The 144179-nt window shown below is 42.6% G+C and overlaps 2 protein-coding genes across 2 annotated transcripts; one reads left to right on the top strand and one right to left on the bottom strand.

Moving 5' to 3' along the window:
- Window positions 1-33333: 33333 nt before the first annotated feature.
- PRR5L (proline rich 5 like) lies at window positions 33334-85080 on the top strand. The gene is made up of 8 exons (XM_063095849.1): window positions 33334-33497; window positions 34806-34886; window positions 47290-47338; window positions 58768-58825; window positions 63874-63965; window positions 68879-69019; window positions 74202-74328; window positions 84686-85080. The coding sequence occupies exons 1-8, from the start codon at window positions 33334-33336 to the stop codon at window positions 85078-85080; spliced, it is 1107 nt and encodes a 368-aa protein (XP_062951919.1).
- A 23532-nt stretch (window positions 85081-108612) lies between these two features.
- TRAF6 (TNF receptor associated factor 6) lies at window positions 108613-125215 on the bottom strand. The gene is made up of 7 exons (XM_063095370.1): window positions 124999-125215; window positions 119159-119476; window positions 116249-116399; window positions 115183-115341; window positions 113691-113762; window positions 111860-111937; window positions 108613-109961 (listed from the first exon to the last, which is right to left on the bottom strand). The coding sequence occupies exons 2-7, from the start codon at window positions 119452-119454 to the stop codon at window positions 109092-109094; spliced, it is 1626 nt and encodes a 541-aa protein (XP_062951440.1). The 5' UTR covers window positions 119455-119476; window positions 124999-125215; the 3' UTR covers window positions 108613-109091.
- Between the last annotated feature and the right edge of the window lie 18964 nt (window positions 125216-144179).

Raw genomic sequence — 144179 nt, forward strand, 5'->3', positions numbered from 1 at the left:
CTTTCCAGAGTAGTGGGGAACAGACTCGATGCTCTAAGCAGGGTTCACTCTTAATAGCTCCATGTCATTTGTGCAGATGCTGTTGTGGTTGCTGCTCCTCACTGCTTCCTTAGAAGCCCTTTGGCCCCGTCTGCTAACAAATGACCTGACTCATGTCTTTTCTGCTTTCCTTCCTCCTGCCTCCCCTGGCAGAGGTGCTGAAGGGCAGGAAAGGAAGGTTTCCTGCAAAGAGGGGAGGAAGGGGCTAGCTCCTAGACCAACAGAACATGCAGGAGTTGACCCATCTCTGCCAAGCTCACTTGACAAAGAGATTTGGTCCACTTTACCAGCAGCTGTTCTTTACCTGCCTGAGAGCCTACTCATCCAGAAACTTCTGGGCCCAAGGAAAATGGCCCACCCCTCCCACAAGAATGCAAAGAAACAATCGGCTATTAATTTCCAGTAGGATGAACAGGAACCCGTTCAGCCAGGAAATCTAAATTGAACAGTGATTAAGTCATTTGAGCTCCCTGGCCCTGGTTAGTTTTTAGAACTGCAGATGTCTGCTTGCTCTTAGAGACCATTTTTAGCCACTGGCCTTGGAGAGTATTTTGCTTTGAAATGAGGCACCTGTATATTCTTCTCAGGCAGCACTCTGGTGGCCAAGCCCACAGACTAGAAGGCAGAATGCCTAGGTTTTCTCTGCCACTTGCTGTGTGACTTTGGGCAAGTTATTTAACCCTCTGTGCTTCAGTTTCCTCATCTGTGAAATGGAAATAATAATAAAAGTACTGGTCTCATAGTGTTGTTTCCTAGTCTTAGGAGAATTAAATGCATGGTTATTTGTGATGTGCTTAGAACTATGCATAGTGAGACTTTTAAGGGTTAAATTAATAGAATAAATACATTTAATTATCCAACTGTGGATGGTACTTTGCCTCTGTCCTCTCAGAATGTCTGTCATCAGACAGAAGGAATAAATTTAGTAAAGAGTTTAAAAACAGAGATTTGGGGGTCAAGTTGCCTCAGTTCAAATCCTGACTCCACCCCTTAATTAGAGGTTAAGTCATCTAACCTCCCTGCTCCTCAGTTTCCTCATCTGTAAAATAGGTTATAATTGCACTGTTTCTTTTTTTTTTTTTTTTTGATTTTCAATTTTTATTTTATTTTATTTATTTTTTTAATTTTATTTTGTCGATATACATTGTAGCTGATTATTGCTCCCCATCACCAAAACCTCCCTCCCTTCTCCCTCCCCCCTCCCCCCCAACAATGTCCTTTCTGTTTGCTTGTTGTATCAACTTCAAATAATTGTATAATTGCACTGTTTCTTAGAATGATCATGGAGAATGAGCTTTGTAAAGTTCTTAGCATAGTGCCTGGCACTTAGTAAGTGCTCAATAAGTTTTAGCTATTGTTATTATCAGGCAGTCAAAAAAAAATGCCATATAAACACAGCAATTTTGATTGCACATGCTACAATCTGGGCCAAGCAAGCATGTTGAGCAAGCGTGGCCAGAGCCTCAAGTCAGCTCCTAGAAGCTGGCTGTGTGCTAGTTAACAAGAAGATAGTTGCTTGTCAAGGTGGGGAAGAGCTCAGCTATTTTCAGTCCTGGCTCTTCTAGGAACTGAGGCAATACACTTGCTAGAAGTGTGTTGCTGGGTGAGTTAACATCTCCAAACCTCAACTTGTTTCCTTCCTCCCTCCCTCCTTTTCTCTCTCCCTTCCTTCCGTTAATGGACATTTATTGAGGGGCTAGTCAGTGGAGGAGGCACCATGTCAGGTTCTAGATATTCCCCAATGCAAAGTTCAATGACAATTTCATCACAGGAAGGTTGTAGGGATTAAGTGAGTTACTGTCTGCTGGGGGCTTAATCTGGAGCCTGGAACCTAGTGTGCGCTCAGGAAGTGATGGCTGTCCATGCTAATTTACTGTCAAAGTTCTCTAGATCACATCAGTGTTAGGTCTCATCATCCCTTCTCGGGAAGGAGGTGGCTGGTTCTTATGATGAGTTGCTTAGGCAGGACCGGGGAATTATTGTTCAAGATTACTCATTTTGTTTCTGCAGTGGCAAGTGAAGCAAGGATATTTTTTTTCTCTGTAAACTTGGGATACTATCAGCAGACCAGTCATCCAAGAAATTAAAAAGCAGAAAGCAGAGTCTACTAAGTAGACTCAATTAGGATCTCCCCTGATCTTGCAGTCCCGGGCCCTTTCAAAGCAAGTTTCACTGACATGGAATTCTTTTGTCTAGGACAGCCTTTCCTCAGTTACGTTCTGCAGAATACTATTTCCTTAAGTTGTTAGTAGTATTCCATGAAAAGAAATTAAATTATTGAGTATTTCTTTCCTGTAGACCACCTCCAAGTTCTTAATATATGAATGCATTTTATGATATTGTATGCAGTATTTCTAAAAGTTATTTGACTAAGGAATCTTTTTCCAGCAACATTTGCAACATCTTGTGATATTATCCCTTTCTGGGGAACAGTTTGAGAAATGTCCATCTAGGAGATTTAAGGTAGCCTCATTGATGAAAGCAGTTCAGAAACACCAAACTTTTGGTAACACGAGTGTCATACTCAGGAGAAGTGGAGCAGACGTTGACCGATGGGCAGGTCTGTGTTCCTGTTGGACCAGAACTGCCCCCAGTTAATGCTAGAGACGAACAGAGACGTTTGTGAAAGGCAGCCATCCACTTGGCTGCCTGGCTCACCTGGACTGAGGGAGACACTCAAGCACTGCCAGGTCCTGTTGCTCTTAGGTGTCAGGGTGTCTCTGCTCTGTCCACTCTCTGCTTCTGCAAAATTCTCTTCATTTCCCACTCCAGCAGAAAACCTCCCTACAGTCGGTTGTTCAGATGAGAATATCTTCCTCAAACAGCTTTGCAACTTCCTCTTCCTGAATTGGGAGGTTGAGATGACTGAGGATGCGAGAGAACTCACAACGGGAAATAAATCCGTGTAATTTGTGGCTTTTTCTACTTCTGACCAGTTTTGTGACCTTGGGAAAGGACTAAACTATGTCCTTAAACCTCAACTTCTTCATCTGTAAAATGGGGATAATTATAGCACCCATTTCACAGTGTTGTTTGAGGAGTGAGCTACTGCTTGTGGAGTACCTCACATAGTGTCAGCACATTGTGTGTCTGCAATTAATATTAATGTCAGCTGTAATTGTTGTTATTATAGATTCCATTATTTGTGTGTGAGAGAGAGGAGAGGAGGAAGCAAAAAGGAAGGGAGAGGGAAGCATACACCATGCTTAGAGTATAATGTGAATCCCATTTCGCAATGGAGGACTTAGGTTAAAATAGAATATGAATACATTTCCTACTAATGCCATCTCTTTCACCTACATTTATAAATATGATTCTAGGCAGAGAGTTCTAGAAAGCAATATCACTGAGTATAGATTAATTAATATCAGTTTATACATCAGTCTCTGGAAAATTAGTTAGTGTGAGTTAATCTCCCAAAGCTTGCTTTGTATGGGATGCACCTTGTGGGTGTATTATGGTAGCCAGGACATGACTTTAGTGGTTAGAGGGTTGTGCAGTGGGCTTTGGCTCCGAGGAAAGGGGCCCAGACTGTCTAAGGGATTTTTTGATCAGGCCTCCTGGCCTCAGCCTAGATGAATTATCCTGGCCAGAACTCTTTGACAGCAGAGTTCAGCACTCCTTTCTTTTCCTTTCTCCCCTCTCCTTCCTACCCCGCCTTCCCTGACCATGACAGCAATAGATAAACATAAAAATGTTCTTGCTTATTCTATTTGCCCTTGTATCTGTCCAATGCAGGCTACTATCTTATGTTGTTATTTTATGTTTATGTGATTATGCTCCTTGTTTTTATCTGTTTTTGGAGTGTGAATGTCATGCTTTACTTCTAAGATTACTGTTTTATTTCCATATTCTTGGACCACTTATTGAAGTGTCCTTTATATTCAACAGCTGCAATAATATAACACATGTTCAAGTATAAAGAAAGGCTGAAACATATGTTAACTGAATGTGGAATAGAGTACAATACTAGGCTTTAAAATAAAGGAATTGGGATTATTGATCTGGGGAAACAAACATTAAAGACAATAAGCACACAAAGATCTCTTATTTTGAATATGGTACCTAATTATTTTTCTTTTGCCACTAAAAAAAAAACATGTGTCAAGCACTATGACAAATATTTCACATAATGCTCATAAACCTCATTTAGGCCTTAAAAAATCCCTGAAAAACAGGTAGTGTCTGCAACTGAGACTCCAACAAATGAAGGACCTGCCCCCAAATGGGACTACCAAGTCTCAGGCCAATGCTTAGGTTTCTTCCCCACAAGGAAACAGTTATTGACCATAAAGTTTGTCTTATGCTAGAAGAGATGACTGTTCTGGTCAAGATATCTAGATTTCAAAGGACAACCTCACCTGGACCCTGGACCCCATTATCTCAAATAAAAGGGGCCTTCTACAGAAACAAGGTCAAGCTAGGTTTCATGGGAGCTGGGACCAGGAAGTTCTCTCTCTCCATCTATGAGTGTGTGTGTATGGTGTGTGTGTGTGTGTGTGTGTGTGTGTATGTGTGTGTGTGTGTGTGTGTGTGTGTGTGTGCTTGCACACATATGTGGATGACTTTTATGCTGTGGGATCCTCACTATCTGAGAAGTCATTCATTCATTCCATCAACAACTGTTGGCCAGCAGAACCTCACAATCTAATTGCCTCTTAAATGCCCCACCTTTCATTACTGTAATTGGATTTTCCATCCTCTTAAAACTATTATAATAGAGATCAAGTTTCCAGTACATGAACTTCTGGGGGACACATTTGACCCATAGTAGCTCCTATGTGACATGGAGATCATGGGTAAACTGGAAAGGCAGTTGCAAGAAAATGGAGAGGATGACAGCCTGATTGGAGAGGGTCAAAAAAGAAAAAAAGAAGAAAAATTAGGGACAAAGAATATGGAAAACTCTTTCAGGGTGTGTTGCTCTACCTAAACTGGAAGGGGTCAGATCCTACATGCTGCTCATGGGAGAAAGAGAGGAGGGGACAGGATCTGGGCACAGTGAGAGCTTTGGCCTCAGATTTGGCACTGGCCATTCATCGCCAGTAACAGCAGGGAGGCAGAATAGGACTCCAGATTCTAGCAGGCAGACAGGGATGGCAGGGGTAGCCAATGGAAGTTAGCATATGATGTCCCCGTATTCTCATGCAAAGAAGAAAGGAAGGTTCTCAGATGAGAATGAGGATGTGGGAGAAAATTTTGGAATGTTGAGAGATAGTGGGAGAGTGGAACAGAAGATAGACTAGAAACATTCAGTGTGCCTGCTGAAAGGCAGGAGAGGCCCAGGAGGCTGGGGAGTGTGAATTTAAAGGGGAACCAGGCAGTGTGGTTGGGCGAATTTTGTCAGTTGTGTTGATACTGGTGCAGAGATGAAGTGGGAGGAGGATCAGATTAAACAGGGCTTGGACTTAGCAAAGCAAATACAACAAAGTGAATAAAAAGGCAGGGGAGTCCAGGGTATCTGTGAGGAAGTTAATATAATAATGGGATCTAATCTGGATGAGGAGGAGAGTACATGAGGGGAATGAGTGGCTGTGGGGTAAGGTAGTATATCCCAGGGGAGTTGAAGGTTTATGGGAGTCAGTGCACTAGAGGGAGTGACCTGGTACTTAGAGAGTGGGGGAGGGTGTCAATAGGAAATGACAAGGTCAAGGCTGACCATGAGAGTAAGTGGCTGCTGTAGGGTAGAGGACAAGGTCATTGGAGCAGAGGTCAAGTGTCTGAGCTGCCAGAATAGTGGAAAGATTCTTTCTGTGGATATTGAAATCACTGAGAATTATGGCAGGAGTAATATCTAAGAGAGGGATCATAAACCAGAAGTTAAACATTCAAGGAAAGAGGGGGATAACCCAGAAGTCAGCAAAGACCACAATAAGGGGGGCGGGGATAGTAAGTAGAATAGTCTGATGGTTTGATGGGGTTTTTTAGGGAGGGCTGTGGTCTGGCCATGGCACAAATAACAATGAAAACAACTTCTGTACCTTGCAGCCAGTGATGGCAGGAGTGTTAGAGAAACTATAACCATTTGAGTGGATTTGGGGGGAGGTAGGGCCCTCACAGGACAGCTAGGGTTCAGTTAGAACAGTGATTCTCAAAGTGTGGTTCAGGGACCTAGAGAGCCTCCGAGATGTCGTCAGAGATTCACAAGCACAAAGCTATTTTCATAGAAATACTAAGATATTAGTCGCCCTTTTCACTCTCATTTTCTCCCAAGTATACAGTGGCATTTTCCGGAGGCTGCATGATGTGTGATAATATAACAGATTGAATGCAGAAGAAGATAGGAGAATCCAACTCTTCTATTAAGCCAGACATTAAAGAAATGTACAGAAATGTAAAACAATACCATCCTCCTCAAGATTGTTTTTCTTTTGGAAAATATAGTTATTTCTCATAAAATATGTGATAGTTTGTATTTTAAAATTAATACATTAATTTTAATTTTTAATTACAAGTTCAGTAAGTGTTGATAGATATAACCCACACAAGCAAAACTTCTTTGGGGTCCTGAATCATTTTTAAGAGTGTCCTGAGATCAAAATGTTTGAGAACCACCGAGTTAGAGCAAAAGGCTAAGGGAATGTTCAGAAAAGTTGAAACATAGGTGATTTTGCTGGTGATGGACTATGAGTTTCAGAGCACACCACATGCAGTTTGGGGAATGGAAGGACTGGAAGACAGGTCAGAAAAGGGGGTGGAAAAAAGCACATGGTGATGACAACTGGGGGGATTAAGAGAATATTCAGCCTTGGCTTCTTGTGTTGATGGTGGAGACAGGGATGGAGGCCATAAGGAGGCTAGTCCTGATGACAACCAGGCAGAGCGGGCTGATGAGGCTGAGTGTTGCCAGGAAACCAGGAGCACGTGGAGCCAGCTTCTGCTGGGGGAGGTATGAAGCCAGGAGACCAGTCATCTTGTATGGCACTGGGGTCTCTTAGTGTGAATTCTAAAGGGCAGTCTGATTGGCACACCTCACCTGCTCTGTGTCAGGTGCCCACTTCCCGTCGCTTGACACAAGTCATGGGACAATCTACTGCCCCACCCTGCAGAGTCTGAGGTGTGTAATGGCTCCTGGAGAAGGGGATATGGTCTGGGCAGATATTTCCAAATGCCTTCTACAATGACTGAGGAAGATTAAAAAATAAAAAACCTTTCATGGATAACTTTGAGTATTTATTAGGAATGTTTCCCAATCAGTCCTGTCTTAAAGCGCAGAGGTTGATTAAGCGTGGGCTGACCTTACATTGTGACACAAATATTGGGATACGTGGTTTGCCATAAATGTCTTCACTTGCAAAAGGCCTTCTGAGACATGAATTGGGCAATACAAGGTCAGCATCCTTGGTCATGGCAGTTGGTAAGTAGGTTGATGTATATAGCCAGACTCCTACCTCAGTGTAGAAAGTTTGGAAACGGATCTACACCCATGGAAGATTGGTGGAAGAGCTGGCCCAAAGAACCTTCAGGGCATGTCTGCCATGTTGCACAACTCCAGAGACACCATTGACACTGTAATCAAAGTGACTGATGCTCCTTGCAGTGATGTAACGCAGAAGCCCTGATATGAGTACCTTCCCTGTGCATGTCATTGTCTTACTTCCATGTTGTTTTCCCCTCACATATTTTCATTACAGTCTCATGTCAATCTTTGCATTTTAAAATGTGTTTAGATAAGGTGTCACATTTGGAGAATGTGCTCAATGACAGCATTTATTTCTTCCACTCCCTCCCACCTAAAACTATATGGATGATTCCCATCAGCCTTCAAAACATGCCTTACAATTTATTAGCCATTTAAAAATAATCAGTCGAACAAATCAAACCAACACACTTTTTCTTGACCGTGGGTCCCCTTCCAGGGACAGCCTATGTCTCTGCCACCCCTCACTCTGGCCCTTTTTCTAGTTCATCTACCACACACAGAAGAACTCTTTGGAAGAGCTGTGAGTATTCTCTGTCTCCATTTCCTCAACTCCCTTCCTCTCCTCAGCCCCCTCTGATGGGATTTCCTCCCACACCACAATCAAGGTCACCATTTTGCCCAAGATAAGTTACTTCTCAGTTCTCATTTTATTTGAACTTTTGACAGCATCGGGCATCTTGACCAATTCCTCCCTCTTGAAACACCTCCTCGAAGCTTCTATATCACAGTCTCCTGGATTTCCCCCCGCCTCATCATCCACTCATTTCTTTTTATTCACGTTCCTTTCCTAGACTCTATGCTTCCTGGCTTCCCTTCTCCATCCATATTCACTCTGCAAGGCATCACGCCTAGTCCTTTGGTTTTCAATATCATCTAGACATGCCGAGAGTTCTCAAATTTCTTTCTCCAGCCCTCAGTGCCATCTCATATATTCAAATGTCTATTTGACATTGCCACTTGGCTGTCAGTCAGACATCTTAAACTTAGCATGGCTAAAGCAGAGCCACTTATTCTCCTAACTCCACTCTCCATCCTGTGTCTTTCCCATCTCAGTAAATGTCATCACTATCCATCCTGTTGCTCAATCAACCCCTTTCCTATCCTCACTCATTTAATCCATCAGAAAGACCTATCATCTCCATTTCCATAATGTTTCACAAATCATTGCTCCACACCTAATCCAAGTATCACCATCTCTTCCTTGATCTACTCTTTAAATCTACTCCTTGATCTAGTCTTTCAAGGGACTGCCAACCCTCACTTTTGCTCTTTTTCTAGTTCAGCTACCACACATCAGCCCGTGGGATCTTCCTGATGCAGGAATAGGACTACATTTGTTCCTACCTACAACCCTCCGGTGATTTCTCACTGTGACCACCTCCTTCCCAGGACCTACCATGTTCCACATGGTCTGACCTGACCTATTTCTTAGACCTTGTCTAATTGTCTTCTCCACCTGTTTGCAATGCTTCCACCATGTGGACCGTTGTTTAACCCCCTGTAACGTGCCAAGCTTCTTCCTGACTCAGGGCCTCTGTCCTGGCCATTCCTTCTTCCTGGAACATTTATCTGTTCTCATGGATGCCTCTTTTCATCATTTAAGTCTCAACTCCAAAGTTACCTTCTCTGAGAGACCATCCCTGGTGACCCTAGATAAAGTACTTCTCCTTTCTCATGATTCTAGTTTCCTATTTTATCCTCTTCATAGTACATGTCAGTACTTGAAAAAATCTTTAATGTATCTGTTTCCATGTTTATTGTTTGTCTTCTGCTCTTTGATGGTAGGGACCTTGTCATTCTGTTTCCTGTTGCCTCCTCAGTACTTGACACAAATAAGTGACCAGCCAATATTTGTCAACCAACTGGTTGACTTGGAATTATGGGAACAAACCACTGAAATCTGGATTAACCAAGAAAAATTTCTGTAGGACCACTAAATTTCTTTTTGCTTTTAAGATTTGCTTATTCAAGTTATTCTCAAAATACATTCAGATTTAATGAACTATCAGCCCCTTTAGAATGAGGGCAGACACTCCTCCATACCAAAAGACAAAAAGATAGCAAAAACCCAACATACCAGAAATACCCCATTGCTATAAAGAAAAGGATAAAATGAACTAAAAAATTGTTTTTGTTTATGTCATCAAAATTCTCCCAAAAAACAAACTTCAAGGTTCTCAATTTTTCCACTGTGGAAGTTAAAAGGAGGGCGGAAGGAGGACAAGCTTTTTTCATTTATGTGCTAAATCTTCCTGCTGTACCAAAGGTCACTGATTTTACACCCTGGTGTTAGATCAGATGCTGAGCATATTTCTCAAATGGTCCTGATTTTATGGATGGTGCAGTGCTGTGGATGTATGTTGAGTGCTTAGGCAAGTTCTTAAGACTAGATTGGTATTTATCATGAGTAACTACATTAACTTATTTTATGACCAGAGCTCTGAGGACCTGAAAAACTGTGTTCTAACACTGCACGTGCCTGGGCGACCTACCTGTGCTCCTCACATGCTCTGCGCCAGGCATTAGCAAAGGATCTTGGATTGTCAGGCCCTCCTTTTCTCCACCTATAAAAAGAAAAAAACTTAAGGATATGATGCTTTTCCTCATTGGAATACCTTTATGACATGGTGTGAGAGACACTGAGGTATCCTGGAAAGAGGTCTGAACTGGACATCAGACCTGGAACACCTATATCCTGCAGATATTTATTTCACACCTATTGTGTAGCAGATCCCTAAGGCATTAAATGCTATGATTCTGTAAATTGAAGTGATTTTCGTTATTATTCACAGAAGGAAGCATTCAGACCAGAAGAGCATAGTGCAAAAAAGCACTGAATTGGTATCAGGGATCCCTACTCTGTCCTTTCTTGCCTGTGAATAACTTTGGACAAGTCACTTAGTCCTTCCTGAACTTGGTCTGATCAGGCTCTTTTGGTAGAAATGAGTAATGGGAATGGGGTGAGCAGGCATTGTCATGGGAACAAATGGAAAGTAGAACTACAGGCCCTGGAAGAGCAGGAACTGAAAGGTGGTTTTAACCCCAAGGCAGCCCCAGGGAGGCCTCTGCTTCTCCTGTCCTTGTGCTCACTGCCTCCTTTTCTACCCCATAGCTTTCTTCACCACAGCAGTGCTCACAGTCTGTGGTCCTAAGCAAGATTTTGTTTGGGAAATGGGTTCTCTTGCTAGGGGAAAAAATGGTTTGAACCCATGCCATCCTCTTGCATAATTTCTGCTTGCTCATCACCCTGGCCCCTCCTGACTGCAGGCTAGCATCCCTCTCTAGCTGCGTCAGGAGTGGCAGGGGATTGAGTGAAGCAGGCAGGAACAAGAGGACCAGGGAGTGGCTTGGACTGTGGCAAACTAGAAGCTGCTTGTCCTCTCTGAAAGGGAGAAGAGTGCAGAGGTAGGCACAGTGGCCCTGCAGACCAGTACCAAGAATGATGCCAGGTCTTCTAGATTTTCCAAGACAAACTGAAAATCCATATTTTTGTATGAAGTTTCCTGATTTTTAAATAATGTCATGTAATTCAAAAAATGTTGATACCATGGAGTTCAAACAATATATGTCTAATATACGTCTAACTGGTCCAGAGGCAGCCAGTCTGCAGCTTCGAGAATCTAGAGTCAAAGTCATGACCTCTCAGCTTTTGTTCTGCATACTAGCTGTGTGTGTGTGTGTGTGTGTGTGTGTGTGTGTGTGTGTTCACATTCTTGAAATGAAATCTGGTTGGCCAGTGCACCTTTTGGAGCCAAAGTTTGTCACAGGACAAATCTGTGGATTGTCTGCCCTTGAGTCAGGTACCTACCCTTAGTCCTAAAGTGGCTGCCTGAGAATTACCCTTTCAGCAGGAGCCTTGATTGGGCCAATTTCCATTTCAGAGGCTATGGACATGACAATCTGTGTACCTGATATGTCTAAAAAAGACCTAGAATTTCCTCCTCCATAAATGAATGTTTAAACAGTATTATCTGTATTTGTTTCTCCTAATAAAATTCTGCTTCTTAATAAGAAAAGACAATGTTCCATCCACATTTAGTTGGAATTTTGGTTAAAATTTGGATGGTGACAAGTATAATATGTTGACATTAATGATCCTTAGAGAAAAGCTCGATTTACACAGAAATATTGGCTCCTTCTCATTTTAAGAAAATTCTGTTTGCAAAATTAGAAACTCTTAGGGTTAGGAGAGTTTGACCTCTTTCAACCTCCCTTTCAGTCCTCGAATACTTTTTTATGGTTGCCCCACCAAGCTGGCATCCCACATTGTGACTACTTCCCTTTACCAGGGAGTGCACTGCACTTCTTCCAGAGGGAGCCTCTTTCATCCTTGGCTAGGCTGGTGATTAATTTTTTTCTTATTGAACAATGCCCTGCCAATCATAGGCAATCAGTACAGCATATGCTAAATAAATTCATTCATATGGTATTTACTGGGTGCATATTATGTGCCAGAGACTGTTCTAGGAACTTGGGCGAAAGTGGTGAACAAAATGAATCCATGCTCTTGCATAGCTGATGTTCTAGCCTGGAAGTAGGAGGTATTGAGAGAGAGATGAGAGAGAGAGAGAGAGAGAGAGAGAGAGAATATAAATGAAAAATAAATAAATAAATCATATAATATGTCATATAATGTGGAAACAAAAGAAAAAGCAGAGTTGAATAAGGGGGACTGGGAGGGAGGAATTACAATTTTAAATAGAAGGAGTAGGGTAGGCCTCATTGAACAAAGGCCTGAAGGAGATGAAAGAGTTGGCAATGTGGAATGGGTGTTCCTGAGCTGATCTCTCCGCAGCCTGCAGCAATAGCTCCCTTTTCAATTCCCAGATTGGAGGGATAATAATAGTAACAATAACAGCTTAGTATCTTTTGAATCCCAGCAGAGATTCTAAACACTTTTTGCATGAATTCATAAATCCTCATAACAACCCTAAGAGATAGCTACTATTTGTATCCCTATTTTCATTATGAGTAAACTGAGGCACAGAGAAGTTAAGTAACCTGGCTAATATCCCTGGGCTAGGAGGAAGAGTAAAATGTGGTATTTATACCTTACCTTTTGGCTCCAGGCTTTGGCTCTTAAACCCTTAGAGCAGCTGCCTTGAGGACCTGTCTTAAGTCTCCTCCCTGCTCACTGCCCCTCAAGCTCGCCTCCCCCCTCCCACCACCAGCCCTGTGCCCAGTGCATTTCATTGCATGTGATTCCTGGGATGAGATTTAAAGGTGCTTCATGATCCTGGGGTTTCTGTTCAGAATCCTTTAGCTTTCTCTATTTTCTCTAATATCCCTGGACAAGTGAGATACCCAAGCTTCATCAACCTGCCCCCCACCCCCACAACAACCCTAACATATAGGTTTTGTAAGGTCACAGTGACCAAACAAAAAACAAACTACGCTCGGTTTTGACATTAAAAAAAATATACATCTTTTTCTTCAGCAAATGTCACTGTGGTTTCAAAGCCTAAGTGTGATCGGACAGCATTTTTAAAGTATTTCCTGCTCAACCATAGGGTGAAATTATGCAAGCCACCGAGTTCTGCAAACAGCTGCATCAACTTCTTAACACCTGCAAAAAAAAGTTTTGAAAATAATTTTCCAGTGTTTTTAATTTTTGGATTGGTTGGTCTTCTGTGGTTTCAAACTCTGAAGGATCCTCCAATTCATAAACTTTCAGCTGGAAAGAGAATTTGGGAGCTTTAAAAGAATTTTGCAAATCTAGGGTAGAGACTTTGCTCGAATTATATTTTCATTAATGCACTTATGGAATCAGCCTGGGGACTGACTGTTCCTTAAAAAAGAACAATAAGAAAAAAAAAAAAAAGTTCCAGGCTCTAGTCCTCTCTTCAGCCCGGCCCCGCTCCTCTTGAGTGAGCCCTAGAATAACCCCTTGGCTTCTTGGCAGTTTACCGTGGTGGGGCAGGGGAGGGGTGTGTGTGCAGATTTCACCTTGTGCGAGAGAAACGCAGCACGGAGCTCCCTCGACCTGCTGCATCCTCCCCGGCTTTTTTTTTTTAAGTCAAAGAGTTTGGATTTCCTGAAATTGTTCAGCTGGTTGTAAATGCAGGAGCCCCCTCTTCGCCCTCCCAAGCAGGGCGAGAGTTGCTGCAGGGGAGGAGGTGTAGGATGGGGTGAAGTGGGGTGGGGGCCGCTGGCCAGAAACTAATGCTACGGGACAGGAAAAGTGGGAGGAGGAGGAGGAGGAGGCGGGGGCCGTAAAATGAGAGAGGAGGGAAACGTGTCACCAGCCCGGCTCTGGGGGCTCCGCGGCCACAGCGTTTGTTGACTCGCGCCAAGGAAGAACCGCGGCTGGACCGGACCCTGCGGAGGGCAGAGGTGGGAGAGAGAGCGGGGAGGGAGGGAGAGCCGGGCAGAGCGTGGCGGCGAGAACCATCCAGATCGCTCTTTTCTCTCCGGTAAGAAAACTTTCTGGGGAAGACCGGAAACTTTTTCTTAGGCGCGCGGAGTCTGGGGCGGAGGCGAGCGGCGGCTGTGCACGACTCGGGGTGACTCACGCCGAGGACCCCAAGGGGGTGAGCGGGGAATTTCCCGGGAGGGGCTGGAGACGTAGGCTCAGCAATGGCACAGGATAGAGTAGGAAACGGCTGGGCACGGTCTGGCGGGGCACGGCGGCGGGGGCTGGGGGGCCGCCGGGTGGGGACCCCGCATGGTTAAAGCTGCTCCGATCGGACGCTGCAGGCGGGCGTAAGAGGCCAGACTCGCGACCCCCACGGTGTGGGCGGGACGGGGGGAGGCCGCTGTCCCAGTCTGTGGTTTAGGGTGGGGAGGGATGGTGGGATGGGGGGATGCCGCCGACCGCGGGACCCAGGTGGAGCCGGGAGCTCGAAAGAGAAATTTTCCTTGTTTGTCTCTTTCGTCCTCCCTCGGCCCGAGGGGCAAATCTAAAGAGCTTCCCCGCTCTGGCGCGGGCAATTTAGCGCTCCCAAACAGGCTTTGGCCGGCGTCCCCCTTTTCTGGAGGCAGGCGTGGGAGAGGAGGGCACGGAGCCAGCCGCTTTGTCCCGCGGGCCGCTGGACGCGCGCACTGTGCGGACTGGGGAGGGTCGGGGCGCAGCCCGCCGGGGACCCCTCCGGGGCGGCCTGCGAGGAAGCCCTGGGACTGCCCCGCGCTCGGCGCCCTCGGCATCCCCTTTCGGCTCCATCTTTCGCGCCCGCCTGGATTTGGCCAGGCTTTCCCCTGCGCGCCTACTGTGCGCGGCCGGCGTGCTCACCGCGCGCGGGGACGCTCCGGACCCTCCCTTCCCAGGCGTACTGCCCATCTGCCCAGGGGCGGCCGCCCGGAGTCGGAGCGGGCTGTGTACTTGAGAATTGTGCGTCAGGAATCTGCTCGGGGGTGCCTCCCTGGTCGGCAACAGAGTTTCCCCTCAGTTCTACCCAGCTCCTGCACTCGATCACATGCCGCCTCTTCCCCCGCGGTGCCCGGAGCCCGCGTTTTGTTTGTCAGCAGTAAGTTGGTGAGTATTTATAGACTCCACAGCAATCCTGTGGTGTGCAAGGTTTCAATTACTGCGATGCGCCCTACAAGACGGAAGGCTCCCGCGCGGCGGCTCAGCGGCACGGCTGTCCTGGAGACCCGCGTAAAGAAAGCTCTGGGCATCCCTGCTTGGGCGGAGTTCTGGACCTGTTGCCCAGACAATACGTGCACATTCGTATGACCCATGCTAAGGACCGGAGCGGTCCAGGGACGCCAACGGTCCGGATTGCCTCCATTCTACCCCTCCCTTCCCCCAAGGGGACGCTTTCTGATCAAGCCTCCGAGACTGTCCCTTTTGAGGTCCCTTTGGTGATCCTGATCACCTTAGGTTTGCAGTAGTGACATTTCACTGACCTACATACTGCAAAGATGTCATAGTGCTGAGGTCTGGTAAATTGCTCACGGGGTGGAAGGCGCTGTTACACCAAGCAGCAAACGGGTCAGGAGGGGAAATGGAGCTTGCAGAAACTAATTTAGCCACATTTTAAATTTAGCCCCTGGTGCGGTTCCCAGTACTACTGAGGAAGGTACAATGCTCCTCTCTGTGGAACCTGCCTGGCTGGTCTTTTTGCAGTTGCATTATTGATCCCTAGAATCTCATCAAGGGTGCTGTTCAGAGCAGTTTCCGAAGAATATAGCCTTGCAGCTAAGGGAAGCAATGCTTGATCAGTCCACAAAGTTGTCTTCAGCTTTTCCAGCTCCAACCATTGTCCTTTCAGTGTTTTATTGATGCTTCTAACAGCTGTGCTCCTTAATGTGTAAAACCAGAAAGTCGCTAGAAATAAGTTAGCCTAACTAGTTTATTTTTCAAGGGCTTAACTTAGACTAGCTTGTCTGTCAAGGGTAGGACCTCATTTCTTTCAGAGGGCTGTGGATGTATATATTTATTTCAATGGGTGAAATTTCGATAATGTTTTGTTTTTGAACTTCACGAAAATATTTTATAAAGGGGGAGGGCACAAACACCTCTTGAGGTCTTATGATGTCTTAAGCTTTGCACTAAAAGATTTTGATAATATTAGGTAATCTTCACCAAAGCAGTGATGGAAGTACTATTATATCCCATTATATAGATGAGCCCGCTGAAACTTAGAAAATTTAGGTAATTTGTCTAAGAACACACACAAAGGGATGGAACCGAGAATGGATTCTAAATTTGTTACTCCTACAGGCTGGAACTGTTTTTCCCTTCAGTTCCTCAGTTGTTGATTAGATCATCTTATAGTTGATTAAATTGGTGGCTTATTTCTTTTTTTCTTTTAATGTCACGCAGTGTCACAAAGTGGTTCAATTATTGAAAAAAAAATCCTAATCTTTTTTTAAGAAAACTGTTACACTATGTGAAAATCTCATGCTGATAGTCCAGACCTAAATGTCATAATCTCAGTTTGCTCATTGGTTAATGTATGCCCCACATTTAAACCGCTGATCTGTAGAAAATTGAATTCAGTAAGGACTTTGTGGATTTCTTTTTTTTTTTTTTTTTTTTCAGATTTCTCTATCCTAATGATGTGTAGGTGTGCATGTGTCTATTTTCCTGTGATCATTCCTTTTATACAAGATAAAATGTGTTGAAGTCTTCCTTGAATTGCAGCCTTTTTCCTTTTAATCCTTGCAGAGCTAGACCAATACAGAATTGATTTGAGAAACAACGAGTCCCTCTGAAAGATTCCTACAATGTCTAACATTCATCATCAAAGGTTTGTTCCCTAGAGTTGCCTCTCTGCATGCATAGTGTAAATACATGTTAAAGGCAGTGCTTATAGAAATGATCATTTGTTAACAAGCCAGAGTGAATTAATATCTTAGTTGCTAAAATTTGGGAATAAAATATTTCGTAGATTTTGCATAGGATATGGGGTTTGGAATTTGGGAACAGAGAGAGTGGTGCCCTGAAAAGCAGAAAGTCACTATTTTATAAGGGAAGATTCCACATTGGAACCAAGAAGGGGGTTGGGAGTGTGGATGATGTAAGGCAGTGATGGGGCATCAGAAGCAACGAGTTAATTCACATTTTTGTCAGGGCCTGTGGGATCCAAGGTTTATTTTGAAGCTTGTGCAGTGAAAACAAATGAGCCAACTTATTTATTGGGCAACTACTATGAGCCAGGTACAGCAATGTACCAATGACCCAGGCAACCTGGGCAGGTAGATATTATTTTCTGTATTTTAAGATGAGAAAACAGAGGCTCAGAGAGGTTTGTTATTTTCCCAGTGTCACACAGCCATTATTAACTGAAGACTCTTGTTCTTTCCAGTACCTTTTGATATCTATTCTTGAAGTCCTATCATGAAGAACCCAGGGTCCCAAGTTCTCAAGAAAATCTTAGTAGATCACATGGAAGTTTCTGGATCAGAAGTCAATGCCAGAACTGTCGATGTGGGAACTCTAAAATGAGGGGACAGGAGGTGGGTGAACAACGGAGCCTGATGGGGCAGTCTGGGTAATTCTCACAGTAGTTATTCCATGGAAGAAGGAGAGAGTCAGGCCCTGTAGGGATTGTGAATGTAGAGAATTAGTAGCATCGACCTGGGAGGGGATGGCTGTCACACTGCCCAGCAAGTGCTGGTGATTGACATGCCAGATGAAGTTCCCAGAGGGAAAAGTGGGGACGCAAGCGCCTCCACCTCGCTCGGAATGCCTTCTGCTGTGTGGTGCCAGCTTACAGTCAATATAAATTAGGGAGCTTGTGAGACCTGTTTCCATTTTAATTGGACTTGGCCCTTTGAGGTATCAGTCACCCAATCTCTCTCTCTAAATATTCTTTTCTTATGCTTTGCCAGTTGATGGCCTTTGTAGATCAATCCTTGGATTTCATTTAGGGGAAAGAGAAAGAAAAAAAGCAAGGGTTAGTGATTACCCAAATTGGATTAAGTTCTGTCTAGCAGCATTTAAAGAAATACTGCTTGCTCTCTAATTACCATCAACTAGGAATTTAAACGGTCTATTAAATTTAAGCTGAGTTTTTGTTTTTTTTTTTTTACACTCTCTGATATTTCCAGCTGTAACGTATTCTGGAATTTTAGAGGCTTTTATGTATTCTTCAAATGTGTAGAGGACATTCTCTGCTTTCTCCCCCCACCCTCTTTAAAAAATATATTAGATTTCCATAGTGGGATAATAAATGATATCATTATATACTGGTTTCATTAAAAAGCAGAAGCTCACAGCCAGGTTCAGCTGGCTCTCTGAGCCTCTGGAGAGCAACCCGGTTAACTGGATTAACCCAGAAGGGTTTGGGAGAGTGGTGGAACTCACCAATTTCTCTCTCTTCCCTTTTGACCTTGGCCTTTGGGAAAACCTGTTAAACACCTACCCCTGCCACTAGCCAATCTGTCATGATTACTTGTACAATTTATTTTGCATATGATTATATGTTACATAAAATTATGCATTTACTCATGTATTAATCTCTCGAGGCTTTTGTTCTGTTTTCCTCTCCTAAATTTTGAGATGTAAGTATAAGATTTCTCTCTCTCTCTCTCTCTCTCACACACACACACACACACACACACACACACACACACACACACACACATCAGTATTCTGGTTTCACTTTAGCTTGTTGCCAAACGCCAGCACCACCTCCAGTTTCTCGCTTCTCTTCTTACTTTACCTGTAACAGAACTTTCTCCAACTTTGCTGGTTCTTTTTGACACAGGCCAAGTTCTGCATTTTGTAGAAGGCATCTCTGATAGCAGTTGGGTTTCTAGCAAATGTTAGGACTGAGGGACCACTTTGGGCTCTTTTGGCTGTCGAGGAACTGGAGTGTGTGTCACCTTCAGTTGAGCCTGGAAGAATAGCTGAAAGTTTGGTTTTTGTCTTCTTCCTGAGGACTACGGGCAAGACTCTACCCTTGGCTCTGGTGTGTGTCTGTATTAGTGTGAACTAAGCTATCTGAAACCTTGTCACAACCTGCTTGTGACCTCAGCTGCATAAATCCTTGGCATAAGCCCTTTTACACTTGCCATTTAATTCTAAATAGTCCTTTGGAACTGATTCAGCATCGTTCCCCACCTGTCTTTGGGGGAGACTGCGTTGATTGCTGCTGTCATTTTGGAGCACTCTGCTTCATCATTCTGGCTACTGGACCTCACTGCAGTAGGAGCGGTATGTCCACTTCTCCTGTAAAATATCTGGAGGCAGAATTAGTGGGTAAACATGGTAATCCTTTGTGGTGTTTTAAGATCCTTTAAAAAAAAAATTATTCAACAACAGAACAATAGATTCCTTTCAGGCCTCAGAAAAGCCCTCATGACATTCCCACCCCTCAAAGGTCTGTATTCACTTTCCAGGGAGAAAAATGAAAAACATGAGTTGTAGAAGGAGGCCACACTTTGGTACTAACTAGCACCTTGGAGATAACGCAGGTCGAAGAATTGAGATCTGGGAGCTGATCTCAGTTCTGCCATGAGCAGGCTGTGTGACCATGGGCAAGTTGCTCAGTTGTTCTGGGCCTCAGTTTTTCAGTCTACAAAATAATGAGACTGGCCTACCACTGAGGTTTCTTTCCTTTCTAAAGTTCCATGATGGCCAAGGCAGTGTGATCGCCAAGAAGCACTTTGCTTCTCAAAGTGTACAGAAATCACCTGAGACCCTATTAAACCACAAAATCTCATTTGGTAGATCTGGGCTGGGACCTGAATTTCTAACAAGCTCTCAGGTGATGTTGATTCTGGTGATTTTCAGACCACAGTGTGAGTAGCTAGGCACTGGCGTGCTGACCAGGGTTTTTCATTCTTGACCCTATTGACATTTTGGACTGGAGAATTCTTTGTTATAGTAGCTGTCCTGTGCATTGTAGGGTGTTTAACAGCATCCCTGGCCTCTATCCACTGGATGCCCATAGCATCCCCCCAACCCAGCCCCCATAGCGGTTACTGCCCAAAATATCTCCAGACATTGCAGAATGTCCACTGGGGGGAAGGGAACAAAAATCACCCTTGGTTGAGAACATGGGTCTGGACCAGTGTTATCAAGCCTACTTTTACATAAGAATTATCTGAAAGATGTCTGAAAAGCACAAATTTATGTGCGTGAGGAGCATTAATGAATCACAATCACCAGGGAAGGACTCAGGTATCTACACTATTTAATAGTAAGGTTGTGGATTAGCCTGGAGTTCTTCTCTTTGAGATTCTAAAGAAGTACAAGTCCTAGACCTGAGTTCTGGTGCTGTCCCTCTACAGCTGTGGGGCCACAGGCAAGTTGCTTAAATGCTCTGAATCAGAAACTCTCCACTTCTAAAATAGAGGTAATTATAATGCCTACCTCCTAGGGTGTTGGGCGGGGATCAAATGAGATAAAATGACAAAGAGCTTTAGAAACTATGAAGTGCTGTGCAGATGTTAGTGGTGACTGTTATACTATAGGCTTCTGGAGCTTTATTTTTATAGATTCAATTACTTATTTATTTTTCCCAGGATGGTATTTGTTTTCCCTCAGGCCCAGCTCTGCGGCTTTTGCTGTATCTCTCTCCATCATTCCTTTAGCCCTTGCGGTCACGATCTGTGTGTGTTTTTCTCTACTCTCTGTCATACAAGTCTCTCAGTCTCAAACTGGCAGCCCATGGGCCAAACTTTGGCATCAGACATGTATGGTTTGGCTTGCGTCATATTTTGGAAAAAAAAAAAAAAAAGATGATTTCTCCAGTATTTAAAAGTTGGGAGAGTTGACTTATTAACTCAGGTTTCCAGCTTTAATTTAAAAAACAAAAAGAAGACCAGGGACGCTCCTTGGTTTGCAGCAGTGCCCCTCAGCCCTCTAACTTCAGTCATGTTCTGTGTCTGGGCCCCTGTAGGCATCGAGTTTGCCACGCCGGCTTTAGGCCTTCCTGTCTTTTCTTTTAATCACGACAAATCTTATTCCTGTTAAAATTATTATTATTATATCTAGGAGCTACATCTGGCTCATCTTTGTGGCCAGATTAGTAGGTGCTTACTAGATATTTATTGAAGTGTGATATTTTCATCCTATCCTGGTCTCTCATAGATAAGACCTTGGATACTCCTTGAGTTTTTAAAACTCTTACTTATGAAAGCTTGTTTTTCCTCCTTTTTCTCAAAATTTCTTTTCCAGTCTCCAGTGCTTGTATTTTTTAGGGTTATGAGCAAAGAAATGGAGAACCCAGAGTTTTCAGTTGACTTTTCATTCGCTTTGCCTCCTAACTCTAGAATGTGACTTAACCTTTCTGCCTCAATCTTATCTCAACTATCCATCTTCAATCACAGCCCTGAGTGTCCAGTTACATTTATAGTATATTTTTGGATATTTTCTGTGAGATCCTGAGTTCCCTTGGGGCAGATACTTTATTCTTTTTTGACCCCTATGGCTTCCTTTACTCAGATCCTGGCATACAGTGGACCCTCTAAGGTCTGGTTGAGTTAAATGGACTTGAACTGGACTAGTGACGACTGTGACATGATCATATTTGGGTGGCCCCATCAGTTTTCTTATACCTGGCTACACAATCTGGAGAGAAGTTCCCTTTCCTTTTATCCCGCTTTCTTATGAAAAAGCATTTTATCTGATTTCTGCAACGAGAGAATTGAGCTAATTTTTAACACATAGCTCATTTTAACCTAGAGCACATTTTCTCACACTTAAAACTCTTGTTGGCTTTCAGACTGGGGCTTTTGACCGCTCTCTCACCCACCAGGGTTTTATATACGTTACATGTCAGAAATGTAATTGCTCACATAATGGCCAGTCTTAGCTACCACTTGTGTCTAGACTTTTTGGCTTATCATCTGGTAGGCACTGCAGAATCACTCTGGATGGCAATTATGGGCCACACCCTAACAAATTTGCACTTCAGGAAACTTGATACTTAAAGTGGGGCTTATAGATGAGTCAATAAGATGTGTGGTTATTTCCCACAGTTTTGCTTAACTTGTACCAAAGAAGGGGATTTTTCTGGTGATTATACAGGCCAAGGTGATGATGATGGTAATGATGTGATATAATTACTTCTGGGTGAAACTAAATTGGCATTGTTCTGAGTCCTGTGGACATTTCGTGAACACTGTTAGGCAGAGATAAACACTCGAGCTTGCATCCTGTTTGCTCTAATATTTCCTATCGCACAAATTTGGACTCCAAGACTCTTCTGTCTGCAGTTGGTTTCCAATGGAGCACTTAGAAAGTTGTCTCATTCTTCCTGTTGAATCTTTTCTGTAGTCCACACTTGACCCTTAACATTTTCTCGTTTGTAGGAGTCAGAATCCGTCCCTTGGCTGGCTTTTGCCTCCTAAGAGCTGTGAAGGTTAGTCCTTAATCAAAACAAATGCGCTCGCTGTGCTATGAAGCAGGCGCGTCTGCTTGGCCATGTTTGTAGGCTCCACCAACCAGCAACCAGGCCCAGGATTCCTCACTCATGTGAACTAGGTCCGTGTCCCTGTGCACAAATAATGCTTAGGTGGATCCCAGTTTAGTCAGCAGCGAAGATAATTTTTTTCATCCATCAGAAATGGTAAGGCCACTCCTCCTGGGGGCTTGGAAGTCCATCTTTCATTCCATCATTTAACAGTATTTATTGGGTGCCTTTGTTGTGCCCAGCACTGTGCTCAGCACCAGGATATAGCAGTGAACAAGACAGGCAAGGTCTTTGCCTTTAAGGAATGTCCGCTGTATCAGGGCTAGTCAGACCCTGCACCAGTAAACAGACTTTGGCTTGATTGGTAAGTGCCTTTGAGAAGTGAAGCCTCCCTCCTGTAAGGGACTACGTGCTTGCTGTTCATGAAGGGAAGCAGTGGGTGTGCTCAGTCTCTCGGCTATGTGTGGCAGACCGAGTGCTGTTTAAATAGAGGGCTGGCCCATTATCTCAGTTTCTTAGAGTTTAGCTTTGTAACACCAAGGTCGTGGGTTTGGATCCCTCTACCGGCCAGCTGCAAATGAAATAAATAAATAAACAAACAGAGGGGTGAGGAGCTCGGGCCCTGGGATCACATAGGATTGGACTCTCGGTCACTCTTACTAGTCTTCTGCTTTTGGGCAAGGGAATCCTCATGCCTCAGTTTCTTCATCTGCAAAATGGGCACAATAAAACCTACCTCACTGGTTTAGGGGGTAAATTAACTGAGATAATAGATACAGATAGAGAGTTGGCACAGTCCAATATTATTCTAATCATCAAGAATAATGATAATCAAATAATCATGGTTGGAAATTGATTTGACAAAGTGGCCCCAACGCACTTGAAGGCCCACTTCTGACCTGGTTTCCATCCGGTGGGCTGGAGCTGGGGCTCCTGGAGTCCAGATCTAGTTTCCTTTGTTGGCTTGGAGGGTGATGCTTGCGTGTGTGTCCTCTAGCAATACCTTGGGTGCTGCTGGCTTGCTCTTTCGCTCTGGAGAGTGTGTCTGGGTATGTATATGATACAAAGGGGTGCCTGTGGCTCACAGAGTAATCAGAGGTGCGGTGAGAGTGAGATAAGACAGAGAGCTGCTTGGTTAAGATGTGGTTGATGAGATGATATGGTAGGTGGGAGCTGAAACAGAGGCTGAGGGCTGATTCTGGGTGTTAGGATCTAAACCCTTGCCTATGCAGCTCCCAGATAAGGGATGAATACATAGCTGGTGATGCTGAAAGACAATCATGGCCACCAGCTAGTCCAAACCCTTAATTAACTGATAAGTCAGCAGACCCAGTGGAGTGCAGCGACTTGCCCAAGGCCACAGCAGTGGTTAGTGCATGCTGATGTTGCACCTGGCTTGGGCTCTAGGTGAAAGGTATCAGCAGGCTGGTGGTCATAGCTGTGATGGGATAGACTAAAGGTTACAAACCTAAGTGTTTGGCCCCAAAAGTGCTTGCTTGCCTGGTGGATTAGTTGCCAACACTTATAATTCAGGTGATCCCCCCCACCTTTTTTTTGGCAGCTGGCCAGTACGGTGATCAAACTGGGGACCTTGCTGAATTTCACTTTTTTAAAAATCTGGATTTTGGGCTTCCCTTGGAAAAAATCAGATCTGGCAAAGCTGGGCTTTTATCCTGAGATGGCAAACACCAGATTGAGTAGTGGCTGCCTTTAGCCTGGGCAGGTGCTGCCTAGTAAAATAAGCTGATTGTCCGTGCCTGCTAGACTCACTCACAGTGATGGTCCAGGACTAGCCCTTTTAGTTGGTTCGTGATGTGAGGTACAAAAAGAAAAAACAAACAAACAAACAAAAACTACAAAGGGAAGAAATTGGTTCTTCCTTTCATCTTTTCCTACTGGTGTTTATTTTCTGGCCCATGTGTCCCTACACAAAGCAGCTCCTGTTGTGGAATACACGCTGAATAAATAAATTTGTGTTGAATGAATGAATGAATGAACTATAATTGTTAGAGCACTGACCTGGAATCAGAAGTTGAGTTTGTATCCTGGCTTCTTCGTAACAGCAGAGTGACTTGGAACAAATCATACAACCTTTATTTTTCGTCTTTTTTTGGGGGCGGGGGGATGGTGTGTGAAGGGAGTGACTGTTGTTTGTACTTATTTTTAAGAATAAGTGATGTGTTTTCATGTTTCAAGATTCAAAAGGTATGAAAGGGCTAATAGAGAAAGGTCTTCCTCACCGTGCCCCTGCCACCCAGCTCCCTGCCCTGGGAAGCCAGTGTTATCAGTTCCTGGTTGTTCTTTCAGAGATATCTTATGCACATGCCACGAAATATGCAAATACTTTTCCATCTTTTCTAGGTAGATGGCAGCATAATATACATACGTTCTGTGTTTAGCCTTTTTTTCATTCAAAGCATCCTCTGGAGAGCACCCCATTTGGTGCATAAAGAGCTTTTTCTGTCTTTCCTAGAGCTGCATAGTATTCCAGTGCATGGTATACCATAGTGTACAAAGCCAGTCCTCTGTTGGTGAGCATTTAGGTTATTTCCAAGTATTGCTGTTATAAAGAAGTCGGCAGTAAAAACCTGTATTACGTAAGCCACTGGACATATTTGGAATAAAATTCCTGGAAGTAGAATTGCTAGGTCAGAGGGTATGGCCTTTGTCATTTTGGTAGATCTTGTCACACTTTCTTCCAGCAGTGTGTGTGAGTGCCTGTCTCCTGAAACCCTGGCCACATATCAACTTTTGGAGTCTAAGAGGGTTTCGTGAAAAAGTGCTATATAAAAATATTAATACTAGCTACAACTTTTTGGGCCTCTACTCTGTGTCAGGCTGTGATCAAGGTTATCGCATTTTAATTTTAGCAACACTGAGATAAATATTACACTCATTTGGCAGATGAGGAAACTGAGATTCAGAGTGCATGAATGACTGACCCAGGTCACCCAGCTAATGAATCGTGGAGGCTGGATTGGAGTGTAGATTGGTCAGATTTCAATACCGTGGAGTTTACACATGGTAAAGTCCTATGTAATTTTAGGCATCGGTGTTTTGAGCTGACACTTATGGTTCCTGTGTCTCCCAGCAACAGTGCTTCAAGTGTAGCTGGCTCATCTGCTCCTTTGGAGAATATCTGTGGAATGCCTGCTACACACAGCACTATGCTAAGCCCTGGGGATGTACTGAGAACAAGACAGGCATAGTGCCTGCTCTTACGGGTCTCACAAAAACAATGACAAAGAATTCTGTAGTCGTTTATGGAGGTAGATCATGACAGACTACGAAGGAGGTGGGCAGGGTGCTCTCTGGGTTGATGGGACCTCATCGGGGTAAGGGAAAGGAGGGCCTCACTGAGTAATGGAAGGACAGGTGGTGAAGGGTGTGTGGGTTTGAGCCTGGAGAAGTGGGCGGGAAGTATGTTAGGCTGAAGGCCTGGCATGTGTAAAGGTCCTGGGGCAGGAAGAGCAGGCGGTGGGGGAGGAAATGAAGGAAGGCTAATGAGCTGGTGTGCAGAGTGGTGGAAATTGAGGGTGTGAGGATGGGTTTTGGGTTTGAGCCTTTGAAGGCATTGAAGCAACAGCATGGCAGGAGTATTGTGGGCCCTGGACTGTTTGTTCGTGTCTAGTGCCCCCTCTCCCAAGCCATATGAACTCAGACAAGTTACACGCTTGCACTGCCATTTCCTTCTCTGAAAGATAGGGATGGTAATAGCACCTACCTCCTGCTGGTTGTGAAGATCAGACAGCACTTTCAACAGGCACTTGCACGTAGTTTTGAGTGCTGCATGCAGTATGAAATACATGGTATGTTTTAACTCAGTAAACATGAGTACACATGTAATATACACGTTTCCCCAAGATGGATGCACTCTATTTTCCATTTCATTCAAGGTCAAGGCTCCCAAAGTTGATTTTGAAAACACTGAGATAGTACATGCCAGGTGCCTGCCACACAGTTGGCACTCAGTAAATGGTGCCATCAATATCATCATCGTCGTCATTAGAAAGATCATTCTGGCTGCAATTAGAGGACAGATCGGTTAATGAGTTAAATGACTGACCAGTATCTGAATCCTGACAGTGCAGAAGGACACTTCTGTGTTCATGACCCAGGGAAGGAGTGCCACGCTGGGCTCTCTGACTGCAGAAGCTTCTGAGGGGCCCTTGTGTCTCTTCTCTTCCCCTGGGGACTGGCTTCTCCTTGATTTCTGGGCAACCACATGAGACTGCACAGGCTGGCTCAGTTTTCTTTGACTTCTTTGTTGTTTACGCTCAGAATGGCTTTTTCCTGGAAGCCTCAGAGTCATTATAAGCCACCCACTTCTTTATTTTAAGTTGTTGTGTCTTGATTTGACTTCCCTTTTCAGAGTCGAAGGTTGGAGCCTTAGTGGAATTTATTTGCATTTTCCACTAAATGTACCATCTGCTTCTACCCACTGGCCTGGCAGGCAGGGCTGTGCCCCATGTCCCCATGCCATGGCCCTGGTCCCGGCGGCTGTGAGGAGAAAGTGGGACCATACATTCTTTTTCTCCAAGAAACACATACTGGGTCCTGGGTGTGGAGGTTTTCAAAGAAACCCCTGTGGGGTGAGTCTTAGAGAGCAAGGCCAGTGATACTGCCCGAGAACCCTGGAACCATCACAGCGTTTCCTGGATCCACCACCCCAGCTTTCCTGAAAAAATCATTAAAGTGAATCTCTTCAGCACCAAAAACTTAACCATTTAAATCACTTTTGAAAGACATCTTTCTAAATGTAAATCACATTGGTCCTTCAGGAAAGAATACTGACCAAAACTCTATAGTTTCTCTAATTCAGGGACATTAGGCATAGAACTCTTTGTGATGATGGTGGTGGTGATGGTGGTTGTTATGGGCTGAACTGTGTCTCCCCAAAATTCATATGTTGAGTTCCTAACCTCCAGTGCCTTAGAATGCAACTATATTTAGAGGTAGAGCCTTTAAAGAGGTGATCAAGTTGAATGAGGCAGTTAGAGTGGGATTTAATCTGATCTGACTGGTGGTATAAAAAGGTGATTTGAACACACAGACACCAGGTGCACAGTAAACAGAGGAAAGACTGACCATGCGAGGACACAGGGAGAAGGAGGCCATCGGTAAACAAACGAGAGAGACCTCAGAAGAAACCAACCCTGCTGACTCTCAATCTTGGAACTGTGAGAAATAAATTTCTGTTGCGTAAGCCACCCAGGCTGTGGTATTTTGTTATAGAAGCCTGAACAAACTGATACGGTGGTGGCAGTGATGGTGGTAATATGAATAAATTGGTGGCATTTATCAAGCACTCCCTGTGTACCAGGACTATTGTCTTACTTGAATCATCTCATCCTACCCTCAAACCAATCCTGAGTCACCTTCCCGAGCTCAGGAACTGGTGACACCAGCCTTCATGCTGAACCTCCTTGACTGCACCTGGGTTAAACACCTGTGCAGTTCCAGAAACCATGCCAGGAGATCCATACACAATCTTTCTGGTCATCACAACTCTCCAAGGTAACTCTCCTATTTCCACTTTTCAGATGTAGAAACTGCAGTTCAGAGTGGTCCAAGACCACATGGTGTGTGTACTAGTTTTTGTTGTTGCTATAACAAATAAACACAACCACTGAGGCTTAAAACAACCACAATTTGTCCTCTCATAGGTCTGGAGGCCAGAAGTCTAGAATCAAGTTGTCCCAGGGCTGTACTCCCTCCAGAGGCTCTGGGGGAGAATCTGTTTCTTTCCTCTTCCAGCTTTTGGTGGCTGCTGGCATTCCTTGGCTCGTGGCTACATCACTCCAATCTCTGTCTTTCATATCACCTTCTCTGTGTATATCTGTGTCTTCTCCTCTTCTGTCTCTAATCTTCTTCTGCATCCTCGTTATAAGGACACATGTGATTACATTTATGGGCCCACCTGGATAATCCAGGATACGCTCCTTCTCTCAAGAGCTTTAACTCAATCACACCTTCTGCCGTATAAGTTAATAGTCACAGGTTCTGGAGATTAAGAAGCAAATGTATCTTTGGGGGAGGAGTATTTTTTTCTGCCCACCACAGTGAGTGAATGGCAGAGTGACCATTTTTGCCAGAGTTTGTCTGTCCCCAAAGCCTTGTGTGATATAGCTCTGTGGCTGCTCATCTCCTGGAGATGTAGGCACTATGCCTCTCAACTTTTTGCAGTGCCGTTTCTGGGCTGCAGCGGGGGTGGGTGTTAGAGTCATAGAGTGAAGCTAGCTAAGAATTACTGGGCTCTTTGACCCAGCAGTTTCACTTCTGAGAATGCACCCTACAGGGGCTGGCCAGTTAACGCAGTTGGTCAGAGCACAGCCTTGTAACACCAAGGTCAAGGGTTTGGATCCCCATACTGGCCAGCTGCCAAAAAAAAAAGGTCATGTTGTCCCTAAGACTCACACATATGCTCATTCTTTGCAGTAACAAAAACCTGGACATTATCTAAATATCCATCCATAGGGCTTAAATAAAATATGATACCTCCTAAATGGAATAGTTAAGCTATGATTAAAAATAATAAAATAGATCAACGTGTAGTGATAAGCAAAGATGGCCATGATGTATTATTTAAGAGGAAAGAAAAAATTACCCATTCTTATTAAAATATTGTGTGTGTGCACATGTGTGGCTATTAAAAATTTAAAAATCAAGTAAAATTAAAATTTACTTCCTCAGTTGCACTAGCCACATTTCAAGTGTTGAGTAGCCACATATGGCTGGTGCCTACCATATTGGATAGCACAGATATATATAACGTTTCTGTTATTTCAGAAAGTTCTACTGAATAGAGCTTCTCTACACTATCAAGTGGCCAGAAGGAGGCCTTTTACTTTGTATGTTATAGACTTATGTGAATGCTTACATTTTTTGTGATAGATAAGCAAATATGCTATTATCACAAAAATAGGAGCATGCGAGGTTTCCAAGGGAAAGTTCTCTTTCTTAAGCAGGTGGTAGTGTATTGTCATTATTTAAGATGTATGTTTGTGTGTGTGTGTGTGTGTGTGTGTGTGTGTGTGTGTGTGTGTGTATAAACTTTTCAAATATATTTTATAATGAAAGTATTTTGAAATATATAAGAAAAAAAGAAAAAAGAATCACCTGGCAGGCACACAGTGGGCCAGGTTTGAGGTTGGAAGACTTTTGGTAGGGTCTGGGTCCCTGACCTCACAGATTTCCAGTTTTGGCTCAGTCACTTAGTCTGCTTGAGCCTCAGTTTCCTAATTTGTGACACTTCACCTGCCTTTTAGGGTTGGAGTAAGATTTAGAAGCATGGCGATATGTTAAAACTCTTCAAAACTGAGGAACATGCCACACAGAGGTGGAGGGTCAGCAAACAGTTGTGGGTTATCAAAGGCCCGAAGAGGAAAGGCCTGAATGTGCTGTGACCATGACAGGGACTCAGAGGCCTTACCTCCTCCTTAGTGGAATTTTTTCCAGATGCTGTTAAGGTCACTAGAAGCAGAGAGAAGCGTTGTATCCCTACTGCTGTCTGGCTTGGTGATTTAGAGGTAATGTTATTGTATTTATTTAACAAGCACTTATGTAGCACTTGCTATTTGCCAGGTACTGGTCTAAGTCCTTTCCACATGTTTACTCATTTGATCCTTCTGCAAGGTAGTCACTGTTAGCATGGTCATTTCGTGTGGGAGGAAATTGAGCCCTAGAGAGGTCAAGTAACTTGCCAAAGATCACACAGTTAGTAAGGGGCGGGTACCTAACTAAGGCAGTCTGTGCTTTCTCCTTTCATTCTTTCTCTTCACTGCTCCTCCTGCCCCCCAAATATGGTCATGGAGTTCCTTATGTCAGTTCATTTATCTCAGGAGCATGAGATTAAAATTTTGATATGAAATCTTGTGACTGGTTTTCTGGCTGAGTTAGGTAGTATGGCAAAGTGGGACTGGGTGGGGGAATTAGGCTTATTTGGTTGCCACTTATTAGCTACTTACCAGCTGTGTGACATTGGGCAGGTTGCTTAACTTCTGATTTTCAGATGGCATTTTGTGAAGGTCCAGTAAGATCACCTATTGTGACAGTGCCTGGCATTGTGTCAGGCAGGCAGTCGGTGCCTTATTAATGCCCATCTTTTCCTATTTCTTTGTGTTAAGCAGTGAATTTAGGCTTGAGAAAACAGAGAGGAATAAGGCCGATGCCTGTCTTCAAGTTTACAGAATGGCCTAGGTGGGGCTGGGGAACATTCTAACTCAGGCGTCAAGGAACCTGAATTCCAGCCAGTCCTGGCTCTCTCTTCCCTTGGAGACGAGTTTCTTTGCTCCTTTGCTCTACTTCTGTCATCTGTAAGTGAGAGCCTGGACTGGACTCTGAGGCCCCCATCTGTCTTGTCATTTTCTGATTTGTCGTATTTAGGACAGGACAAGCCCAAGCCTGAGGGGCCAGCGCTGTGGCAGGTGGATACAGGGTGTGTCAGCTTTTCCTCTAGGCTCTTTGCCAACGCTCCCAGCAGCTTCTTCCCTGTGATGCTCCGTGGAGGCCTCTTGGCTGTGTCCAGAGCAGGAATGGTGGAGACAGAGTCAGCTTCATCTCCTCTTCAGCCTGTCAGCATCTGAGAGGGGCAGGTTTGGGAGGTGAGGAATGAGTCACAAGCAACTCCTGGTTGCGTGTATGACTCTGCAGTCCACTCGTGGCTGCAGGAGCTGCAGGCATTGTCCTTGGGGCTGAAAATTACACTTACTTAAGAGAGGTTGCGTATGTGCTTACTGGATACTCGGGCAGCTTGGAGTGGGAGGCCTGGGGTCACTAACTGAGAAGTGGGGGGGTGGGGGAGGAGCCAGCTGAGATCCTCAGGGTCTCGCAGGCTCCTGCAGAAGTGGGTGTTGGGGTAGGAAGGTGAACACTTTCCTCTGCTGCCTTTTCTGCTACCCTGTACCAGTGCCATGGAGTCCATCACTTCTCGTTTAAGAACCTCATAAAGGGAGTTAATATCCTGTAATTACACACATGAATTGCACCTAGCAGTTTCATTTAAAGAAGGGCAGTGAAACAGATCCTGTCTTAATAGTATGACCTTTACTGGGCAAGTTAAATCCCAAAGCTAGCTGGTTTAAGGATTCTGAAGGGGCTTTTGTGGTTTGCCTCCTTCGTTGATTTGCATAGGTCTTTCCCAATGCCAGTAGCACTTGTGAAGTTATGGACACTTTCTGAAACTTAACAGACCTATTTTGACTTCCCCAGCATTTATTGATAGCTTTTATTAACTATTGGTTCATTCTGAACATAGGGTGTACATGAAAGTGGGACCCAAGTCTGCTGTCCTTTAAAAATAAAGTTAGGAGACAAGAGTATTACAAGTTCATTGTCACTGTGCCCATTGCCTGTAGACAGCCACTAGCACGTCCTGCGTCCTCTGGATGGAGGTCTTGGTGCCCATCTGAGTGACCTGGCTCCTCTTCTGACTGCAGCAGTGTTTTTAATTTGGAAATGGCACCTTGGTTCCTTCTTCTTCAAATGCTACAGCTAGGGCTGCAAAACCTTCTCTCCCTGCCAGCCTGAAGGCTGACACTTAGGGAATATCTCTTTTTTTTAATCATTGGTTTTTGGGACATAGCAGAGTGAGCTGCTGACAGATGTGGCAGTGAGGATACTTTGGGGCTGAACCTACTAAACCTTCAAGAAAACAATGACTAAAACCTTGGTGGTGTTTCCTTTGGTTCTTCACTCTGTTGAGCTCCAAAACTTATTTTAAGTCATTCATTTAGATTTTAGATTCACTAAAGAATAAGACACTGAGATTACAGGTCCAAAGGTACTGAGGAGAGAGAGATTCATCTGAACAGGAATAGCCAGCCCTGGAGGCCCTTGGGTTTGCCATTCTACTGGGCATGTCACATGATCCCATTTCATCTCTCACCAGGCCTGTGAAGTCAGTACTGTTAACAGCTGAGGACTTTAATCTCAGCATGCCAAAGTCACACAACCTGGGAGTGGCCAAGTTAAGACTTGAATCCATGTTCACTCCAAAGCCACTGCCTTAAGCCACAAAGCCGCAAGTCTCTCATGAACTGCCACCAGGAGACAGTATCCTTGAACCCAGCCTTGGAGTGTGAGTTGGGTTTGGATAAGCAGAGAGGAAAAGGAAAAGAATTCTGTGCAAGGGGAGTAGATGTGATCACAAGCCTAAGAGAGGTAATAAGCATGACATGGAGCAGCACCTGCTGGTTGTATGCTCTGCGGCCATAATTCTATCTCCCAGTGCCTACGGGATGCCTGGTGTATAGTAGATGCTCAGTAAATATTGCATGAATGAATGCATGAATAGACAGTTATCTTCTCCGAAGACTGTGATTCCCTTAAGAGCAGGGAGTAGGTTTTAGAGATCTCTGGCTGCTCTGCATTTGTTAATAAGGAGTAATCACTCAGCGCGTTATGTCCTGATGGAATGAATGAATGAATGGCAGGTAAGGGGTAGTGAGGAGAGTGCCTGGGTAAAGAGACACTGATGCTTTGGGAGGTACTGAACAGTACTCATGGACTGGCATGGTAAGGGCATATCATGGAAGGTCTTCAGTGTTAGGACAAGGAGCTCTTGTGTTCCCATTGAGGCATTTTATAAAAAGCCATCTCTCAATGCACAACATTGTGGGCTGCAGAAACCCAGGCAGTGCCCAGACTGACGGGTGTGCTAAGGAACCAGAGTCAGGCACAGGTTAGAAATCACTTTTCTGTAGGACTGGCCTCCGCCTGGCCCCGTTGTCACCGCCTTCCCACTTTGGGGTGACCACGCTTGTAACCGGAAAGAGACCTGTAAAAACTTGGGAATGGGAACCTGCAGGGAAAATGGAAGGTACTGCTGGGTCCCGGAGTTGTTTTTAGGATGGTTTGGTTGAGAAGTCCCAGCCAACTTCCTCTAAGATGTGGTTTTCTCAGCCCAGGAGTTCTCACTAAAAGCTGCCCTCTCTTTTCAGGTGTTGGCTAAGTCCGTGGTTTTAAACAAGCCTGAGGGCCAGAGGCAGCCCTGGGAGAAGCCCTTTCCGTGGGCGGTCGGAACCTGCTGGTCCTAGAGGTGAAGCCGAACCCTTACCTGGACTTATGACCCGAGGCTTCGCTCCCGTCCTGCCTGTCGAGTTCCACAAGATGGGCTCTTTCCGCAGGCCTCGACCGCGCTTTATGAGCTCCCCAGTGCTCAGCGACCTGCCCCGATTCCAGGCCACCCGGCAGGCTCTGCAGCTGAGCTCCAGCTCAGCCTGGAACAGGTAAAGGAGGCCAGAGGGTGTGGAGTGGAGGGCTGCCGGGGGCCGGAGCAGGGCCAAGCGGCATCTGCAGACTGGCTGAGCTGCTGCTGCTTCTGGGATCTCTGCTTCTGGAAGGTCGTGACTGCAGGGGTGCATGATAAAGAGAGTGAGTTTTCTTACATCCAGTGTGTCTGCTAGCTTTCCTTGAGAAAAAGAAAGTAGACTACTGGGAGCCTCTGGCCTATCAGAGTCAGTTAACCAGCTCGGGACAGTCGGATTGGAATTTACAATGACTGTTCATGCTTGTTATTCACACCCCAAATTGTCAGAGTATCCCAGGATGGAGTCATATAAGTAACCTACTGTCTATTTGGGAAGGTGAGACATGTATCTGGGAAAAGCTAAATGAGCGGCATAAACCAGAAATCATCAGTACCCGTGAGCCACAGGTGCTTGCAGGAAGAGACACTGAGCGCTTTTCTCAGGTGTCTAGCCGACCTTTTGTTCTCCAAGTGTTGAGCAGAGACCAATCAGTTCTACGTCTTACGCTGTGGTGAGTTACTAGTTTTCAAAGCTATGCATACACTTTTTGGATAAATAAAATGCATTATTAGTTTAAAGCATGACTGAATTCTTTGTAGTTCGGGCCATTGTGAGTTTTTTTCAGTGAATAAACACAGAAAGCACAGCTCTGGTGATGGGGATGGAGAGGGGCTCTAAAATGTGTGTAATGGATCCAGGTTCTTTCAAAAGGGCCTGGGAGCCTTGGTATAGACAAGATTGTAATGAGCTCCTTTGCTGAAATATTGGGCTGGGGTCCCAGGGAAGGTTAAGCCCTAACTGTGGCCCCTCTACAGGAGTGGGAATGGAAGGGGCCAGTGAGACTAGCCTGCAGGAAATTCTTCCAAAGAAAGTGCTAGTAAAGAAGTGAGGAATGATCCAATGATCCGTTCATACTGGCTCCAGACTACCAAGCTGCCCTGGGAAGACAGTAGCCTCCTGGGCAAAAGAACCCAGGCATGGTCAGCTCCTGCTTGCCGAGAATGCCATTTTGGATCCTTCCAGACCCAGGGGTGCTGGCCGTGCAGCTTCCTGAAGCAGATCCCACCGCCTGCCTTTTATTGTTGCTTCTCACTGGCAGGGCTGCGCCTGCGGGAAAGCGGGGGCTGCCTGTGAGTCCTTTCGGCTTCAGTCTTCCTTCCTCTCTAAGGATGCAGAGAAGGAAGTGGTGGATTCCAGGGATGGAAAATGTGCCCATGTCTGTGCCATGGGCTTCCTGGCCCTGGAAGACAGATTCTCTAACCAGGGGTTGTTTCCATTTCCCTGCAGCGTCCAGACTGCTGTGATCAACGTCTTCAAAGGGGGCGGCTTACAAAGCAATGAGCTTTATGCACTGAATGAAAACATCAGGTACGTGGCGGGCCAGACCTGGTGGCGCCGTTTTCCCCCGTGGGGCCTGAGCTGGGGCAGAGGGGGCTACCCCAGCAGGGGCCTTATCTTAAGCTTTTTTTTTTTTTTTGCTTGGTTCTTGTTGCTTCCTCTGTCAGCTCTTACATTGCTCTTACTTGCTCTTACGGTTGTTGAGTTCTGAGATCCTTATCTGTCTAGACTTCTGATCCAGAGATGATTCCTCCACTAGTTCATATACAGTGTGTTTTGGGGGGTGGGAGACAGAGGTTGGGTGGATGGTAGCTGCCATTTATTCTACAGACATTCTTCTTAAACATTAGGTACCATGTTAGGTAATATGACTTAGTGTTGGAACCAGACTGCTTGGGATTGTATTTCTGTTCTTCCTTTTACGAAGTGACTTACTAGCAAATATTTGAGTACCTCCCTGTTGGCCTGGCACTGGAGAGACAACAAGGAGCAAAGACAGATGTGGACCCTGCCCTCCTGGAATTTATATTCAGTTGGGGAGATCATCATTAGTTAACTAATCAGACATGTAAAATGTAAAGGTGCAACTGTGACAGGTGCTACATACAACATAGCTGATGTGACAAAAGCATGTGTTAGTATGACTTGATCTTGCCAAGGAGGCTGGGAAGGGTGGATGTGATGCTTGTGCTGTGATGTGAGAGTTACCTAGGTAAAGAGGACTCCAGGTGGTGGCAACTGCAGGTGCAAAGGTCCTGTGGTTGCAATGAACAAAGGACTAAAAGAAGGCACCATAGGCGTAGAGCACTGAAGGTTGGGGATGGTGTGGTTGGCTTTGTGTTTTGGTGAAATGAGGGCAGAGTCAGGCAGGGCCCAGAGCACCAGGGTCTCCTAGAAATAGGAGGCAAACCATCAGGTCTTTTAATGCCCTGGCATTCATTCCTCTGTGGGTGTGTTAAGTGCCGAATGTCAAGGCTAAAGAGTGGGCAGAACAATAGACAAGGCCATTATTCAGGTCCTGTTTACATTTAGTTAAGGCCTGCTAAGGGTCAGTGAGGTGTTTTAAGAGCTCTGCTTTCGTTAAAACCTTTAGAGCTCATAAGTAAACAGAGTTGTGTTAAATTACTACCCATGTGCTTGAATTTCAAAGCAAAGAGACAAAAGAGATCATCTAGCCCAAGGCCTCATGTTACAGAAGAGGAAACTGAGGCCCCAGGAAGTTGAGTGACAGGGGCTAAGCTGGGTCAGCCAACCCCCAAGGTGCAGGAGCTCAATTTTACTCCAAGAACTAAAATTCTGGCCTTTCTATGAGGTTCTCTAGCTCACAATAGATGTACAAATAAATAAAACATCGACTCAGGAACATGCTAATTGTTCCTCTCTTCAGGAGACTGATCCTGAAATTGTATTTAAAAGCTCTGTTTGTGGGCAGCCAGGAAAAGTACATGCCAAGACGTTGCTAACTCAGAAGTCTTCAGGTGTCAAGAAAGTTCTCTAAATAGGCCAAGCCAGCCTGGGTGCCTGGAGGTGAGATCTCGCCCACTGTTGAAAGGGGATTGCCCTGCCAAAACACAGGTCCAGAGACATATCATATTATTTCTCAAGAAGAACCGGAAATTGAGATTTTTATGTGAAATTTCCTGACTTTTAGATGTTGGTAAACAATCCACATTTTTCCAAACATTGAGGCAGGCCAAACAATACACATCTGTGGATTAAACGGAGCCAACAAGCTACCCGTTTACAAGGTCAGCTGTAGCACAAGAGGGGGAGGCATTGCTGATGGGGGATTGAGTCCCAGAAAGCTCTGTACACCCAACCCTCCTCACAGCCCTTTGTTATAAGCAGTTGACAAACGAGGAGATTGTGGAAAAGAGAAACTAAGTAACTTGTCCGATGTCACACAGCTACAAACAGTGGAGTGAGGATTTGAACTCCTATCTGATTTAGACACCTGTGTTAGTCTGCTCAAAACAATACCATAGGCTGGGTGACTTAAACAACGGAAATGTATTTTTTGCTGTTCATGAGGCTGGGTAGTCCAAGATTCAGGTGTCTACCAATTCAGTTCCCTCCTCCTGGCTTGTAAGTAGCCACTGTCTCGCTGTGTGTGCACGTGACCTCTTCTTTGTGTATGTGAGGAGGGAGAGAGAGCAAGAAGCCCTCTGGTGTCCCTTCTTGTAATAAGGACACTAATCCCATCACGAGGGCCCTCCCTCATGACCTAATTATCTCCCAAAGCACCCATCTCCAAATACTGTCATGTTGGGGGTTATGGCTTTGCCATATGGTGTTGCTCTTTGCACTGTACTGTAGTGACAGACAGAGAGGTTTTACGTTGGGGGAAGGGTTAAGCTGATGTTTCCTGACCTTTCTTTCTGCCGTCATTCCTTTCACAAGGCTCTGTGTGCCCATCCCGTACCACATACTATGATTCTGAACACCCCGTGTAGGAGCGTGGCACTCTCCCATCCTCCCTTTCCAGTGCTGGGGTTCAGGGTGCCAGAGGTGTTCCTCTCTGTTTCGAGTGCTTTTTCAGGCTGGTGGGAGATACATGTGGTTGGGGTTTGAAACTATTTGCTCAGATGTGAATTGAGCCCAGAATAAGCCAAAGCTTTAAAAAGTCAGAGCTTTTACCACCCATGTTTCTATTCCTTCTGTCCTCTGGCCTATAGAGACTAATATAGTGGCTGGAGTGGAGATAGGCTTTCACATCACAGAGACTCAGAGTAAAACTGAGAACATGAAACGTGTCCCGAGTATGTTTGTGACCTGGATGTCCCAAGTTAAATGAAGTGACCAACCTGTGTATGTTCCCACATCTGTAAGGGCCTATGTGGAAATAAACACAGCTGCCCTTCTTTCAGTATCTAAAACACCGAAACAGACATGCCGCTCTGGATACATTTGAATAGACACTCGGGTTTTGATTTTCCTTTTGGAAGACCTGTTTTCAGAACAGATGCATAAACTCAACAGGGTTGAGGCATAACCTGTGGGGAGGGTGGGGGGCACAGGATGGAAGGAGTGGGAAAGAAGATGCAGAAGGAGAGAAGGCTGCATTATTATCAAGCACATTTTTCAATTGATTGTGAGTCCTATGTGTGAGAAGATCTGTGCTAGTTTCAATAGAACTTATTACCTTAAGAGAGCAGCTTCTGGATTCAGAGAGACTGGGGATCAAGACTGGGCTAGCTGTGTGACCTTGGGCAAGTTACCTCCTTTTTCTAAGTCTTTTTTTTTTTTTCTTTTATAAAATGAGGGTAATAATAATAGCAGCAAGCTCTTGGTGGTTGGGAGGATTGAGATAATGCTAAAAAAGCATCCTTAGTACAGGATTCGGTACAAAATAAATGCTTAGCAAATATTAGCTATTGTGATTCTTATGGTTATGAACATTCAGGAATAATGAAGTGATAAATGATGGTTGAGCACCACACATGAGAGCACAGGGCACGAGATGAATCACCCCACGAACTGTGCTAATTAAAGGATCCGCAGCAGTTTGGATGAGGTGAGCGCACTTTGAACCAGAGAGTCTGGGACAGGCTTCTCAAAGAGTGCGCTTAGAATTGAAGTCTGGGCGAGGCTGAGTTCTTACAAGGAGGCCAGCTGTTTCTCCTTTCCACAGAGAAAAGAACAAGAGGAAATGACTGTCTCTGTTCTCCATCCTACTCAAGCCAAATGGTAATGAACTCTATGATGGATTACGCCAGTTCAGTATCAAAGCCTAACTCAGCTTCCCTGGGTCACCCATCCAAGCCACCCCTGGCCATCTTTCTAACTGTGTAGTTAGTTTGTACCTGGGAAATATGAACTTATTGGTGTGTTATTAGTCGACGCAAAGGATGACTAATAATACAGAATCAAGGAAGGTAGATATTTTGTGTAACTGGGTCCCTTAATGCAGTCACTACAAATAATTGGCCCTTTCTTTTCATGTCATGTCATTGAAAATGAACTTTGACCTTGAGAGAGCTATGAAGAAGACCTTTGGACTGAGATTGGTCAAGTTCTAAAACACAGCATTGGCTCTAGAGACAAGTGTCTCTAGACAAGTTACCTATTTTTCTAAGTCTTTAAGAATAAATCCATCCAGAAATGTCATGCTTCAATATATAGCAGCTAATTTTTCCCAAATAAAAGTCAGGGCACATGGTTCAGTGATATGAAAACCATAAGTCATAATATTTCCTATTAAAACTGCCTTAGAAAGCAGAGCTTGCATGTTGTTATGTCCCTAAAGGCAAGAAAATGACCTTTCAGAATAGTCATATTCTGGCTAAATCCCCAGGCATCATGATCTATAATTCTGGCTTCCCTGGATTTCCATCTGGCCCTGCTTGGGCTGACCCAGGATGTCCAATTGTTTGAATTCCCTGTGGGGCATTGATGTGGTTCTTAACGCCCCTCTCCAGCCTTCTTCCGATGTGACTGCATTTGGGCAGTGGGGACAGGTATAGGTCAGAGCTTTGGGTTTCATGAGCCCTTGTGGTTCTCGGACACAGGACCATGTTCTTCCTGAAAAGTCTTTCCAGCCAACTGTCCTGATGATTTTATGTGACCAGGAGGAGATAGAAAAGTGTGGAAAAAAACAGGATTGATGTTTACTGGTTTTTATAAGAACCTATGCAAGTGGGCTCTTAAGAATGCTTTCACTTTTTGATTGGTTGGGATGTGTGTGGAGGAGAAGGGGTCCTTGATTCTTTATTCATTGATTCACTGGATGTTTGGGGTGTGCTTTGCCAGGCACTGGGCTGTGTTCTGGGGTCACCACGGAGGTGGGTGTTTCTTGCTCTGGGGGATCTTGCAGCAGAGTGAGGGAGGGGGACTGAGTAGGCAGTTATCCTACACTGTTTTAAGTGGGGTGATAGCAGAATCTTGAGTGCTGGGGGCATGTGGGGGATGGGCACATAATTAGATTGAGGAGAAGATGATACCTGAGTTGGAATCTGAAGGCTGAGCAGGAGGGGAGTGGGTGGAAATAAAGGATGGCTGAGGATATGACTTTCTTGCGACCACTTACTCCACGCCCTCCCACCCTCTCCGACTCCCTAGGAGGTCTTTTTCTCTGCAGAAATAAATGCTCAGAGATGAGGCTTCCGGAAGCCAGAGATGAGTTATCTGCAGCTGGCCTGAGGCAGGAAACACACATTTTCCCTCTCTCTCCGGCCACCCTGCTTCTGTTCTTGTCAGGAGGGAGGAGGTGGTGGCATGAAGAAAACCCCAGAGATTTTCAAGGAAAGAGAAGGTTCCAAGAATTGTGCTGGATCTTTGATGGGTCTGACTTGAAACGCCCTCCTCCTGAGTCAGTTGGCTGCCCAAACCCTGAAGGGAAATCCAAGTCAGATTTTTCCATCTCTTGAGGGGATTCTGTTGTCTGCGGGGGGACCTGCAGCTGGAGAAGAGCTGGGAAGAGATGGGAGAAAGAGGAGCCTGGATCCAGCCCAGAGGCTGGCGGAGTAGACAGTCTGAGGTGTGATTCCATAATGTAATGATACTAGCAGACACTTGCTTAGCGTTTAGTAGGTGCCAGGCTCTGTTCTAAGTGTTTCATATATGTTAACTCCTTTAAAACTCACCACACTCCGCTGAGATAGATACTATATCCCCGCCTCACAGATGAGGAAGTATAGGCACAGAGAGGCGGAATAACTCACCCAGAGTCCTATAGATAGTAAGTGCCTGGGCTGGGATTTGAACCCAGGTCTCCCATGTTCTTGAACACTTGGTAGTCTGTGAGAGGCACACACAGCTGGCATCATCCGGGTTTAGTCCTGACACACCCAGGCGTAAGTTCACTAACAGATCATGAGGTAACTGGGACATTGTCTTCTGAGGACCCTTGTTTGGGACGGATTAAGGTGAGTCTTCTCTTTTTGGCTCAGTTGACTCTGCCTGATTATGCTGTTGACACCGAGTGTCTGCTGCAGTTGAGAAACAGACCTGACTGGGGTGGGAAGCATGCTTAGAGGGAAGTGACAAATAGGAAACCCATGGGCTGCCCCGTGTGGTGTTTGCCCTAAATGTTGTATAGAAATCTGGACATCTTCCCTGAAGATCCAGGTTTCTGGCCTCTCTGGAAAGTTCAGGTCTGGCAGCGCTGAACCACAGTCTGGCATGGACCCTGTCAAGGGAGCCGAGGCCTGGCTGTGGCTTTAGAGAATTTGCCTCAGCCTTTACTGTTCACGCTCCCCTGCTTCCCGCCCTCACCTTACCAGCTGCCCCTTTGGGCATGGGGGCTCCAACCGCCTAACGTTCAGGTAACCTCTGTTAGAATTGAGATCTACCAAGGTATGGCCCCAGGCAAGGCTGTGACTGTCAGTTTCCTCATCTGCAAAATGAAGGTAAATTCCTACCGGTGAGGCAGTTGGAGAATTCTAGATGCCGTGTGCAAACTGCATAGCACAGTACATGTGGCATAATTAGGAACTCAGTAAATGCTTTGTCTGTTTCTTCCATCTTTCTCACTGTCCCCACTGTCAGTAGGGTGCAGACAGCAGAGAGCTGGGAGTATTAGCATGTCACCTGAGTCGTGGACAGTACCTCTAAAGGGCCCTAATGGAATGGACCAAAGCGGAAGAGGGGCCTTTCCACATTACTGCTTAAAAAATGCTGCCTCCTTGAAAAATGTCCGTTGCAGAGGGAGGTGGGTGATCTTCAGAGAATTGAACAGTCAGGTTGGATGGGCCCTGACTGGCTCAGGACCCTGGAGGCCCCCTGCTGTTCCTGCATCTTGAGGTACACTGGGTGGATCCTGGGAATGGGCCTAGGCTGGAGGGCATGGGTATTTGCAGGAACTTGGGGCAGATCCTACATGCAAATGGTACAGAAATATTTAACAACTGATGTGGCTGTCCTGACCCATCCTGGCTAAACTGCAGCACCTGCCCACAAGCCACCTCATGGTCTTTGGCCTTATCTGGGAAGAGAATTGGGGCTAAGAGAGGGATTTTGCTGCCTCAGGTCCTTCCCTGTGTGCAAGGGAGACTGTGACCTGTATCCAAGGTGATTTCCCTATGCCACTTCTGCCCTTCCCTGTCCTGCCTGTCTGCATCCTGTCACCCCTGAGCCTCTCCCCCAGCAAGAAGCCAGCGTTGATGGTGCCTCCTTTCCCTTCAAGCCCACAGAAGTGGGAAGTTGAGTTAACAAGTCAGTGAGGAGGAGTGAGATTGCAGGTCTGTGTAATAACAGGAAATCCTGTCAACTGGGGTGGTGTCTTAGCTGGTCAGCCTGGGAGGGAGAAGGGGTGAGATAATATAGACCAGTGGAGGGTTCCCCATTTTTTCCCCATTATGGTTCCTTTGGGCTTCATGCTGTCTCCCCTTTTGGTTGGGTCCCACATACGCATTCCCTTCCCATTACTCTCGGCTCCCTGCTTCCTTATCCTTCTAGCTCAGTGGCTGCTGCTAGTGGTGTTTGTTAGCACAATTCTGTTTTCAAATGAAACTGGGCGTGGAAGTCCAACACATGAAACAGATCGGGGGGAGCTGCTGAAGCTGAGAGTTACTTTCATGCCAGCCTTCAAGGCCAAGCCACTCTTTCCCCCCAAGCTCTGTCTCCACCTTCCTACCTTTTTACCCTTTTTTCAGGGTGGTCTGGCCCTAATATACTACCCCTGCATGAATTTCCCCTGGGTCCTAATCCCGGGCTTAGGAAGTGCAAGAGTGGCTGTACTTGGGAGAAGATGCTGAGAAGCAGTGGTGTGGGGTCCTTAGCAGTTTGACAGACCTACGTTAAATCGCGGTGTCTGACACTTGCTGAACATTGCCATGTGCCAGGCACCATTTGGGGAACTTCACAGGGATTAACTCATTTTAGCCTTGCAACAATCCTGTGAAGTAGGGTCCCTATGATCCCCAAATTCTAGCTGAGGAAATTGAAACATGAAAGACCAATAAATTTGTTCCTTGTACTCAACAAGAAGGCTGCCATCTCTGGCCTGTGCTTGTTGGGGTCCATTTCTTTTCATATAAAAAGTGGGGACTGCTACCTTACAGTGTTGTTTTAGACTTAAATGCAGAAACACATATGTCATTGACAACAGTAAATGTTCAGTAAATTTTGACTGGGAGAGAAGATAGGCTTCTTCCCAGGAGCAATTTTTTTCTTATTCCTTATTATTTTTTTGTTCCAACAAGTACATGACTCCTCTTCTGCTGGCAGGGAAGAAACCTAGGAAAGAGAGGGATAAGTAGAAAGGAGGCTGCTAGGTTCTAGGCCTCTGAGCCTTGAACACATGTCCTGGGTATTGGTAATCAGGATTTTCATCTTTTCACATCCAGGAACTGCAAACCACAGGCTCTTTAATTCAGCCGTCTCTCTCTGCCTTTACTCTTCTTTCTTGAGCTTTACAGGTTAAATTAGTAAACTTGGTGAGTAAGGTTCAGGGTGAATTGCCCCTCTGTGATTTTGGCTGACATATCTTTAATGACTTGATATTTTTTACTTTGAACTTTTGGGTAAGTTGAACCTCCTGTGCCCCCATGAGAGTGGCCCAGAAAGGAAGACATCATTGTCTGAGCTGTCTCGTCCTTTTCTTCTAGCATCTAGCACCATGTCCAATGTGTAACAGGTTTTCAGTAAATGGTGATGAATCAAAGAGTTAATGAATGGGATCCCTGTTCTCTAGGGGTTGCTCTTTCCTTTTTGGTGGGGGGAAGAGTGTAGCTCTTAAGTGGGGAAGCTTCTGCCAAGTTCCCCTGGAGATGGCATATCAGGACAGAGGTGTGGAAAATCCCCCTTTCTCGCAGTTCAGCTGAGACAAGGGTGCTGTTTCTCAGAAGCACCCTTTCTTTGTAAACCAACTGCAGGCAAAATAAACAGAGTCTAGAAATAGATTGTAGATTTGCAGCATGAATTGGGCAGCACCTACCCACAGCTGGCCTGGCGAGACCCCTTTCCTCACCTCCCTCAGGGCAAAGGTTCTCAGGTTAACAGCCTGAGGCAGGTCTAGATTGGCAGGTACCCGGGACTTGTGGGATTCTGTTGCCCCCAGGACAGCCTGTTTCCTGATGTTGTACCCTGATGGGGACTCAGTCCCCTGTTCCTTGTAGGGCTTCAGGCTATCCTGCTCTGACCTTGGTGGTGGCTATTGTTAACTTTAGAACCTTTTAAAAAGTTGTTTTTGAGAGGACTGTATTCACATGGTTCAAAAATTTGAACATATAACAAGGTATACGTTGAAGAGTCTCCCAGAAACTCAGTTTCCATTCCTTCCTCCTCAGACAAGTATTATAATAGTAACTTGTAGGGTATTCTTCTGGAGTTCCTTTATGTGTATATAAGGGATGCATATGGAAACACAGCTGGTGATACTGGACGCTTGATTTGAGGTCCACGGGTGGACTGGATCTCATGGGGTGGTATAGCATCTGTTGGACAGCATCTTCCTCTAATTTCAGGGAATAAAGTTGGCTTAAGTGTTTGCTGCTGAACTTAATTTCCCTCTGGTAACGGATTAGAGAAAGTTGAATCATATTCCTAATACAGACTTGAACTGCAAGTTATCAGAACAGAATTCACCAATGAATTTGTTGGTATTTTGCAGATAAAAATATGTATCCTTATTTTTCTTTTCCTTTTTACAAGGTAGCCTATTATATACACTGTTCTGCATCTTGTATTTTTTAACCTAATATAACTTGGATATTTTCATATTATTATTTACTTTTTTTTTTTTTACAGTTGCATAGAATCCCACTGTATGAATGAACCATAATTTTTCTTTTTCTTTCTTTTTTTTTAAAGATGACCGGTAACGGGATCTTAACCCCCTTGACTTGGTGTTGTCAGCACCACGCTCTCCCAAGTGAGCGAACTGGCCATCCCTATATAGGCCCGAACCCGTGGCTTTGGTGTTATCAGCACCGCACTCTCCCAAGTGAGCCACGGACTGGCCCTGAACCATACTGTTTCTATTAGCACCTAACTGATACACATTTATGTTGATTTCTATATTTTGCCGCAGCGAAAAACTCTGTACATGTGTGCAGTGACTTGTCTAACTCATAACATGCTCTGATAGAAATAAGACAAGATTTTGTAAGGGACAGAGCAGCTTACTGATTTTGCCCACCCAGGACAATAGAATTTTGACTTAAATAATCAGGTAGGATCTTTTCATTCAAATAACTTTATATAACAATACCTAGCAGAGAGGGTTTTGAACTTGAGACTTGATAAAAGGACAAATATGTGATTCTCCTAATGTCCCTGATTATAGTCCATTACGTGTAAAGTGCATAGAGCAGATCCCACATCTGTGCCTGGTTCTTCCTCAGTAAGGAACTGACCACCCCTTTATCCACCTGGTAGAGGGTACCTCTTTAGCTCCATCTCCCTGAGCACCACCATGAAGCGTCCCAGGGAAGTCACCAGCTCAGCCCCAACCCACCATTATTACACCAGCATAGAGCTCTCCTCCCATTGCTCCAGAAGGGTGTGCCTAGTTATTGATGTCGAAGGCCTCCTTACTCCTGACCTCTTTCTCTTTCCATCTTCTCTGCAGTGTCTTCGTGAGCGCAGTGTTTTCCCAGCATGGGTTCCTTGCAACAACAATTGCACAGTGTGTTATTTGAGCTCAGAACTGTTAGTGCCTCAGCATCACGGACACCCAAGATATCCTTGGGAAGCTCTGCTCTATATATCCCATTGTTAGGACTGGTTTTCCTACTTTTCCATGAAGCTTGGCTTCTCCATCTATGGTATTGAGACTTCCCAATGGCCAAAGACTTTAAGAGGAATTTCTCCCTCCTGTGGTCAGAAGCAGACTCTTTACCTCTCCCTGTTTCAAAGCCTCCATCCCCTTGGAGCTGCTCCTAGGTTGCTGTTTTCTACCTGAGAGACGCCTCTCGCCTCTGCCTTGAAGAGCAGCCATGACCACCTGCTTTTAGTCCAGTGACTTTTGATGTCAGCTTCTGGTCTCTGATCAGACCTGCCCACATCCAGGGGAACTCCGGGCTTTGTTGATGGGGTGGCCCTCCAGGATCCTGCCGTTCACCTGGATCTCAAAATACAACATCCACGACAGACGTGTTTTCTGACGTGGGAAAAGGAAGGTGTTTTCTTGTTCAACATGTGTTTGCAGTTTTCTAGGGCTCTTTCTGATACAGAAGTTTAGATCATGGGTGCTTCTCTTTTCTTCCATCTCAATCTCGTTGGGCCTATTTTCCTCATGTAATGACATCTTGTGTAACCTCCTGTTTATCCCTCAGTGACATGCGTGAACGTGTTTTGGGGGAAGTAATTCCCAGCAAGTGTTGTCAGAAGCTTGAGCATTTGTGCCTTAATAACCGTAGCTGGGGGGATGAGTAAAGGAAACCATCTGGAGTCATGAAGAGTTTACTCCCTTGGGAACTCGCTGGATCTGGGGAGCAGGTTATTCTTGTTCTCAGCTTCCTCACTTTGTCTGGATCAAATTTCAAATTAAAGAACAGTAGGGATGGTCCCCCCCCCTTTTTTTGATCACAGGGAGGAGATCTGGTGCCCAAATCCCTATTTTTTATTTTTATTTTTTTAGCACTTAAGAGTCTTTGAAATTATCTTGTGAGTATATATATTAACATGCTATCTATCCATCACCCCCAAGAATACAGACTCCACAAGAGCAGAGACCTCGTCTGTCTTGTTCACCTTTGGTACTCCTGGTGCTAGAACAAGGTGTAGTACGTAAAGGACAGCTCAATAAATGTTTGCCTGGATAAATAAAATCTCTCTGTCCCTCCTCTGCAGTCCCCTTTGCAGACTGTCTCAGTCCCTCAGGGGTGGGTGGTAAGACTGCCCAAACCATGGCACCAAGCTGAATTTTAAGTCTGGGGTGTCTTCAATGGCTTTGGAGGAGAGATGGGCAAGGTTATGGGAAAAGATGTTGAATTTACAGAAGGTCTGGGTTTGAGTCTTAGCTCTGCCATTGACTTATTTTGCGGACCTCTCAGCCTTAATTTCTTTTATCCACACAGGAGGAATAAAAATTGCCTCCCCCCACATACTTTGCAACCCTTGGTTGATGAATGTAGAAAAAGGGTATTTTAAACTATGAAGTGCTCTGCAAATGTAGAGGATTGCAAAATGGTGGTTTTTCTCCATGTTTTTTTTATTTTTTAACTTTTTTTGCTTCACATAAAGTCAGGTGCCGTGGCCTGCCTTTGCCAGCCCTGTTAGAATTAGGATTTCCTGTGGTTACCCTCTTCAGATGGTTGCTTTTGTAGAGTGAACTAAGGAGTGGATCTCCTTGTAGGGTTCCCATCACTGTAATCCTCTAATAATATTGGGGCCTGGGGGTGTTACCAGGATTTAGGAAAGTAAACCCACTTTTTAGGCCTGGCCTCAGCCCCAGGTCACTGGTGAGCACATTGTCGTCATCATGCATGATGAATTCATCACCACAAGCTGTACCACTGAGGGCCGCTTGACAGTATTTCTCTCTCCCTAGGCGGCTGCTGAAGAGTGAACTTGGATCATTCATTACAGACTATTTCCAGGTAAGCTGTGTGGGTCTGAGCATCTGTCATCATCCTGCACTTGGGTCCATGTACTAAAAGGGGTGGCCAGTACTGTACACCTGCACATTCCTTCAACATCCAAAATTACATATGCCGAGTCTCTACTAGGTGTCTAGCACTGCAATGCAGCAGCAGCAGAGAGGCTCCAGGCAAGTGTGGTCCTTGCAATTCATGAAGATTATAGCCCTGTGCAGCAGTTTTCAGGCTTTTTGGTCTCCAGACCCTTCTTTAACATTCTTAAAAATTGTTTATTGGGCTTATGTCTATCTATCTTTAACAGATTAGAATTTAAACCTAAGAAGCTTTAAAATGTCTTAGTTCATTTAAATAATAAGCCTGTTACATATTAGCATAAGTAGCACTTTTATGAAAAATAACTTTCAGAATAGAAAATAGTAAGAAGAGTGGCATTGTTTTTTATGTTTGCAAATCTCCACACTGTCTGGCTTCATAGGAGACAGCTGGATTCTTATATCTGCTTCATGTTTAATCTGTTGTGACATTGCATATCACATAGTCTCTGGAAAACTCCACCGTATGCTCATGGAAAATGCAAGGGAAAAGGCAAAAAACAGCTTAGTATTATTGAGAAAGTAGTTTTGACCATGATGGGGGATCCCTTGAAAGGGTTGGGGGGATCTCCCAAGGGACCCCAGACCATGGCTTGAAGGACATTTCCTCCCACCCCCATGTGTGCTATTTAATTGGGTATAACTTTATGTGCTCTTTAGCCATGTTATTTTTTGTCACCAAGCTTCTGATCTGTTAAAGATAGAATTGGATCAGACGATCAAACTTCCCTCCTGCCTATACACAGTTGTAACAGGGCCAATGAGTTCAAGCTCCTGGTTCGGTTAGGGGATAGTTTCTAATACACAGACACAAGCTCATTTCCTGACTCTAACCAAAGGCATATGGTGGGGAGGGTGTGGGAAGGTGTTGGATGACAGTGAGTAACTGACTGGGTTACACGTTAGTGAAGTCACAGTCCCAACTTCTCACTTATTTGCCCAATAGTCTTCTGACCAGAAGAGTGGGCAAGCTGTTCCACCTCTCTGTGCTTCAGCTTCCTCATCTTTAAAATGAGAATAAAAATGTAACTTACCTTATAAGGTTATTGTATGGTTTGCATGAAATAACACATGTAAAGCACTCAGCACATGGTGTGCAGGTGGCAGCATAGGGTAGTGGTTAAGATCATGGGCCTTAGAGGCAGACTACCTGAGTTCATGGCCAGCAGTCACTTACTAGCTGTGTGACCTTGAGCAAGTTGCTTTACCTCTCTGTGTTTTAGTTTCCTTTTCTGTGAAACAGTGATAATAGGACCTAAGCATATAGGGTTATTGTTAGGACTAAAGTTGTGATTTCTAATGTGCTTAGTGACTAGCACAGGGTAAGATAGAGCAGTAGGTGTTTATTAAATTTATAGGTGCCTATGTGCTATTATTCTAAAGTGTAATCCATCCCGTTTAATGGGAAAGTAACATAAAAATGTAACATCTTGGTTTCAGTCTGGTGGTTTTACTCTGTACCCAAGTAGAGCATACTCTTAAGACAGTTTAAAGAGATTTTAGGTTTTAAAAACAACACAGGCATCCTTTTATTGTTTTTTCTTTCCAAGATTCAGGAAGCATAAACTTTTATGTACCTTTTAAAAGGATGAAAATGTCAGTTATTTAAACATATACACACTCATGCACGTGTACCCATGCACGTACAGCAGAAAACAGCTACTGTAGATTTGGGCAAACCAAGGTCCAACAGAAGCCTGGAATTTAATCAGGTCATAAGTCTTAGCTGCTTGGGAAATAGCTCCTATTCAGGAGAGACTAAGATGAAGAAAGTGGTAATTAGTTACAAATGTGAATCACTGCAGTTGCCCTTGACTCAAAGGTCAGTCTTGGCCTCATGTTCTTCTCTTGCTGTCTTTATTGATTGATTTTAAATCCAACTACAGAGAAGTGGTTTTTCAGTCAGTCCTGGAGAAATCTGCTGGGTTGGGCTGCTTTCCTCCTTGACATTTAAAAGAGACAGGGCTTGGTGTGGTTTCAATCAGGTTTTAAATGTCAGTTGTCTTCTGGCATTGGGGGCTACCCCTAGGATGGGTAGGGAGTGGTGTTTGGGTGGGGACTTGTTTATCTGGGAAGTCCTGAGGTTTTCGGGGGTGGTTAATACTGCTTACCAAGCATGCCATACACTTAACCTTGCCATTCATTTCATATCAGGAACAAAATCAGAGAAGCTGCTTGGTGAATATTAAGTCTCTTTCTGGGGGTGTGGGGTAGGGACTGGTTTTCAGTTTTTATTCTGGGGTTTTCCTGATTTAAGGTGCTAGACTGGAAAAAGGCTTTCCTAGACACTTTTTTCTCCCAGGTTATAGGTTTTAAATCTCATGTGGGCACAGAGCCTTTTTTTTTCCCCTGTCAGTCAGTTTGGTTCCCTACTCCTTCCAAAGTCCCTGTCACATAGTAGATGCTCAATAAACATTCTTGAGAGAGGGGGAGGGATTGTCTACCATAGATATCTGAAATGATTTTAGGTGATACATGCAATGGCATTAAATAATGTTAGAGCTTGTGGTCAGAAAGTGGTTTTTTTATTTTCCTTTAGCCCTTATGATTGGGCCAGAGAGTCTTAGTTTGTGCCACTGTGTCTTTTATACTTCTCCAGAACTTGGCAATCTCTCTTGTTTAAGAAAGAGGGAGCTGGCGTTCAATTTACTGTCATCAGCTAGGGACACTGTCTATTTAGAATGTCATAACATTATTTTGTTACATTGAGTTGATTGTTGAGTTATATTCCACTTGTGGAACATGATGCTACAGTTTCCTTTTTAGACATATTAATGTTTTTAAAAATTGGATCCATTCAGGAAAAATAGTATGCAAAGAATAATCATGTACGTGGCCCTGACTGTAGCCACATTTGTGAAGGTATCCCAAGAAGACACAGGTTTGGAAAGCCTGACACCAGACAGTGCTTGAAAATGAACTAGTTACAAAGCCATTCACTCTACAGAAGAGATCTACATAGGAGGAGGGAGATCCAGGAGGGGAAGACTTACTGAGAGAGCTTAGCCTTTGCAGTTGTCTATCAGATGTAGTTTCAAGTGGAAAGTCAGATGGGCTCCAGAAATTATGTTCCTCCAGCAAGGGGATGGGAGAGAGGTCTGGGGACAGATGAGGAACAGAATACATGGCTGCATAGGAAAGTCATGAAACCATGGATGTGTGTGTTTGGAAAGGCAAAGAATGGGCTTATGGGGTGCTGGCTGGCTCCTCAGTGAGGGGGCTCAGATGGCCACCCCCAGGCATCTGCATTCAGCAGTGTGATGACTGTCTCCTCTTGGGAACCTGACCCCCAACTCAGAGCTCACCATTTGTAGTACCATCTCTGGCTCTGCTTTTGCAAGGGAACATTTTCATTTCACTGCTTTAAAGAAAGACCCACAGAGAGAATATCCTTCGTGAAGAATAATGAAAATGACTGGAGGGGAGGGCAGGGGAAGCAGGTAGAAAAATAGTGCTTATCGCACGTCTGCACACAGAGAAGACAGGCCATTTGATCCGCAGAAGCCTGGATAGATGTCCATAAGACACTGGCTGGAACAGTCTCTGACATTTCCAGTATTGATTTTTCTTTTCCCTGTTTTGAATTGTGCCCAGAAGGCAAATTGGGGTTTCCAAGAGGAACGCTATATCCTAGCAACCGCTCTAAGGGATAATTGGTTCCTTATAACTTTTGAAACTGATGATATGAAATGTTCTGCCTTTTTCTATCACTTAATTAGGTATCTTGGTGGTTCAGGGCATGGGGTGGTTTGCAGATAATACTTTCTGCCATTCTCCATCTGCTGGCTGCATTGTGTTTGTTGAAAGCTTTTTCCCAAACCCAGAAATTTTAATTTCTTTAGTTGGAACTAGAGTTTTGCTTGATACAAAAACTCAGGCTGGAGTCAGTGGCTCTGAATGAGTGAGTTCTAGGAAGAAGGGTGATGAGCTGGGTCACAGACCCTTCAAACCCGTTGTGCAAACTGGGTCACAGACCCGTCATATGCAAGTCGTAAGCTACGCAATTGAAGAAAGATCCTGGGAGATGCTGGCAAGGTTGACATGCTTTATTTGGACACCAGCTCAATCTCCTCAGCAGCAGCCCCCCAGCAGCCTTGACCCCCTTGTGGACTCCCGGGGGTGTCCCAGGGGCACTGTAGATCAGAGTCCTTAGTCCTTTATACTTAAGTCAGATAACCCAGGGACACCTGGGTGCGAGTCAGATAACCAAGGTACACCTGGGTGCACATGCACAATTACATCAGACAATAGCCAAGGCACACCTGGGTGCATGTGCACAGTTAACACTTACATCAAACAGGCTAGGTCATGCTCAGCAAGATTCTGAACATCTGAAGGAGACTGACCATTCTTTTTCATTTTCCTTTCAAAGGGAAACTTAGCGACCAATTGCCAGTAGGTCACAGATGCCTGGTAGTGTTTGAGATATATCTCTGTGTGCACACACATGTGTACATGTGTATGTATATATATATATATTCATTTTTCCATTTGCTTCTCATATCTGCAAGAGTCCCAGAGGCCAGTTTTCTCCTAACTCATCATCAGAGAGTATTAAGGGCTTATGGCGCGTGGCAGAGAGCTGGAGGAGGAGACCTGTGTGAAGTGTCCTGGTCACCAGAGAGTTTAAAATTGAAGATGGTGCAGGGATAGAGATGCATCTACACAAGTAACACACAGAGTAGTGGGAACTGAAGACATGAGCGGATGGTAGAGAATTAGAAACAGGCCCAGAATAAGTCTACTTTGTAGGGACAAAACTAGGACTTGTAGGAATTCACAGTGAGTTGGTGGAGGGAAGATCAAGAGTGGTGAAAATGACTTTTGTGATTTTTCAAACCCAAATTGAATAGGGAAAAGAAGTTTCAGCTCTTCTTTGATCTGCCTGGCAAGGCACCTATAACAGGCAGGATTCCCCAAATGGAAAAAGAGATAATTAGATAAACAGTAGTACGGGGAATTCCATATACACTCAGCTTTGAAGGTGAAATTGGGAAGGGTATACAAAGGGGCTTTGGACCAGTGGAGCTGAGATCTGGTGAGAAGGCGGATGGGGAGGAGATTATGTTGTTAGGTGAGAAGGTCTGTAGGGGCTGCATTTTGGATTTGGCTGGTACTTGGAAGAAAGGCATTGTGGAGTTTGCAAACACTAGGGTGGCCTAGAAGCTCCTGTGAGCTGCCCTGGGGAGAGAATGGGAAGGGAAGTGGCATGGCTACACTAGGGACTGCAGAAGTACCCTGGGTGTCTCAGGCCACTCCCTGTGGGGTGGCCCACAGCCCACGGTTACCCTCCAGCCCTCAGCAATTGAACTTTGTGCAACTATTTGAATATTTTTTGTTGTACTTTTCTCATACTTTATGAAGCTAAGTGGAAAAATGGGTCCTGAAGTTGATAACCACAGGACTTAATACAATTGAGATAAAGGTGAAAACCAGTAGGCATGCCTACATGGCAAATCCTTAGCCTCATTGTACTTAGGCTAGTGCACATTCAATTGAGAAAGAAAGGAACACATAGGTACCAAATGCTGAAAATATCACCTGAAGATGAGGTGTAATTAGGGATTTTACAATCCTTTTTAGCTCTATGCAAACAGAATTCCTCCTATTTTATGTGTGTTGTTCTACATGAGTATATATTTTCAGGAAACGATTTTGTTTGAAATTGGGTGACTTCTTGTAGACTAGGCAAGGAATGACGGGAGCCAGATTTAGGGCATTAAAGGGGGAGGCACAGAAGGGAGGAATAGACGTGGGAAACGTGGTGTTAAAATAATGGAAATGTTCAGCAATTCAATGGGCATGAGAAGTGAGGCTGAGCTGGAAGCATTGAGAAGTCTTTGTTCAGTGTGAAAAGCAACAGGGCAACTTTCTCTGAGGCTCTTTTAAGAGCTTTAAGAAGGACAAAAATAATAGTAATGACAGCTAACATTTTCACATACTTATGTGACAGGCATTCTGCTAAGCCAGTGCTTCTCAAAGTGTGGTCTGCGGACCAGCAACTTCAGCATCACCTGGGAAAGTGTTAGAAAAGCAAATTCCTAGGCCCCACGCCAGACTAACTGTATCAGATACCTAGCAATCTGTGTTTTAATGAGTCCTCCATGATTCTGATGCCTGCTCAAGTCTGAGAATGCTCCAAGCATTTTTCCTGTGCTAACTCATTTATTCCTCCTGATAACCGATGAGGATTCTGTTATTATATAGTCCCTTTTCACAAATGCTGCAACTGAAGCTCAGAGGAAGGAGTCAGTTGTCTAAGATCATACAGCTGGTAAAAGGTAAAACCAAGATGTAACCCAGGTCAGCTGGCCACACAAGAAAAATCTCTTGGATTATATTTTAAGTGTTAAAATACCCTCAAGGCATCCCTTGAAGAAGAAGAAGAAGAAGAAAGAAAAAAAAAAACCTAGAGAGGAGGAGTTTCAGGGTATTTTTTTCATTTTTAGTGTCCAGCAAATTAGACGTGGACTGTTTTTCCTGCTTCTTTGTGAAATAATTTTTTGTTGTTTTTGGTTTGTACTGGCCAGCCACCAAAAAGCCAAAGATTGAACCCTGGACCTTGGTGGTGTTAGCACTACACTCTAACCAATGAGCTAATTGGCCAGCCCAAAATAATTTTTTTAAAAGCCCCAATTCACCCTTTAATTATCTCTGAAATGGTGCTTCATGAAGAATAAGCATTAGTACCAGTTTCGAATCTCCTTCAGTCTCCATCTGGGGATTTCTCTCTGGTGTTACCACACCCACACATGCCAGGGCTGGTTTATTAGGAATTCTCTGGGCCTGGGGGTGAGTTGTGTTTGTAACACTTGTTGCTTATCCAGGAATGCTTCCAGGTTCACAGGAAATATAGACATTAGAGGTGATGGCTGGCCTTTCCAAGTTATAGAAGGGGAAAAAAAAAATGGAGGTGGCCCGTGATTTCTGTCACTGGGTTTATGCCAACGACAGGTACCTGTGAAGACACTGGTATCACTGGAAACAAATGCCTAGAATGGAATTGTTGGTCATAAGTTCTTGGGGAGAGAGCAGGGCAGCTGCTAGACCCCTCTGGGGTAGGAAAGAATGTCTCACTTGGGAATGAAATCCACCTTCAAGCCAGGTGTTCCCCTTGCTGAATGTCGAAAGTGGACGGTGGAGAGGAAGACACCAAAACAGTCCTTTTGGAGAGATGGAATTTGGGAAGTCGGTAACAGGACTGGGCAGCAGAAATAACCCAGCTGGATGGAAGCCTTGTGGTGGAACCTAGTTATATGGCCCGAGATTGCCAAGCCAACTGCGCCCAGTATCTGAAACTGAAATGGATCCCTTCTGCTTTCTCCCAGGGACAAGGACATAAAAAAGCTCTCCAGGGTAGGAGAGCATAATGGCTAAAAGTTCTGCCAGGTAAACGGTCTGGATTCCAATCCTTCCTAGAACAGTTATTAGCTGTGTGACCTCACGCTTTTAACTTAACCTCTCTGAGCCTCAATTTTCTTAGTTATAATCATGATATCAACTTCATAAGGTTGATGTGGTTACTGAGAGGACATATACAAAGTGCTTGGTATGTAGTGAGCAGTCAACAAATGATAGCTCTTTGTATCTTAGTATTTTTATTGCTAAAGTAAACCACAGGAATATAATGGGAGACAGACATGGGCTGTGGATTCAGACCAATGTGGGTGCAGAGCCTGATCTCACATTTGCTAGTTGCTTCTCTGAACCTCAATTTCTTTATTTGTAAAAAGGGGATAGGTTTGTGGCAAAAGTAAAATGAGATAATGCACGAAAAGAGTATAATACAGTACCTGACACAAAGTAAAAACCAGTAACTAACTCTACCGACATTCTTACTGTCATCACTACTAAAGCATTAGAAGTGATGGGTGGCTATCAGCCTTAGCGTTTACAGAACTTATAGTCTGTGTGGCAAGATCTTCCCTCTGGGAAGACGGGGTGAACGTTTTTCTCCCCCCCCGCAGTCTTCTTGGTTACATGTTTGTTCTGGGTCCTTCTGACTGGGTTGGGGAGGTGTGTGCTCAGTGGGGGGCCTACACTGGGGACAGGACCCACACCCCAGGCTCCTACCTTTCCCCCGCCTGCCCCAACACGCCCTCCATGATGACCCACAGCGAGCTGGGTGTTTCCTGCCCACTGAAGACCGAGTGGTTTTTGAAGTCTTTCCTCAGACGTCCTTGCTTGCATTTTTCCTAGCTGATCCTCGTTTTTCTGTTTGCAGCCCATTTTTCTACATCTTAGAAAAAATAGACATGTCAGCTGTTTTTTTCACTTCTGGGCTTCTTTGAGACTTCATTAAAGTGCTGTTTATTCCATGTCTAAGTTCTTTTATGGGATGGGGTGGGGATACATAAAGTAATGGGCCCCGTTCCAAGTCCCAAGTCACTTCCTAGGTGGCTGCTATTTATTGTAACCGTTTTGGGGCTTGAAGCCTTCTGGGTGGGGAGGTGGTGGAGCTGGTGCCATCAGGCAGGGGGACTGGGATGAGAGAAAAGTTGGATCTTCTCCAGCTCTGTTCCATACAGTACAGCTCCACCACCCCTGCACAGCAGTAAACATCTACTCAGAACCTTCCAGAGTCAAGCATTTGTCAGGGCATAGGAATCCCATGATGTGAGGTCCAGCTTTTGAAAGGTGCTTTAGTTTCCTGGAAAATGGGTCCCCGTAAATATCATCAAAACTGTGTGACCAGTTGGTTTTGTATAAAAGACTGGGGAGAGGGCAGAATGACTAGATGATCCTTGAGGCCCCTTCTAACCCCAAGTCATTTTAATTTCTCTTATTTTGGCCTAAGCTAGAGAATTTCCATGCTGTGTATCATGAGAAGTTTAAAAAGAATGATTTCCCCATAATACAGGAATAACTTTTCCTTGAAAATATATAAAAAGATTTTTCCCCCTAATGTCTCCCTGAAGGGGGAAGATTTAGAAAGGAGAAAAAAAGGAAAATGTAGGCCACTTTTTGAGGTTTATTCCTCAAGATATGGACAAAGTAACTTTTATCAAATGAGGAAAATGGCAACAGATTTAGGGACTCTATCACTTTTCCCCCCTCTTAAAAATATTCTCTCTTATCTTGACTTTTTAAAAATACAAAATGATTTTTATTACCAAAATTGGCAGTATACGCATTCAGCAAACATTTATCAAGCACCTACGATGTTCTAGGCACTGTGCTAGGAGCCAGGGGTGCTAAAATAAGAAATGGCCCTGGCCCCTAAGGACCTAAAATCCTAAAGATATATGGCTTGAATTCATTTCTATTATTAGCTCATGCAATAACCTGGACTAGGTTTTTATTTCTCTCAGTGCCTCAGTTTCCCCCCTGCCCTGTCCCCTTTAAAATGTAGGTAATCATAGTCATAGAACAGAGTGACCAGAACTGCATCATAGAGTCTGGATTAGATTTGGAGGTGTTATCTCAGAAGTGGGACATGCAGGAGGGTTTGTAAAGCTATTTGGAAGACCAGGATGGCAGCGTTGGCGCTGGAGGTGGTAAGAAGGGTGGCATTCAGGATGCTGCACAGAATGCAGAGGGGTCGTTCTGAGAAGCTCACCTGGACCAGGTGAAAGGGACCGGGGCAGAGAGTCCAGGGCTCAATTGGACTTTGTGCTCAGAAGCTCAGGTGGGGTGACTCCATCTGGACACCGTCATGAATCCATTCACGTCCAGCTCAGCTGACACAACATCTTGATAGCCTGAGTTTGGTGCCTGGGGTGTTTTCTTGCTTTCTGACCCAGAAGCTGCTGGGATTCATTTGCTTGGCAGGGAGCTAGAGAACAGATCTTTATCTTAATTGCCTGTCCATTCCGTAATTCTTTGTGAAGGAGTGGATTTTCTTTCTTTAACAAAGTTGGTGTATGCCTATACGTTGTCACTCCGACTTTGATTTGGGGTTCCATCTGCCATCTTGAAACTAAATGATGGTCAACTACTTTTTAAAATTAGGTTGTATATTGTGAATCTTGATAGGATTATGAAATGTGGTTTATGTGTATAACAGAAATGTGATAGTAGCTTTAGTCAAATCTTTTATTAGCACACTTGATAAAGACCCATTCACATTTCTGACTGTCTTTTGTGAAGAAATTGGGCTGAGATAGCAACTGTTATGATTGCTACCATCGTCACTAATTACTAAGGACATAAAATACTCTGTGTGTGTGTGTGTGTGTGTGTGTGTGTATTTATGATCAATCTTATAAGAACTTTATGATATTTCTGGTATTATGACATTTTACAGATGAACTCAAGACACAGGGAAATTAAGTACAAAATTACACAGTTAGAATTGAGCTGGACCTGGAGCTTGGACCCCCATCTGATACCCAAGTTCTTTCCAGTCTCCTGTGTGTGTTCTCTTCATCACTGTACCAGGGTTTTAGGGCTCTGTAAAGGAGAATGCTGAGGAATGCGTTAGGTTTTTTTGATAAGATACATGCCACCTTTGCCCCCTGCCTCTCTCATAAGCACAGGCCTTTCATAATCTAATATGTGGTTAAATGGAGAAGCGCCAACTCATCACTGATCTCTGAGCTTTGGTGACTCGCAGAGAGGCTGCTTTATGTCCTAGGGACCAGCTGTAGCCCTTCGAGTGAAGGAAGGAGTTTGGGTGGGAAGACTTGCTGGAAGGTAGTAAGGTGGAATGGAAGGAATGTAGTTTCAGGAGCCAAGAAGACCAGCTCTGTCTCCTGTGGGTGTTTCCTCACTGACCATGGGTGGAGTGAGAATAATATCACCAACCTGATAGGACTGAATTAAATGAGATGTAGGATATGAAGCCTATGATATACGCAGGACATGCAACAACTGTTAGTTGCAAACATTGGAGGACTTAACTTCACATTTTCTTTCCAGAACTTTCCCATGCACACGTTTGTTGATGGACACATATGCACTGCTGTTTAAGATTTTGCACACAGTCTCTTTTGTGCTAGTGTAAGAAACCCTACACTTATCTTTTTAAAAAAATCTGTTATTTCTGCACAGTTTGCCATGGTTTCAATGCTCCCTTTGACTTTAGATCGTTAAGGGCCTCAAAGCCATTGGGTGTCAGCAGTGGTGAATTCAGCCAGGCTTGTGTCATGTCTCCTCCCTTGTTTGAGGGATGAGGGTGGCAGTTGGGTTTGGCTCTGGTCTCGCTTGCTCTTTTGTTGTGGGATGTCTCACTGTCTTCTCCTGAGGCCTTGGCCTTCCGAGAGGACAAAAGGCTTCTTCACCTTGGAGGCATGACTAGCACACAAGTGCCTTGAACTGTGCCCTTGCTGTGGAAGAGGGTGGGTCACTCACGCTCATAGTCCCCCAACTCCTGTGTTCTTTGTTCTCTTTTGGCAGAACCAGCTTCTTGCAAAAGGACTGCTCTTTGTGGAGGAGAAGATCAAGCTGTGTGAAGGCAAGTACAAGGCGGCCCTCATAGAACGGGGCCTCGGTGACTCAGCCTTTGATGTCCAGAGAGCTGAGATACTCTGTGCAAAAGGGGCGGGCTCCTTCTGAGTGACCTGCCCTGCCGTTTCTTCCCCACCCAGCTAGTATTTGCCTTGCTTGCAGTCAGCCACTCGTGGCAGTGCATGTCTTTTGAAAAATGTAGTGGGATTGGGGTGGTTTCCTTGGAGACCTCGTTAAGGGGAGATTTTCACGGCATGCATCCTGGTGGTCTCCTTTGAGACCACCAAAATCTTAAGGGATCAGCTATGCTGGGATCCTGCTCTGCCATTCCCTTTGGTCTGCCCCATGTGATTTCCTTTCGGCCTTTGTAGTGTTTCTTGGGGTCATGGAAGACAGGAGTCCTATCCATGTGAGGAACATTAGGCTAAGTAGACACCCACTTCATGGGATATGATTTGGTAGATGAAGAGAAATTTCCTGGTCTTATACAATTTGAGAGTCTAGCTGACAGGCTAGAAAGAAACTGGATGGAGATGGGAGATGGAACCAAGGGTGAGAATGGGCCCACCCCCTGACTCTACCCAGGGCCACTCCTGGATGCCACCAATGTGGGGCCTGATCTTAGATCACACCTACTTCTTGGGTGACTTCTGGCAAGTTACTAGTTTCTCTGAATCTCCATTTTTATCATTTTTAAAGTGAGAAAATGGAGTGAGGGGTGGGAGGGAGCACAAGGTACATAACTGGCATAACTCCATGCCTGGCACACAGTAGGTGTGCATGCTGGCTTCTGCTTTTTTCCTGCTCCAGCCTAATGTCCTCTGTCTGTAGGTCACACCTACTTACGGGCCCAGACTCAGCAGGCATCATGTCATCCCTTTTTTCCTTCTTATTTCCTGGGAAAGAGACTAGTGTCCAGTGAAGTGACTCCTAGGAAGACAAAGTAGGAAAAAATGAGAAGCCGGTACTGGAAAGTTCCAGTGCCTGGCACACAGTAGATGCTCACCAAGCCTCTGGAAGAACAGAGGTAGAAGTCAACCTCTGCATCTTTGAGATGTGGCCTTTTCCCCCTTGAATGCATCTATGCTGTGATTTTTATTTTCTCAACCCTATAAATACCCACTAACCAAAGGCCTTTTTAAAAAAAAAATACATAATATAAAATGTACCCTCTTAACCATTTTACAGTTCAGTAGTGTTAACTATATTCATATTGTTGTATAACAGATCTCCAGAACTTTCTTATCTTACAAAACTAAAGCTCCATACCCATCAAACAGCAACTTCCCATTCCCTTCCACCCCTGACAACCACCATTCTACTTTTCGTTTCCATGATTTTGACTATTCTAGCTGTCTTATAAAAGTGGAGTCACATAGTATTTGTCCTGCTGTGTTTGGCTTATTTACTCAGCATGTCCTTTGGTTTTATCCATGTTGCAGCATGTGACAGGTTTTCCTTCTTTTTTAAGGTTGAATAATATTCCATTGTATGTGTATACCACATTTACTTTACCCATTCATTTGTCAATGGAAGCGCCTTATTTTTAAGTGACTTGCTTTGACTGGGAACTTTGTGGTTCTTTTGTATTTTGGAGTCAGGCAAGTGCACAAGTGTGGTCGTGTGCTGCCTAGCAAGGTGAGGGAAGGGAAACATTGTCTGGCCACACTACTTACATGCTAGTCGTCTGGGGAATTACTGCAGGTACCTGAAAATGTGAAAAACCAGCTCTATGAAAAAGGTATTGAGCAAGACCAGAGATTCGAGTGCCCTGAAAAGGGGAAGTTGACTGTCTGCCACCTCAACATTGATACATTCAGAGTTAAAACTCAGAAATGGAGCTAGCCGGAATGAACGAAGATCATTCAGAGTTCTGTGCCTCTGCCACAAGGCATGGCTGGGGAGCACCAGGCCAGGGTATTCCCTCTGGGTTTCTGCTAGTCTCACATTCTGGGGTCCAGGTCCTTTCTGCACAGTGAATGGGCATGTGGGGAACCTTTAAGGGACTTTCCCATCTTCAACCAGAATATCTCTGCTTTTTTACTTGATGTATTAGAACTTCAAGAAAGATTTTGTTTGGGTAAAAGGATTCTCTTGCTGTAAAATAAAGTTTGGAAACAACTAATATGATCCATCTAGTCACTGAATAAACTTTATTTTATTGACATATTTATTTATGTATTTACACATTTGTTTATATATTTGCTGCAGAAAGGACAGGTAGCTGCTCATATCCATTTGTTGCTCTCTTGTGGGCAAGAGACGCCGTGCTACTTTCAATAGTCTTTTCTAGATGTTTAGTGACCTTGACTTTTAGGAAGTTTCTTATACCTACTACCTATACACTTCTGGTGATCTAAACTCCGATGGTACATTAGAGGGCAGATTTTATAGAACAGTCATCTAGAACCTTCCATCCAAATACCTTCTCTTTGCAGGGAGCTAAGTCCTTGGCTTGTGGGCTGTTTCTAGAAGTGAAGTCACCTGTTTCCTTTAACTCTTTCTTCCCCAGGGCTACCCTGTTTTGTTAGCCTGTACCTGTCTGATGTTCTTCTCTGAACACTTTCCAAAACCTCCGTTGCTCTCAGGTTTGAAGCCAGCAATTAGACCCAAGTGCCCAGAGGCATCTTACTGCTGCTGGGTCGAAGGATTCCCTCATGTGCCAATGAGCCTTCATCTTGGCATTGAAGGGGTGTGTAGACACCAGCTCTGGCCTTTAGGATTCTTTCTCCTTCTCCTTCAGGTTGGGAGGGCTCTGCTTGTCTTTGTTGTGGAAGGCTTAGGATAAGGGCCATGAACAAAGGAGGTGGAGTAGCCTTTTCCTTTTTGGGGTGTATTATCCAGGTGTTGGGGTTCACCTTGGTTTTAGGAACAAGGTGTCTAACATTCTGGATGGCCCTTTGACTTCCATGTCTCCTTCCTGCAGTGAACTAACATAGCCTACATTTAAAAGACGATGGTGATTGATTGATTCAATCAAACACCTATCAATTATCTATTATATGCCAGGTACTTTGCTAGGGAGCCATCATAGGATTTTAGGCCCTTGTGCAACTTACAGACTGGTATTGGAGACAGATATTAATCAACTCGTGACCACATATAAAACTGTAACCATGACTAGTACTATAAATAAAGTCCACAGTAGGGGGATTTGAGCAATGTGGGAAGGTTTTCTTGTAGAAGTGAAGTTTGAGCTGAAACTAGAAGGATAAACAGAAGTAGGCTAAGTAAAGAGGGGAGGGAAAGAGCATTGTAGGCAGAGGGAATAGCACATGCAAAGGCCCTGTGGCATGAGGGAGCATAGTGACTGCGAAAGGCTGAAATAAAATCCACATAGTTAGAGCCCAAAGGCAGAGGATAATACAGAAGGCAATGGAGACACAAAAGAAGGAGACAGATTCTACTGGGCTGTGCAAGCCGTGTTATGGAGGTTTTCTTTATCCTAAGGGCAAAGGAAAATGTTTACATTGTTAAGTCCTGCTCTATACTGTCCTGTATTTGGGTTAAATGCTACCTCCTTCCACTCACCAATGCTAGCATCTGTAAAAACTTATATGCTTGGTATTAGCTATTCATTTAGTCAAAGATTTTTAAAAATCGGATTTTTCAGTGTGTCTGGCACTGTGCTAAGCACTAGAAATATAATGGTGAGAAGGACAGACAGGGCCCATGTACTCACCCTCGTTCTAGGGAGGAGACAAGTAACTAAATGATTCCAACAAAGTGTGCGTAGTGCTTTGGGAGGCAAAGTAGAGGGTGCCATGGATTTGCATTTTCCCCAGTGTATTTCACCCTGACCTTTCAACATCTGCAATATTTGGAACTGCTTGCTGCCAGTCATGCCCTTGTTCTGTTCTCTCTCCCCAGCCACTGCTTTGATTGTCCATTAAATTAATAGACCGAAGGTGCCAAATGATCTTTCAAGATTTGTTCAGTGGAACTGGTAGAGTTTTGCCAAACACGTTTAATCTTGGCTGACCCAGTTTCTCTGCCTGGGATGAGCAAAGACAGTGCCTGACAGCTCTGTTATCTAGGTCATTAGACAGCAGCTGCCGGGCAGCCTGCTCTCTGCCAGTGCCCACCTTTCCTGCAGGTGCACAGCCTTCTGGTGGCATTGGGTGACCCATGTACTCTAGCCTGGGGGTAGCACTTGGCCATAGCTCAGACTTTCTGATCCTATGGGTGAGTAGGCAGAGTATCAGGAGGTGAGTCCTTTGTTTTGCAGGTGACCTCTTTAGAGACTGCTGCCCTCCCAGACTATAAAGCAGTGGGTGGAGGTGACAGTTTTCAGGTCCTCTTTTTACCTCTCTTAACTGACATCTTAAAATCAGAATAAAGCCATTGTCTTAGTGATTAAGAAAACAAAACAATATGTAACTGTGCATGTGATCTTCCCTGATTAAGTTGGTTAAGAGCATGGGTTCTGGAATCCCAGCTCTGACTTTTAGCTGTGTGATTTTTGGCCAGTTACTTGGCCTCTTTGAGCCTATAAAACGGGGATAATGGAGTCTATTCATGAGGTATCTTATAGATATTTATAAAGTAGTTAAGCACAGTGCCTGATAATGTTGTAACCATTTGCATGATGATAACAATTAGTATGTGATTTCAAGATTTCAGTTCCCTTTTCCGGATTAGGGGATAGAAAGGCATATTTGCATATTTTCATTTAAATCTTTCTACCAAATCCCACATTTACTGTGGTAACATCTTGCAGATCAAACATAGGTACTGAGCTCTCTTCCCTCCCCTCACCCCAAGTGCAGTTCCTCACATTTAGAGTCTTACTAGTGAAGTATGAGTTTAGATTGATACGTGCATCCTGGTGAGACTGGGTATATTACTGCCCTGAGAATTTCTGGTGGTCTTAGCCAGGGATACAGACCCTGTAGCTCCATGCCTCTACTGTCTGGGCTCTAACAGCTCCTGGCTGCAAGTTTTCTAGCATGTGCAACTTTACATTTTACATGGAACTGTCTTCTGGCCTGTCCTACAAGTAATGACAAGTTCTTTTCTTTCTTTCTCCCCTCCCACCTTCTCGCCCTTGTTTAGGTGAAAATCGCATTGAGGTTCTGGCTGAAGTCTGGGACCACTTCTTCACTGAGACTCTCCCCACTCTCCAGGCAATATTTTATCCAGTTCAGGTCAGTCTCCTTGGGGAATGACCTCCTGCCGGCCTCAGCAATCTGTGTTCTTTCTTGGCCTTTGCAACCTGGGACCTCCTGTTGCATAAGAGAGAATCTGCAGATTGGGAGCCTGAGATGGTTAAAGACCTTGGCAATCTTCTGAGGGCTCTCTGGTTCTATATTTAGTACTTAACTTCAGGCAAAGAGTGCCTGCCTAACTAGCAATTTGTAGCTCTCATTACCCTCTTAGTTTTGAGTATGTCTTTATATTCTTGAAGTGGTTTGTTTTTTATTAGTTTTCAGAAGTAGAGAAGAGGAAAGAGGGACACTTTTTTTCTTTTCTTTCTCTCTCCCCCTGCCTCTCTCCTCTTTCCCTTCCTTTTTCTTTTTCTTTTCACTGAAGCACAATTTTTAAGCAAGTTTGCTTTTGCCCTCAAATTGTGGAAAAGGAATAATGTCCCTTGCCCTTTGTAAGGGATTCCTGAAGATGAGAAGGAACGGGATATAGCAATAGACTTGGGATCAAGAGTGTGGGTTTGGGCAAGGTCATTCAATGTCTCTGAGTGTAGCTCCATTTCATCTGCAAAATGAGGAATTTAGGAGTAAAAGATGAGCGACATCTCCTTCATATTCTTACTGTGTGACTTCTCATCCTGTCACTTGTGTTGATTTCCTCCCCCCGACCTTTCTGCAGAGGCTAAGCCCATGCTGACCACTGCCAGGTCAGATTGGCCACCTCTTAAGGAGGGCTGACCAGTATATTGCCTCCACAGTCCACGTCTCTCTTGCACGCTTAGCCTGCAGGGTGCTCACTATTCTACTCCTCCCGCTGGGGTTAAGGCTTCCTAGATAATCGGACTTTGTTGAAGTGCAGGTGTAGTGTGCAAAATAAGAACACAGCCATTAGCAATGGTTGGAATTACCTTATTCCGGAGGTGAGCTCATGTGGATGGTTTGGTCTGAATGGTGTTTTAAAAGAATTTGGAGTTGCTTAAAACAGATGTCATATATCTAAAACCTGGGCGCTTATGCTTGCAGATTCTATTTCTCATTTCAGGCCTGCCCTAACATTTCCAGGAAGACAGTGCAGATAGAAGTCTCTGGCCTGTTGTCCACTCCTCTTTATTATCCCATCCTCAGTCCCATTCTGTGTTTATGTGGACAAGTCAGCCCCTGTGCCCAAAACTTCCTACTTTTCTGCAGCAGCCACCCACTGGCCAGCAGTGGGTCTGCTCCTAGGAAGGCAGACCTGGGGATAGGGTTGCCAGATTTAGCAAATAAAAAAACAGGGTGCCATATTTGAGTTTCATGTAATGCTTCTTTTTTTTTTTTTTTTTTTTTTTTTATAAGAGAAGCAGGACAGTGCCAGCCTTAGATCCCCACTCCCTATTCTAGAACCATTCTGGGCACCTGCACTCTGAATTCCCTGTCCAAAATGGCCCTAAGAGAGACCCAGGTCTACATACCTGCTCCAGTACAGTTGCCAGATAAACACAGGATGCCCAGTTACATATGAATAGTCTTCGAGTATAAATAAGTCCCAGATACTGCATATTTTGCCTTTTTTCCCCCTCTGGCCTTAAACAAGAATAGAAAAGCCATTTCTAGATTAGCATGAATTCCTTCTCTGATTCGTTGTAGGCTGAAGAGATGACTTGGCCTGGTAATGAGTCAGTACCCTGGTTAATGGCCTCATATGATCCTCTAAGAAAGCAATGATTAACTTGTTTATATGGCAGGTTGGTATAAACTGGGTACCCCATACCTCCTGTGACAGTATTTTTTGCCAGCATCAGAGGCCAGGGTTTGCATACAGAAAAGGCCTTTGTGCCTTTGGGGATCAGTGAGGGGTTCTTAAAATAAAGCCCCATGCTGTGGGGAGATTAATGACATGAGATATTGGAGCCAGTTCTATATAAATGGTAGTACCTCATAGCTGTCCTGGACCCAGTTCAGCTTGCCTTTAAACATAGGAGTTGCCCTGTACCGGTTCAGTGTGCCCTTGTGGTCACTTATAAGTTCAGGCCTTTCTCCTGAACATATAATGTTTAACTTTGGGCTTGGAAGCCCCAAAGGCAAAATCTCTCATCTTCCCCGGGCAGATAACTACTCATGCCTAGCCTGTACCCAAGTGACTCTAGGTATTTCATGTAAAGAGGTGATGTCATGCAGTACCAAGAGCCCTGGACTGGATGGAATAATGGGGCCTGGAGCTCATTCCCTTGTGTGCCTCAGTGTCCCTGTCCATCAGTCCATCAGACAGGGGTAACACCAACTGCCCAACTTTTCAGAGATATTGAAAGAATGAAACCAAGTAAAAGTACCTTATCATTAAAATAACTTATTTAAAGCATCCAGCATGATGTTAGCTCCGCCCATAATTTTTTTTTTTTTTTCAATGCTACAGAAAGAAAACCATTTGGAGAAATAGATAGGAAACTGTTGAAAGGTGGTTATGGTGATCTCGTGACATCAGATTACAGTGTACTATGTTATGTGTGTTCGTAATGTGTGAATGTATTATTCCTGTAACAAGGAAGAAATGATAAAGCTACATGAAAAAGTGCTCTGGAAGGGAGCAAACATGTTTGAGTCAACAGTGGTGTTTATTGAACACATACTGCATGGCAGGCTCTGTGGCCCGTTAGTGGACAGATTATTCGTCAGCAGGATTTCCCACAGCAACACTGCATGGGTGATGTCAGCTAGTGTCCAAAACGGCAGGTCTGTGCAATGTTTTGTGACAGCATTTGGTTTCCCAGGAAGGTGGCTGGGGAAGTGGTATGTTGTCCTTCCCAGATCCCAGTGAAATGCTTTTCAGTGCTAAGGAATTTGTTTAAATCCCAGAATGATTTCATCTTGGGGCCTTTGTCATGTGGGTTGGTCAGTGGCCAGGTAAGCAGGGCAGTGTGTGAGAATCACCTGAAGGGCTTGTTAATATCCAAATTCCTGCTTCCCACCCCCAGAGTTTCTGATCCGTTAGATTTGGAATGGAGCCTGAAAATTTTGCCGTTCTGACAGTTTCTTATGTGATGCTGATACTGCTGATCCAGTCTATTAGGTTTTCTCTAGAGAAATAGAACCAATAGGAGATTATATATACATAAAACGTGTATTTGTATGTGTGCATAAATATACATGTACATGCATATGTATGAGTATATATATACACACACACACATAAAAGGAGATTTATTATGAGTAATTGGTTCATGTAATTACAGAGGCTGAAAAGTCCCACAGTGTGCCATCTGCAAGCTGGAGACCCTGGAAAGCCAGGGTGTAGGTCAGTGTGCATCAGAAGCCCTGAGGACCAGGACCACCAATGATATAAGTCCCAGACCAAGGGCAGGGAAAGACCAGTGTTGCAGCTCCAGCAATCAGGCAGAGAGAGCGAATTCTTTCTTCTTCCACCTTTTTGTTCCATCTGGGCCATCAACATATTAGATGTTGCCCACTCCTGTTGGGGAGGGCCGTCTGCTTTACTCAGTCCACCAACTCAAATGCTAATCTCATGCAGAAACACCCTCACAGACACACTAAGAAGTAATGTTTAATCTGGGCACCCTATAGCCAGTCAAGTTTCTGCATAAATAAACCAACACATCAGGACACCCTCCTTTGAGAACCGCTGAGTTAGGGGTTCGTGCCATTGGTAGTAACGTTCCCTGAGATGTCTGTTAGTCCAGCTGGATTCTTCTCCCAACTCCCCGTGGTTATAAGTGGCTGTGTAAGACCTGCTTCCTCATTGGACAGATGTGTTTTTGAGTGACTCTGTTCAGGGGGTGGAACTTTCCTTCATTCTTCTAACTTGGCAAAGGGAAAGGAACTTTCCTTCATTTTTCTACCTTGGTAAAGTGAAATGAAGCAAGGCCACAACAAATGATGAGACAGGCCATCAATGCTGGGTGCTGGGATGGGGTATGAAATAAAACCTGGAAAAATCGGGGGACTACTGCCATTGGGGGGGGTTCAGCTGAGCCCATATGGCATGAGTGGTGGTTGCGTGTGAAGAGTTAATGGGTGGCGTGTAGGGTGGGAGAATGCGGAGATGGCAAAACCACTTTTAGCCTCATTCCTATAAAACCCTAAGGAGTTATAGTAAATACAGACCTTCTTAGACTTGGTAGACTTGGGGGATCTGAAGCTATGTCCTGTTTGGGAGGGTACCCTAATTATATCTTTGGCTCTACCAAGGGCAACCATTTTTTGGTATGTGCTGTATATATATGTGCAAAGGAGAGTCTGAAATGAGCCTCCTTTCTATTTCTGTCTTGGAAAACTTCAGGAGCTCTAAAATCAAATAGTTTGGATTTGAAACCCATCTCTACCTTGAATAAATTGCTGTGATTCTCTGAGCTTTAGTGTTTTTCCTCTGTGAAGTAGGTTTTATAATACTGCCTATCTCAAAGGGTGGTTGTAGGGATTACATGTGTTATTTACATCGAACGTATTTAGAATCATGCTCGGTACATAGAGTTTAATAAATGTCAGCTTTTGTGGTTATTAGTTATTGTCATCCTCTGCCGTCCACTTCATTCTCACAGTTAAATAAGTCTCTTTCCTTCTACTTTCCCAATTATTTTTCTTTCTAAGTTACTTGTATTTGCATAACAATGCAACAGGTCTGATGGTTTCCTCCTATGCCTGGCATGTGGTAGGTGCATAAATTTTAACGGGTGAGGTTGAGGAAGCAGCCTTGAAGGTGGGGAGGTCTACTGATCTTTTCTCTTGTTTCTTCCCCTCTTCCTCTCTCTTTCTCCTTGCTGACGACTCATAGCACTTACAACAGCATGACTTCTATTATGCTTTTATGTGTCTTGCATCATCCTGGGTGCTCTGTAAACTTGTGTTGCCCTGAACCGCATGCAGCTGGTGGTGGATCCAGCAAATTCTCACTTTCCTGGCCCTCCCTCCTCTCTTCTCTCCAGGGGCAGGAACTCACCATTCGCCAGATCTCCCTACTGGGCTTCCGAGACCTGGTCCTGCTGAAGGTGAAACTGGGTGACTTGCTGCTGCTGGCCCAGTCCAAGCTGCCCTCGTCTATTGTCCAGATGTTGCTCATCCTGCAGGTGAGACCCTGCTGGAGGGCCATCCCTCACCTTGCACCTCAAGGCCAAGGGATGGAGGGAGAGAGGGAGGAAACTGCTATGTGGGATGGGGGTGGGGGGGAACTAAATGACACAGAGCCCTTTAGCTTACTTTAGTATTTTTTAGTTTACCTGTCCATGCTCCTTAGTTCACTTGTCCATTTGATGTGCATCCCCTGAGCACCTGTTAGGCCCATGGGATTGCAGTGGGGACTGAAAGAAGTAGACATGCTTGTCCCCTCTCCAGTTATGCCAGGGAGCCACAAGTTGCAAGTAACAACAAAGAATCCACTTTGGCCTAGCTCAAGCCAGACCAGGAACTCACTGGAAGGTTTCCAGGGCAGATGGTCTTCATGAGGGATTACAACCAGGAATGAGACCATGTCCAGCCACAAAGCAACCAGCCTTTCTCCACTTCTTGGTCACTACCTGTACCAAATCTCCCTTGTTCCTCTGTGATGCTGCCTCTCCTGGCCTTGCTTGGTCTCTCTCTGCAGAATTGTATTGGGTGCTTTGGTTTGCACCTGATTGAATGTTGTATCCCACAGCCTGTGTGTTTCCAGTAAGAGACACCCTATGGGCTGCCTAGTGTCTCCTCATCCCAGTTCTAGATCAACAGTAAGGAGATGAGTTGACACTTGTTGGTACCTGGCTGTGCACCAGGCATGGGCCAAGGACTTTTAAGTATGTTGTTTTTTTAATCAAATAATCCAAACAGCCACCTTATGAGGGAGGCTTTGTTGTTATTCCCATTACAGATGAGGAAACTGAAACCTGGGAAGTTTATGTGCTTGTCTTAGTCCATTTTGTGTTGCTGTAACAGACCCAAAACTGGGTAATTTATAAAGGAAAGAGGTTTATTTGGCTTACGATTCTGGGACAGCTGCATCTGGCATGGGCCTCAGGCTGCTTCTACTCATGGTGGAAAGTGGCAGGCAGCCGGCGGGTACAAGCAGATCATGTGGTGAGAGGAAGCAAGAGAGAGAAGGGAGGTGCCAGGGTCTTTTAAACAACCAGCTGTCATGGGAACTAATAGAGTGAGATTTCACTCAGACCCCCCTCCCCCAGGGAGAGCATTAATCCATTCATGAGGGATCCACCCCCACAACTCAGCTTCCAACACTGATCATCATTGGGGATCAGATTTCCACATGGGTTTTGGTCTTGTGGGCTAGGGACAGAACTAAGAAGTGACCTCTGTAATCAGTTCAGAGCATCAGCTCTGAGCCCTTCCTCCAGGAAGACAGCTTCATCCTTGATCTGGCTAATGGTGACCCCATGCTGCCCTCACAGCAGGGGTGGATGTCAGGCACTGGGGCCCCTGACCCAGCTGCTCTTCTGTTTAGCTTCTCTGAGGCAGGCTGTCCTTCTGGGCCATCTCCCCTTTTCCTGTTCTCAGAGAGGAGGAAAAGTTGCCTAAGAGGCTGAGGGTGGGTGTAACTGGCTGAAATGCCAGGTCAAGTATTTTTATGGAGGGGGAAGAGAAAGAGGAGATAGAAAAATGTGTGTGCAGCCTGAGAAGCCTAAATGAGAGCTTGGATCCTGAATAAGGAGTCTAGAAAATGAGCCCGTTGGGGTTCTGGTAGGAAAATTAGGATCATTGGGCTTCTACCTTCTCATTTCCACATATGATATTTTGGGGATGAGAAGTGATTCCTTTGTTTTGGTGGTGGTTTGCTTTGTTTGTTGGAAGGAGAATTGACCCAGTCCTGCAGGTGAAAGCTCTCACCTCTTGATGCTGGAACTGGAGGGCCTGTCTCTGTCATGAGAAACATCTGCCACATTCCAACATGCCGGGCCCTGTGCCAGGCAACCCGGCAACCATGAGAAAGCTGTCATCGTTGCCCTGAAGTCCCTAAAGACGGGCTAGACTGCTTGCGCAGGGAAGTCTGCCTTCACCCGCCTTGGCCCCCACCCTGATTTGCTCTCCATGGGGTCCCTTTACATCCTTCAGCTGGGAAAACAGCCCACGTGTGTACCCCGATCCTCTCCAGCCTGGCTGGGACCTGGCCTCCTTGGCTTCTCCCCGCCACAGCAGGGTCTTTGTGCTCGCTGCTCCTTCTGCTTGGAACACTCCGTCCTCCAAGGCCCACAGCCTCCTTCTGGTCAAGGCAGGTCCTTATGTTTTCTCCTCGCTCTTGTGCCCTCAGCACCCAACACGGTCTCTGGCACACAGTAGGTGTTAATTAAACTGTGTTCAGCGAATGATGGCACCAGCTAGGAAGAGCCTGAGTAGGACTGACGCCAGGTCCCTGGCCCCAAGTCCCACGTTGGTGGCCGTCCTGCAGGGCTTCTTTTCTTGGCAGAGGGACGTACAGTCAGAGAAGGTTCATGGTCGTGGTAAATTTCTGAAACTGGGCGAGGAAACTGTCCCTCCTCTGTCTGTGCCGCCATTTCTCCCATTTGACATCTGTGATGGAGGTTCGGAGAAGCTCAAGGTCACATACTAATGTGTAAGAGAGCTGGATCTGTCCCCCATTCCTCAGCCCTTGTCCTTTCTACCTTCCACTCAGCTTTCTTGCTACTACTGCACTGCCGTCCCTCCTGCAGTCACCCAGGGTACTTGGAAACGCCTTGAAGCTTCTCAGATGGTTCTGCTTTAATGTGGAGCATTTGGTCTCATTTCCCTGAGAGCTTGCTGGGATTAGTTCCCCTGGCCATGCTCTTCCTCACTCGGGAGCTCTGGAGCCTGGGCTGAGAGTGTGACAGTGACCAGTGCAGGTCGTTCCCCAGCCCAAGTCCTTCTTGAGCAGCAGAAACAGCAGCCTCTGGGTCTGAATGGAACTTCCAGGTGGCACTGCCCCGGGGCCGTTCCTGCTGCAGGAAATTTAGGCCCCTATACTTAGAATTGTACATTCTCTCCCTGGACCCCCACTTTCCACAGTGCCATGAGACCTGGGGTTATTTTTTTCAGAATTATTTGACTCCGGTACAGAGACAAGAGCCCCTTCTCAGACCTTTGTCTCTCCCTTTTCCATTGCTTTTCCAAAATGTCCCTGAACCAACCCTCCCCACCCCATCCCAAATATACAAGGGGCTCAAACTCTCCTACTGTGGGCCTGTCCCAGCAAGAGGCTGAACCAGAGATTCTGACCTGTGTGAAGATCTGGTTCCTCCTGGCCGGTGCAGACAGGTCATGAGACCATCCTGAGAACGATGCGTCTGCAGGGCCCCGCCAGCCAGGCAGGGTATGTGATGTATGCTCAGAGGGCCCAGTGCTTGGATCAACTGTCTCCTGTCCCTGTCTTAATAATTCCTAATGATGCTTGAGGAAGGGGCCCTGCATTTTCATTTTGCAGTGGCCACACTAATTCCACAGCCAGGCCTGGGGCTGAGGGTGCTGTGCGAGCCACAGTCCCAGAAACGGTTTTCCTGGGAGAGACCCGTCCAGCTCCAAATCACATGTTCCTCATCTGTCTTCTTGCCACCTTTTGCAGCTTCTCTTCTTTTTTCTGTCATCTCTCCTGGTTTAGTGCTTATGAATTATAGGGGGGGAAAGGCTTGGAGGAGAAGCCAGATGAGAACTATCAAGGATAGAAAAAAATGAAAAAAAAAAAAAGTTTCCTGGGTTTTGAAACCCCGTCAAGGTGGTTTTGTGGCTGAAACTGCCCTGCTTTTGAGGCCTGGTGTGGTTCTTGGGGAGCATGAATAAGGCTCCCCTTTTCCTTCAGTTGCCTTGAGGATTCCCTTCCAGTTGGGGCAGGTGTGTGCGTGTCTTCCTACACGGGTGGCGCTTTATTTCCACGGCTGACTTTCCCAATGCTGCTGCTGAGCCTGAGTGAACTGAAGGAAGTGTGAAGTGCCATGCTTTCTCCTGTGGTGGCCTCAGGTGCCAGGCAGCCTGAAGAGAAGCTGTGCCGTGGGTACCGGGCCCGCTCTTTCTCTGCATCTCTTTCCTTCTGACCCCTTTTCTGTCCCAACCTCCAAATCTTCTGTCCCAGAGCCCCCTCCCCAGCTGCTTTAGTTTTCTTAAGCTGTCCCCTTCTCCCCTCCGCCACCAACCACACCCGTCTCAGTGAGATGTTGCTGAGAAGGGGCCAAGGAAGATCCTGTTTCCTCAGGAGCTGACATCTCCCCCAGGGGTCCCCAACCTGCAGGGCGTCGTCCCTTCCCATTTGCTGCCTGACCATCTCCCTCTCCAGTCCCCGAAACACCTTGGTGCAATGGAGAGATTTTAAGTGAAAGCAATTCAAAACCTATTCTATTCTGAGGATTTGACAACTCCTTGGACTGAGCACAGCCCCAGGCAGCCTTCTTTCTTTCCTGTTTAGGCCCCTGTCCCTTGCCAGGTGGTCTCCGCTTCCTTGCAGCCCTCGACCTGAGAGCACGCCTTCATGTCCTTTCTTGCAAGAAACTGAATTCCCAAGCAGTCTGCTGGTTTTCTAGAAAACTTTGGTTACTGGCTCCTTTTTGGTTTTGACGGTGTGGTTATGAGTTTTAGTTGGTGTCTACTTGGGGCTTAGCTCTGGGTGCTTCTGTCATGCTGGGCTTTTGAACTGGCTCTTCATCTTGTTGCTAGAAGCATGCCTGATTCCAGAATGACTCCCTTTCTTCTACTGTTCTGGACTTTTCCATACTTTTCCCTCTTTTCTAGTCTGTTAACAAGTGGCAGTGAGATGGGCTTGGAGCCTGGGTTCCAGTCCAGGGTTTTTGCCATTGATTGGCTGTGTTTTCCTGGGCAAGTTACTTAAGCTCCCTGGGTCTACTTCCTTATCCACAGAGAGGGGATAATGAGAGCGTCTTCCTCCCTGGGTTGTTGGGAGGCCTCCATGCATTAATACACATGGACTACTTATGTAAAGTGTTTATATGAAGTGCCCTCATGCCTAGTGTGAACTGGTCACTATGACAGTGGAGGTGAGATTATTGTCATCAGGACCAGTCAGACATCAACCCAGAGCTGGGGACACTCCCACCCACGCTGATTGGTAGGGCCTGGTAGGAAAGGCTGCCATGGTACTTACTAACCATGTACAGATCTAATCCTTGTGACCCTTGACAGGTGACTAGGGAGAGTGTCAGGCCTCAGCGTCCTTATTCTAAGTATCCGGCAACACTGCCCTATACACCGCAGGAGGAGAGTCAGGGTGTGTTGACTGAGTGCGTGCCTGCTGGCTGCGGTGACTTCCACTGACATCTGTCTATCTTGGATGTTCGTTTCCAGAGTGTTCACGAGCCCACAGGCCCAAGTGAGGGTTATTTGCAGCTGGAGGAGCTGGTGAAGCAAGTGGTTTCTCCTTTCCTCGGCATCAGCGGGGACCGCGGCTTCTCAGGCCCCACGTACACGCTGGGTAAGGGGTGCGGCTCTCAAGTTGCCAGGATAATGATCCCAGTTATGTTTCACTGAGCACTGATCACGTGCCGAGCCCTTTGCTTCTGATGTGGGACTGTGCACATCTGTGCATATTAATCACTCACACTGATGGCCCGTGTTGAGTAACCTCCTCCCCCTCGGTGAGTCTTCCCAAGAGACTGATGTCGTGCCTCTGCAGTGGTGCTTGTCTGATCCACATCTTTGATCAGTGGCTTTGATCTTTTTTGTGTGCCTGGGACATTAATTTTTCTATATTTGATACCAGAAACTGCCTTATTACACCCTCCCCTCAGCTTGACTAGAAGAACTGCCCATGATGGATTTCCCTTTGAAAGCAGCTCAAAATGTGAGACCAACGTGTTGGTCGTGTGGCCAGATGTTATCGAGCTGCTGTTCCCCACTCTATCTCTGAAGGTACCAGCAAGGAAAGGGGCTACTGGATTTGGGGACAAATCCTGTTGGGGCCATTTTTGGTGACTGTAAAGGTAACATCAGGCCGCCTGAGTGTCAGGCTCTGTACTAGGCACCTTGGAGAATCTAGAGATGAATCAGATCTGTTCCTTCTCTCCATGAGACCACAGTCTCGATGGTCTGGATAGAGATAGCTATATAATATAATTCATAATAGCTCTCAGTGAGATCACGATCTTGGTAGAAATAGCTATATAATAAGATTTATAATAAAAGACATTCCTCAGTTACTGTCTGAAATGTGGGCCCTCAAAATGCAGGAATTGCGTGTTCATGTTCTATGCCAGGAATAGTACCTGACAGATAGTGGACACTCAAAAAAATATTTGTCAAGTGGATGGCAGGCAACTGTACTCAAGGCCGGGGTGGCCAGCACCCACAGAGAGGTGCAGCGTGGAAACAGATGACCTGAATTGGAACCTCTAGCCCCCTCTTCTCGCTTTAATGGAGTTGCAGCTGAGCCTCAAAGAAAGAGGGAAAGGGGCAGCCTCCAGAGAGGTCCCCACTCCTTCCTGGGCCTCGCTTCCACAGAAAAAGGCAGGGCCGGCTGGCAGTTTTCACGGCCTTGGTTGTGTTTTTCTGGAGGCACCAACTTGACCACAGCCACCGTGGATCGGAGCACTGGCCCCAGCCTGCTGCCTGCAGGGCTCCCTCCTCCCTGCTCGCTCACTCCCTCTGCTCACGGAGATGGAACAAGCCACAGCTAAAATGACACTGAAGGAAAACAGTCTCCTGCCCTCTCCAGCCCTGAGCCGGGGACCGTATTGCTGTGGTCTCCCTGGAACCCGCCTTCCTGCTACTGGCTTGGCTCACCAAGTTTGGGGGAACAGGGGGATCCAGAGAGATGTCAGGATGCCAGCAGGATGCATAACTGGGCCATGGCAGAGGACTCCACCATCATCTGGGCCAGTTTAGGGAAAGAAAAATAGTTTTTCTTCAGCCCTCATAAGCCCTTAGTTGGAACAGATGCATGTAACAGATTTGAGAGAAGAATAAGTAAGTTTATTAACGTGTATTTTGTACGTACATGGGACACACCCAGGGAACAAGTAGTTCTCAAGAGGTGGCTCTGAATGGCAGCTTATAGAGCATCTCTAATAAAGAACAGTGCGTTTTCAGAGCAGTGACAAGACAGAGGGAAAACAGTCTCTAGGGGTGGTGCCTTGTGAGAAGGCAAATGAGGGACAGATAAAGGCTAGTTAGTGAAGCTTGTTAATAAAGATTCCTCTGGGACCACCTCTAGCAGAGAAGAGTCTAGAGCTGTCTTCAGTGTTTAACCCTCTCTGGTAGAAGGAGAGGGGGATACCTTTAGTCTTTGTAAATTTATGTCCTGCTTTTAACAAATAGAGGGAGAACAGAGAGGTTTCCTGTATCTGCTGCTTAATTGCCTTCAGCTCAACAATCCTCATGCCCAAGAGGCATATTTGGGGGTGGCATATTCTAGTCTCCCACACCAGGAACAGAGTCGATTTGGAAGTTTGTTAGTAAAGACTCTATAGGGGGATACCTTTAGCTTTACAACTAAAAGAATAATACACACTTTTGTCAAATTATTAAAGCAAAGACCTGAGTTTTTATTCTTCTACCAAGGCTAATCTTTGGAGAGTTGTCTCACTGGGGCAGGGAAGGTAGGACATTATCTTCTTTTGATTAATTTTTGTATTATCATTTTAGCATATGTGCCAGGCAGCTTGTGAGATGCTAGAGATACGTCCATGAAGAAAACCAACCCAGCCCTGCCCTCTGAGTGCACACAGTCCAGTGAGGAAGTCACAGACAAGGCAGTGACTCATCGGTCTACAAATGCTCTGAGGGGGCGTGTACAGGGGTCATGGAGCCCATGATAGGGGGACTGCTCTTGGGCCAGGAAGTCAGGGAAGGCTGCCTGGAGGAAGTGATGTCTGTGATGGGATGGGACTTGTACGATGAATATGAGTTAGTTGAGTAAACAGGGAAGGAAGACTATCCCCAATCAAAGGGAAGAAACTTTGGGAGGATTTGGAGGGCAGGGGGTGATCAAGAGGTTAGAGCATTTGAGGAACTGAAAGAGCTTCTGAGTTGCCAAGTAGCATAAGGCAGGGGAAGCCACTGGACACAGATCGTGTCCTGGGCACTGTGCCGGGTGGGCCAGATACCCTGCCATGGAGGCGGCACTGCTGTCTCCATTTCACAGGTGAGGCAGATAAGGATTAAGGTCACTTGGCTGTCAGATCCTGGATTCCAGAACCTCAAGCCGTTTGCACTTTACCAGCTGCCCCATGTATCCTACCATCACCCTACATCACCACTGACAGCATTTAAAAGGTGACCTCATTAAGAGACAGCTGAGGAGGAGGTCCTTCCCTCCTGTTTCTTAGCCCAAGAAGTATCCCAGGAAAGAGGTTTCATCCCAGACCTCTAGATGCTAAAGGCTAAAGTGGTCACAATGGTGCCTTTCCTTACTGAGGACACCCCTTTCCAGATAAGGAGTGGACTCTGGGGCTCAGTCTGCCCCTCAGTAAAATGGGGATAATAACGTTTATTCCACCTATGGGAGAAGGGTACTGAGATGACTAGCTGAAGTAAAAACTAGGGGTTGAGCTGGGCGTGAGAAATCACTTTGCCCATGGGAGGGCCTTGTCATGGCTTGCTTGGTGTCTGAGCAAGGACGGGAGGGTTCAGGGAAGCTGGGGGATCACCTCCAAAGCTGCCACTTACCAAACGCCCATCACATTGTATAGTGACCGGGCTCTTGGCACATATTTCTTCCTCACTTAGCCTGCTAGTGTGGGTGCTGTCCTCACTACGGTCTCTGGTCACCCACAAGATAGATGGCCAGAGCCAGAGAAGATGCTCATTCGTGGGGAGCTCCTCACTGCATCCACATTCCCATGCGTGGCTCCCCCGGAGGATTCTTGGGAAGTCTGTCTTCCAGCCAGCCAGGCCTCACGCCCTGGATGTGCGGGCTCGCTTCAGAGAGCAAGGACGAGTCATTGAGGCCCGTGAGGGAGAGGGCGAGAGTGTGCATGCGGGCGTGTGTGCGTGCATGTGTCTGTGACTGCGTGTGCCCTGCTCTCTGACGCGGTCACCCTTCTGCAGTGGGAATGTGGACATGAGGTGGAGGAAAGTGAAATGAAAAAAAAAATATATGGCATTTTCATCAGGGGTGCCATTCCACTTTTTCTGAACCGAAAGGTTCAGAGCTGCTGCCTTGGCCCCCATCTCATTGCTGCCTACAGGGCCCTCAGCCTGCACCCCAGAGCTTGGTTTCTCCCGCACAGAAGCCCTGCCCTCCTGCAAATCTCCTTCCATTGTGTCTGCGGGGGCAAAGGGGGACCCTTCTCCTCCTGGGCGCTGGTGCTGCTGCCTCAGTCAGGATACTGTAACTTCTCTGCGTGACAAGTGGGCATTCATGTGCTTTCAGGTGCCTGGTCTGGAGAGGGGTGCCCACAATGGGCTTGGTGTGCAGGGGTCACAATGGCCGCATTATGGCCGATACACCGGTGGGGCCCTGCCGGTGAGCCTGGGAGATCAAAAGCCTGGGAACCGAGTCCCTAACAAAGGGTCCAAGGACGGCCTTATCCAGGCTTTGCTTCTCTCTGGGGGTTTGAAAGGAGCTGCCCTTGCTGGCTGCTGTGCAGGGGGATGAATGCCCGTGCTCAGCAGGGTGCCTGGGGAGAGTGGGAGGAATAGAGGCTCCCCAGCCCCACCCCGTGTGAAAGTCTGGAGGAGGAAGAGGTGGTGGCCTGGAAGCAGGTGCCAGTTGAGGTGGCAGGGCCCAGCCCTCTCCCTGCTAAAAGGCACCACTGCAAGGGAAGGACCAGTTTTTAGGTCCCAGAGGGTACCCACAAGGTAACAGTTCCTCCGTGGGAGAGTCCCTTCTCTGGGTGACAGGGCCCTGCCTTCCCTGGTGCAAAGGAGGGGGAGAGTGGACAAGAAGCAGGAGTGTGGGTAGCTATCTGTCAGCCCCAGGCCTAGGATTCAGTTTTAAGGCCTCCCAAGGGGCCCAGTGGGGACACAGCTGACGCAGTTGTCTGATGGTTAGCTCTGGAGTCTGGTGGCAGCTTAGCAAGGCCCCTATGGTCTCGGATCTGCCCACACCCAGTCTTGGGAACCAAAACATTCTGCCCAGAAAGCAGAAGGAAGAGCTGTGGTCCTCTCCCATGAGTCATCAGCAAGGAGAGGGAGGCAACGTGGAACGAATGGGGCCTTGGGAACCACAAGGGCTGGGGCTCAGCTGTGTGGCCTGCAGCAAATGACTTCACTTCTCTGAGCTGCTGAGGGCTGAGCACAGAGGCCCTTGCCTTTTGTTCAGGGATAGCAGGAGGAAGCAGGTGCCCTGTCTCAGGGCAGGGCTAGGCAGAGCAGCTGCCTGCTGTGTTATGGGCCCGGTGTAGAGGTGGTCTCACCCCATGGAATCACTCCTGGTGGGAGGCTGTGTGTGCCTCCCCTGCTCCACTAGATCCTAGACCACATCCTAGCCCTTGCCATGGCCTGATTATTTGTCAGTCTCCCCCTCAGACTGTGAGCTCTTTGAGGGCAGGGAACATATTGTTCCCTTTTATATCCAAGACCCAGTGTGGACCTGTCCTGTGAGTGAGTGAGTGAGTGGCCGGTCTGGGTTCAGTCTGTAAGTCACTCCTAGAGGTGCACGACCCATCTGAAATCTTCATGGCTTCCCCTCTTCTGAATTCCCAGGGTGCTCTTGTCTGTACCTCTGCCCTGACACTTGCCACGCTGACCTTGCTCTAACATTTATCTGTGTGTGGGTCATGGGCAGGGGCTCTGCTGTCTGCTCTGGGCTGGAGTCCTGCTTTCATTAACTGTGACTGTAACGTTATTCAGCATCTCAACTTCAGGTTCTTCTTCTGCAAGATGGTCAGAAGGAGATCATGTGGATGGAGCTCCTCCTTTCTGGTACAGTACCTAGCACGTAGCAGACAGTCAGTAAGTGGCTGCTCCTAAGACCATACCTCCCACCCTGACACGTGCACGCATACGAGAGTGCTGGGCTCAAGTCCCTGGTGGCAGGCCAATATCAGATTTATGTTTCTCTTCCTCTCTGCAGCTAGTGCAGCGTTTTGCATGTAATAGCTTAAGAAGAGTTTGCTGAAGGACGGGGCAGGTGTCCTTGGGCCCCCTGCTCCAGGTTGGGCCTCCCTACTCTGGCTCCAGCTTTCAGCCTGTGAGCCCTGCTCAGCAGCAGCCCAGGCAGCCTCCCTTGTGGTTTTGCTGCCTGCCGAACTCTCCAAGGACCCACTGGGACAACTTTCTGTGGCTCATTCCATTGGGTGGGAGCCCTTGGAAATCCTCAAAACAATTCTCATTCCCTCCAAGATGCTGCATGTGTCAACCACACAAATCAATCCTTATCCCTCAATTTCCCTTGTGTCTTCCCTAAATCCAGCCTTTGCTCCAGGTCTTTCCTTTTCCTGGACTGCCCATCCTGGCCCTTTCTGTCTGTCCCAAGTTTTAGCCATGTTATAAAGTCTAACATTAATACCGCTTTATTCTGGAGACTCCTTCCCCAAACAGAGCGGTCATATTCCCATAAAACATTATTTGAGTCTCTACCAGCAGTAGAAATGATGTAGCTACTGTCTGCCTCTTTGGCTGTGCCTTCTGCACAAAAGCCTCCTGGCAGGTAGGTACCCAGTCCCTGGAACACAGATTTGCACACAGTAAGTGCTCACCGGACAGGTCTAGTCCGGTCTCCTGCCAGTCCGGTTGCAGGGTTTAGGCCACAACATGTTTCCCACCAGTGATCTAAAGTGCTTGCTTTTAATAGCAGTGTGAGAGAAATGAATTGTTTTCAAGGGTGTTTTTTTTAAGTGACGGTTCTTTAATGGGGTCCTTGCTGCCTTGAACTCTTCCGGTGCTTCAGTTTTATAGTTATTGATTTTTGTGATCATAAAAGTGACATGATTATTGTAAGAATGTGGGAACATTATAGAAATGTGTGGCTTGGAGGGTACGAGCACCCGTGCTTCAGACAGAACCTCTGTCAACGCCTGGCATAGGTTCCTTCTTGGTTGTTCCTTGTCGTTTTGTCTGCTATCCCCAAAGAGGGGGGCTGATGACCCAGCTCTCCTGGCCAATACCAGCCTCTGGTGTAGCGGCAAGGGGTGGGAGGGCAGTGTTTGCTATTACTTGACTTGAGAGGGTAGACTGGCTCAAGGAGTGGGTCTTCCAAGGGCAGCGGCAGTGCCCTGAGACACAGCAGTGTGTAGTGGGGAAAGTATGGGCACTGCCATTTAGAACCCAAGAGAACTGGGGCTGATCCATGGACTTCCTGATTTATGCAATGGGACCAGCCCTGCCTGTTTCAGACAGAGACCATGGATGGGAACCCACTCTAAACTCTAAATTCTACGTTATCATTTTGGAAAAAAAAAAAAAAAAAACAGGTTATGAAAAATTATTCTTGTTACTGCCTAACAGCTCCCTTGGAGTTCTGGGCCGGTAGACTTGGAGATTTAGTCCTAAGGGTTAGAATTTCATTCTCGTTATTATGCGTGCCCATACATGCAGATACACATACACACACACGTATGCACACACACACACACCAGCCCAATGATGGGAGCTGCTGTGAGCTTTGCAGGTGGACATGGGTGACACCATCCAGGAGCGTGAGGTCTGGAAGTGGCTGACACCTGTGTCTGGGGCCCTCCAGGTCCCTGGCAAGAGCAGAGAGTAAACTAAAGCAGCGTGGGCCTGTCTGTGGCAGAACTGCTTGCTTTCCCTTTAGAGAGAGGGCCAACTCCTGGCCCCATCAGAGTGGTGGGGGTACTGATTCTGTCAGGCCCCCATCTACCACTCCTTCTGCACCACCATGCCTCACTGGGAGGAGGGGGTGTATTTCTTGTGGGGTCTTCAGGGTGTCAGGGAAGGGTGCTGTGCAAAGCAGTGATGGGGTGGGTGGCTGGAAGGCTGGGGAAAGCTGCGCTCAGGCAGCAAGAGTGATGTTGAAAAGAAGAGGAGACCGCGAACCGATCTGGCCCATTCCCCATTCTCTGCAGATGTGTTTCCGGCATGGCCACGCCTTCAGATTTGCTCTCTCCTGGGCCAGAGTGGCTTCAGCGGGCAGGACTTTCATCCAGCTCCTGACATGGTTCTCTGTGCCTAAGTGGAAGAAGAGGTGGGGCTGCCTCGAGAAGAGCTTGGTTGGGGGACTTCTCTGGGACCGAGGGGTGAAGACTTGGCGTGGTCCCCGCTCGGGCCCAGACTCTGTATGTTTCTGTACTGGCACAGTCCTTGTGAAGGTGGGGAGAGGAGAGGACCTAGGAATTGGGGTGTGGCTGGTAGCTATGCTTCCTCCTGGGGAATCTTCCCCTGGACTTGGGTCACCCAGCTGTTTGGGTTCTTCTCCTGCCCCTCTGACCCCTCAGCTTTCCTTCCTTCCGCAGAGGCAGTGGTGCTACCAGTTAAGACACTCGGCTTCTAGAGGCTGCTGCCTGTGTTCCAGTCCCAGCTTTGCCTCTTCTTTGTGACACTGGACAAGTCATTTAATCTCCGTGCTTTAGTTTCTCCATATGTAAAATGGCAATCATGATAATAGTACCTATCTCATTGGGCTGAGAGAATTTAATTGTTCATACACGCAAGATGCTCAGAACAGTGCTGACCTTAAGTCCTATCCTGTGTGTTAGTTGTTGGTACTTTTTCTGTCATTTTAGGAGGCCCCTCTCCCTTCCGACCCCTGCACAAAGGAACACAGGAGAATAATTTAGTCCTTGACCCCTCTCTTCATTTTCAGAGAGGTCACGTTCACTCTGAGGGCTCTAACCATTACAAAGATCCAGAAGACTCTGCAATTTTTTTTGTCTGCAAATGTTTTTGTGTCATTATAAAAGAAATACAGGCACATGGGATCAAATCTGGAAAATATATTTAAAATAAGGATACAGAAGAAATTTTAAAAATTACTGGTAATATCTTTACCCAGAGATCACTACTACTTATATTTTGGCATATGGCCTGTCTAGTTTTTATACATATGTGTGTGAATACAACACCCAGTATAAACCCAGTTTTGTATTAAAAAGGCAAAAATGCATATAATAGTATTATTTATATTCTGCTTTTGTCACCAAATATTATACTGTGAACGTTTTCTAATGTCCTTAAATATCCTTCGAAAATATCCAAATTTCTATCTTTAGATAGAAACTTCTTTCCCCAGCTTCAAAATTGCACATCCATCTGTGGAGGCACTTGGGCATCTCAGACTCATGTGGCCAGAGACAAGCTTGGTGCCACGAGGTGCTGGCTCTTCCTTGCCACCCCTGCATTGTTTTGCCCCACAGCTTGGTGCCTGCCCCTCCTGTGCGGCTCACTTGCTGGTTGTGTAGTGTCAGCCTCTTGTGTCTCCTCCTCACCCCACCCCACAACTCTACTTCCCATGCCAATCCCCTTGCACCTTGACTCTGTTAGCGCTAATTTTTGTTTCACATGCAATTTGTATTTATAGAAAATAACGTCTGAGCCTTCTCTGTGGCTTTCCTCATCTCTGGCTTCTCTGGCTGCAGCCCATCCTGCCACACTTCTGCAGGGCAGTCTTCCTGAAGCACAACCTGCCGTGTCCTATGACCTGCAGGGTTTCCTGCTCTGCTCCCCCGCACCCTCCTGCCCACTGTGTCCAGTCTGGTGCATCACAGGTGCTTCCATCTGGCATTTGAGGGCCCTCCTGGTACACTCCCATCTTGCCTGCTTGGGCACTGTTTCGTGCACTCTGTGTCCCAGCCAGGCTGTGGCCTGATGGCACTCCTGTCTTGGCAAGTTGCTCAGGCTGTTCCCATTGCTCAGCATGCTGTCACCCCTATCCTCTTCTAGATCTCTACCACCCTAAGGCCCCTGTCCAATGGGCATCTGCCCTGGCAAGTTTTCTAATCGTTCCCAGGTGGATATGCTTCTTCGAGCCTTTGAACCCTACATACCTGGCTTGTCCTTCCCCGAGGTACTTTGCCTGTTAGAATTACTGACATGCTTTGCATGGGCAGCTCAGAGGAGCAGGGTCTGGAGTGAGACTGGTCTTGTTTGAGTCCCAGCTTTACTACATTCCAGCTGTGTGACCTTGGGGACTCAGTTTTCTCATCTGTAGAGTGGGAGCTAATCTGTATCATGACTTAAGATCAAAAGATGCATTCAAAAGTTTAGCATTGTTTCTGGAACGTGGGGAGAGTTCAAAAGCAGTGGTTTGATAATAATTCATGTCCAGTCCTCTTCTTTTCGCTTCCTTGGGGCCACCCATAGAACCTAGCCTGGTCTCTGATGGTGCCAGAGGCTGTCTGAGTCCTGGAGAACTGACTTGAACAGAACACAGGTCTCAGACCATTGACCTGGCGGGAGATGAGGGGCATTGGGGGTCCTGGTTCTGTATGATTTGGGTATGGTCCCACTGCCTTGGCTGTGACAGCTGAGGTAACTCCCTAGTCACCTCTTCCTCTGGAGTTAGGTGTATGAGGCCTCTTTCATGCTTCCGTTGGGTTTCTCCTGAAGCTGACCCAATCAGTGCCCAGATGCACAGAGGAGATTGGCTAAAAGAGAACTTAGGGCAAATCCAGGGAAGCTCAGGCAGCAGCTGGGAAAGAGAGGAGTTTCCCTTGACCCTTATCTGTCAAGGAAAGTGTTTTGGTGACCCCCTAATATAGGGGGTAGGGTGGTCTGGGGCAGCATCTTGTGTAAACAGGTCAAAGTGCAAAATAAACTTTTAGACATCTCCGGGCTCCTCCCTTGCATTCCAGCAGGGCTGCACTTCAAGCTGTTCCTGAAGGTTGGGCCACCACCTTGCTCTTCTCCCACACTGATTAGGAACTTTTGGCTAGATAGTGACCACCACTCCCCACTCCCATTTACAGCCTCTGCTGGTTTTTCGCTTGCAGCCAGGCGGCACTCCAGGGTCCGGCCCAAGGTGACACTCCAGAACTATGCTTCCCCGATGACGACGGTCAGCCGGCCACTAAATGAGATGGCCCTGACACCGCTGACGGAGCAGGAGGGGGAGGCCTACCTGGAGAAGTGTGGCAGCATCCGGCGGCACACAGTGGCCAATGCCCACTCGGACATCCACCTGCTGGCCATGGCCACCATTATGCACTCGGGCTTGGGAGAGGAGGCTGGCAGTGAGGACAAGTGCCTGCTCCTGCCGCCCAGCTTCTCCCCGCCCCACCGGCAGTGCTCCAGTGAGCCCAACATCACTGACAGCCCCGAGGAACTGGAGGAGGTGGCAGGGGGCAGCCGGCGGGGCTCAGAGCTGAACTGTACATCCCTCAGCTGAGTAGCTGCCTCGGGACTTCCCAGCCTCTGCTTTGCTACCAGGATGAAGACAGCTCCATCCCCATGGACCACAAGGGACTCCTCCTTCGGGAAATGCCTCCTTATTTCTTTTAGAGTACAGGCCTAGCCTTTATGTCCTGGGGGAACCCCTATTGTAACCCTCTTCATTTTGGTGACTGTGATCACCTCTTTGTGGCCACACACACCCAATTGACTACTGGTCACTCTGTCACTTCCAGCCTTGCCTGCCTGGCTCAGATCCTCTTCTCTGGGCCTTTTCCCCTCAGATATTGGACTGCCCCATGCTCCCATAGATAGATCCCAATGCCCCTGGCATTACTGTAGCAGGAGGTTGTCAGGACCACACACAAAACCAAGGAGGACATGTTGGCCTGTGGAGTTCCCCTTCAGGTTCCTTGTGGTACAAAAGAGGTAGGCAAGAGGTGACTTCTCTCCCCTGTTCTGTGTAGAGTGACAGTGGACTGCAGCCCCCTGCCAAGCATGGCTTGGGGAACGTGCCTTCCTTATTGTAGTTCCAGAACTACTGAGAGCGAGTTGGCCCACTTGTGGGTGAGTGTCCATTTTCGCCTGCATCCAGATCTATGTGCCGTTCCAGGAGGCCGCACGGCTGGAGCGACCCTGTCTTTCATTGAGCCTTTTCATGTCCCTCTCAGGCTTCCTTCCAAACTTAAGAAACTAACCTCCAGAGGAGTAGCTGGTTCCTTCATCTCTATTTCAGAAACTGACCGCTTTCCTATTGTGGGTATGAAGGGCCGGTTGATACCAACCAACTAGTCTGTACCTGGATTTAACTTGAATTTTTAAAACGTGTATCGTTTCCAAAAAAAAAAAATGTTTGCACATGTTTTCATGTAGGATCTTGTACTGTTCATTTCCAATGGGGTGTGTCTTCAAACTCAAGAACAAGCAAACCCCTTGGGAAAGGAGACTGGGAGTGGTTCAGGATAAAGTGATCTGCAGCAGGCGGGGCTCATATGCCACAGAGCTCTGGAAGCAGCTGGATTTGAATCCAGAACAGCCTGTTTGTGAGTGTTGTGGTTTCTATGAAAAGCTGCATTGGGGTGGGGAGACTCATTTTGCCTCATGAGCAGCAGATTGTAGCAAATGGAAATGTGTCCATGCTTTACAGTGGGGGGAGATAGGGGAGATGTGGGCATGACCATCTGGAGGGATGTTTATTCCCTGTTATTAAAAAAGTGCCTGGAATTTCTAACATGTGAGGTCTCAAAATGCTTTTTGGAGCAGCAGACTTTAATACTGTGCCATGTCCTTAATACTGCTCCCTCCAGGTCTGGGGGCTTTTTATCCACCTTGAATCCCTGTCTTCCTCTTTGTATTTCTGTTGGCCCCACTGATAATAGCTCCAGAAAAAAAGAGAAAGCTCCCCCTGATCCTTCCTGTTAGCATTTATGAAATCTCAAAGACGTGAGCCACCTTAGCTTCCAGTATGGCAGGAGGGGGCTGGGAGAGGGTGAGAACCAGTTTAAGCTGCCATCAAGAGAAGAGACCTGTTAAACCCATCTAACTAAGCCTTGATGGTATTTCCTTTCTGGGTGAAGATCTGAAATGTGACCAGAGTTGTGCTTTTGATGGCTTGTGATTTGGAAATTTTGTTTAAAAAGTTGTTTCATTTTTATCCTTCTAAGAGAGTGGTGGAAGACAAATGTCCAAAGGAGATCTGAGAATTTCAAACAAATAGTAATCTCTGTGTATGTGTTGGATAAAGTCCACAAATGGACTAACATGCATTAGCAAATGGAGCATCAGTAGTTAGCAACATGATTTATTTTACTGATGGGTCTGTCCTTCTTAGTACACTTAGCACTTGAGACTAGTATTTATTGATCCAGGCAAAGTCATTAATTATGCTTGGATTTACTTTTTTAGTTTACAAGGTTATCAATATATGTATATTTTTAAATGACTTTTCCATATCTTAGATGTCCCTGATGAGGAGAGCAGTCATCAGTTAAATATATAAGCTCTTCAACTGAGAAAGGGAGTGTCAGTAGAGACCAGTGTGCGTTATTGCTGATGACCGTTAGGCAGTTTACAACTTTACCTTTAATGTACATGCTTGATGTTTGTAGAGTAAACAGACTGTACATATAAAAATCTTGTTGATGTTTGTGGGCAATTCAGTCATCAGAGCTATTGCAGGAGTGTTAGCTGTAGTGTTTTTAACCACTTTTTCTCCCCTTTATGAGATGAAATTCGTTTTCATTATTTATACTAGGATTTTCCTGTGGTTGAGGTTTAATGACAGGAAGCAATCATGACTCACAACTCTAAGTGAGCTCACACACCAAACACCTTTTATGTTGTCTGTTTCCAAAACGGATTCAATAAACATTTTGTACATGTTACCCTCTTCCCATGCTGGGTGCTTTAAGAATGTCTTGACTTAATTTGCAAGCAAAGAACTCAAATTAGATCTTGATGCATCCTGGCCTCAAGGTCCCTGCACCCGCTTCTGCTTCCTCGTCCCTTTTCCTGCTCTCTCCACTCCAGGGTTAGGTAGCAGCCTCAGCTCAGCCAGTCTCCCCTGGGTTTTGTTTACCATCCTGAACTGGATTAGTAAGTCATTTCCTGGAGAAACAGCCTGTCGGTGGAGCTTAGAAAACACTGAACCAAGTCTGAGAAGACAAGGCCTCTTCTAAAACCAGCTTGATCTCTCTTCCTGGAGTATCTGACCCAGGGGGAATACTTACTGTATTTGCTCATAGACACTCTCTTCATATATTCTCCTCTGATTCTGTTTGACAGAGGAAATTTATAATATTTTGCTCCCTGCATAAATATGCTCCTAGGAGGGGAATGCAGCATAAGTCTCAGATCTTGAAGGCTTAGTAAGAGAACTCAAAGAGGTGTGACCTGAACTGATTAACAGTCCTGTAGCATGTGAAGGGGGCGGGGGGTGGTGGACATTTTTGTTGAGCCTTCATAGGTAGTAACTGTGGTAACAGCCACTAAGTATTGTGCCTCAGGAGGTTGCACACCACTGGTGCACCCATGACATATTAGTGCCTCACCACATCCAACCATCCATCCACTCATCTACCCCTCACATATTGTGGAGCTCCCTCTGTATGTGGGCAATTTTCTTGGTACCAGGGATATTGTGATGGACCAAGGTGCCCGCTCTCTTGGAGCTTACACTGTAGTGGGGAAAGCTGGAAATCAGGTCAACACAAACGCTGCAAATAAGGTAAGGTGGCTGGAGGAGGTCTCTCTCAAAGTTGGTTTGAACTGAGACCCAAGTGACAAGAAGGAGGCAGCCTTACCACTGCTTTCATTTCCTGTCACCGCCATCATGAATTACCACAAACTTAGTGGCTCACAACACCACATCATCTCACAGTTCTGTAGGTTCAAAGTCTGACACGGGTCTCAGTGGGCTAAAATCAAGGTGCCGACAGGGCTGCTTTCCTTTCTGGAAGATCTGAGGGGTAATCCACTTCCCTGCCTTTGCCTGCTTCTAGTGGCTGCTTGTACTGGTAAGGGTTCTCCAGAGAGACCAATAGGATAGATGGAGGGATGAATAGATAGGGGTACAAGAGGGGACTTATTAAGGGAACTGGCTCACACAATTATGGAGGCTAAGAAGTCCCATGATAGGCCATTTGCAAGCTGGAGACTATGGGATGCTAGTAGCATAGCTCCGTCCAAGTCCAAAAGCCTCAGAACCAGAGAACCCGATGGTATAACTCTCAGTCTGAAGCTGAAGGTCTGAGAACTCAGAAGAGGGAGTGTAACTCAGCAAGGTGCTGGTGTAAGTTCTAGAACCCAAAGGCCAAGAGTCTGGAGTGCTGCTGTCCAAGGGCAGAAGAAGTGTTCCAGCTCCAGGAGAGAGAGAAAATCGCCTTTTCTTTGCCTAAAAAAGGTTCTATCCAGACCCCCTGCTGAGTGGATGGTGCTTGCCCACACTGAGGGTTCACTGACTCGACTCACGCCAGTCTCCTCTGGAGACACTCTCACAGACACACCCAGAAGTAATGCTTTACCAGTTCTCTGGGTATTCCTTAGCCAGCCAAGTTGGCATCTGAAATTAACTCTCACCCCGCCCACATTCCCTGGCTCATGGCATTCTTCCTCAGCATCCAAGCCAGCAAAGAATGGTGGGCTGAGTCTCTCTTTCTTTCTATATTCTGCCTCCCTCTTCCACTTTTGCAGACCCTGTGATTACATTGGACCCACCCAGATAAGCCAGGATAATCTCCCATCTCAGGGTCCTCAACACAATCACATCTGCAAAGTCCTTTTGCCTTGTAATCACATCACAGGTTCTGGGGATTAGGACTTGAACATCCTTGGGGGAGGGGTCCTTATTCTGCCTATCACACAATCCTCAGTTTTTGCTTCTTCTACTGATTATCCTTTTGTGGGTAGAAAGTTCCTGACAGATCACCTTGGCTGTTCAGGAAACTCCTTGTCTACTTGCCCACCCATGGGGTCTCATTTCAGTGAAATCTTATGGGAAAAGAGACGTGATTCTGACCTCCACCCCTTTCCTCCCAGGTATTTGCAAAAAGGACTTCACCCTTTTCTTTCTCCCTAGGTCGGGGTCTTCCCTACACTGCTCTTCAAGCATGTGCCTACTGAGGCTATGAGGCCAGGTGACCCTGTGAACACAGGTGGGGGCCAGGATCTGAGCCCTTCCCTGTAGCCCCCCCCTTCCTGCTCCAGCCGGTTACTGCCACTTCCCTGCAGAGTTAACCCTGTCCGCAGGGCTGATGCTTTGCTCCTGAGCAAGCTGCTTTTATTTGGGCTGCCTGCTTTCTGTCTATGGTGAGAAATTCCTTTGGGACCCGGCATACCTGCCTGAGGGAGAGTGAGACAGCCCCTGTTGTTTGCCACTGGGCCATCTATTTGAAGAGGCCCTCCTGCCAAGAAGTGAGAGGGAGTGTCCTAGGCTAGTGTGCTCAGGCTAGAACCTCCTTGCCCTAACCCTCTCTGCACGCAGGGATTCAGCACAAGGGCCAAGTACTATGCTAATCCTCACGACAACCTTGCAAGGGAGGGATCACCCCCATTTTGCAGATGAGCAAACTAAGGTTTGGGTCCTTTAAGTGAACCCAGGTTCTTTCACCCCAAGGCCAGTGGTCACCCTTTCTATACTATGAGGTATCCTGGCTTGATAGCAAATGAGGAAGGAAAATAGCTAAGCCAGGGGCATAATCTCAGCTTGCTACAAGGTGAGAGACAGTTTCAGGGTTTCCAGAAAAGCTGAGGAACATAACTGTCCCTCTTGCTCTTCTCTAGCCATTTCTAGAGAACCTCATGGAGTAGGGAGTGGGGGGCAGGGGGACTCTGGTCTCCTGCACAGTGGATTTCTTATGTAGAAAAGATTTCAGTGGATCTTTTTTAAAATATTAAGTTTAAATTTGGCTTTAAAAAGTAATATTTTAATAAATTTAATAATTAGTAATAATTAAATAAATAATATAATGAATAATATTGTCTTTAGAATCAATATTCAATTTCAGATTCAAATTCAAAAACCTTTTTTTAGACTTTTAAATTCAGCTTACAAATTTGCTTATTCTATTTATAAGTGTAGCAATAACTTTGGAGGAGTCTTTGAATAATGCTTGGTCCTATTTACAAGCTTAGTTCAGCACTTCAAACATGTTTAAATAAATTTAGAAATTTAATATATTTATTTATTTATTAAGTACTTCAGTTATTCTGACAGCAAGAAAAATCATCTGAAATTCCAAATTCTTACAGAAGCTAATAAACTTACAAATAAAACTTAAGTAAGTTCTCTTAAATGTTTTTATACTCTGCTTAAACTTAGATGTTACCATAAAACACACACACACACACACACACAAGTCTAGATTAATTCTCAATTACGCATTTTAAAGTGAAGTTATTAAATTGTCACTCTAATAGGATTTATTCTCTTAAATATCTCATCTAAAATACCAAATATGCAGATTTCTTCCTAACATAAAAATATTAGTGCTCTCGTTTTGTTTCTTCTCAATCTTTCTACACTTAAATCTAAATCTTCCTGGAGTGTTAGTGGTTAAGCTACTCTCAGCTTCAAGCCTTTTCTATTTTGTGATGCTGTGTCTGGGATTCTGCAAACCACATTTCTGCTTTGTCAGCTGGGTCCCTGTTCTACTAGTGGGGGGCACTAGAGGGAGCCTGGGAGGCAGGTGGAGTGAGAAGAGATGGGCTTTGTCAACATCACCTGGCAGTGACTATTGGGTCCAGCAGCAGCGGCTATTTCCTGTTTGCAGTTTTCCACATTCCCAGAATTAACCTCAACATCTCTCCTCAGAGATACCAGCACCAGCCAGCCTGGGCCCCACCTCAGAAGTCTGAAGCCCTCTCAGAGCCCCTCCTCTAGCCTCTTAAATCGTAATAATCCCTAACTCTTCCTTTTGTTTCCCCAGTTCTAAGGGTGGTAGTTGCTTCCTGTAGTTACCACCTCCGTGATTCCTCTGTGTCCCCTCTTTGCCATTTTATCCAATATCTGATTAATAATTCTTTATATTAAATTCCCTCTGTTAAAATAACTCATGTGGCTGTTGTCCCCTGACTAGACCCTCACTGATGAACCAGGGCAGGGTTGAGAAATACATACCCACTAAAGAAGACAATAACCATGCCAAGTACGTGAGGTTACTCACTACCAGAAATTTCCTTTGGGTGTGAGACCCAGAGCTGCAGACATTTGGAGTGCTTCTTCTAATCCCCACCTAAAAAAAACTATAATATCATTTGAAGTAATTTTGGCAACTGCTCCTCAGCATTCTTGAGTTTACAAGTGAAGCATACTTGATTCTTGTCAGAGTCCCCAAGAGACACTGAGATCTATTTGTGGTGGCTTACTTAATGACTTCATAACTTAAAGGAAGTGATCCTGTAGCCCTTGCTCCTGTATTGTATAATTGCCTAGTTCTTCAGTAACCTTCAGAAGTATGCCTTTCTCACTCAGTCACACATTAGGTTGGTTTCTATTTCCCCAGCTCTTGTGGCCTAGGTCTAAGGACCTTTGAGAGGAATCCTAAGCAATGTAAATATCTTGAAACTAATAGACTCCTGAATTCTTTCATATTCTCTGGACCATATAGCTTTTAACAAATACCTAAACTTCAGTCTGATATCAGTTAAGTATCTCAGATAGCTTTGTTTGCAGTCCGACTTATGAGGTCATTCCATTCTCTGTAGACTGAAGTAGAATTAAAAGCCAACAGGAGCTTTTGCTGCCCACTCTAGAGCAGTTTTGATAAGTGCTCAATAAATGGAAATAGCATAAGCCTTCTGGTTCTGGCCAGAAGGGGAATGGCTTGTATCAGATTAGTCTTCCTGCCAAAATAATTACAAAAGCAGGGCAAAATATATAAAGCAACTGTTTGAAGGAATTGGAGGGCACCTAGTGCAGGTAGGACCTGAGAAGCTATGATCCCTGACAGAAAGGAAACATGAGGCAAGTTTCACATTCATCCTGGTCTTTCCCCTGAGTGCACTTTTCCATATCACTAGTGAGAGTGAGGGTGGGAGGGAGGAGGTAATAGCGGACAACAGCAGTGTGACTGAGCTGACATAGTAAGGCTGCCAGAGCAGCTGGAATTGAAGGAAAAATGATAGGAAGGGCTGAATGAGAAATCTGCATACAAGTTCCCTTCAAGTTGTTGGCTGACTCCTAAGCTGAGCATATACAGTAGGAACTACAGGAAACCAGCAATAAGGAAAACAGCACCTGGGATGCTAAAGAGATGAATTGATTTCAGCTGCTACATCATGCTCAGGAGATAGAGGTTCAAGTCCCACCAAGGTGGAAGGTCTTTGGCAAACATGCTGGGCATTTGGTCAAGACCCTAGAAGGGCCACAGTCTAGGGGTAGGGGTCATGGCCAAAAGCAAGATGTTAAACTTAAACACAACTATATCAGTAATTACATTAAATATAAATGGACAAAACACTCCAATAAAAACACAAAGATGATCAGATGAGATTAAAAAAATAACAATATGCTGTTTATAAGAGATACACTTTAAATATTAGGATACAGAAAGATTGAAAATAAAAGGATGGAAAAAGACATAACATGAAAACACTAGCAAAAAGAAACTTGATGTTACTAATTCATTTTCATAATGATAAAAGGTCAATTCAAAAGGAATATATGAATTATAATATAGAAGTTATCACTTATTGGTCATCAACTATATGCAAAACACTACCTTATGTATTTCACATTATTTTGTGAAGGGCTCTGAACAATTTTATGGAGTAAATTTTATCATCCCAATTTTTCTAGATGAGGAAATTAAAATTCAGAGAGGTTGAGCAATTTGCCTAAGGTCACACAACTAGGAAATGGTAGAAGATTCAAATATAGTTTTGTCTGATCTCTTGCCAAAGAGCTTTTAATCATCTCTCTGCTTTCTAAGCACCATACTGACTGTGGTCTGCTTACTTAAACTAGTTGGAGAGAGCCTGTGGGCACAGGAGTATTATTTAACCTAAGGGCATGGATTCCTGAAACTCTGGTTTGGAAACCCTACAAAAACTAAAGTAATGTCTGTCTGACTCTCTCTCTCACACACACACATACACTTACTTCTCTGTAAATGCTGTGCTTTCTTTATACATGATCCACAAAAGACTTTCCCATCCTGAGTCTAAGGGAACTTCCAGTTCATGGACGACAAACTGACTTCTTTGAATTTCTTAGTTCAGATTCTCAAGAAACTGGTTGTCCTGGCTCAAGAGTCCTGTGTCCATCCTTGATCCAATCATCTGCTGCTAAGGGGCACTATCTCACATGGTTTCAGATTTAACCTCTGTTAAATCCTTCTTTTGAAGTTGAAGGAGAGGGTTCAGTTCTCAGGGAGAAAGAGAGACTTGCCTACTCCAGACTAAATATGTGTGTATGTGGATAGGTGGGGCCCAGAGCAGAAAAACCCTGATAATCCTTCCCAAGCAACATCTAACTATGCTGTTTCCCCAAATGTAAAGATGCCTGGAAGGGGGGACAGGCAGCAGGCTCATGTAGAAAGGGGCTTGGGAGCCCTGAGAGAGAGAGGGGGATAAATGGGCCCATCATCAGGGCAGGAGGGGGGAACTTGAAGGGAACCATGAAATGCAGCATTTCCTAAAGTGGGCAATCAGTGTGGAGCCCTTTCTCTGCCCTTGAGCTACCAGAGGAGTACTTTCTCTCAGGGAGTATTGCCATCAACTACCACAGGTGCAACTGGAAAAGCCTACAGAGAAAATGGGCTGAAGTTTTGGCATAATGTGTTGTGGTGATGGACAATAGCCAGGATGACACAGGGAGAATCCAGAGACACTATGTGCCTTCCAAGCTTCTGAGACCTGCAAGGATGATTTGTAGCAATTAATCATAATAACAACACTTAATACTTATTTAGGGTTTACTATGGCCAATTGTTGATGTAATCCTTGCTCTCTCTATATTATCTCATTTAAGACTCATAACAACTCAGCAAGGTATACACTATTACTATAGTACACATGAAGTAACTGAGGCACAGAGAGGGTAAGTAACTTGTCCAAGGCCACAGAGCTAATAAGTGGCAGCATCAGGATGTGAACCTAGTCTAGCTCCAGAGGCCTTGCTTTTAAACAGTATGGTAAATTCATCCTCCGCTCTTTGGTAATATTATTCACTAAGCAGAATTACAGTTATTGAAAAAGGCAAGGGCTTGCAGGGCAGCCCCTCAGAGCCCCTGGTTTTCCATATGGAAGTTGTTCCACTCAAGTGAAATCACCTCTGTAGGACTCCCCACCAGTGTGTGAGCTGTGAGGCTCAGCCCCCAAAACCTGCCACCAGAAGGCCAATGAGCACAAGGTAGAGAGCTAATTCCACAGAGAAACCAGGGGTCACTATTTAGGATTTAAACCCTACCCTCTCACCCTCTGTCTTCTCTGTCATCCTGCTGCCACTGTGGTCAGTCAGATTCTTTTTCATGCCCAGCTAAACTAGCTGTATGACCTTTGGCAAATTACGTAACCTGTCTTTTCCTCTTCTGCAAGATGCAGCTAATTATGACTACCTTGCAGGATTAGAAAACATGCACACACACACATATATGTATACATATACATAAACATATATACATACGTACTTACACACACATGCATACATATATACGGCATAAATAACATTTAGGCTGTCTCTAGGTAGGTAAAGTCATGAGTGTTATATCTATATGTTCCTAATTTTCTGTAATGAATATGTGACATCTTTATTATGAACATAATTTAAAAATAAACTTCAAAAATCCAACATCCATTCATGATAAAAACAAAACAAAACAACTTAACTTGGAATAGAGGAAATTTCCTCAACCTGATAAAGGACATCTGCAAAAACCTATAGTGAACATCAGACATGATGGTTAAGGACTAAATGCTTTCCCCCAAAGATTCAGGAGCAAGACAAGGATGTCTGCCCATGCTTCTTCTATTCAACATTGTCCTGAAGGTTTTAGGCAGTACAATCAGGCAAGGAAAAAGAAATAAATGGCATTCAGATTGGAAAGGAAAAAAAGCAAAACAGTGTTTATTTGCAGATGGCATAATCCTTATGCAGAAAATTCGAAGGCATACACACACACATGCTCCTCTTACAACTAATAAACAAGTACAACAAGGTCACAGGATAAAAGATTGATGTTAAGAAATCAACTGTATTTCTATACATGCACAAAAGATAATCCAAAAATGAAATTAAGAATAAAATTTCATTTACAGTAGCATCAAAAAGAATAAAATATTTAGAAATAAATTTAACAAAAGAAGTGTAAGTGTTTGCTGAGGGAAACTAAAGATCTAAATAACTGGAAAAACACTTCATGTTCATAGATTGGAAGACCCAGTATTGCAAAGATGGCAATTCTCCCCAAGCTGATCTACAAACCCAATGCAACTTTAATCACAGTTTTGGCAGGCTATTTTGCAAAAATTGACCAGCAGATCCTAAAATTTCTATTGAAATACAAAACACCTACTATAGATAAAACAATTTCGCAAAGGAAGAGCAAAGTTGGTAAACTTCCACTTCCTAATTTCAAAACTTATTATAATTACAGTAATCAAGACAATATGCTACTACTGTAAAGACAGACATTTAGCTCAATGGAACAGAAATGAGAATCCAGAAATAAATCCTTATACTTACAGTCAATTGATTTTTGACAAAGGTTTAAGACAATTGATTGGAGAATTGTTTAACATTGTTCTACAACTAGTGGTGGGACAATTATATATCCACATGCAAAAAGCTGAACTTAGACCCTCTCTTCACACCATACACAAAAATGAAATTGAATGGATCACTGGCTTAATGCGAGAGCTAAAATAATAAAACTTATAGAGAAAAATGTAGAAGAAAATTATTGAGACATTGAGTTAGGCATGATTTTTTAGATATGACACCAAAAGCATGGTCCATAAAAGAAAAACATCATCAATTAGACTTCATTAAAATTCAAAGCTTTTGCAGTTCAAAAAACACCATTAAGAACATGAAAAAATAAGCAACAGATGGGGAGAAAATATTTGCAAAACACTTATCATCAAACACTTGCATTCAGAATTTACAAAGAAGTCTTAGAAATCATTAAGAAGACAAACAACCCAATTAAAAAAGGCAAAAGATATAAATAGACATTTCACCAAAGAAAATATACAAATGGCTAAAAAGCTCATGAAAAGATCCTCAACATCATTAACTGCCAGCGAAATGCAAATCCAAATCACAATGAGATACCATTTCACACCTATTAGAATAGCCACAGTAAATAAGACAGACAATAGCAAGTGTTGGCAAGGATGGGGACAAATGGGAACCCTTGTACATTGCTGGCTGGAATGTAAAATTGTGCAGCCACTTTGAACAACAGTTTGGCAATTTCTCAAAATTTAAACCTAAAACTAGTATATGACTCAGCAATTCCATTCCTAGGTATCTACCTAAGAGAAGTGAAAACATGTCCACACGAAAACTTGCATGTGAATGTTCATAGCAGCATTACGCAGAATAGCCAAAACTATTTTCCAGCTAAAACTGGAAACAACCCAAATGTCCATCAATTCATGAATGGATAGACAAAACAAGGTATATCCATATAGTGGAATTCTAACTAGCAATCAGAAAGGAACAGACCACTGACACAAGCTACATCCTGGACAGATCTCAAAAACGTGCAAAGTGAAAGAAGCCAGATACAAGAGACCACATATTGTGTGATTCCATTAATATAAAATGTCCAGAGAAGGTGAATTTATAGAGGCAGTTTAGTAACTGCCTGAGGTGTGGGGGTAGAGTGGGAATAGGGATGAATCGTAAATGGGCATCACGGATCTTATAGCATGAAAATGTTCTAAAATTGATTTATGATGATGGTTGCATCACTTGGTAGAGCTAGTAAAAATTATTGAACTGTACACCTAAAATTGGTGAAAAAAATTTTTTTTATTGTGGTAAAATATACATAATGTAAACTTTGCTATTTTAACCATTTTTAGGTGTACTAGGGTACTTGAAAAAGTTTATGGAAAAATAGAATTCAAAGATAATACAAATATTCCCATGAACTTTTTTGAAATATCCTCCTACAGTGGCATTAAACAGAACATTCACAGTATTGCTCAGTGATCACCTCTATCCATTTCCAGAACTTTTTCATTTTTCCATACTGAAACTCTGTACCCATTAAACAATAACTCTTCATTCCTTCTACCCCCCAGCTCCTCACAACAACCATTCAGCTATTTCTAGGAATTTGGCTGCTCTATATACCACATGTAAGTGAAATCACACAATATATGTCCTTTGTGTCTAGCTTACTTCACTTAGCATAATGTCTTCAAGGTTCATCCAAGTAGCAGCATGTATCAGAATTTCATTCTCTGTGTGTGTTTTATTGTGGTAAAATATTTAGATAGAGCTGGCTAGTTAGCTCAGTTGGTTGGAACGTGGTATTGATAACACGGATGTCAAGGGTTCACATCTCCCTATTGGCCAGCTGCCAATAAAAAAGAATAAATAAAAAAAGTAAAATATTTAGATAACCTAAAATTTAACATTTTAGCCACTTTTAGATTTACAGTTTTGTGGCATTAAGTACATTAACATCGTTGTGCAACCATCACCACCTTGCATCTGCAGAATGTTTTCATCTTCCTCAACTGAAACCCTGTATTCATTCAATGGTAACTCTCTGACCTCTTCCCTCATCCTGTGGCAGCCAACATTCTACTTTCTGTCTCTATGAATTTTAGTACTCTTAGTATTTAACATATAAGTAGAATCATGCAACATTTGTCCTTTTGTGACTGGCTTATTTCACATAGCATAATGTCTTCAAGTTTCCTCCATTTGTCAAAACTTCCTTCCTTTTTAAGGCTGAATAATATTCCATTGTATGTATAAACCACATTTTCTTTATACATTCATTTGCTGATGGACATTTGGGTTGTTTCTACCCTTGGGCTATTGTAAATAATGCTGCTATGAATATTGGTATATAAATATCTTGATATTGGTGAATTTTTATGATATGTAAAATATACCTCAATAAAGTTATTTTAAAATAAAACTTCAACTTTTTTTTCAAAATTTAAAGAGCCAGTAAATGGTGGATGCTGATATTATCAATAACTTAAAGAATGGTAAATTTTATCAAGGAAGTGGGTTTTTAAAAATTAAGTTAATTTAGAAGAACTACTTGATCTTGTTTTTTTAAAAAGGAAAAATACAGGAAAGTATAAAGAAAAAAATTGTAATCCCACTTAGAGATAACCATTGAAAGTTTGCTTTACAAAAAAAATGTATTAAATTTTAATTTTACTTAAATTGGTAGAAGGAACTGAAATGAAGCTGCTGAACTTCAGATGTTTATTGACAACAGAGATTCATTCCTAGACTATTCACCTAAAGGCGAAAAGAAGTTATGAAAAAACATTGATGTTGAGTTGGGACAATTGGTTTCTCCATTTAAGTTCATGTTTTTTGATGGTAATAGTTTAATCCTCCAGGTAGACAATTGTTTATTTAAAAACCAGAGGATATTTCTGATGTTTAAACAAACAATGCACACAAATTTTTAGATTAAAAACAAAAGAATAAAGTTTAAAAACTTAGCAAATTTTTAGGATAAACTTCCAAGAGAAATTATTAGGGAATGACTAGTTTGTAAGCAAAATAACTGCAAAGATGACAACTCATTTATTAAAAAAGCAGGAGGAACTGACTGTAGCTAGTGTCTAAAATAAATCCAAGGAAGTTATACATAAAACCTAAATATCAGTTTTCTCTTCCCTCTGCATTAATTGGTTCTTGTTTTGTAATATATCTGCTCCATCCGGAATGTTCTTACCCAGAGGTGCATAGTTCACATATTTCATATTCTGCTGTCTTTATTCACTATAACAGAATTATTTAAACTTGGAAATAAAACAAAAAGTTGGGAGGGCATGTTCCTTCAATGTCATACTAGGGAATTGTTTAACAAGTCCACCCAAGAATTATTTAATTTTCTAGAAGAAAGTATCTGTGTTTGAATTTGCTATTTATTATATGTTTAGAGCCCAGATACTGAAGATACATGTTAATTTGCACTTTTCTATCTGGTAAGAAAGATAACCCCAAAGATTATGATTTTATTAGCCTGCAGGACATTAACCAGTTTCATCTGTAACCTAGTCATCTTATTTTAACTTTTTTTTCTTTTAAATTTTGAAAATGCTTTTCCTGGTGGATTATATAAACTCCTTTTCCTTGAGTGCTTTTGCAAGAACCGGCTGTACCAACTAATTGTTCTATCATAAACTAATAAGCTAAACAAAAAATTAGCATGTACATTCTATATTTGAATGACAGTCATGATTTTAACATTTTAACAATTAAACTTTTATACAGCCGATACACCTCAACTCATACTTTCTCTTCCCATCTAATGTGATTTCTTACTCCTTAGGTGCAGAAGAGCCACCTTGGGAGTCTATTTAGAATGCAGACCTCCCAGAGAGTCTAGGGGTTTGATGTGGACTTTGGTGATAGGCATTTTAATAAACACCTCATGAGATTCTGAGGCTGGTGGTCCTCAAAACAGACACTTTGAGAAAAATCTGCCAGCAAACTGGGTGCTGGTGATCCTAATGCCATATTGGTTCTCATTGTTCAGAGTAGATGAAGATGGCTGGGGTTAAATGTTGAGGCCTTGGAATGGACTGGAGTCAAACAGTTCATTTTCCTAAACTTTCAACTTGAACACGGCAGTTTATCTCAGATGTTCATCCACCTATTCATTGGCTGTATTGGAATGGGGAGGGGCTGGGGGCAAACAGGAATCTGTATACTAGGGTACTTCAAAAAAATTCGTGGAAAAATAAAATTACAATATAATATGAATCTTTCCATGAACTTTTTGAAGTACCCTCTTACACAGGTTGAATCACATGAAATTGCCAAGATTCAACTCTTTATTGATCTTACAAAAATTTCGTTTGGTTTGACCTAATAACTCCACAAGTATTTCTAACTTGAAGCTGATTTGGCAACCAACTTGTGAATATGACAATTGGGATGGGCGATTTCTAATATTTGGGGAAAGTGCTTTGTAGCTTTCATCAGACTTGAAGCAAAAATTTAAGGACTCTCTTCCCAGAAAAATGCACAAAGTACAACTTTCTGCATACAATCTTGGAGATTTATGGACTCCTCAAAGGTCCAGGGACTTCAGGTTAAATCCTATTTTATGAATTCTTTTTGAAGGCTGCATTTCCCGAAGGCTGCATTCTTTAGGAATAGAGTTTTGCTGCCACCTACCGCCACGTGGTTCTTAAGCTGAGTTTGCTCTAGTTTTTGCCTTGTCAGACAATATCTTCCAGATTGGAGTTTTGAAGGATCTGTAAGAAGCTGTCATCTCACAGCAACTGACTGAGAAGTCCAATTCTAGACTGAAATAGGCACCAAAACCCCATTTATTTATAATTGGGGTTTTATAATAATTCACACATTGCATTGAATTATTGTTAGCACAGGGTGCAGGAAAAATTTGTGCTTCAATGGAACACTACGCATTATCTAGTCTAGAGCACACCTTTCAGGTTTAACTGATTCTGATTTTAAGAAAGCTTAGAGTAACAGGGTTGGAATAGAATAACTGGGCTATCTGGTTCTGCTTCTAAGGAAGCTTATTTTACAACTGTCCTGCAGATAACTGATAGCAATGCAAAATAATTATCATTTCTTGAAATGCAAATTATGTCCTATTGGAGAGCTTCACTTGACTTCCCTCCCCCTCTGTGGAAAAAGCTAGTTTTGCTTCTATTTGCATATTTACTTCAATATCCTTGGTCTATAAGTGTTTCTCTTCTTTGAGTTCTTTAAAATGGTGCCTGGTTTCCTCACTAAGAGTTAAATAAAATCTTTAACATGTACTGATTCGGTATCTGTAGGAGAGTCCTAAGTCATATTACTTCTTTTTGAAAATTATTCTTAAAAGGACCAAAATCGTATTAGATATCTACAATTCCCATCTGAGAGGACTGGTCCTTTCCTTGAAAGCTCACACTCCAATTAAGGAGATGCTCAGTGTTGCGAGTCATTTGTTGAGATATAGGAAATCCCTTGCACCCCTTCTTTTCCCTACTGCTTCATTCAAATGGGTTAGACCCTCCCTCATTGCCTCAAGGGGTGGAGGGACCTGTGGCAAAATGAGCTAACAACAAACAAAACAGAGGAGCTTGTAGATCTTTCTGGATTTTGTTTTCCTAAAGTTTAAGTCCTTAGAATTTAGAGAAGAAGTGGAGTGGGAGAGAACGTGAATGTTGGAAAAGCAAAGAGATGAGGTTTCCTTCCACAAACCAATGAGATTACCTCAGGCTCCAGGAAGTAGAGTGAGGCAGGAGCAGCCAATCAGGCAAGGCCTCAGGGGTTGGACAGACTGGAGCCCAGACTGCATGGAACAAGGGCAAGGCAGGGCTGGGAGGGCCCTGAAGGTGGTGTCCTGGAGGTCAGTGATAACCCCTGTAGACTAAAGACCCCTGGCAGTGTTCATATGTGCGTGAATGAATTTGGCATCTAACATTCTGGGCCTCTCTTAAATCCTCTGGTCTTGTCTCAAGAGACAAGTTGCAGTCTAATAAACTCATCTATGTTCTGGAGCTACATTTTAAAAGTGAAAAAAAAAAAAAACCCCAAAACAACCCCCCCCCCCCGAAAATATCAGAATGCATAGGATGCATTTTATAAAGCATTTAGATATCTTGCCAGCATTTATACCCCACTTAGGAAGTTGAGTCTATTTTAGATGAGACAGGTGTAAACTCTTAGAAAGTTTCCTAGAAATGCTTTTAATAGCCTGTATTAGTCCATTCTGTTGCTTATAACAAAATACCTGGAACTGAGTAATTTATTAAAAATAAAAAAAAAAAAAGAACCTAAATGTATTACTTACAGTTTCAGAGGCTGGGAAGTCTAAAATCCGGGGAACACATCTGGAGAAAAGGGTCTTCTTTGGTGGTGGTGGCTTTATAGCAATGCAGGGTCCTCATATGGCAGAAAATGGCAGAGCAGAGAGAGAGACTCTCATGTGTTCTCTTAAAGCCCTCAGAATCATGCCCGACTGCCATTATTAATCCATTCACTAGGCATGGTCCTACAATCTGATCACCTCTTCAAGGCCCCACCTTTCAATTACCATAACAGGATTTCCCACTCTCAACAGTTATAGAGGGTATTAAGCTTCAGTGACTTTGGGGGGCCATTCAGCCACTGCAGAGCCCCACAACAGAAGCAACTTTACTTAACAACCCATTCAGGGAGTTTGCTAACTAAGGAAAGGGCACAGACAGATGCAGCCTTGAAATTGGAGAAGGCAGGCTTCTTTATTTGTTGGGAATAAGTTCATGCTGTTATCTGGTTTCACACTTTCTATTTACCTGTTTTTCTCATTAGGCCAAAAGTGGTTGTGGAAAAGTTTCTCTCTTTGGGCCAATTTTGTTTCCTAAAATGCAGTCTTAAAGGCCTTAGGGTAGAAACCACAACCTGAACCAAGGACTAAAATGAAAGTTATTTACCATTTCCTGAAGGCGTAAGGCATTCTTCTTATTTAAAGTGAAATCTAGTGCCTGGAATTGTTCTTTTCCCCCAAGATAGTTACATAGTCCCCCAAATAGAACAATGATGAAGCAAAATCAAAGTAGTTTAGTGTGGACCACTGCTAGGCTAGTGTCTTGAATCCTGCTCACGGTGCCAGTTGCAGAGCTACTTATCCTGTTCGCAACACCAATTGTAAAGCTGGGCGCTTATGCCAGTTGTTGGGCTCTTTTACATGCTGGTAATCCTGCACCAACTGGGCTGGTTGTCAAGCTAAGGCTAGGTCTGGAGCCCACAGACCCCTCAAGCCCGTTCACAGATGGGGTCACAAACCCTTCACATGCCAGGCTGGGTCACCAGACCTCTTACACACAGGTCTATGAGCTAGGTAACGGGCCAAAAGGTCCTTGGAAGCTGTAGGTTGGAAAACATGGCTGCGCCGGGCAGATGCCCGAGGCAGACGCCTGCCTGCCTGCTTCACTCAAACTCCTCTCTTCTCTCTCTCTTTCTCTCAAGAAGAACACAAGAATAGCAACAAAACTAAAAAGATACATGGCATGCATGTGCACTAACTACACACACACACACACATACACACACACACACACACACACACACACACACACATGCACGCAATTTGCTTACAGTGGATGTGCTAAACCACACCCAATGGGACTCGAAGTGAGGGCCCTGACCAAACTATTCTATTTCCCAACATTTAGTTATTTTATTAAAAACCACTTGGAATGTCACTTATATTTCTATATATTTCATTTTAATTGAGTACTTTTTTTTATAAAGATATTGGTGCAATATACAGGCTGATAAGGGAATAACAGCAGAGGGGAGAGGGTAGCCATGTCAGTCTGATATTTGTTTTGTTCTAAATTAATATGCAGTAAGGTGCCATTCAAAGAACACTGTTTTGGTCATATCCTCATAACCACTACTAAGATGTGATCTAAAGTAAAAACTCCAGGTGCCTTTGTGAGATAAATGTGAATCCACATTCATAACAGAGGTTTAGAAAGAAGAGGTGACAATTACCTACTAAATGGAGTAGAGAGACCCTGCTTTTCCCTCAGTCCTCCTTCCCCGGGCCTTTTTTTATGTGTTGTGCAGGGTGATGGTGGAGGAAGCAGTGGAGGGTATTTTGCACTGAGCCTGGATAATAACTTTAATCCCTCCCTTCAATGCAACCTGCTCTTAAAACTGAACACTGATTTTCAGTCTGGCTATGATTAGTGTCTCCCTGCCTCCAATCTTTGCATTCACTCATCTTGTATAGCACATACTTTCCCAGTCCAGGATGGACTAGGAAAACTGCTTACGAATTCCATGGCAATAGTACGTTCTAAGCAATAGCAGGCTTTTTGATAAAACATTTGCCATTGGATGTGTTTCAATTTCCAAAAGTCAGGTTTCATTCCATAGCTTGTTATACAGCTATAGAATTATAAGAAGCCTCTCTGAATTCATAGTCTTTCTTAATAGATCCAAACATTAATAAATGTTACCCATTACTAAATTTCAAATTCTAGTTCCCACTTTATAGGTAAATAAATGGGTACAAAGACTGATTTGCTCATCATCAGTCAGGAGTGAAATCTGTCTTAGCTCCTAATTTAGTGGTTTATATGCTAAATTACATTGCCTCTACAGCCCTCTGGGAACATAATCCTGGAACGTTGTACAAGCAAAACGGGCCCCAAATGACATTCTCACCAGAGAAATTAATTGGACAATTTACCAAGTGTGAAAATAACATTAGAATATTCTGCACAACTGACCAAGTACTTTCAAATAAATTCACTTTTAAAAATGTCCCATCAGGCAAAATAAATAAGATTAAAGTTCAGCATAGAAGATTTACAAAAGTTCAAAATTAGCTTAAAGTGAGGACTACAATTCATCACAACAAAAATATCACAAGTTTCCCTGAAGAATTTAAGACAGCTCGATTAAAGTTGTTCAGTTACTTAGAAGTAAGACTTTTTTTTTTAAGAAAAACTAAACTTGAAGTCTTATTAAAAGTAAAATCTATTGATAAAGCAGATTAACAAAATGTTATCATAGATTCTAAGTGGTGGATATTCACTGTAAGTCTTTTCAACATTTCTGCATGTTCGAAAAATTTCATAATAAAGTGCTGGGGGAAAAAAAGCAAAAAAAAGTAACCACCTAAAACTTAGATGACAAACAAACTACCAGAAATTGGTCAGCTTCAACCACTGCTTTCATTAAATGTTCATTATTACATATTTGAGTGTGCACTATGTGCCAGACACTGGCCTAAGTACAGGGGATTCAGCAGTGACTAGAACATGTCCCTGTCTTGCATGCAGTTTACCTTCTCCTGGGGGCTGGCATAGAAGAGACTGTGGTGATGTTGCTGTGATTTTCCAGGAGCAGTGCTGCACCTATATTCAGAGCAGAGAAGCGTGCCTGCTTCTCTTCCCTCTAGTATTAAAGGTAGGGGATTCATGTCCTGCTGAGAAAGCACTTTGAAAGAGGAAAAGGAACATCATGTTTCCTGATTCCACAAAATGTCTTCCTCCTCCAGAATTATTTCTCAGAGTTTAGTTCATAATAACCCGAATTTTGGGGGTTGGTGCTGAGTGATTACCTTTCTGGATATTGGGTACTCCATTCTACAGACAAAAGGTGGCAACTGTGAAGCTAACTACAGTCTATCATGTGAATCTGGAATTTAAAAAGAACGTACTTCCAAAGAAAAACACAAATGACAATTTATTGTTTCTTTTTCATTTCCTTAAGGCATTGTACTGCTTAGGCTCTATGGAACTAGGTATAACAAAAAAACAGAGTAGTATTTTGAGTAGAACTTAAGGGCAAAGCCAAGAAAAGAGCAGTGTTAGTGACTGAATAAAAGAAAAGTACCTCAAAGTCTCAAGTTAAAAAAATCTCTCTAATAATTAAAAACGTTTTCTGGTCACCAGAGATTTTGAGGATTCCCTGGATAAAGGGATAACAAGCAAAAGCTTCTCCGTAAAGTGAATGTATTCTAACTGCATGCATAATTCATAGGCATGCTCTTAGTTTATCTGAGACTTACTGGTATAAAAACAGTAGTGGAGAACATAATTTTGTACTGGTTACAAAAATAATCGCTAGAGAACATCCAACACCTCTATATTAGTCCATCATTAGGGTAAAAAACTCAACTTCATTCTATTCACTTTTTTCTACTATTCATCCCCCAAATAAAAGTTGAATAATACTGTAGTATAGCCAGAAACTGTCACGGCTGCAACAACGAATAGCAATAAACTACCAAACTACAAATCAATATCCAAACTTGTTTTCCAGTAGCAAAATGTATTGCAGCAAATTTCATCCAACATTGGGTTGAACACTTCTGAAAAAAGAGGAAAACAACTTTTATTTTTTAAAATTTAGCAATGTCCCAGAATGATGGTGAAAGATGACTCTGATAAAAGGTGGTTAATAAAATATAAATACATAGTCTAAAGGCTTGTAGACCAAGTGGGGGAAACTAGCATGTTTAAGAATGAGGTAGGAGATACAAAAAATATAAGAAAGAAACCAACTTTCCAGGTTAAGACTTGATTCTGAGTTGAAGTCTTATCAAAAGTTTTCTTCTTTGGAAATACAGCTTGACTATTATTTTTACATCGTATTCACAGTGAATGACCAGCATAAAATAACCGGTTAGTTTATTACAAAATGCCAAATGTTGGGGGTTAAAAAGTTGATCATTTTAATTAAGATGTGACTCACTTGATGGGCACTAAATTAAAGTATCAGTATTAGTGTCAGCAAAGAGAAGTTAAAAGCAATTCTCTACAGGCAAAATCCTTTAATAAGTATTGTCAATATTCTGCTGGTTAGAATTTAATTTCTTAAGACAGAATTTTATGGTTGGAGAGGACCTTAGAAACATCTAGTCCAACTCATTTTACAGATGGGAAACGATGCTCAGAAAAATTGAAGTTAGGCAAAATACTATTATTTATTTTTTTGTGGCTGGCTGGTCTGGGGATCCGAACCCTTGACCCTGGTGTTATCAACACCACGCTCTAACCAACTGAGATAACCAGCCAGCCCTCAAAAACCTCTTTTAAAAATTCCTGAATTAGTAGAAAAGAATAATATAACCAAGGCAGGAAACGACTCCTTTTAGCACCTAATGCACAGCCATGCTTTTAATAGAAATTTGACCAGTAAGCTTTTAAATATCATTTCCTTTTTTTGCGGGGAGTTGAATGTTTCGTGGCAACAGTGAATTTTTTTTCTCTGATAAAAGTACATGTTTATTGTAGAAAGTGTAAAAAAACATAAGTAAGCACAAAGAATAAGCCATTAAAAAGTTTAGTATATTTCCTTCAGGCTTCTTCTATGCAAATACAAAAATAATTACTGTTTACTTTTTAAACTTGACAATTTTTTATTCATTGAAAACAATCACAGGAACAGGAGCAGTGCAGGTTTCCCTACTGAAAGAGTGGTGCTGCAGTGCTTCAGGAGCTAGTTGGAAAGTACACGTAAGGGACAGAAACTGCTAGGAAATAAGGGGTAACCAGCGATGAGCCCGCAATACTGCCAGTGGCACAGAGCAACAAAGCTCTCTGCTTGACCTTTGTTTTCACTGTAAGACAAACTCATCAGAACAGGACCCTAAAGGTGGGGTGGGGAAGGAGGGTAGAGAAAAAAGTAAAAGGTCAAAGTGATCTTTGCTGGCTGCCTGGAACCGAAAACCAGACTCTTCACACAGACAAGGTCTCATGCCTTCTTAATATTAAGGCTGATTTTGAACACTGGTCTGGGGCTCTGATTTCTCATTACCAGACAACTACATACATAGCATCATGGATCAGACAACAAGTTTACACTAAATAAGTAAGGTTACATTTAGGGTTTAAACTAGTCCATGAATATCCTCAGTAACACTCTGGGAAAAAATGGGGTGAATGAGAACTTAATGCTTTCCAAGGGTTATGGTTCAAATTCTCTGAAATCTATAGGAGCTAAAATAAAATGAGAACTCAACCCTCTAGAGTGATAACTCTTCTTGCTGGTGATAGATCTTGGACATGGCCAGCGCCATCTTGGATACAATCAGTGTCATCTTGGATGGGCCAACATCATCAGGGATGCAACCAGCACCATACTGAGTACAAAATGGCCACCAGTCTTTTACCGTACCTCGTGGTTTCCTAGACAAAGAAACCCTTCCACTCCCGCCTGGAGGTACCTCCCATCTTGAATATATCACCCCTACCCACCACACCAGCACCAATCGTTGACCTGATCCCACACACCAGCATGCCCCCTCCCTGCCTGCGTTTTTCGCACCTACCAACCCATATACGCCTACCTACTCCCTTTAGCGGCTGCTGCCCCTGCCATTTTGAGCACAGCCCAACAGGTTTTTCTTCCTTTAATAAAGCTTGAATGGTACCCAGCGTTTTGGCTCGTTTTCTTTCAGGTGGTACCAGCACAAGACAGTAGTGATTCTCACATTTAATATATTACATATAATACTATAAAAATTGAAGTTTTAATAAAAGTTCATTCTTCTTAAAGGTTGGACATCAGTACTCCAACTCTGGGCTTTAGACAATAAAACACACTGGAGCAAAGTCCAAGAAAATGCAACAAAGAGGTATACTAACTCACTAAATAGCTGCTGAAACAGCCAAAGGCATCTTAGAAGTAAGATTTTTGAAAAAAACATCGAATGTGCAGATTTCCAAGAAAAAACTTCCTCAGACATCTGTAACAGGAAGAAGTTGTGACTTAACATACTCTAGTGGGCATTACATCTTCCTTTTTTTGTTTGTGTATTATTATTGAGAACAAGGCAAGGAAAGGCACTGTTTTCTTCACATAGTATTTTCTGAACAAGTGAGAGGATGCTATACCCCTGCATCTGTACTTCGTGGCTGAAAACCTTCCCTCCGAAGGCTACCCATGTCGAAGCGCGTAGACACCTCACAGCGTACTAATAACGTATCATCCTTTATGAAGGTTCTTTGTCTTAGGGCTTCCAGATGCATAAAAGTTACATAGCCAAAACCTTTTGGGTTCCGTGGGATTGTGGGTCGCTGGAAGGCAAGCAGCTCTGGTTTGGCATCCATTATTTCTTCATGGTTTTGCCTTACAGGTGCTTCAGACTGATCGAGAATTGTAAGGCGTATTGTACCCTGGAAGGGCCAAGGGAGGTGGCTGTCATACTCTCCTTGCATTGTGTGGACAAAGAGGGATATATAGTTTGCACAGCGCTGAGCAGTTGGTAACTGAAGGTGCAAGCGCATGCACAGTTTGTATCCGGGTTTGCCTGTGTAGAATCCAGGGCTATGAATAACAACAGGTTTTTCCTCTTCTTGAGATTTCAAGTGCATACCAAAGTTGCCAATCTTCCAGATGTAAATCCCATTGCACTGCTGTGCTTCAATTTCAGCAACTTTGTCCTCAAGAGTTCGAATAGTTCGTTTGAGTTCACTTACATACATGCTCTGAGTTTCCATTTTAGCAATCAGCTCCCGGATTTGATGGTCTTGTCTTACAAGGCGACCCTCCAACTGGTGAATGGTTTCCTGGAAATTCTGGACCTCTGGGTGACACCCAGAGGAAACCCGGGACAGAGAGGCAGGATCATACGGAAGCATATCACGTTGAGAGATGGGAGTTAACGCAAGGTTTAAACTATGAACGGCCTGGGCCAACATTCTCATGTGTGACTGGGTGTTCTCTTGTAGGTGGCGTGCCAAGTGATTCCTCTGCATCTAAAAATCAAGCACAAGACTTGGGTTGAGAATAGACACTGTGAGGACTAGGCAAAGGACCTGGTCAGACCAAATAAGAGGTTTTTAAGTGGCATCATCACTCCCCTCAGTCCTCTACAACTTTCCTTTGCTTTCCTCAGATTCTCAATCCAATGAGATGATTTTTGCCTGTTAATTCACTGAAAAACCGAGGCTGTCTAATGAATACTCCTTCAGCTTTCACTCGGATAGACTGCCCTCCCACCTACAAAAATAAAAGTATCTACACCCCTCCTTTTCTGACTCAGAGATGACTCTCTTCTTGTCCAAGATTAATGCTCCCCCTGTGCCCTAAATGGCATCCAGCCCAAGTTTTACTCAGTTATCCCATTTCTCCTTTATCTACAAGCATTCTCTTCTTCTAACCCTTTCCCTCAGAATATAATTATTAAAATCTTTCCCATTAAAAAACAAACAAAAAAAGGCAAACCTCTTTATTGATCTTATGTCTCTCACTAGTTAGTACCATTTGCTCCTTCTTCCTTTTAAAGTCAAGGGTAGTCTACCCGTACAATCTACTGTGAACTGGAATCATTCCATTCTCTACACTATTCTAAGATTATCAAGAATGTTACATGAAAAACATTCATGATATAACAATTTTTTTACAAAAGAAACTCATGTATATTATAGAAAAACAGAAAACATTGATGGTCAAAAAGAAAATAAGTTACCTATTATCTCACCTAACTTCCATTAACATTTTGATACATTCCCTTCAAGTCTTTAAGCACACAAATACAGAATTTTAGTACAAAATGTAATTATATATACCATTATGTTCATTTTATCTTTTAAATTATTAAAAACTATTATAAAAAAGTCAGGAAAAAAGGATAATGAAAAAGCAAAAGTGTATCACACTCTTCAGAAAGAAAAACATCACAAATAATGATTTATCTCAGACATTTAACACTACTGATCACTAGACTCTTAAAACTAATTTTGGAGACCATAACAATACTTTCTTCTCGCCTGGTTCATCTGTTTCTAATACTATTCATTCATGGCTCCTTTTCTTGGTCTACTTCTCTTTCATGTACATAATCTATATGATCTCAATCACACCTTCCTTTATCACCACAAATTACTTCACCAAATCCATGTTCTGAATCCGAATTTCTCTTTGGAGCTTAAAACCACATATACAATTCATGCCAGTCATCTCCGCCTGGATGTCCCATAGTTGGGTGAATTCCTATCTACAACTCAGTACCATTAAAGCGGATTTTTTTTTTTAACCTCTGCTTCCAATCAGTTCTTTGCTGTGTTCACTCTCTGTTGCTGAATGGCCCTTTCATTTACCCAGTGACCAAGGTCAGAAACCAAGAATCATTCTAAACACCTCCCTCTCCACCCATCACATCTATTTAGCTACAGAGTCAATAGATCTTCCCTCCTAAATGTGTATTACCTCCTAGATCTATCTTCACTGTCACCACCATAATTCATGCTGTCCTCATATGGGGTCTTGGTATTCTAACAGCTCAGGTATTGCCACCCCTACTCCTATTTCAAATCTTCTATATTGTTACTGGGTTGAATAACATAAAACAAACTACTGTAGTTCCCCAAATCACCATGCTTGCTCACTCACTCTCTCGCCAGCCACTCTCTTGCCTTCTTGGACAACTTTTTTTTCATCTATTAAGATTCAGCCCATCACCTTTTGTCAAGTCTGCCTGACTGCTTTAGACACCGCTAGGTGTGCCTTTGCTTTCGCTTGCAGCATCCATAAGTAACTCTATTATATAATTTATCACACTGTTTTACAAACATTTACATTCTTGTTGGTGTTCTCCACTACATTATATAACTGAATATTCTTGATTTAAATTTAAGACTTTTTAAAACCTTACCTTTTCCTGGCAACCAAAAGTACTGAATGTGCATGGAACTGGAGCTGTAGGGCAGTCTAGATCATAATGATTAGGCATCTGAAAACCAAAACAAAAGTTGAAAATGTTTTTCCCTGCTTATGTTCTAGTTTGATGAGATCACACTTAAAATGTGATCTATGTTTTACCTGAACAAAACTATGTATTGCCTATGGTTGCTTTTGTACCACACTGGCTGAGTTTCATTTCAACAGAAACCACACAGCCCACAAAGATTAAAATAATATTTACCTCCAAAAGTTAGAGAGAAAGGAAATAACATCTTATAACAGAAACCCCTCCCAAATCACTCAAAATTCATTTCAAGAAAATAAATTTGTTCCTATTGCTGGGAACTGGTGCCCTCTAGTGGCAAGTTGGAGAAAAAACACCTCTGACAACTATAACTGCAAACTCTACCAGGGCTCTCACTGTGGTCTAGGGCCATTTAATAGGGACCAATCAACTGCATACACTGAAGCCACCCATTAATTCCCTTATGACTGCCTTTCATAAATCATCTGCCCTTTGGTTAACAGAGGCATATTTTAGCTACACTGGGGAAACAATCTATAACAGGAGTCAGCATTTAGTCAGATAGTAAATGTGGGCCGTATGGTCTCTGTCCCAAGTATTCAATTCTACCACTGTGAAGCCAAAGCAGCCATACACAATACATACACACATGGGCATGGCTATCTTCCAATAAAACTTCATTTACAAAACCAGACAGTGGGCAAGATTTGGCTGGTGGGCTACTAGCTGGTATTTGACCTAGAATGTCAACTTGCCAGTGATCAGAGGGCAATTAGTGGAACAGTAAGGATCAAAACGTAGGTTTTCTGACTCTTAGGCTAGGTTTTTTCCTACATTAAATTTTTGCTGGGTTTTAAATGTGCTGCATGGTTTCCTTTAAATATTAAAAGGGAGCAAAAAGGAAAACCAGGGGGGTGAGACCTCACAGGAAAAAGGAAGTCAATACCTTCAAATTAAGGCTTTGTTGGAAAAAAACTAAGAGACTCTCAGACAAATGGAAAAGTTAGGCAAGTGACAGGCTCTGCTTGCTTCTACTTAATAAGGTAATCAACAATGATCTCTGGATTTGTAGATTTCACGGGTGTATTCCTATGTTGTCATGGGTGTATAAACATTTGTGACTAATATTCATATTCAACTCCCCAAATGTCAGAAGATAGCAATTGGATGGAATTTTCCTTTCCATATTAATAATCAAAACTTAATTTTCTATTATAACTACTACTTCTGATGATACCCCATTAGTGTCCTACCGGACAAGTGAATAGAGAAGCTATGGGTACTGAAAATCTCAAAACCTCCCTATATGCCTCAGAGGCTACAGATACTAACAATGTTCTGATACTGAATAGGCTTGCTTTCTTCTATTTTGTTGTTCCCTCTTACTCTTTCAGCCTGTCTCTGGATGCCTAAGATTCTCATTTCACAGTGTGTAAATATGTATTTCTTAAAGTTTTATCTTTCTTTAAATAGGGACCCTTTCTTTTGAATATTTTTAATCTTAAAATTATCTGGTTTTGTGGGGAATTTTTATAAATATATATAAGCATAGGTACTAGGTTAATGACTTAAAAATTTTAACGACTTAAAAAGGGCTGGATGTTTTATTTCAGAAAGTATTTAATTATACTAATTTATATGAAAAATTTTCACACAGCTCTAATACTTCTTCAACCTGTATTCATTTTGCCTTATTCACTTATATTTTCAATTAAAAAAACTAACTCACTTTAAGCTATTTATGAAAATATTAACTTACGAAAGAGAATCATTATACCTGTTCTCTGATGAGCATGGTATTGCAGTATTCACAGATGACATTTGCCAAAGGACAGTTCTGGTCATGAATCTAAATTTTATTAGAGAAATATGAGAAAATCATGAGAAAATCTGAAAAAGTAAAAACAACTAATTCTTATAAAAAGTAATTGTTTCACTATAAACAAAGAACATCAATTTATGTAAAGCAAAAATTTGATAATAAAATATAAAAGATATTTTTTTCTCACTTTGCCAGTGTAATAACAAGATTCATACAAACTTCTAGCTCTTTAAAAGAATACGGTAGCAGGTAAAAGATAATTTTAAAATTCACTTCCTTTTAATCTGAGGTAGAGCATCTGTGTCTAGTTTGGACATCATTTGCCAATGCTTCTTCCAAAAATTTTCAGCAGCAGCATGATGATTTAATTACAACTCTTGTCAACAGGGTTAAAGAACAAATGTATTAGGGCAGGAGGCTTTGGTGCCCAGATTCTCAAATGCCCCAGAAGGGTGAGCCTTGTTTTCTAGAATACAATGACTTCAGTAGATGTGCTGAGAAATAATTAACCTTCAGGTTAAGTTCATCTAATTTACTGAAGTTTAGGAAGGAGATGCCAATTTGCTCTAATTATGTCTGAGACTTCTCTACATCTTCAGCAGGCTGATTTGTTTGAATATTTTATCAACATAATGAATATAGTATGCTTCATCTCATAAGAAAGTAGGGAAAATTACCAATACAAATTTATAAGAACTAAAGTTCTTATAAGGAAGTTATCTAAGTAATAGTAGAAAAGAATATAAATTATATCTAGATTATTTTAGTAAAGAGTACATAGGTTAGGGAGCAAAGGCTAGAATTGTAGTGTTAGCTCTGCCGCTGAAAATATTAATATAAAATTATTTAACCTTTCTAAATCTCAGCTTCTGAATGGAAAAACTGCTCTATCATCATGAGGCTTTGAGGCACATAACATTTCTTTTCAAAAGATATAGTTTTCAATTGAAGTATAACATACATACTGAAAAGTGAATACATTATATGTATATAGCATGATTAATTACCATAAGGAGAACACATTTTGTGGGATTTAATTTATTCTTTGTAATAGCTGTAACAACCCATTCTCTTTTTGAAAACAATTCTGTATAAGTCTTATACAGTAATCATTCATTTGTTTGTGTATGATTGGTCATTAAACTATCACATAGAAAAATCAATCAGCATGTGCCTTTTCTAGAAGCTTTTGTTATTTGCAGATCTACAATAGTGGTAATTAGTATAAAGAATATTTTTAAGAAAGATGTGCAAATGTAAGCTTTACATCTACTTAATTAAATGGTTATTGAACTTTCTTTTCTTTCCTAAAAATCAGTTTTCCCAAAATTGATAATGTGGACTCAGAGTTGGAATCATATCCATATCTACTGCTAACTCCCTCAAATATACATTTATAAAATTTTTTAAGTAGTAGTAGAATTAACAAATCCAAGTTAGTACATGCCTCTTTATCTTCAAATGCCATCGATACAGCACAGTTTACACAAGAAACCTGTCTCCTTGGACAATCCTTGAGAATGTGAATATCAATTTGACATTTTTGGAAGGGATGTTGGCATTGGGGACAATTCATAAGAGCAAACTCACAATGTGCTTGATGATCCTACAATAAGTAAAAAAAAAAGTAATTGATTAGTATTTGTCAACCTTGAACTCTCTTCTAAGAATACACTGTTCTTTTTTATAAAATTGGCTACTGAACTGACTTTTTCTAGTACACACCACAGAATTATTCACACTATGAAGGCCTTAAGGGTTTTTCTCCAAATAATCGCTGTGGACTGCAAATTTATATAAATAAGGCGAATTCTCAAGTTCATGCATGCAATTAGGGAAGAGAGCTGGAAAGAAGTCAGATTTCCTGATTATCAACTTAGTAGTACACATCAAGAGGACCACTCCTTCAAAAAGAGCTAATAGGAGCAAGTTACAAATCTGTCTTAAACATTTAATTTCAAATTGAACATTAACACTATTTAATCTGATTAAAAAATACCAGGCTAGTAACTGACTTATTTAATATAAAGCAAATTATTTTATTATCTAATTGCTTTATTTAATCTCAAACTACAGGAGTATTCCACGTAGTTCATAATAAAATGCACAATTGAGAAAAACAGTATGATGAGGCTACTGGAGACGATGGCTATATGGGACTTACTATTTATTTCAAAATGAGAGCAATGAAGCTATGGGATTAAAATATGACACTTCTATTTAAAATGCGCTTCAGCTTTACTGCAGATAATGCTCACTCAAAAAACGTGTAGAAGAATACTAATTTCATTTTTATTATTGTTGGGGCAAAGCAACAGCAGACAGAATAAGAAATTCTTGGTTTCTATTTACATTTATATTCAATAATCAAAGGGTTGGTATTAATTCAGCAAGAATTTATTAACCAAATATCATTTGCTATGTACTGGCATACACAGACGGACACAGCAACGTCTCTATTCTCTAGGAGCTGCCTTGCATACATGCTAACAGCTAGAAAATAACTTTAATACCTCGAGATGCCTCAGTTCCATTTTGTGCAAACAACCTTCATTTGGACACTTTACCATCAGAGAAAGAATCTCTCGTTTTGCAAAATTGTCAGGAAATAGTTGATTTTCCAGCAGTATTTCATTGTCAACGGGACACTTATGACCTGCATCTCTAAAAGAAACAAATAGGATATGTACAATGAGTAGATTTAAACATTCACATTAGAAAATCCAAACAACTTTAATTTACTACAATAAATTCTCCATTTATTATTTACTATGAAAAAATAATTTAGCACATTCTATTGCGTAGTATCACCAAAATAAACTATTTTATGAACTACTCTTTTATGAAATGAGTACAACAAGTACCATATTGATTACCTATCAAAAGCTACGGGATTTGAGATTGGAATAGATTCCAGCTTAAAAAAAAATGAGAAACATTAATTGAATAAAATCATATTTTGATTGGCATAAAATAAAGTAAAAGTTAAGAATGGGAATTTTGGCAGTCTGGCTGGCCTCTATTCTGTCAGCACCTATACAACACACAACTAAGATGGAATGTGCTGCTCACAATACCAACAACATGTCTATAGTTCATTGCTCAATCGTAAGTTAACCAATTAGTGGTACCCCCATGAGGCCACATTTTTCACTCTGAAACTGTCACTACAACACTCCAGCTGATGGGCAAAAAAGGTTTCCTTTATTTGTACGTCTAGGGTGCAACGTAATAGGCAGTTAAAGGACCTCTACCTATGTCCTGCTTCCCAGTGGTTTCTTTTGTCTTATGATGGGAAAATCCATTCTCAGGAAGCTTGAGTGTCTGTCATTGCCCTTTAACTTTTCGGGATGTCTCAATCTCCACACTCAAAATGTGACAGGGTCTGGTAGGCTACCGGAACCTTAATCAATCACTCAAACATTTACCAAGTACCTATGTGCTCAACACTGCTAGTTGCTGTGGTAGGCAAAAAGGACTTAAAAATGGTGATTGCTGTCAAATGGCTCAGACCTAATAGAAGTGAGATACATAATGATCTTTATGGGGCCTCTCCCAGACTGCATAATGTTATTAGTACACTACCAAATGTTCTCTGAGAAGCACAGGAAGCCATAAACAGTTTACTGAAATATGTACCTTAAACCTAAAGTGATAACTGTCAAAGAGAAAATAAGAAACTTACAAAGTAAACTGAAAACGATTATCCACAGTATTGGCAAACACTCCAAAAGAAAATGGAAGTGGATTGAGATGCATTTTGATTCCTTGAGTGACTATAACAAGAAATTTCAGAGCAGGTCCTTTAAGAACATTAGAGCCAATTTCATGGGCTATTTTTAGCTTAGAGGGAGATAGGAAAAAAAAAAAAAGCCTTACTTCCTTTTGTGGGTTTTACTTTCTTTTCAAACCACTGTCCCACTATTTTTATGAATATCTTGCTATTAAAAACTGTTAATTAGCTAACTTCCTGGGCATGGGTGGGTGACACTTGGTAAAATACTATGCATTTCTACCTACAGGAAAATTAACGATCCATAATATGGTACCATTTTCACCCAAATACAACATAAATAAAAATCATTATAAACTGAAAAAGTTGAGCCTTATAAACCTCCCCAATCTTCCAATTTTTTTGTCCTGCATACAACTTCTTAGTCACCTAAAAATATTCCCATTTACTTTTGAATTACAGTAAAATGTATCTATTTGTGGAAATCCCATGTACTTTCATTCAGTTAAAGCAACCATGATTTACTGAGCACCTACTGTGGGTCAGGCATTGTTGCCAGCACTAGGGAAATGTCAAGAAATACTACAGATTTAAACCTTTGCTCTCAAGGAGCTTATCTTCCAGTGGGGAGAGCAGACAATAAATACTTAAATTATGTGGTGTTTTAGAAGGCAGAGTGCTAAGGAAAAAAGCAAAAGTAGAGCCTGGTAAGGGAAACTGGGAGTGCTGGAGGTAAGTAGGATGGACACATGCTGTGGTATAAATGGGGCAGCCAGAGGACCTATTAGACGTGAGATTTGAGCCACACTGGAGGGAATTAAGGTGTCAGCTGTGGCAACAGTGTTCCAAGCAGAGAGAACAGTTAAAGCCACTCACTAAGGCAGGAGTGTGCTTGACATGTTCAAGGAAGAACAAAGAGGGAATGGCTGTAAGGAGAGCAAAGGTAGCACAGAAGAGATGCATGGGTCTATCATACAGGGCCTTATAAGGATGTTGGGTTTTACTCCCAGATACTGGTTGCAATGTTCTGGGCAGAGGTGAGATCATCTTACTTATTTTACCAGGTTCACTCTGACTGCTGTATTGAGAACTGCCTGGAAGAAGGCGAGAGGAGAAGCAGGCAGGCCTGTTGGAGAGCTGATGGTGATTCAGAACAGGGCAGTAGCAGTGGAAGCAGTGAGAAGGGATAGGATTTTGGATATATTATGAGGATAGAGCTTTCAGTTAATACTTTCTTTCAAAATACTGGTTAATTTACAGTTGCTTCTAGATACCAAGCAACAGAATTTAATGTGACTAAAATCAAAACTGATCCCTTACAGAGTCAGCATGCTTCATATGATTGAGATTATCATAATCTAGGATAGCATTATCACTTAAAGTACATTTAAAAAATATTTCCTTAATGCACAGAGTCACCCCCTAATCTGCATGAGAATTGCTTTAAGGAGAAGTAGCTATTTATTTACTTATTCTTCCAAGGGTCAGGTAAGGGATGAGATAGAAGTCACCTTTCATACCACAGCAGAAACTGGGATAAGAACCTTAACTTTCTCAGTTTTCTATAGTGTTGTTCTTCCTAATTAGATTTTTATGTGTAAGAACACTCTTGGGATGTCCTGTGTTGTGTATTTGGTTCTCTGCATTTGGTTCTGTTATAAGCACTTCATTCTTGCTTGTGCTCACGTACCTTATTGATTTGATGATGCAGGCTTTGCAGAACCTGTGGCCACATGGTGTTTGCACTGCTTCCCGTAATGCCATCAAGCAGATGGGGCACTCATACTTGCTCTCCAAGGGTGGGTCAAATTCCACATCATATCCCTGGATCTCTTCCATAAAGGAGCTGGAGAGGTTCCCCGTGCTGGCAGTTCCACTCACACTGTCATCCTTTGCTGTAGCGGTACAGGAGCTGGCCATGGCAGCACAGCAGTCACTTTCAGACTGGCTGGATCCACAGCTATTTTCACAGTTTAACAGACTCATAGTAACTTGATTACCAATTGCTCTGCAGAAAAAGCAAGAAAAAATGCCTTTACATGTACATGTCTACACACATAGTTTACACAACTCACCTTTTAGCTGTGTTATATTAGTTGTGTTCATGTTATTTACAGGAAACTTAAAGTGTTTTGAGCTTTGCTTCATGACTTCTATTTTATCATAACTTATCTGATTCCCTCCTTCAGTACATATATACCATTATTTGTGCAGAGCACTTGGAGCACACAAAAAGGATGGGTCGGTCACTTAAGGAGTTCATGATCTAGTACAATGACAATATAAGGTTAAAAAAGGAAAAGCAGCTCAACTGTAGTACTCATCTATATCATAATTATCTGTTCATATGTCTGTTTCCTGTGACTGAGGTCAGGATTTAATTTTCATATCCTCATTATTTAGCACAAAATTTTTCATAGTACAGGTGTTCAATAAGCATCTGCTGAAGAACTTAATCATGCTGCTGAAGTACCTTCGAGTATCCTAAGCTGAAGAGAATAATATGGCTATAGCAGGGCAGTGCCAGGAAGAGCAGTGCACAGGAAATGACGTGATCACGTGCCACTAACAGATGTGTGATCTCGGGCAAGTTGTTGTCTGGATCTGTTTCTTCTTCTAGATCTAAAAATTCCACAATAACTTCCAAATACTCAGTGTGGAGATTTCTATTATGTAGAAAGAACAGAAATGAAAAAGTACATCTTTATGTCCATCTGCCTTCAGTGAGGCCAAGTGACTATGTTTCATTATTAATGACTGGAAAAACAAGTGATGTTTCATTTGCCGATGGAAAACTATTGCTCTCACGAGCAGATGAGATGCCTTCAAATTCCAAACCATTATGGTACTTACAAGTGAGAAGCTAATGTCTAAAAGCAATTCACAGCCTGTGTAACTATGTCTCTATTTTAGATAATTACCCTTGAGGAAAATTCCTAATATGTGCCAGATATAGTTCTAGAAACAGAGTGTGAGCCTCCAGTCTACCTGCAGTCAATACGGGTAGACAATTAGTCCCCTGCCTGTCTCATATTTATATAAAAATCCTTGCTGCCCCTTGGCCAGAGGATTAAGATAGTAGTCCTTGATCTTTTTACCACTACAAATACCTTTTTATTCTCCTCAAAGATTATGAGTACCATTTGGAGAGCACCTACAAAGGATGAGGCCCTGTCATGGCTTGAAAGGCAGTACCGTGAAGTGGTGAAGAGTTCACGTGCTGGAATTGGATGATCTGAGTTGAATGCTTTTATTCCATTACTTGGTGTATGACCTAGGCAAGTAATATAACCTTTCTGTGCTTCAATTTTCTCATCTGTAAAATAGGGCTAACGACAGAATCCACCTGAGAGTTACTGAGAGGATTAAATGTGTTAATGTGCAAAGCACTTAGACCTGTGCCTGGCAGTAAGAATGCATTATCACTAAAACAGTTTTATATAGTATTTTATTTAATAGCTTTAATGTCCCTACTTATCAAGTGGAAACTATGAGCTTGAACAGGTTATAAGTAATTTGCCCAGAATTACCCAACTAATAAGTAACAGAGTTGGGATCAGAACTCAAGTCTACCTGACCCTTGAGCCCATGTACTTTGTACTATGTTTATCTGTTTCACAAATTGGTCGATGAAGCTGCATTTAAAATTGATTTCCCTTTATTTGTATTACATTAGACTAAGGTGCCGACCTCAGCTACTATTACACATGAGCTATCCAGCATTACTACAGTGAGTTGATAGAATTCCAAAGAATCAACAAAGAAACATTTTATTTGTTTAGTTTTGAAAAATATTTTTGAAAAGTTAAAAATAGCTCCCAGAGCCTGTTATATCTGATGTAGACTCCTAAGGGGGGGCTCATACAGACTGAATGGAAGGAAGGAATGGCAAGACAGTGACAAACAGTAGAACTAATCACTATACCTGCACCCTATAAGGCCCCTCTTTATATTCTCCGAATCTGAGGACAAATAATACTGTTTTGCTACACTAGGGTTTATATCCTTTGTTATTTTCCTTCCCATATACATTTTTGTGTCCAATTACTTCTTTAGGTAAATTTCCAAGTAGAATTTTTGGGTCAATGAGTATGTAACTTTTTAAGCTTTCTGATGGATACTGCTGGTTATCCAATATGTCCACTCCCACAAACAAAATATATATGAGAGCCCATTTTCTATACCCTTGACAATACTGAGGTATATTTCTCTTAAATTTTTAACCACTTTATCTTTTTAAAGTAAAATCACTTTTGAAAAATTAATATTTGTTATTTAGTTGTACAGCATATATCAAAGTACTAGCCAGAAGACAAAGGCAAAAGTCACTGAGCTAAGGTCTACTTTTTCCACCCAAATGTCCAGTTCAAAATTCGGGTTATTGGATAGTCTACACACTACCTTCTTCTAGCCAAGTTCAAAAAACTTGAATGTCTTTAGATTTAAAGAGACCTTTTTATAGCTAATATGTTCCTAAGAAAACCTGTTTAATCAGTTACAACTCCTTAAAAGGAATTCCACTGTAGGAACATAGTGTAAGACAAATGTGAGCACTCTTAAAATCTAGATGTCCTCCTTCAAGTTTCACGTTACTTTCCATGCTTTAAGAAACAACACAGATCAGCTTGGGAGTTTTAACCTGCTCTGTCTCTGACCTGGGCCGGTTCACCCTTCCTTAGGCAACCTAGTGGTCCCCTGCTCCTGGAGGTCGCCATATTGATCACGAATTTAGTGCAGACACCTGATTGGCATAGCACACTACAACCCAGAACTCCTGGGCCCAAGTGATCCTCCAGCATCAGCCTCCCAAGAAGCTGGGACTATAGAAATCAGGTCAAAGTGATACCTGCATTCCCATCTTTATCACAGCTCTATTTACAATAGCCAAGATATGGAACCAACCTAAATGTCCACTGATGGATGACTAGCGAAGGAAATGTGGTGTATATACACAAGGGAATACTACTCAGCCATAAAAAAGAAGGAAATTCTGCCATTCGTCGCAGCATGAATAAGCTTGGAGAAAATTATGTTAAGTGAAATAAGCCAGAAAGAGAAATACTGCATGTCCTCACTCACAAGTGGGAGCTAAAAAAAAAAAGAAACAAACAAACAACAATCACAATAATATGTTGAACATTCGGAAGGAGAGAACAAAACTGTGGTTACTAAAGGGGGATGGGGAAGAGGGGCAGCAAGAAATTGGTTAATGGACACAAAGAATGATTACATTGTGTAATGAATATGCAAATTAATTTGATCATCACATATTGTATACAAGTATCGATAGTCAACTCTGTACCCTACAAATATGTAAAATCTGTTATGTTTCAATATAAAAAAGAGTAACATAGAAGCTTCCAAATAAACTTTTTCAGACATTCACCCTCTAAGTAACAGCATATAATCCCATGTAACTATACTACAAAGGGGAAATTAAGCCAAAAACAGTATTCTGAGTACCATTTAGTATTTTTATGTTTAATTTTCCTTTATGGCAACGTAAGGCCTTTTTTCCCTTTACTTTTACGGATCGCAAACACTTAAGCAAAAAACCACTTTCCTAACTTAACCACAATGAAGTAGATATTTTAATTAACACTAAGAGAAGAACAAAAAGTGCTTTGAGTGAGCCACAGAAGTGAATAGAATATGATCCGGCATGCAGGCAGAAAATATTATGCTCTACTAGGATTCTTTTTAACCTCATACTGTGCCACAGGGATCCACTTCATGAACTGCTAAAAAGTGGGTTTGAGAAAGAACTTTGGCTTACGTAAAGTAAGCTCAAATAATATGTTAATATGTTTTCAAAAAATAAAAATTTCTGACAGCCTCTTTTCAACTCATTTATGTGGCTTTCTACATGAGTATAAAGAATGAAACAAAGTTTAAATGGTTCCTTAGCTTCTAAGTTAAGAGCTTTATAACTTCAATTCCCTTTTTGCAGTTGTGAATCTAGTATGGTAAGTACTACTTTAATTAAATATTGTGGGATGTAACCATTGCCAACTTTTTTCGACTGCAAAATGAATAAATAGTGAAAACAGCCTTGTCATAAATCACAGCTTAACTCCACCAATTAGTGTCTGCGTACACATTATAACCCAAGAGAATATTATTAAATGTCTTGGGGGAGGGAGCAGTAGGGTGATCCACAAACTTGTTCCTCTGTGATCAAGAGATACTAATGAGAGAAAGTGCCAAGCTAAAGAAATCAACAAGTTATGCCTTAAATGAGTCAATGTCAAGTCAAGTGAAATTGATACATGGGTAAACATACAACTCATATAGAGTAAAACTATGTAAAAGAAAATCCTGAAAAATTACCTTGAATTTGCTACTAGCTTTAGAAACAGGAACTATTCAACAATTCCTTAAATCTATTCCTAAAATGCAAAGACCTACAAACGTGCTGCAATGTCCAGAAGATGCTACAAAATATTTAATTACTGTACCTTAATTTTGAATCCAAATTCAAGGGGCATTCTCCTTTCTAGGCACTATTTATTCTCCTTCAGGAGGCAAGGATTTGAACCACTTCTTTCAAAATCCAAGTAGCCAAAAATTTATCAGCACCACATATCCAAAATTTATCACAGAAAAGACCTCACGTTACAATTCATAAATACTGGGATGTATATAGTGTTTGAATGTTGAAACTCTGATGTGATCCTTGTATCTATCGCATGGGCAACTAGTGTGTGAAACACATTCCTTCCTTGAGTCACAAGAGGCCACACTGTCCTTACCCCACACCCCTAACCTCAAAATCAGAAAAGCCCCTCCATCTTCCCTACTAATCAAAGGAGAATGGATAAAACTCCAGTGGCCAGGTTCACCAGGCCAACACTGAGAATTTCTTTACAAGTTTTTCTCGTTCCTGTACCTGTGTAGCAAGACATTCAGTACTGTAATCTGCTCTCGACGAAACAAAAGAAACAAATACTATACATCCGAACAGCTAATACTTTAGGTGCTTTCTGGTCACATTCAAGACAGTCCTAACTCTCAGCTGGAGTTCCCCTCAAGCCAAATACTAGGAACAGTTTTATCAACCCAGTGTCAGGAACAATCGCTAGAACCACCTAGTGCAGGGGCGGGCGAGGGAACATTCGTGTCATTTGAAACATTTTTTCTTTTTTAAATTCGCTGCCTAGGATCTTGACCGAGTTCAACAGGGAAACCAAAAATAGCTTTCCCAAGGCCGTGACAGAGGGAGTCGCTGGGCACTTGAACGGACTTTTTTTTTTTTTTTTTTTTTTTAATTAAACTGGTAACAGCTCCTAGAGATGGGAAAATCCAGGAAGCAATTTCCTTTTCTGGGAAGGGAAGGCAGGGCTGAGGAAGTAGGAGCAGGGTTCCCTCCGGGGACTGGAGTGAGCGGGGAGGGGGTGGCCGGGAGAGCGGAGGGAAGGGACGGGGGCCGCGTCCCCGACCTGGGGGAGGCGGCGGGTCAGGGGGCGGCGTCCCCGACCCGGGGGAAGAGAGGCCGCAGCCGCCGGGAGGAGGCGTCCGAAGGAGACTCACCGCTCAAGTGCGCTGGGCCGCCGAACAAGGCGCGCAGGGTTCCACCCGGCCGCACACTCGGCTCAGTCAGGGCTCCGGGAGAGGACGGCCACTGCACTTCCAAGCAAGGAGGTCCGAAGGCCAATCTCTCCGGGCCGAAGGCCGCCGCCGCTGCTTCCGCGGGCCAGCGGAGCCCGAGCCCCAGCCGCGGCCGTCGCTGCTTCCGCCTTCTCTGCTGGCTGCGGGAAGCGAGGGCGGGGAGCGGGCGGGGGAGGAGACAGAGCGGCCGAGCCGGGCGAGGGCGCCCCCTGCTGGCGGTCTTCCACGGCGCGGGGCTGCAGCGCAAGCGCGGATCAGGGCGGGCTGTCGATCCCGCACGCTCGGCTGGGCTTCCTCCAGCTCGGGCGTCCCGGCTGGGAGTTCCTTATGCCGCAGTCCTGAACCGGGGCGTGTTTATGTGTGTGCGCGTATATGTCGGGAGGCTGAAATGCAATAAGAGAGATGGCGATGAGACGATCAGTTCCGGAGTAACTGTGATTTGGTGAGCAGTATCGACAGCAGTAACACCAAACTTTTTATATAGCCTTTCTAGCCAACTCCCTATCCAAGCAGGAGAAAACCCCGAGAAGTTTTGTAGATCATTTGAGCTTCGGGAATTTTTTACTCCCTTCCCACCTCCACCCTCCTTGCCAAGGAAGTTTCCACGATAGGTAGAACCCTCTATTATCACCTGGTCTTTCCTCTTCATCCAGTCCAAGGGAGTCAACTCATGCGTTAACCATTTCTTTGAAATTGCTGCCAACACCACCAACCCCTTCTCTGTGACTGTCATGGGAAAGCTATTTTGAATTCCCTGTTTAACTGGATGTAAACATCTAATGAATGTAACAGGCATTATGCAGGAGATGCACAAAAGGTTTTCACCCACCTCTGAAAATTTGGCTCCTGGTCCACCTCTTAGGGGAGGTATTAGTCATATGTACATATGCTGAAATTAGAACGCTTGGTTCAAATCCAATTTTTCCATTAATAAACTGTGTGACTTAGATAAATCACTTAATCTGTACTTGTTTCAATTTTCTCATCTCATATTAATGTGAGAATAATAACAGTACCTACCTCACAGGATTGTTGGAAGGGTGAGAGAAGTTAATGTATGTAAGTAAATTATATAAAACTATGTAGGAGATAGTATGGGATCAATAAATGTTAACAATACTGTATGTCCTGCTTTCTGGCTTCCCATATTCATAGAAAAATGCTTTTCTTTTCAAGATAAGAATCTGTCACTGGTTCTCAGATTCTATTGGCTCCCTTACAAAAGATATTTAAGACCAAAAAATGTAAAGAATTACATACACTTCTGCGTGCTCACCTCCCAGCTTAAGAAATAACACATTACCAGTAGGATTGCCAGCCCTCGTGTATCCCTTTCCAGTACCTTACCTTCCCCCCTTATAAAAATAAATCTCTTTTGGGATGGAAAAGAGGTAATTCCAAGAAATTGAGAAATGGAGAAAAGGAAGAGCAAGGGATTCAGACTTCTCTGCACATATTAGTGTGAGCTCTGGGGCAAGTTATATAACCTCCAAGAGCAGCAATGGCAAAAACCATAACAAAGGAAATAATGTCAACCTTCCAGGACTGTTGTCAGGATCAACTAATAAAAATCTATTGTGAGAGAACCCAGCACTGGTCTTTCAAAAAGATTAGGTGTTCTCTGTGTGTTTCTTTATACCATTTTCATAAGTGTCCTTGAAGGTCTTCCCTCTATTTCTACAAATGCTATTTATTCTTCACTAACTTATATATAGTGGAGAGTTTTAGTGTTCACCCATGTCCTGGGCACACAGGAAACTTACAATTCCCTGTCCCCTTGCAGTGATGCATGGCCATGTGACTAATTCTGGCCCATGAACAATGAGGGGAAGGGATACATGTCTTTTCAAGGTCAAAGCATTTATTTTTATTGCAAGATTTGGTTCCTGTGTGCAATCAAGGAGGCCACGGGGCAGCTAAAAGAGGGGAGAGGTAGATGACTAAGTTGCTACAAGAAGGGTGCTGCCTTGGAAAGTCAATTTACCTTCACTGGGTTTATATGAGCAGGAAACTACTAAAAGCTATTGAGATATTGGGGTTGTCTGTTCTGCAGCATAACTCAGCCTATCTTATTCACAATTCCTTCTTGAAGTCTTTTCTAATGCTAGGATGCTAGGAATAAAAAATACCAAAACAAACAAACAAAAAAACCAAAGTTCTACTCCTGGATCTGCATCTCATTAAAACTGGGACCTGGTCAGGTGCCCTCATCTATAAAGTTGGAGTGAAATCTATCCTGTCTTCTTTTCAGAGCTGGTATGCATTCAAATGAGATCATATGTGGAAGATGATTTGCAAACTAGGAAATCCTATACAGATGGAAGGAACTGAATATTCTGATTAGTACAATTACCTTATATGTACAGCAACCACAATGCTCAGGTTTTCTGAAATGCTGCTAATTTAAAATATTTTGTCCAGTTGTGTATAAGTAAATCAAATGTGTATAAAAATACAATCACGGTATTTGCTATGATTTGAATGTGACCCCTAAAGTTCATGTGTTGGAAACCGTCACCTCTCCCAGGGTGATGGAGACACAAAGGATTACTCAAAGCCCATTTCTTCTGAGCAGTGTGAAGCCCTGAAGGGGTTAATTTCCAGGAACCCTCAAGAGAGCAGCATTCCTTGGAAAATAACCCAGAACTAGGGTTTTCTCTCAGTATTTATTCTCCAGGCCAGAAAGTTACAGAAAAGGAACATAGGTGGTTACAAAAAGAACAGTAAGATAATCGTCATGACAACAATTATTAGGTTTAGCTGCACCAAGGACATCTGCCCTTAGAGCCAGCAATTTTGCTGTGTTACAATTCTTTATCTACAACAGAGGCTTTAGCCTGGGGAAAGTTTTCTGTCTTTTGCAAGCTTAACATTTCTATGTGTAATTCTAAAATGTTAGGCCCTGTGAAATACATTTGCTTTACAAATGTTAGTATACTCCACAGGAAACTTGATCCCCAATGCAGCAATGTTGGGAGTAGAGACTAATGAAAGGTGTTTGGGTCATGGGGGTACTGCACTCATAAATGAATTAATGTCATTATTGCAGGAGTGGGTTCACTATCACAGGAGTGGCTTCCTTATAAAAGAATGTGTTTGGCCCCCTATTCTCTTTCTCTCTCCCTCTCTTTGCCCTTCTGTCATGGGATGATGCATCAGGAAGGCTCTTATCAGATGCCTGCCCCTGGATCTTGAACTTCCCAGCCTCCAAAAGTGTGAGCCAATGAATTTATGTTCATTATAAATGCCACAGTCTGTGGTATTCTGTTTAGCAACACTAATGGACTAAGACAATGTCATTCCTGGATCACTGTTTTTCACATTCTATTTGAAAAATGAGGTAGGATACATTTTGTAGGCTGGTGGGGTAGGGGTGAGAAGGTGAGAGATTCTTCCTCAAACATTTGGAAATAAGATGACTAAGAGTTAAATTATAAAATTAAGACATAATTCATCCGTTCAAAATATATTTATTGAATAACCATTATGTGTGTGTGTGTGTGTGTGTGTGGCAGCCATCCTTGAAGATGGTATTTATGCCCATGTGTAATCCCCAATGAGGAGGGCTGACTCATATAACCAATAGAATATTGTGGGAATGACAGAATGTGACTTCCTAAGCTAGGATACAGAAGATATGCTGCTTCTATCTTGCTTTCTCTTCAGTTATTTGCTCTGAGGGAAGTACCTTCCCTGTCCTAAGGACACCCAAGAAGCTCTTTAGAAAGGCTCAGGTGGTGAGGAACTGAGCCCTCCTGCCAACTGCCAGAGGATTGGGGAGGCTTCCTGCCAAAGCCTTGTGAGTAAGTCATTTTGGAAGTGGATCTTCCAGCCCCAGTCAAGCCTTCAGAAGACTGCAGAACCAGCTAACATCTTGATGCAGCCTCATGAGAGACTCTGAGCTGGAGCCATCCAGATAAGCTGCTTCTGAATTCCTGAGTTCCAGAAGCTGTGAGACAATGAATGTTTGTTGTCTTTAGCCTCTAAAATTTGGATAATCTGTTACACAGCAATAGGTAAATAATAGAATATATTAGGCACTGTTCTCAGCCCAGGAGATACAGTGGTGAAGAAAGTAAATCAGGCTTGTACCTCATGGGACTCACATTTGAGTGGAAGTGGAGGGACAGATTGTGAATATTTAAGCAATAAACAAATGAGATTATTTCAAAGAGTGATAAGTGGTATAGAAATGCCAGTCAATAAATAACTGAGAGAAGTGCCTTGTAGAGAGTGGTCAGAGATAGCTTCTCTGGGAAGGTAAGATTTGTTTTCTTTTTAGTTTATTTTAATAGACACATTGTAATCGTACATGCTTAAGGGGTACAATCTGATATTTTGATGCATATATATGTTGTGTAATGATTGGGTCAGGGTGGTTAATGTAACTATCACCTCATGCATTTATATTGAGAAGGCGAGATTTGAACTGAAAACCTGAATGATGGTTTCTTCATGCAAAGATCTTTAAGCAGACTGGTCCAGGCAGACGGAACAGCTATCGGGAAGGACCTAAAGCTTAAAAGAGCTTGATTCATAATCCAGGGCCTAAAAGTCAGTGGAGCTGAAGCAGGGAGAAGAGAGAGCAGCAGGCTTCAAATTGGGGTGGGCATACTTCTGAGGGGACAGAAAGGCTTTCTAAAAGATACCTGCATCCGGATAGCTTTAAAGGAGTGATACCATCTAGGTAGACTGTGTATGCAGAGAGGGGATGCAACCTGGTCCATGCAATCTGCACAAAAACACCTTAAAGTCAGAATCTCTCTCATGCCAGAAGCAGGAAGGACAAGAAAGTAGATAGGTTAATCTATTTTTTCTTTTTTATTGATTATGCATATTCATGGGGCACAAAGTTGACTGTCATCACCTGTGTCCAAGATGTGATGATCAGATCAATACTAGCAGCATACCCATTATCTCAAACTGCAATCATTCCCTGTGTCTCCCACCCAACTTTTTCCTAACCTCCCTTTCCTTTCTCCCCCTCCACCCCCTAGCAACTCTGGGTCTGTTCTATCCTTCTGCAAGTCCAATGACCACTGTGGTCTTTCTTTCCTTCCTTCTTTCTCTCTCAGCTCCCACTTATAAGTGAGGACATGTGGTATTTTCCCCTCCGCACCTGGCTTATTTCACTTAATGTAATTTTCTCCACACTCATCAATGTTACTGTGAATGGCAGAATTTCATTTTTTTTATGGCAGAGTAGTATTCTATGGTGTATATATACCACATTTTCCTTATCCAGTCATCCATCAATGGACATTATGTTGGTTTCCTATCTTGGCTATTGTAAATAGAGCTGCAATGAACATGGGAGTGCAGGTATCTCTACGACATGATGATTTCTATTCCTTTGGGTATGTACCCAGAAGTGTGATTGCTGGATCTTATCAAAGATCTATCTGTAGTTGTTTGAGAAACCTTCATACTGTTTTCCATAGTGGCTGTACTACTTTAAAGTCCCACCAACAGTGTTGAAGAGTTCCCAGTTCTCTGCATCCTTGTCAGCATTTGTTATTCTCAGTCTTTTTGATTATAGCCAGTCTAACTGGGGTGAGATGATATCTCGATGTGGTTTTAATTTGCATTTCCCAGGTGATTAGTGATGTTGAGCATTTTTTCAAACACCTGTTAGCCATTTGTATGTCTTCCTTTTAAAAATGTCTATTCAGCTCCTTTGCCCATTTTTTAACTGGGTTATTTGTTTTTTTACTGTGTAGTTGTTTGAATTCCTTGTATATTCTGGATATGAATCCCTTGTTGGATGTATAGTTTGCAAACATTCTCTCCCATTCTGTAGGTTGTCTTCTCACTGTTGATTGTTTCCTTTGCTGTGCAGAAGCTTTTTAGTTTGATATAATCCTATTTATTTATTTTTTTTCTCTTATTGCTTGTGCTTTTGGGGTCGATATGTCAATCTTTGATGAAATTACAGACCAAGAAAGAATGGGTCAATCAGAAGAGGAATTAGATATGATGAAACCTAGAAAAAGGTCAAAGAGATCCAGTGGGGTATTTTCCATGTACATTCTTTTCGGGGGAAGAGGTACACTATATCAAAAATTTCTCCCTACCTGTCTGTTTTCAAGGGCAGGCATTTTGGAGATGGTCTGATGTCATTAATCCTTGAGTTGTAAAAGCAGTTACCTATTGAATGATTTCATGATCGCTCACAGAGGCTAAATGAAGGCAAAGGAGCATATTAAGAAACTCTACCTGATAGAGAATTCTGGCCTTGGAATATAGTAGTCTCTTCTTATCCACAGTTTTGCTTTCCATGGTTACATTTACTTATGGTCAATGGTGGTCCAAAAATATTAAATGGAAAATTCCAGAAACAAACAATTCATACGTTTTAAGTTGTGCACTATTCTGGGTAGTGTGATGAAATCTCATACCACGTTGCTCTAACCAGCCTGGGACATAATCATCCCTTTGTCCAGCCAATCCAGGGTGTACACACTACCTGCCCATTAGGCACTTAGTAGTTGTCTTGGTTATCAGATCCATTGTCATGGAATCACAGCACTTGTGTTACTTTACCCTTACTTGACTTCATATTGGCCCCAAAGCACAAGAGTAATGGTGTTGGCAATTCAGATATGCCAAAGAGAAGCCACAAAGTGTTTTCATTAAGTGAAAAAGTGAAAGTTCTGGACTTAATAAGGAAAGAAAAGATCATACATTCATGATAGGATAAATTTTATCATAGATATGTTTGTATAGGAAAAATCATAGTATACATAGATTCAATACTATCGGCAGTTTCTGGCATCCATTGGGGTCTTGGAACGTATCATCCACGGATAAGGGGGGGCCTACTGTATACTCCAAGTACAATAAATCTCAAGGCAACCCCCACTTCCTCCCTCTTTTCCACCCTCCCGATCAGCCCACTCCACCAAAATGAGGGAAAGTACTCAGAGCAGAGGAGAGAGGAGAAGGTGACAAGTGAGGGGTGGGGACAAAAGAGGGAAGGTAAGACATGTGGGCATGTGGGTGAGGACAGGAAGATTCCCGGGGAGACTGCAGATGGTAATAAGAGGCTTTGGAACTGTGCCTTTGGCTCAGCCCACTGTCCAGGCTGAGAGTAGATTCTGTACCACTAGAAAGCAGAAGTTCAGTTTTGGAATCGCCTTGGAATTTATGGAAGTTTCCCAAATTTTTCATGACACTGAGTTTTCTTGGTGAAGCCCATCTACTAGCAAGGACTAAAAATACTTTCCCTCATTCATCATTCTCTCCCCCAAATGCCAATCAACCTAGGCTTTTTGAGGCCACACTCATATTTTAAGCTCTTGAATCTCTTTTTTTCTTCATTTGGTATTGAGGGGAAGGTGGGCACATTTTCGTGCACTGAGACTAGCTTTTTCCAGTTTCACCACTGCTCATCAAGCAATGTTGAGATGATAAGTTGACCAAATTAACTGCTTTCCTTAAGGGAAAGAAAGTACCAGTCAGGGAATGTGAGTATCTGCTCTATTTTGAGTTATAGTTGTTGTAATGTAAACAAATTGCTTTTGCCTGGTTTGTATGTATGAGTATGTTTCCTTTGAGCTGAGTTAGTGTACAGGCACACTGTGTGGATGAAATCAGTTTCTGAACTGACAGAGCTAAGGGTCCGATTAACTCACCCTGGTAAATAATACCTCATGACTACATTCCCCTTTGGACACATTTTAAAAATTTACTGTTAAGAAAGATTATCCAAAACTGGAAATAAAGCAAAAGGATGTCCTTTCAATGTCATTGTTTAACATGTTCACCTAATAATTATTTAATTATTTATGTTGGAGTATGTGCCTGTGTTTGACTTGGCTATTTCCTACAGATGCTCCTTCACTTATGATGGGATTATGTCTCCATAAACCCATTGTAAGTTGAAAATTGTGGAGTATACTAACATTTATAAAGCAAATGTATTTCACAGGGACTAGTTTCCAAAGCCCTGTAGTTTTAGGTTTAACCTAACCTTTCAAAATTACATATAGAAATGTTAAATTTGCAAAAGACAGGAAACTTTCCCGTGGCTAAAGTCTCTGTTGTAGATAAAGAATTGTAACACAGCAAAATTGCTGGCTCTCAAGGACAGACATCCTTGAGAGCAGGTTAAACTACTGATTGATATGTTAGGAAAGTTGCTTTATTGTTATGTAAAAATACTGAGGAAACTGCTGTAGGAGAAAACAGTATTTGCTAAGAGCAAACTTTTGCTGGTGGAACGACATAACCTTTTGCAAATTGCATTATGGAATGTCACTTTGTTATTTCACTGATGTTACCAGCTTCTATTGTTAAATTATACTTAGCCATAACTCTACTTATGTTCCTTTTGTGTAACTTCCTGGTCTGGAGAATAAATATGGGGAGAGAACCCCAGTTCGTGGTTAATTTCCTAAAGGAGGAATGCATCTCTCTTGAGGGTTCTGGGAAGTCAACCCCTTCGGGGTGTCTCACTGCTCAGAAGAGATGGGCATTGAGTAATCCTTTTTGCATCTCCATCACCCCGTGTGAGGCAAAGCAACAGAAAATATCATGTCAAAAGTATAATTAATACACCAGGCCTAACCAACATCATATTTTAGCCTAAGCCTACCTTAAATGTGCTCAGAACACCTACCTTAGTCTAGAGTTGAGTAAAATCATCTAACACAGAGCCTATTCTATAACAAAGTGTTGAATACCTTATGTAATTTATTGACTTTTGTACAAAGTGAAAAACAGAATAGTTGTATGGGTACTCGAAGTACGGTTTCTACTGAATGTGTATTTCTTTCACACCATTGTAAAGTCAAAAAATCGTGTCACACTATCTGCATTTGATTACAGACAAGATGTGTAGTTACACCTTAACTTATAGATTTCTGTCCAGCAAAAAGTGTAGCCAAGAGGTTAACACACTGTAGGATATTAACTAGTTTCGTATCCATTTAGCAGGTGAATTCATTTTGGCATTTCTTTGTATAACATCTCCATTTCTCAAAGTCTCCTTTGAGCCAGCTTTATCATCTTACTGATTCCCTCATTTATTGAGTTAAATAAAATCTTAGATGGGTTCATTCTACATTTTTATCAGCTTTGTGTTTAACTTTTTGAAAATTTTACTTTAGACAGAGATGTCCAGCGTGAGGAAGTAACTGCTTGAGTTAAAGCTGACTCCAAAAATGACACTTTAACATTATAGCATTCCTGATGACTCTGCTTCTTTCCAACATTTGCATATTGAATAAACGGTGCTGAGTCAGATTGTTTTATGTTTGCTGTTTGACTTACTGAATCCAATAATTTTGCATCTTTCAAACCGTTGGAATCCTCACTATAAACCTTAATCATGTACTGTAACACACAACCAAAAACTTGGATCCCGATACTGGAGAGCCGCAAAACCAACCAACGAACCAACCAATTGGATTATACTTAAGCTTTTGATTTATCCATATTTTGAAACAATTGGAGGTTTATCCTTTAGGAAGTGTTTCAATTAAAAAGCATTATTTGTGTATGTTTCTGATGGCTGCCAGGTGTTGATACTCTCATGGCAGCACGAAAGCAGAGTATTTGAGGCAGGACAGGAAAAAGTGTCCTTGAGTTTGGTGAGAAGAACAGATGTGTTTCCAGCGTTCCTGATTAGAATTTCTAAAATAATTTCCCCACCCCAAAGCAACTAAATAATGATTAGTTTCTTTGAATTACCCACAATGTAGTTGAAATAATGTGTCTTTTTATGCACAGTATTATTTTCAGTAATTGTATCTTTCATTGCAAATGTATTTCAGGTACAATATGAGCCAAATAGTCTTTTGTGAGGCAGACTGGGAAACTAGTCTCAATTATTTTTATAGGAAATGTGTATTTTGTTCTAAACAACTAAATAAAGAAAGTTTGGTGGGAATATACAGTTCTTTTACAGATTGTGAATGGTCTACAGTGAGGTTTACTACAATGACAAAATTAGTAAATTACAAACTGCTTTATTATAAAAGGAAATGTGCAGACGTGTGTGTTTGTGTATATTTGGTTAATACCATCACATCTTTAGTTTTCTATGACATATAGTAGTGTACACATTCCAGGTCCCACAGGCTTTGCCCAAGTTTGCCTTTTTCATATGGTGCTATTATCAATACCTTGTGATTAATAAGAACAAAATAACTTTCAATCCTAAATTGAATTTACAGCATTTCATCCACCAAAAATATCACTTTCATCCCAATTCCTGCCAGAACAGAACAGACTTCTTTCTGGATTTCCTGAGTAGAACATCGTTTTAACCAACAATGTAAGAGTGTCCTCTTCCATATAACAAAATAATATTTATGTTCTGAACGACAGCTAATCCTACTGCTGCTTTCCTGAAGGAGATTCTGTAGGGGATACAAATAATGTTAAATTAATAATGTTCTTTTAAGATTTGACATGTGCACATTGGAAGATTTCTAAAATGGTTATTTGAGGGTGGTGGTGGTGGTAATTTTTTCCTAAGTCATTTATTAAGGGTCATTTACATTTTTTGTTTTCTGCACCAGCAAACTAAGGATACAAAGAATCAATATTAGAAATCAATGAATAAGAGATAATTTTAGCCATGACCAGAAAGGCATGTTTTCTGATAGGAAATCCCTTACAACTAAATTGGGGAAGCACCAAAAATAATATTCCAGAGAGGAACTTAAGTATTAGAAATTAGAACATAGTTGGAAACTGGAATGATTCAACAGCTTTAGTTCTGTTGCTCCTAAAATCAGTTATCATTATTTCACTTAATTTATATGGAGCATTTTCTTTTGTAATTAAAATGTCTCAGAATAATATTAAGGAACGCACCGTTTCCCATCTATATGTCCACACCTATAATAAATTAACTATTCCTCTAAGGTTATTTTTACTATATTTGCTTTTATAATGTGCCAATTAACTTTTGTGCATGAATCTTTATCCACATTTTAAATTAAGATGGATTACTTCAAGGGAAATTGGTAGGTCAAAGGCTATGAATATTTATAACTTCTGTTACAAATGATTTCCCAAAAAGAGTGTATCAACTCGTGTTTCGTCTGGTTCTTGGTGTGTATCTTACTCATTCTCCCTAGGATTCTAAGATTGAGTACTGCCTTAAAAGCCAAAACCAAATGATCATACCACTCTCCACACACTCACGCCCACACCCAAAACTTTAAAAATAAATTAAAACTCGTATACAAGGTAAAATAGTTATGTTACAGAAGGTTAAAAAATAAAAAGTAAAATTTTCCCCTCACATTTTAAAAACTTAGATCTACTTTCCAGAAGTAACTACTGTGATGGCAAAAGAAAGAAAAACAAACAAACAACAAACAAACAAACAAACAAACAACAAACCCATCAACTTAAAATTTAAGACACAGCCTTGCTGTTTATGTGAGAACTGCTTTGGGGAAGGAAGGATGTGCTTACCTGTCAGGGCTTGGAGACCACTATACCATAGTTCCTGAATTCAACATCAAAAGCTTTCTTTTGAGTACGATCTAATGCCACCTCTAAGAATTGCCTTGTGTTTCTTGACTACATTCCACTGGGAAAGATGAGACCTCACGTTCAGCCAGGAGGGGGAAGGTGGACTTTAGAGTCGTAAGGTGACAAAATTGAAAAAGGCTATTTAAAGGTACGGATAACACACATTTGAAAAAGGTTACAGTATCCATCCAGTAAAAAATATTGCGTCTGTAAAAGGGTTTCCTCCCTCCTTCCCCTCCCTTGCTTCTCTCCCTTCTTTTTCTTTCTTTCTCTTATTTCCTTCCTTCCTTCCACCTTTCTTTCTCTCTCTCTTTTTTCTTCTAAAATGTCCGATTGCTTCAGTACCATTTGTTTAAAAGGCTATCTTTCTTCCATAACATTGTTTTTGTACCTTTCTCAAAAATCGATTTTATGTACTTGTGTGGGTCTATTTCTGATTTCTCTGTTCTGTTCCATTGATTTACATGCGTACCCCTCCACCAATACCACAAAATCTTGATTACTCTAGCTATACTTATCGACTAAGTTTTGAAATGAAGTGTACGAATTCCTCCTACTTTAATTTTTTTTATTGCTTAGAGTATTCTATTTTATTTGTCTTTCTATATAAATTTGAGAATAATATTGCCAATCTGCAAAAATTCTTGTTGGTATTTTGATAGTAATTGTGTTAGACTTGTGTATCAATTTGAGGGAGAATTGATACCTTTACTATGTTGAATCTTATAATCAATGAACATGGTCTATCTTAATTTTTTTAGATCTTCTATGACTTCTTTCATCAGCATTTCTTAGCTTTCAGCATTCAAATCCTTTACACGTTTTGTTAGATTTACTTCTAAGTATTTCATTTTTTTGAACAGTTGTGAATAGTATTTTATAAAAATAAAGAAAATTTTAATTCCATTGTACACAGGTTCATTGTTAGTATGTTGAAATATAATTGATATGTTTAAAGGTTATCTTATATCCTGGTACCTTGCTGAACTTATTTTTTTAAATTCTATGAGTTATGTGTGTGTGTGAATTCTATTAGATTTTCTACATAGATAATCATATTATCTGCAAATAGGAACAGTTTTATTTTTTGCTTTGTGATTTGTATCCTTTTTATTTCCTTTTCTTGCCTTATTGCCTAGAACTTCCAGCACTCGGTTATATAAGAGTGCTGACATTGTGATTATTTTTGTTAGGCTTGTTGACATGGTGGATTACATTAACTAGGGTGTAAATATTGAACTAAACTTGGATTCTTAAAATAAATTCTGGGCATGATGTAAAATTTTTTATGTATTGCTGTATTCTATGGTTTATCTTGGAATATGTTTTGTGGACCTTCAAAAGATTGTATAGGCTGCTGTTGTTGGACAGAGTGGTCTACAAATGTTGATTGGATACTACTGGTTGATGGTGGCATTGAGTTCTTCTATATCCTTGCCAATTTTCTGTCTAGGTGTTATATTAACTGCTCAGAGAATGTGGTTAAAATCTCCAACTATAATTGTAGATTTGCCTATTTCTCTTTTCAGTTTTAAAAAAAAATTGTTTTACATATTTTGTGATACATTTGTTTGGTTCATACGTTTATTTACATATTTATTTTTGTTTGGTGGATACATTTAGAATTGTTATGTCTTCTTGGTAGATTGACACTTTTTCCATTATACAATCTCTCTTTGTGTCTGGTAATTTTCTTTACTTTGCATCCATTTTATCTGATATTAATAAGGCTACTCCTTGGTTAAAAGGTGGTAGTGTGACACCAGGGTCAAAGGTTTGGATCCTTGTACTGGACAGCTGCCTCCCCCCCCAAAAATATATATGTATATGTATGTGTGTATATATGTTGCTATATATAGCCCTCTTGATTTCTTTCGGTTAAGGTTTACATGAAAAATTCATTATTTTACTTTCAATCTGTCCTTATTGTTATATTTGAAGTGTGTTTTACATAGATAACCTATAGTTGGATCATGTTTGTAAAATCTATTGTGCCAGTCTCTGTCTTATAATTGCTGTGTTAAGGCCATTTGCATTAATGTCATTATCGATAGGTTATGGCTTACATCTGCCTTTTTATTTTTTGTTTTCTGTTTTTCATTTCTTTTTTTCTTTTTCCTGTCTTTCTGTGAGTTGCTTAAACATTTTTTAGGATTCTATTTTTATTTCTATATAGTGTTTTTGAATGTGTCTTTTTTATACAGATTTTTAAAGTTTTTGCTCTAGGTATGTGTGTGTGTATGTGTATATACATATATATATATATATATATATACACACACACACATACACACACACACAGTCTACTGGTGTCATTTTACTAATTAAAGTGTAAGTAGAAACCTTACCTTTCTTTACATTCCTTTACTCTCTCTCCATCTCTTTTTATTATATATATGTCTTATCTTCAGTTTTGTCTATAAAATAATGATCTTCCCATTTCCTCAATTCTACTTTTATCTCTCAGGAAAGTAATGTGATTTCTAGCACAGTTATACACATCTCTTATTAAGATTATTTCTAGGGCCGAGCCCGTGGCGCACTTGGTAGAGTGCTGCGCTGGGAGCGCGGCGACGCTCCCGCCGCGGGTTCGGATCCTATATAAGAATGACCAGTGCACTCACTGGCTGAGTGCCGGTCACGAAAAAACGACAAAAAAAAAAAAAAAAAAAAAAAAAAAAAAGATTATTTCTAGATATTTCATATTTTTATTGCATTTGCTAATGGGATATTCTCAAATATATCTCCTTTTGAATTTCCTTGAAAGACATATTATTTTATTAAAAAAGAAGTAAAAAATATCAGTTTACACTGGAAAGTACAGAGAAAAAACTAGAAGTTATTTTTAATTCTCTGACCTAGAGAATTTATGTGTTAACGTTTTTATGTCTGTCATTCCAGTTTGTCTGGAATTTTTTATGTGTTTTGTGTGGAACATTGTATGTGTTAATTTAATGGATGTAATTTTTTGACACATGTATTTACATAATGTATATTTTACAAAAATGAGATTATATTGTTATATAATATAATATATATAATATAATGTACTATATATAATATATATAATGTAATATAATGTAATATATATAATATATATAATAATATATAATATATAGAGCTATGGCTAGGTCTCGCAGACCCCTTGAGCCTGTTCACAAACCCTTCACATGCAGGTCTACGAACTAGGTAACAGGCAAAAGGTTCTTGGAGCCGTAGGTGAAGAAATAATAAGCTTATTCAGCACACACATGTCTAAGAGCTAGGCAGTCCAAAGAGAAACTTGAGAAGCTGCTGGCAAAGTAAACATGCTCTACTTCCAGATGCATGCTCTGCCGACCAGTAGTTCAGAGCTGCTGCCTTACACTCTGAAGAAGACACAAGAATAGCAACAAGCTAAAAATACACAGGCCAGCATGGGCACTAACTCCATGCCCACACGACTTGTTTACAAAGAATGTGCTTCACCACCCCCAACTGGACTGAGCTGGGGGGGGCCTGACTAAACTACTCTATTTTCCTCACAGTTATATAACCTACTCTTTTCACTTAGCAACGTATCTTAAACACTTTTCTATTTCATTTAGCAGCATAATTTTATTATCTTCATTTATGACAAATGCTCTCCAGAAATTTGTTTCTAGTATATCTTTTGTTGCATATACAGGAACGCTATTAGAGTTGTAGGACAGTTTTCTCTATGGTTGGCCCGAACCAGTTCTCCCTCTTTTCTACTTGCAATTCTTAAGAATAACTGTAGAATGTGCTAGGAATGCAACAACCTGAGGTAAGAGGGAACTGGCCAAAATAGACAGGGCTCTGTTCCAGGCCCCCCTAGAAACAGAATGCCCTTCAGCACTTCTGTCCAGTGAGTGATGTGACTGCTGGGGTATAAAATCCAGGGAAGGCTGTTTTTCAGGATTCCCAAGCTCCTGTGCAAGTGGGGCATTTGCAGATGAGATTCCATATGCCTTGGACAGTTTTTCTGAGTCTTAAGAGACCAGTTCACAATGAATCCTTGGCTTCTGTTGTCCCTTGCTGCCTATCTGTAAGCAATAAACTCAATCCATGTAACTTGTGTGTGTGGGTGTCCTGTCTCACCAGATTCAGGCAAGTTGGTAACTAGTGCACAGTGAATCTGTTTAACAACAATCAGAGGCATTAAATTTTATGCAGTCCCTTTGCTAAATTTTTATCAATTCTCATACTTTTTAGTGTATTTACTGAATTTTCTATATAGGCAACCATATTGAAGAGGAATAATGATAATTTTGTCTCTTCCTTTTTGATCATTATTTCTTAGATCTGTTCCATGTCAGATTATTTTAGCTAAAATGCTTAGAAAATGTTAAATAATGGTGAGTGTGTTTTGCATTTGGTCCCCCTTATCCTCCTCTGTTTTTAAAATGAGGATGCCTCTACTCGTCCATTGTTCAATAGCATTCTGGCTGGTAGTTTGATCTGAGATCATAATCTTATTATTGATATTGAGATAAATTTCTTTCACTTTTAATTAAGACAATCACATATATGATATTAATTATACTTAATTACTTATTAGTTAATAATAGGTGTATTAATATTGAACCATCCAGGGAAAATTTCCACTTGGACATGAAGAATGATTCTATTAATATAGTGCTGAATTTGATTTGCTCATATTTTATTTATTTGCTCATATTACTTCTTGTCAGGTTTTGGTACAAGACTTACACTTGATTCATGAATATATTCCTAGCTCTTTAAATTTTTGGAATCAAATGTATGTAGCCTTATAATTAGCCCTTCCTTAGAATTTTGGAGAACTCATTGGCAAAAAAAAAAAAAAAAAAGTCACTGATCCCTGAAGACTTTTTGGAGGCAATTTAAAAATATTTATACTTTCGTAATTGCTCTCTTCAGATATTCTACTTCTTAAGCATTTGTGTTTCAGATTACATTCTCAAAGTTTTCCACATTAGTAAGATTTTCAAATTCATTACCAAATAATTTTGCATGACATTACTATTTATTTTTAAGAACTTCCAGTGGACACAAAGAATGATTGCATATCGTGATGATGAATAAGCTAACTATACTGATCTAACCATCACACATTCTACACAATTATTAAAAATCAACATTGTACCCCACATGTATGTATATAAAAAAAAAGAATGTAGATTATGTGCACCCTATACAGGCATAATTGTGGATGTGTTTTGTAAGATATATATGTTATTTGGTGTAGAAAATAATGTAGTGGCTGGAATGCCAAAAATGTATATAAAAAAGTCAGAATTAATTAAGAATAAATGGGTGAATTAAAATTAAAAAAAAGAACCTCCTTTTAAAGCAAGGAATGTTATAAGAGCTAGGTAACAGGAACAAATAGGCAAGATCCTCGCCTTCATGGAACTTACACTCTATAGTGGAGAGAGAAAAAAATAAACAAAACACAAACAAATAACAAGATCATTTCCGATAATAATAATAAACACTATGTTTATTTTGCTCACCAAATGTTTCTAGTTTTTTTTTTCTGGCCACATGGTAAGGCTGTACTCTCCTGCCCCCTTGGAGTTAGGTATGGCCAGTGACTTGTTTTCCCAATGGAAAGTGAGAAGTTACGTGTATCACTTTAGGATGTATAATTTACTATACTGGATCTTTCCCACTGCCGTGAACAAGTGTATCAATTGTTATAATAAATTCAAATGAGTGAAAATCGCCTATTACAAGAGAAGGATTGGATTAAAACACTAAATCCAATTGTGTAATATTTACAAAAAACCCAATGAAAACAAAGTAGTACTAGTTAAAACTGAAAACGACTCAAATGGCCACCAACTGTAGAATGCTTAAGTAAATTTTCATATATTATACAAAAGAATACTTTATAGAAAGGAAACTGGCTGAAACAGAGGTAGACACGACAAATGGACTGAATATCAGAGATTGTGTTGAATGACAGAAGTCAGACAAAAAAATTATTACTATTTTATTTGCGCAAACTTCAAAAACTTTCACTTAGGGATATATTCCTAGATATTAAAAGTATAAAATAAAACCAGAAAGTGTTTGCTTTAGGATGAGAGTGAGAGGGACAAATAGAGGCATCTAAGGTGACAGCAAGGTATTATTTCTTGACTCGAGTGGTAGTTCCACAGGTATTTGCTGTATAAATTTTCATTATACTGTACATAAATATTTTTATGCACTCTTCTGTATGTGTAACATATTTCAAAGTCTTTTATAAAAACAAAGAAATTGAGAAGAAAAAAATAGCATAGATAGGTAAAAAAGGATGGAGATATAAGAAGTAAATAAAATATTTATATTTTTGTTTATATTTATATTATATGTGAAGCAAATAAATTTTAAATAAAAAACTAAATAAAAATACACTTAGAGGACAGGTCTCATGTTAAGTGTTCTTACCACAAAAACAAAACATAAAAGAACATGAGGAAATTTTTGGAGGTGGTGATGGATATGTTTAGTATCTTGATTGTGGTGATTGTATCACAGGTGTATACACATGTCTAAATTCATCAAAGTGCATACATTGAATATTTGTAATTTTTGAATATCAATTACATCTTAATGAAGCTTAAAAAGAAGAAATTTTAAAAACATCAAATAGCATAATAAAGGTAATTTTATATGATTATGCTTCCTAATTTTTGTTTTTCAAAGGTACATTTTTTTCTATGAATGGATATTTTCAACATTCTTTGTTATTCTTTAAACTTTAAAATTTTAATAGCTTATGGCTTGGAAAAAATCTCTGCTCATTATCTTTATCAGAATATAGTGATGAGCCCTCCTAAAGCTAAAGCTTTGTTTTAGCTCTGGAAAATTGACTTCAATTATATCTTGAATAATGCTTTTATTCCATTTGGTTTGATTCAGTTATCTTTGGGGGAACACCCACTGTTCCTTCGGTTTCTTTTCACTCTGTAATTAATCCTATGATACCTATCCCTCCTTTTTCTCTCATTAGTTTTATCTTTTCATTCATTTCCTATGTGATCCTAGAGTTTCTCGTTTGTCTACTGTATCACCAAATTGCAAATTTGTCTTTTATAGCATCCAGTGAATTTATTTCACCTCTTCTCCCTCAGTATTAATTTCAGTGTACTTACTTTTTATCTTGGCTTTTCTTCTCATCACAGACCCTTCTCATTCAATAGAGGTAATTCTTTATGGGAGCAAAGCTAAATATGTCCCTATTTTTCTTCTGTTTCAGAAAAAGCCTTTTCTATTGAATTATTTGGTCATTAAAAATGTTTTTCCTTGTGCTGTAGAATTTTTTCATAGATATCATATTGATTTTGTTCTAGTATTTATCCAAGAAAGAGGAGAATTCTACGTAGAGCTGGTGTTAAAGAACAGCGACGATGTGCCTATTTCACTCAGCATCTTCCAGGACACCTTCCAGGGGCTAGTTGCAGTTTCAGGGGCTAGCTGCAGTTCCTGCTTGGGTGTTAGGCTGAATCTACCTACATGGGAAAAACAATGCTAGTTTTTTCCAAATGTAAAAGTCTTTAATGCAAATGTAAAGAGACTCACATTGAAATTGTTCTTACTAGATTCAATGGGTTCTTATTTGGAAGAACAAGAAATCA

Source organism: Cynocephalus volans, chromosome 4 (genome assembly GCF_027409185.1).
Source record: "Cynocephalus volans isolate mCynVol1 chromosome 4, mCynVol1.pri, whole genome shotgun sequence".
Taxonomy (NCBI): domain Eukaryota; kingdom Metazoa; phylum Chordata; class Mammalia; order Dermoptera; family Cynocephalidae; genus Cynocephalus; species Cynocephalus volans.

Bases quoted from the DNA above. Each gene is read 5' to 3' on its own strand.
- PRR5L (XM_063095849.1), top strand. From the start codon at position 33,334: ATGACCCGAGGCTTCGCTCCCGTCCTGCCTGTCGAGTTCCACAAGATG. The intron at 34,887-47,289 runs GTACGTGGCGGG...CTCTCTCCCTAG, and splicing joins GCACTGAATGAAAACATCAG to GCGGCTGCTGAAGAGTGAAC. The intron at 58,826-63,873 runs GCAAGTACAAGG...GCCCTTGTTTAG, and splicing joins GAAGATCAAGCTGTGTGAAG to GTGAAAATCGCATTGAGGTT.
- TRAF6 (XM_063095370.1), bottom strand. From the start codon at position 119,454: ATGAGTCTGTTAAACTGTGAAAATAGCTGTGGATCCAGCCAGTCTGAA. The intron at 116,400-119,158 runs GTACGTGAGCAC...TGTTTCTTTTAG, and splicing joins TGCATCATCAAATCAATAAG to AGATGCAGGTCATAAGTGTC. The intron at 109,962-111,859 runs GTAAGGTTTTAA...CTTGATTTTTAG, and splicing joins CTTTTGGTTGCCAGGAAAAG to ATGCAGAGGAATCACTTGGC.